At 51.7% G+C, this 139,950-nt stretch overlaps 4 protein-coding genes, 2 long non-coding RNA genes and 1 other non-coding gene across 12 annotated transcripts in view; 2 read left to right on the top strand and 5 right to left on the bottom strand.

Moving 5' to 3' along the window:
- LOC106559376 overlaps window positions 1-7,900 on the top strand; it is an 8,926-nt gene extending 1,026 nt beyond the window's left edge. The window contains exons 2-6 of one of the 3 annotated variants that reach the window (XR_005365582.1): window positions 3,712-3,802; window positions 4,767-4,965; window positions 5,082-5,187; window positions 5,302-5,420; window positions 7,155-7,900. This is a non-coding gene — a long non-coding RNA (uncharacterized LOC106559376). Of the gene's footprint in view, window positions 1-3,711; window positions 3,803-4,766; window positions 4,966-5,081; window positions 5,421-7,154 lie in introns of all 3 variants that reach the window. The other 2 variants (XR_005365580.1, XR_005365581.1) reach the window with 2 other exon arrangements.
- Window positions 1-9,978, bottom strand: part of DNAL4 (dynein axonemal light chain 4) — a 15,575-nt gene extending 5,597 nt beyond the window's left edge. For all 4 annotated transcript variants that reach the window (XM_038550538.1, XM_038550541.1, XM_038550540.1 and 1 more), the window contains exons 1-3: window positions 9,846-9,978; window positions 2,619-2,829; window positions 683-766 (exon numbers count right to left, since the gene is read on the bottom strand). In XM_038550538.1, the coding sequence (XP_038406466.1) occupies window positions 683-766; window positions 2,619-2,687 (153 nt within the window). In that variant the 5' untranslated portion in view covers window positions 2,688-2,829; window positions 9,846-9,978. The remainder of the gene's footprint in view (window positions 1-682; window positions 767-2,618; window positions 2,830-9,845) is intronic.
- An 11,517-nt stretch (window positions 9,979-21,495) lies between these two features.
- Window positions 21,496-45,259, bottom strand: NPTXR (neuronal pentraxin receptor). Its single transcript, XM_038551569.1, has 8 exons — window positions 45,249-45,259; window positions 45,029-45,152; window positions 44,796-44,969; window positions 43,851-44,486; window positions 30,980-31,205; window positions 28,711-28,958; window positions 25,946-26,125; window positions 21,496-25,629 (listed from the first exon to the last, which is right to left on the bottom strand). Exons 1-8 carry the CDS (start codon window positions 45,257-45,259, stop codon window positions 25,405-25,407), a joined length of 1,824 nt encoding a protein of 607 aa, XP_038407497.1. The 3' UTR covers window positions 21,496-25,404.
- A 15,818-nt stretch (window positions 45,260-61,077) lies between these two features.
- Window positions 61,078-72,152, bottom strand: CBX6 (chromobox 6). Its single transcript, XM_038550537.1, has 5 exons — window positions 71,984-72,152; window positions 71,760-71,803; window positions 71,529-71,594; window positions 71,311-71,377; window positions 61,078-66,899 (listed from the first exon to the last, which is right to left on the bottom strand). The coding sequence occupies exons 1-5, from the start codon at window positions 72,050-72,052 to the stop codon at window positions 65,898-65,900; spliced, it is 1,248 nt and encodes a 415-aa protein (XP_038406465.1). The 5' UTR covers window positions 72,053-72,152; the 3' UTR covers window positions 61,078-65,897.
- A 7,875-nt stretch (window positions 72,153-80,027) lies between these two features.
- On the top strand, window positions 80,028-80,135 carry LOC119873811. The gene has a single exon (XR_005366312.1). It is a non-coding gene; the product is annotated as a U6 spliceosomal RNA (small nuclear RNA).
- Window positions 80,136-112,297: 32,162 nt separating this feature from the next.
- LOC119873631 lies at window positions 112,298-118,762 on the bottom strand. The gene is made up of 3 exons (XR_005365579.1): window positions 118,503-118,762; window positions 117,214-118,012; window positions 112,298-116,624 (listed from the first exon to the last, which is right to left on the bottom strand). It is a non-coding gene; the product is annotated as an uncharacterized LOC119873631 (long non-coding RNA).
- A 1,092-nt stretch (window positions 118,763-119,854) lies between these two features.
- On the bottom strand, window positions 119,855-124,022 carry APOBEC3Z1 (apolipoprotein B mRNA editing enzyme, catalytic polypeptide-like 3Z1). The gene is made up of 5 exons (NM_001346132.1): window positions 123,935-124,022; window positions 122,663-122,807; window positions 121,043-121,310; window positions 120,506-120,621; window positions 119,855-120,270 (listed from the first exon to the last, which is right to left on the bottom strand). The coding sequence occupies exons 1-5, from the start codon at window positions 123,961-123,963 to the stop codon at window positions 120,235-120,237; spliced, it is 594 nt and encodes a 197-aa protein (NP_001333061.1). The 5' UTR covers window positions 123,964-124,022; the 3' UTR covers window positions 119,855-120,234.
- Window positions 124,023-139,950: the final 15,928 nt, after the last annotated feature.

Here is a 139,950-nt window from a genome sequence, read left to right as displayed (position 1 = left end):
ACGGTGCCCGCCCCACCTTGGCACACATCCTCACGAGTGCCCGGGGAGGATGCAGCGTCTGACTCCCCGTTACAGACCAGGACACCGGGGCTCAGAGACGAGAAGGGGTTTGTCCAAGGTTAAAGAGCTCGGAAGGCTGTGGACAGCACGTGAACCTGGGCCTGGCTGGCTTGAGGCCCGAGCTCTCATGGGCCAGGGGCTGCCTCCCCACTAGCTGCCATGATACTTTCTCACTCATCCCCAGATTGATGAAGGGTGTTCCTGCGTCAATGCCGACTGGCCATACCCCCAGCACCCAGAACAGTGACTGGCATGAGAGATGGTGTCTCACATCTTGTCTGAATGGATGAATGGATACATGAATGAATGCCTGGCCAGGCGCTGTTCTCCACTGGGATAGAGCCAAGGGGAAAGGTACCCTATTCAGCAGGCCTTCTGAGACGGGGACCCCAGGCAGGGCATTACGGAGAGCCCTCTGGGGCTGGGCATAACCAGCAGACCAGTGCCTGGAGACAGCACCAGCCTCTTCCCTTGCCGGCCTTCCTTGGGCTTTCAATGCTTCCAAAGGTGCTAGCCAGGTCCCAGTAAAACTCTCTGGAGCTGGATGTGCGGACTGGGGCCACTTGATTCACCCACGGGGGTCACCAAAGGCACAAGAGGCCGCCTGTACCGATGGCAATACCTCGTTGTTGTTGGAGAATTTCTCACAGGCCGTGACACATAGCTCCATGGTCTCCACTCGCATCTCCTCTGGCATGTCCGAATGCTAGAGACAGGGCAGGGGGACAAACAGAGAGAGGCTTAGCCCGTGACCTGGCTTTCTGGGCTGGCCTCTCTGTCCCAAGCTTAAGGCATGGACACTGGGTAGCTGCCCTGGCATAGCCCTGGGCAGAGCCCAGAGAGGTGACCCATATCCTGACTCGGGGTGTGTGGCTGGGGGGCAGAGGGCACGGAATCCAGTAGAAGCAAGCGGGCTCTAATGCCCAGGCCCCTCTGCGAGGGCATGAAGCTTCATCAGCATCACATTCCAGCCAGCAGATATGGGGAAGGAGGCTGGCCCAGGCAGGAGGGGATGCCGGTTACAGAAATAGCTTATAAGCGGCCCCAGAGCACAGCTGGATCTTACCTCAAAAGTGTGAAGAGACAGCTTGGCTGCTCTTGACGGTCCTGGTTTTTCCTGCCTCTGGCTGTTCTCTCATCCACTACGCTGGATCCCCCTCCTCCTCCTGACTGCGGGAGGATCCTGGGCTTCGTCTCCACCCCCTCTCTTCCCCAGCAATCTCGCCTCTAGGAGATCCCACCCTGTCCTGTGGATTTGTGTATCTTCTACATGGGGAGGGTTCCCACATTTTCATTCCCAGCTATAACTTTTTTTTTTTTTTTTGGCTCCAGACTCCTATGTCCAGCTGTCTACTTGACAAGCTCACTAAGATGTTTAAAAGAGAACTCGATTTTCCCCACAAACCTACTCTTCCTCCATCTTCCTACTCTTGTAATTGACACCAATTTCTCATCTAAGCTCGGGAGTTAGCTTGACTATCGCGGGCCCCCGTACTCGGCTCCCAATGCGCCAGTGAGTTCTACTGCCTCGACCTGACTGTGACCATGTCCACCTCTACTCCATGACCTCGACCCAGTCACCCCCTCATCTCTCTGGGCCCCTGCAGTAGCATCCTCATTGGTCTCCCCCCTTCCACTCTGGTCCCCTAAAACCCATTCTCCTTACAACAGCTGGAGTGATCTTTTAAAAACCAAACGGATCACATTACTCCTCTGTTTAAAACAACCACTGTGGGCAGCCCGGGTGGCTCAGTGGTTTAGTGCCGCCTTCAGCCCAGGGCATGATCCTGGAGACCCGGGATTGAGTCCCACGTCAGGCTCCCTGCATGGAGCCTGCTTCTCCCTCTGCCTATGTCTCTGCCTCTCTCTCTCCCTGTGTCTCTCATGAATAAATAAAATCTTTTAAAAAATAAATAAATAAAACATCCACTGTTCACCTTTGAACTCAAGATAGAATCCATGCTCCTCACCACATCTGTCACAGTGGCTGGCGCACCTGTGAGGTCTGGCCTGCTATCACTCTGGCCCTCATGTCCTGCCACCCATCTCAGCACTCTGATCCAGCCACCGGCCTTCTTTCTGTTCCTCCAAAACACAGAGCTCACTCCCAACTTGGGTTTTCTGTGCTCGCCGTTTCTCCTGCTTGGAATGTTTTTCCGCAGACATCTGCAAGGCTATCTCCCCAACTTTATTCACGTCTCTGATCAGAGAACTCTTTCCAGAAGCTAACCTCTACTCTCTAGCCCCATACACCTGCTTTATTTTTCTTTAAAGCACTAAGGACTGGAATTATGTTCCTTAAGCCTCTCTTTCACATGGCCTAGGCTCGGTCTTGTTCCCGGCTACATCCACAGTGCCTAGAACAGTGCCCAACGCGTGGTAGGTGGCCTAAGTAAAGATTTGTTGAATGAATGAATGGATGACGGAATGAAGCGCTGTTGACCTCTAGATTGGAGCCCACGGAGCCCTTGCCTTTCTTCTTCCGCTGTCATGTGGGAAACCAGCTCCTTGCCTCACTCCAAGGCTGTGTGGCCCTGCCGCCCTCCCCTGGGGCTTACCCTGACCAAAGGGAAGGTCTGCAGTCGCTTATAATCAGCCTCCTCTTTCTTCCCTTCTGTCTCTCCCATGATCCTTCCACTGTGACCCCTGGAAGGAGGGAGTGGGGCTCTCAGGAGGTGCTGGCACTGGCAGTTACGACACGGCTGGGAGATTCGGGAAGCAGGCCCTGCCAACTGGGTGGGAGCAGAAAATGTCTTTCCTCAAGGGGTGCTGTAGAAAACAGGAAAAACCAGGAGAAAGAGTTGGCTTTAAACCCATACATCACAAATTAGAAATGTCTCACCGACAATGTGACACCTCCCCGTCTTAACTCCTCCACATCCTTTTCCAAATGGCCAGCAAGTCTGCAGACAGGAGGATGAGTCAACACGAGCTGCTGGGACCCGGTGGTTAAGAACACACTGGTATGCTGCTATAAGCCCACACTGTCATTATCAAGACAAATACTGACTGCAGGCCAGGCCGAGGATGGAGCCTTGAGCTCGCAAGTACCAAGTGCAGCAACTCTCCAGGCGCTCTAATGTACCTGGTCCTTATTTCCTAGCACACGTGGTGAGAAAGTTAAATGTCAAGGTCAAGAGCGACAATCCTGGGCTTATGGACAAGCAGGTGCCTCCTTCCACAGGTCCCCGATCTGAGGAAGGAATGGAAGCAGCTCTGGTCCTCCTGGGCAGGCCAGGGTCCCAGCTCAGGCCTCCCTGTCCTGTCTGGCTGGTCCAGAAGGTATAAGGCCTGGGTGTCTGTGCTGGTTCTACTGTTCACCAGCCACGTGGCCTTGGGCCTCAGATGCCTCATCAGTAACACGGGGGTGGTCACATCTCTCTTGGGGCTGGAAGAGATCAGATGAGACACTGTATGTAAAGCGCCTAACACAGTGCCCAGCACGTGGCTACATACATGAGACAATGTGTGTGCATATGAACAGAAAGTTATAAAGCCTAATACATATGTTTGGATTCTTTTCTTTCCAGATCTAGTTATGTAATAACAGATGGGACTTTTCCTAAAGAGATGAGCCTAGATCCTAAATGTCTGGGAGCATTGCTAGAAATCCTGGTGTTTTTCTTTATTCTACAATTCAATTTATCCTAGAACTCAAAGACTTCTTCACCTCAGAAGAATGCGTACAAACCACCGTGCAGTCAGCCCCGTTTAACCATCTATGCTGGACAAATACAACCCGGTAATGTTGCTCCAGTATGTCTCACATTTCCAATTAGGTTTGTTTTCATGGCACAGTCACCAAAGCTGGAAGATACTAGCAGAGTAATTCACGGGCAGTGATGACAGGTGACACCTGCTAGCTGTCCAGTCCCTAGCGCTCCACTACTGCAGTGACCCCATGGGGGAGGCCTGTACAAATGGAGGCCTGAAGCTGCTACTTGGTCAGCCTCAAGTCTTGCTAGTGAGCTGCAGACCTGCGCTTTGACTCTGGGTGGGCCCTCCTCACAGTGCCAACACACAGGAGCCACCACCAGCATGGTTCCTGTGACCCCAGCACATTTGATGTCTGACTAGTTGGTGACCATGTTCTAACGTGAACTCCGCCCTTGTGTGGCCAAGTGCTGAGCTTTCTATGTTCTTCTGGGCCATGCTCTCAATTTTCGCCCACTCTCTGATGTCTTGGAAGCCTTCTGCGCCACCCCATTTGGTGGGCTCCATCGAACAAGGCTGGAAGCCTGCCACCAACTCTGCCACCACGCAACACTGGTATTTTCTGATTGCCAGTGGACAGACGGCTCCTCTTATCTCATCAATTCTGGACACGTGGAGCACTCAGATATTAGCAACTTCTGTTTCTATGTGGAAGCTGGCAAATGACCAGGCACCATCTCATTGTACTTCCTCCTCCTCCTTTCTTAGTTCACAAAATTCAGTGAATTGTTTGGTCTTTGCTCATGAATGTTAAGACCCATCTCCAATTCCATACTGTCCTCCTGGCTTTCACAAAGGCCACTTGCTTGCTGCATTCTCCACGTTATCAAGGTGTCACAGAGGTGGTGGCCATGGCAATGACCAAAGGCAAAGGGCTTTAGGGTTTGCTGACTTCCCAAGATTTTCAGCTTAAAATGATGAACACTGAGTCCTCAGCAGCTGCAGGGGCCTCTTCCACCTAAATATTTCAATTTGATCCAATTTATTCTCAGGGCTCACGTGTGCCGGCCTGGAGTGGCCTGGGAGGGGATCGAGGCAAGTGTGCACGTGCAGGCCCTTAGGAAGCGCAGGGCTGCGGCTGCTCAGATTCTGCTTCAGTGTATGGAATCTTGAATGAAACAGGACTCCAGAGGTCAGAGGTGTTACCAAAGTCATTCTTCAGGAATGAAGGGGTAAAAGCCACTGGGACAGGTATATATTGGGGGGGGGGGGGGGCGGGTGTGAGTGGGGAACCAGGAAGCAGAGTATTTAGGCTTAATGCCTGTTCTCTAGGCAAAATGAATTCCGGTCTCTTCCTTACTTTGTAGTCTTGGGCAAGTAACTGAACCTGAGCCTTGGTTTCCACCTCTGTGAAATGGGATAAACCCATCTTCTCGTTCTTAGAGATCCGGGTCGAGCATCAGTTATAGGCATGTAAGTATTTGGAAACTGCAAAGTCCCGTGCACTTTTCTCACTGCGCTGCTCTTACTACCGCCCTGCCGTTAGCCAGGACTTTATCAACATCATTCAACCACGTTTATATTAAGGACCATGATTGCAAATGGCTTTTCCTAACCACTATCCATACTTCTGGGGATCCAAAAGAGAAGAGACTTGCGGAATAAAAAGGAACAGTTAAAGATGATGCGCTTCCAAATACAGAAAGGTAGGAGAATCTTTTATGATGCGTATCATTATAGTGCAGCTATAGTCATCCAGCCGCAATTTAAAACCCGGCTGGAAGAACGCTACCAAAAATAGCCGCCCCAGAGGTTTTAATAACCTTATCAATCTTCCGTGCAAACGTGTGTGCCTGACAGCTCCAGGCCAGAAAGAAGTCGCATCAGGCCTAAAAGAGAGCCCTTTAATAATGTAAGTGTGCCCACGGCCAAGGTCCTTGAATCTGCTGGGTACCAGTCCCGAGATGTCCTTGTGCACAAGGCTGGTGGCAGTCGTGCCCTCTCTCTGGTCCCTTGCTCTCCTCCACGCCTGAGGGCCTCTCTGCGTGCTTTACACAGCCTCGCCTGTGTCTGCTGAGAGGCTTCTCCTAGGCAACAGGGGGCACAGATAGGGCCCTTCCTGTCATCGCCTTGAAAAAGCCAGTGGCCCTTCGCTGTCTGTGCCCTGTTCTTTTGTGACACTGACCTCAGTTGTCATGTATTATTTTGCTTTGGAAGAATCCTTAAGGGGGTTAGGGGATGTGAGAGGGTTGGGAGGAGAAATGAAGGATTCTGGGAAATGAGGCCCAAAGTGTCTGCTAGTCCTCTGAGGGTGCCCCCAGCCGCTCAATGCCCAGAACACTCCCGGCCTGCGGAGTTCGGGGTACCCCCAGTAACCATCAGGATCTGAGAGATGGCAGGCCACACTCAGAGCAGGACATGGCAGTTGTTGGGTGCAGGTTCCACAGGCAGCTCCTGTGAGATTCACATCTCATCTGGAAATTGGGATGAAGCATAGACTACCTCACGGTAAATGTCAGCTCTTGTTGCTGGTACAGTAGGAGGGGGACCTGCAACTTCTTTCTTCATATACTAGTTCAACTAAACATCTAAACATTCAGCCAAACAAACCAATACTTACTGAGTGGTCACTCTACAAACCACAATAGTAGCATGGATGGACAAAAGTCACAAGAAAATTCTGTAGAACAAGCTGTGGCCGGCGCTAGTGGTGTAGGTACACTGGGTTTTCATTCATTGTTTCATTTTTCCCCATAACCACCTGTGAGGGCAGCATCCACTTCTCGTTCTCAGATAAGGCACTTGGGGCTCAGAGAGGTTTTGGGGCTGGCCAAAGGGAACACAGCCAGCCATGACGGAGCCAGGATCCAAACCCATACCTACTCTTCTCATTCTATCTTCTATGCCTTTTTCCCGGCCACAAGCAAGTCGGAGACAGACAGAAATGCAAATAGCTTCAATTCTCAGCATCCCAGTCCAGCCACCTGTCTAAGGTGTGCCTAGCCATATCTGGGATCCACACTTGTGTACCTTGGTTATCCTCATGCCTTTGCTGGCCACGTCTACCCTCTGCCTTCTGGCAAACACAGAGCAAAGCTGGCAAAGGAAGGAGAAAGAAATCTAAGGGCCTGGGAGCATTCATCCAAGATGGTGGTGAGGTTAGGAGGCAACAAGGATTTCATCTATGGATTTCATAGATCAGTTTAGAAAGGGGGGAACAAACGCAGGATTGCATTTTTAAGTTATGCTAAGCAAGAGAATTGAACACATCATCTACTATAAAGGAAGGTTTTAAGAGTTAGGAGGAGATGGTTGCGGAATAAAAGACAGTTACCTTTCACACACACATGTGCGCTCACATGCATACATACACACACACAGGAGGTTGGTGCTGGTGGTGTTGTTTTTAACACTGCCCTTATTTTTTCTCATTTTCTGAGGTCCACTGAACACTTCTGCTGTGCCTTAGACTATGCTGGAGGAGGGAGGAAGACAGATGAAGAGATCAAGACATTTTCTTTATGCGTAACCTAATACAATAAGCAATACTGACTCACGTGGTACCCTCTCACCAACATACCCAAATCTGGATGAAATCCCAAACATTTTTGTCAATATGCAAAGTATAGCAAAAAGTCAAAACCATCATAGCTATTAGCTCTACACAAGAACAGATGCTTCCCACAGACAGTGGATTACGCAGTTTCCCACCCCCCCTTTCCCACTCAAGAGAACAGATTTGAACGTAAGGGACTACGAATGACATTATTACAGAAATAAATTGGAGTTAGCACTCATTATTTTTATCATTCACAATTACTAATTACAGGTGACATCTCACAACCAGTCACGACTTAGCAGCATGCTGAGTCCAGACAATCACCTGAGGCTGAAAGACCTTATCTATTCTCCTGTAGATGTCCCAGAGCACAGAGACCAGTGTCTGGCACATGGCAAAAGCCCAACAGATATCTACATTGTGATTAAATTATATTTCATTTGCTCCCTGGGAAAGGAGCAGACCTATTAAATCCATCCACTATTTATGGGACACTGACCTTGAGCAAGGCAACAGGATAGGTGTTCTACATCCAGGATCTTACTTACTGTCCTCCCTCCCCAATAACTCTGTTAGACAGGCACTATCATCCCTACTTTTCTGATGACCACGGTGGCTGAGAAAAGGAAAGTGACTTTCTAGCTGGCTAATAAATGGGAGGAGCTAAGACTTCCTCAGGTATATAGGCCTTGAAGATGATGCCTTTTCAACGACTCCACTATAAGCAAGAGACTGTGTCTGCTTTCAAGGAGCTTATAATCTGAGAGACCAACACACATATACAAGGAACTAACCATGGTTCACGGCAGAAAGCAGTACATGCCACAAGGCAGGTGCAGAGAAAGGGAAGAGGGGAGTTCTAGAAGGGGCAGAGGAGAGGAGAGCAGACACATCTTGGTGGCATAAGCAGCATTTGAGTGGGAATCCTGGCAAGTAGACCAGGGTAGAGAGATGAACAAACACAATGATATCAAAGCAGAAAGCTCAAAGCATTTTCGGGAAGGTCCAGTGGTCAAATTTGGCTCGAGGACAGAACCTGACACAGGAGAAAAAAGCCTGGGGAAAAAATACTGGGGTTGGGTTGCGGAAGTATAGAAGTATTAGAAGGGCTCTAATACCTAACCTTGTGGGGAATGAGAAGCCCTTTGGAGGTCTCTTGGGGTTTGGTGACATTGCATTGTTTTCAGGCAACTACTCTGGTGGGCTGGGTAAACCCAGAAAAAAACTGGAGGTAGGGACACCAGTCAGGAAGCTACGGCCCTGGCTCAGGTGACAGGCACTCAAGACTTAAAGACTTGAGCCAGGATGGTAGCTTCAGGAATGGAGACGTGAGGTCCTTGAGGACGCAGAATCAAAGCAACTTGACAACTGCCTGAGTGGGATGGGCAATGGCAGAGTGAGGCACGGTGGCCATGTGACTGAGAAAGACGGCAAGTCAGAACAGATGGACAGGTAAAGAAGTGGGCCATTGATTTTAGAACTGAGTTTAAGTTGCTGGTGAGACATGCAAATGGAGGTGTCTTGTCAGGAGTAGGTAACTACCAAATCACGGATTGTCAGGCACAGAACGGAAGCTACTGAGTCCAACCACCGCGGCAATACATCACACCCTACCCTCACCCCCACCCCCACCCCGAAGCATCCCTAACCAAGGAAGCCCAGAAGAAAGATCAGAGCAGGAGGCCTGGATTCAAGGGTCACATGAAGAAATGACGGCTGACACTAAGGGAGCTGGTGACACTTCTCAGAGCCAGAAGAACCAAGGAAGTAAGAGACAAAGGAAGTGAAGTAACAAATACTAAACCTCCCCTGGACTGGACTCCTCATACTTCAATTCCTATTACCCTCAGAATTCCCCAAGGAGATAGCCTAACGCATCCTGATTTTATACATCCTCAGCCTGGAGCCCAGGGAGGTCAGGTAGCTCGCTAAGGCCCTGTAATTGGGCATCCAAACCAGGTCTGCCAAGTTCTGTTCACTGCACCCGGTAACTCCCGTGGGCAGCACACGCTCACGGAAGCCTATCGCTGGATCAAGAATCACATTCTAGGACGTCAGAGTCCAAGAGGCCTTAGAGATTATTCAATCCGACTTCTGTTTACAGATGGGGAAACTGAGGCCCAAAGAAGGAAATGACCAGCCTGGAGTCCCCGCACGTCACCAACTGTCCAAGTCAAGCAGTCTGGGCCAAGACGAGCGCGACCACCCATCCAGCCGCGGGAGTGGGGGGATTATTTCGCGAAACGTTGGGGGAATCAAGGTCCTGGTGGGTGGGGGTCGCGGCGGGGGTGGGGTGGGGTGGGGAGCTCGGGTCAGGGAGGCTGTGGCACCGCGCGGCGGGCCGGGGCCTCGAGTGTGTGGAGGAAGGAGCTGCCCGCGGAGTCGCCACGGCGAATCGGTCTCCGAAATGGGAGGGTGGGGGTTGGGAGGAGCCGGGGCTGGGGACCAGCAGGCGGGAGACTGAGGTGGGGCCTCCGCGGTGGGCAAGGCCCCACCCGCCCCGCGACGCCTCTCGGCCCCGACTCGGGCCGGCCCTCCCCGCCCGGCTGCCCGCCGCGCCCCGGGGCCTCACCTGCTCCCGCGGGGGCCGGAGCCGGGGCCGCAGCTAGCGCACCCCCGCCAGGGTTGTCAAGGAGCGAAACAAGAGTGTCTTAGCAACAACAAGGAAGTCCTGCCCCCTCACCGGACGTTGACGGGGATTTCACTTTTTATTGGTGAATGCAAACGTCAATCAATGGTAAAGACCCCTACAACGTACAGCTTGTGCGGAAGGGGGCGTGGCTGGAGGCCGGGGAGGCGGGGCTTCAGTCTTAGTCGTCTTGAGTGGGCCTGAGGGGCCGGGGGTGCGGGAGTGGGCCTTTTAGAGAGACAAACTTTGAAGGGCGGTGTTACCTTGAGCGCTTCTGTTAGCCACTTGAAATCACAATTCGTTGGTGTCTTGACAGTAAGATACTACTTTATTAGGATCTCAAAAGCCTAGTAACAACTAGCACTACAAAAACTAGGCTTAAAAACAACAACAACAACAACAACAAAAACCCCTAGGCTTTGCAGAGAGTATTTCACCTGATTCTTACCACAATTTTTTTAAGGTAATGGTATTCGTAACCCCATCTACACTAAGGTTCAAAGAGTTAAAGTGTGAAAGGAAAGAAAACTCCCTGAGATGGGACCAGGCGCTCTCCCCCCTGGGGCACACCCTCCTATGACTTCCTAGTCCACGGGAGACGTTGTACCATCTAAAGACACGGTTGTCCCGAGCCTGCCTTTACTTCCCTTTAGGAGGGAAAATTAATCCGAAAGTATTAGTAAAGCTAGGGAGAAGGGAAAGGGGGGAAGAGAAGAATCTTCAGATGCAAGTATTGAATTGGTGGATCAAAGGGTCTGTGGTGTGACTCCATGATTTAAACATTTACTTTATCGCGATGGGTACTTCAGGTGAAACCCCACTTCATACTCACTGGCGCTTACTGGGAACTCAGCCCTGGCCAGATGCTGGTCATTCAGAGAAGACACAGTCCTGGGAAAGGACAGCTGTGTCAACAAATAGACACAGAAGGCTATTCTACCTGGGGGGCACCTGGGGGGCACCTGGGGGGCTCAATGGTTAAGCATCTGCCTTTGGCTCAGGTCGTGACCCCCGGGGTCCTGGGATTGAGTCCTGCATCGGGCTTCCCTCAGGGAGCCTGCTTCTCCCTCTGCCTGCGTCTCTGCACCTCTCTCTCTGTCTCTCATAAATAAATAAAATGTTAGAGAGAGAGAGAGAGAGAGACCATTCTACCTGTACTTTGGTACAGGTGTGGGCAAGGTGCTGGTTCTCTCCAAGGAGGGAGTGACTAACTCTCAGAGGAGGGGGTGCTTGAGCTTGCTGTGCCTAAGAGGACTGGTTGGGTAATGAGGGTGGGACAGCACAGGTCACCAGGGAACTGCCATTGACTGACTCCATGAAGCCTGGGTTTAGGGTGAATGTGGTACAGTGGGAGGTGACAGTGAAGAGGATGGGGGTGAAGAAACAGAGGGAAGTAGGGATCACAAAGGTCAGAAGGGTTTTGAATGCCAACTTCCGGGACTTGGCTATTCCCTGGGAGTGTTCCCTGTGTTCTCTTGGGTGAGAGTGGGGATAGTAGCTGTTGGACAGTTTCAAGCAGAGCAGAAGGATGGTCATATCTGAGTCATGGAAAGATCACTTGGGCGGTGAATATGGTGGAATGGCCTTGGGGTGGGTAGAGGAAAGGAGGGCACAGTGGATTTGGTTTTGAGACTTGGCAGCTTGAGGTGTACTCAGCCCTTGCCCATTTCCCGAATCGCCTTCCTGGTGCATTCTGAAGGTCCATGGAATGTCTGACTCAGCCTCCAGATTTCCCCAATCCTCTTTGCCAAGTTTCTCCAGGAGATGGAAGTTGGCCTTTGAGGGGGATGCAGCTCTCGCCTCCGCCTCTCATCCAAACTTCTAAAAGGGGTCCACGTTTGCTGTCTTCTCTTTCTCACCTCCTATTCGGTCTTCAGCCCACTGCAATCTGGCTTCCACACCCACGCTGCCACCACCGAAATTACCTCTTCCATGGTTACCGGTGACCTCCTGAAGGGTGGAATCCAACAGATCTTTATCTTGCTGGACCCATTCCCTCTGCTGGTGTAAGCCTGTCGACCACACCTGTCTTCATGAAATTCTCTACCCCAGAAATAGTGCCCACAGAACTCTTTACAATGCGGATTCTGGGGCCCCCTGGCATCAGAATAGTGAAGGGCAGGAATCTGTATTTTTCACAAGTGTCCCTGGTGCACAATCACAGTTGAGAGTCACTGCTTTATCGTCTAGGGCACCTCATTCTCTTGGATCTCCCCAAACATCTCTTCTTTCTGGCTTCTTTTTCCTTTACTCTCTGTGCCCACCTTGACTCTATTTCCATCTTACCAAGAGTCTCAAATTTCTTCTTACCCTAGGCCACATCTTCATCAGCAAGAGTTTCCCTTGGTCACACTTCCTAGGATATTTACTGAAATTGAGGGCTGGTGCTTTGGAAAAGCCCCTCTGGTGATTCCAAACCCTCCCAGGGAGTTAAGCCACCCCACACATATTTTGTTGAGAATTGCTGCCTTAAGCCATGGCCGTGTCCTTTGGGGATCTCATCTACTCCCACGGTTCCATTGTCCAATGTCATAGATTCTGATGGTTCTTGTATTTCTCTTTCCCGATTGGGCTTCTTACTGGAGCTCCAGACCTAAATACCCAACTGCTCCTGGCTATCTCCACCAGAATGTCACAGAAGCCCTTCAAAGTTAACATGCCCCAATATGAATTGATCATCTCTTTCTTTTATTTTTTTTAAAGATTTTGTTTATTTATTCATGACAGACACAGAGAGAGATCACAGCAGGTTCCATGCAGGGAGCCCGATGTGGGACTCAATCCCGGGTCTCCAGGATCAGGCCCAGGGCCGAAGGCGGATGCCAAACCGCTGAGCCACCCGGGCTGCTCGATCATCTCTTTCCAACTCACTCCCCCTGTATCCCTCATCTCAATAAATGGCACCACCAAGTTGCTTCCATCAGAAACCAGAGAATCGTGTCTTTCATACTTACTGCCCCCTGCCATCGCCCACCTCAAGTCAATCACAAGCCTCCTGATTCTGACTCCTAACTATGTCCTGATTACAGCCTCTCCTGGCTATCTTCACGGCACCCCCATGTACACAGCACTATGATCCCATCTGTATTATTGAAAGGGACTTCCTAAAGGGACTCCCTGACTGCAGTCTTGGCCTTCTCCAATCCATCCTCCATGCCGCAGTCAACATGATGCTTCTAAAACCCAAATTTCACCATTGCGTTCCTGTCTTTAACAACTCCTTCCCTTTCTCCACAGTTCCCCATAACCTGTCAGGGGACATCAGATGTCATGACCCGCCATTTGAGGCTCCCCCATGGTGTGGCCCATGGGTGCCTCCATCTCTTCTTACTGCTCCTTCCCCAGTGTTCTGTACCCCAGCTACACCAGTTCTCATCGCTCTCCACACTTTCTAAGCTGTTCCTCACCTTGCCTTTGCTCACATCCTCTTGGCTACATTCTCCCTCTGACCCTCCTCCTTTTGGCTATATGAGCCCATATACTTTTGGTCTAAGTTGTACTTCTTGAGATTCCATCGCTGGCAACCAGACCTCTGTGCTCCCATCTCTGGTGCCTACTCCTGTCATTGCTCTTCTTCATGGTTTACTTCTTTCTTCCCCTGTGAGGTCCTGGAGCGCGAGAACCTTGTCCTAATCATCTCTACAGCCCTGTGTTACACACACAGGATCTAGCAGGGAGTAGGTGCTTAGTAAATGTTTCATGAATGGATGTATGAGTGAACGAATGGGGTAACAGGATCTCACCCTACTTCTTCAGACTCAGCTCTTGTCAATCTTCAAGATTCAGCCAATATTCCAGCTACACTCTTTCCTGTGCTGCTCCTGCTCCTACTGTTTAACATGGCTGATGGGGGACACCTTGGAATCAGTTAGCAATTGGATCAGCTACAAGTAACAGAGTTTGGAAAAATAGTGACTTAAAACAACATAAATGTATTATCTTTTTTTTAAAGTGGGCTCCATGCCCAGTGTCGAACCCAATGTGGAGCGTGAACTCACAACCCTGAGATCAAGACTTGGACGCTTAATTGACTGAGCCCCTTAGGCACCCCATAAATTTATTACCTTAGTTCTGATATGGGTCTCACTGGGATAACATCAAAGCGTCGCCAGGGCTGCATTCTTCCTGAGGCTATAGATGAGACTGGTTCTTTACCTTTTCCAACTTCTAGAGACTTTCCGTATTCCTCTGACCTGGCTCTTCAGCCTCCCTTTCACATCTAAGGGATCTTGTGATTACATTGGGTCTATCCAGATAATCCAGGTTAATCTCCTTATCTCCTGGTCATATGATTAGCAATCTTAATTCCATCTGCAATCTTATTTCCCCTTGCCATGTGATATAGCATATTCCCAGGTTCTGGGGATCAGGATATAGACATCTGTGGGGTACCATTATTCTACCTCCTTTAGTCAGTTTGGGTAATTTTTTCACCATGTAATTGAAAAGAGTATCTATTCTGTAGTTGCTTTGTTAGGTCGTTTGTTAATCATTTTGTTCACACTTTCTATACTCATACTGATTTTTTTTGTGTACTAGCTTTATAAATTACTGAGAGAGGTGTGTTACAATGTCCCACTACAATTGTAGATTTGTCAAATTTTCCTTTTGGTTTTGTCTGTTTTTACTTTATATGTTATGAAGCTGTGTTAATACATGAATCCAAATTTGTGATTGTTCTATCTTTCTAAGGGATTGACTCTTTATCATCATGAAATGTCTCTTTTATCTCTAGCAGTGCTTTTTATCTTAAAGACTAGTTTGAACTAAGTATAGCTACACCAACTTCCTTTGAATTAGTGTTGGCATGGTATATATTTTTCTATCTTTTAAATTTCAACCTGTCATATAACCAGTTTGACAATATCAATACTTTTATTGAATATTTCCCTTTTAATATTCAAGGTAATTACCCACTTACATTACATTTAGGTTTAAATCAGTCAACTTATTATTCATTTTCTGTGTATCCCACCCTTTTCGTAATCCTTTTTCTTTCCTTTTTGAGCCTTCTTTTGAATTGTTTTAATTATTCTATTTTTTCTTCGATTGTAACTTGTTAGTTAAATATTCTTTTACAACCCTTTTAATGATTACCCCAGGAAAATAAAATATTGACCCTAGGTGTATTAAAGTCTAATATAAAATTAACATTTTTACTACATCCAGGACAATGCAAGGAAATTAACACATTTTAACTGCATTTACCTCATCTCACCTGTAATTCTGTTGTTCTCATGAATTTTAAACCTCACAGGAGATAATTATTTTTGTTTTTGTTTTTTGATTGGTATTAACTTAGATTTATCCATATGCTTACCCTTCCTGGTGTGAATTTCCATGCTTCCTTTTAGGACCATTTTCCCTCTCCGTAAATGATTTCCTTTAGTTTGTCCTCTGGAGAACCTCTGTAGGTAACAAAAGCCATTGGCGATGAATATACTCTTTTTTCTCTGTCTGAAAACATCTTTATGCCACATTTTAAAAGATTTATTTATTTATTTATTTATTTATTTATTTATTTATTTATTTGAGAGATGGTGAGAGACAGTGCAGGGAAAAGTGCAGAAGGAGAGGGAAAGAAGCAGACTTTGCTAAGTGCAGAGCACAATGTGGGGGTTCAATCTGACGACCCTGAGATCATGATCTGAGTTGAAATCAAGAGTCAGATCCTTAGCCAACTGAGGCATGCAGGCAGCCCTATGCCATCTTTATTTTTGAAGAGTTTTCAATGAATAGGGAATTCTAGAAGGGTGGTTATTTCAACACTTTGAAGCTATCATCACTTTATTGTCCTCCTTTTTCCATTCTTTCTATTGAGAAGTTAATTGTTATTCTGGCCATTGCTCCTTGGAAGGTAATGCGTTTTTTTCTGTGGGATCTTGGAAAAATTTTCTTTTTGTCTTTGATTTTTGCAACTGTTTCACCATCAAAGTTCTAGTTGTAGTTTTCTTTGCATTTCTCATGCTTTGTGTTCCCTGAGATTCTTAAATCTGTGGCTTCATGTCTTTCAACAGTTTTGGGCAAATCTTCAGATGTTATTTATTTAAATACTCTTTCTGCCTTATTTAATTTCTCCCCTTCTGGGGCTCCTTACTTGCTAGAACTTTCCACAATGTCCCTTATTAATCTTATGCTTCCCCCCACCCTTACTTTCTATTCTTTTCCCTCAGTTTTTACTCTGGCTCATTTCTTTTGAGATCTCTATTGATAGAGTTCACGATTCCTTCCTCAGGTGCATCTGACCTGCTGTTAGACTTATTTATTGAGTTCATGAGTTCAGTTAATGTATTTTTCAGCTCTGGGATTTTCATTTCATTATTTTTCATAATTTACAGTTCTCTGTTGAAATTCTATTTTTCATCTAAATTCTTAAATATATTAACCATAATTATTTTCAGGTCTGTGTCTCACAACTCCACCATATGGATCTCCTAAAGAGGTCTTTCCAAAATTATACTTTTAATTTTGAGATAATTATAGATTCACATTATGTTGTAAGAAGTAATACAGAGAGAGATCTTATGCATCCTTTATCCACTTACCACCAATGGTAGCATCCTGCAAAACTGTAAGATAATATCACAACCAGGATATTGACATGATACAATCTTACTCAGATTTCCAATTTTACTTGTACTCGAGTGTGTGTATGTATTTAGTTCTGTGCAATTTTATCATATGCGTAGGTCTATTGGCCTTTAAACATTTTTCCCTCTTGATTTTTAGTCATTCAGTTTTGTTTCCAGATATGTCTGACGATGCCAAACTTGTGTAACAAAAATGTAATGTGAGTTTGGATGATGTTGCTATCCTTCCTCCAGAGAGAATTTACTTTTAGTTTTGGCAAGAGGTTGGTGAAAGAGAAGACACCTTAATTCAGTCAGTGAATGAGAGGATTGGAAGCTGGGGTTCTGTCTTGGGAGGGCTGCAATATTTCCATTTTACTCTAATCTCAGAGTATAACCTCTTGGGGTCTTGCTGAAAGTCTGAGTCATTTACCTAGAGCCCCTTAACTTGACCTCCAATTTTTAGCTAGAATCTTTACCTCTATTTGTAATACAATTTCCTGGACCAATTAACCATCTACTCAGCTACTGCTCTTTGCTCAGCTTAGGCATTTGTTATAAGTAGGCAGGTGCCTCAAGAAGAAAACTGTAGCTCCAAAGTCAGGTTCACCTCTGAACTTCAACAGAAACTCCATGGGATCTGGTTAAATCTCACCTCTCTTGATGCCTCTCTGATGGCTTCCTTGAATATTTCAGATGTTTGGTTTTTCTAGTGGGAGAATTAATCTGCAATAGAAACCTCCTATATCAGCCTTTGTTTCTCAAACCAGTGTTTGATATCTCTGAGGGGTTAAGGGGAATCCAAAAATCATGATAATATAGTGCAGCGTTTGAGTGATTGTTCTGGCAGGATTAAAATCCCAGTGTTGCCACTTCCCAGATGGGTAACCTTGGACAAGCACTTCATCTCTCTGTGCCTGTTTTCTAGCAGTACTTGTCCCCCAGGGTGAAATAAACTAATATATGTCAAGTGATCAGAGCAGCGAATGTCTGGTGCATAGTAAGGACTTAATATAGATCAGTTATTAGTATTCAGCAAATACATAATAAGCCCTACTCTGCCAGCTGCTGGATACACCCCATGGTGGAAAAGACAAATACAGTCCCTTCTCTCACGGGGCCGACACTCTGGTGATCCACAATTAAAAGTCGGTAAACAAGATCATTACCAAAGAGAGGTACGTACTGTGGAAAGAGTTAAAGAGGATGATAGGGCAGTTGACCCCAGCAGGTGTAGGTCCAGGATGAGTCAGTAGGGCTCAGTTGCCAACTCTGGGGTCTTGGAGGAAAAGACCCAGTGAGTGGCAAAGAGTGACCAGGCAGTGATTTAAGGCTAAGGGGTCAGCAAAACATCTGCGATTGTTACATGACAAGTTGAGACCTGACTGACAGGAAGGAGTAAGTCCCCTGAGAATTAGGGGAAGATGCCTGCCTTCTAGGCTGAGGGAACGTGTGTAATCTCCCTTGATCTGGCATGCTTGGGGAACAGAGGGAGGCCTGTGTGTCCCGGAGCATAATGGAAGAAAGGGAGAGAGTTACTGTATGAGACCTGAGAGGTAGGCAGGGGATCAGATCACACGGAGCTTTGTAAATCAGGGTGAGCCTATGGATTTAATTCCAAGTGTACTGGCAAGCTTCGGAGAGTTTTATGAAGGGAAATGACAGTATATTTTAAAAAATATTTTATTCAATTATTCATGAGAGACACAGAGAGGGAGGCAGAGACAGAGAGAGAAGCAGGATCCCTGCCGGGGGCCCTATGTGGGACTCAATCCTAGGACCCTGGGATCGTGACCTGAGCTGAAGGCAGATGCTCAACCACTGAGCCACCCAGGTGTCCCAAAAATGACAATATTTTGATTGCAACACGATCGCTCTGGGTATTGTTTACAGAATGGATTTTGGGAGAAGCCATTGCAGGAGTACAACTGAGAGATGATACTTTGGACAGAGTGGTTGCAGACATGGAGAGGAGTGAGCAGGCTGGAGACCCGACCTGTGTTAGTGGTAGAGTCAGAAGATGGTTGAGCAAGAGAAAGAGGGGAGTCAATGATAATTCTTACCTTTCTGATTTGAACAACTGGTGGATGGTGGACCTATTTGTTAAGTAGAAGCCTGGGGCAGAAGTCAAGAAGGATCAGGAGTTTTGGATATATTAATTTTGAGGCTCCTATCAGACAAGGATTCATTGGGTCATTGGTTTGAAAGTCATCAGATGATAGCTAAAGCCATGAGCCTAGATGAGATTTACTGGGGAGAGTATCTAAACAGAAAGAATAAAGAGATGTAAGACTGTGGCCTGGGCTACTGCAGATTTAGAGGCTGTGGAGATAAGGAGGAATCGGAAGAAGTCTGAGAAGGAGCAGCCAGTGAAGTAAAGCAGTGGTTCTCAAAGCATGGTCCAGGGACCAGCGGCCACAGCATCATCTAGCACTTGTTAGAAATGCTGAATGTCAGGCTGCACCTCAGCCCTGCTGACTCAGACATGCCAGGGGTGAGGCCCAGGAATCTGTGCTTTTATTGCGCTATAGATGAAACCAGTGAAATGGAAGAAAACATGGGAAGGTTGTGTTTTGAAAGGCAAGAGAAGGAAATCTTAAGAGAAGGAAGGACTGGTTAACTCTGTGTCAGTGCCGATGGGAGCTCAGCTCAGATGAGTACAGAGGCCTGGCCATGAAGTTTCGTAACGGGGAGGTCACTGTTGGCCTTGACAAGTGTGATCTCAGTGAACTGTGGGTGCAGGAGTGGAGTGGGTGCTGAAGAGGGAGGGAATGAGAGGGAGGGAGTGGCCAAGACCATGGACCCCGTGTTCAGTAAAGGGTTAACTCAACTGGCGTAGGGTGCTCAAACCCTGCACATTCCAAAGAAAGGACTGGGCCTTTGATCAGTGGCTGGTAGATAACTTCTGAGCCCTTCAAATACCTTGCCTAATCAGGGTGTCTTTGCATACCTTGAAGGGTCATATCAGAGAATTTATGTTGACAAAGTGATTTATGGAAAACACCTGCTTCAGTTTGACCTCTGGATGTGGAGGCTGGAGAGTGAGTAGTTAAGGCTCATGCAGGTGCTTCATGCCTCTGTGACTGACTCCCAAGTACAAACCCTGGACACCAAGGCTCAGGTACGCTTCCCTGGATGTACCTTTTCTGTACAGGTGTCATACTTCACTGCTGGGAGAATGAAGCATTGTCAGTGACACCCCCTCTCCCCTGGAGGGAACACCTGGAAGCTTGCTCCTGGGCTCTCCTGGACTCTGCTCAATGTGCCTTTTTCCCTCTGTTATCTATTCGCTGCAAGAAATCGTAATCATGAGAAGAACAGCTTTTCTAAGTCCTGTGAGTCCTTCTAGTGAATCATCAAACCTGAGGGTGGTCTTGGGGACCCTGACACACCTGCTTGTTCAAGAAATCTTACAATGATAGGAGCAAAGAAACAGTGAGGCCTAGAGGGGCATATTGGCTTGGGGTGGGGGGATTTGGTTTGAGGAGCTATGAGGGCATAATTGCAAGCCTGTTCGAATGATAAAGTAGACAAGGGGAAGTTGGTAACTCAGGAGGGATGTTTTGCACTAGGTGAGGGGTATGGAGTCCAGTACACAAGGGCCTATAATAGGAGCAGGGATGGTTTGCTCTGAGTGGCAGGAGGACAGCCGGAGGATGTGCAGGTTTGTAGACAGGCATGGTGAGGTGATGATCATTTTGTTTCCTCAATGGGCTGTGGAGTAAGGTCACCCTTGAGGGTGTAGGAAGCGGGGTGGAGGGCGCTAGGGGGTCTGAGGAAACAGAGGGTCTGATGTTTAGCTATTTTGGAGAGCAAGCCCTCGCACAAGGAAAGTGCTAAGATTGCAGGGCAGGAAGAAACTCCCCTTGGAGATCTCTGGCCCTGAATTTAAAATGAGAGTCCACACACATCAGAGCCCAGTGCTTTTCTGCATCAGTGTTTGGCTGGGCAGGTGCTGGCATGAAGCAGGTGGATGGGGGGGATTAAACCAGGGTTGGACATTGCCAGCTGAGTGGGACAGAGGGAGAGAGGGTGTTTGTAAGTAAATCAGTGCAGGAGAGGATAAACAAAGTGTATCTGCTGGCTGCTTAATTTTGCTTCGTGTTAAGTAATTAAAAGCAATATTTTAAAACAAATCTGGATTCATTTTGGAGAATGAAGAAAGCACACAAAGTTTTAGGATAACTCGGTAGACTTCAGATTTGATTTTCCTGTTTCAAGTGCTGCTTCCAGCTATACCCCTTGGTCTTCATGGGGTGAGTTCGCTTAGGTGGTAAGTTTGGGAAGCTTTGGAAAAATCTGGGAAGGCCTGTCCTACTGGCATGACTCCTTGACCCGATTGACCCCCTAGCATTACCCCCTAGCTGTCTGGGGACACCATGAGCAGTAACAGTATTGATGGAACAGGAGGGTGGAGGCCGTGTCCCTAAGATGGTGTGGACAGGGAGGGCTGAGGATTAGGTCAAGACCTCCCAGGGGTAGGGTGGGTGCTGGAGCCGTTGGTGGGGGTAGCAGACCCTGACACTGTCAAAGAGTCTAGCCTAGAGGCCAAGCATGTCAAAGGGATCCAGGTAGACTGTAGAGCAGGGACAGGCTGAAATACAACAGAGTCCCTCCCTCTCTCCTTCCCTGTCTCTCTAGGGCCCAAGGGAGGCAACGCTCTGGGGGTCTAGACAAGTGACTCAGGCAGATTGGGTCTCAGGGAACAAGTCAGGGACCTGGTTCCCAGAACTGGGGCACGAGGTGGGGATGGGGTGTTGGGAATGAGGCCAAAACCCAGTTATCAGAACTGGGACACTTTCCATGTGGGACTTGTGTTCTTTACATCTTTCCTGCATAAATCCCGGGGAACAGGGTATGTGTGCACCTGGGAGCTTGAGGAACTATCAGTTTGAGAGGCACAAGTGGGGAGGCTACGGAGCACCAACGCCGCACCTCCTGTCTTTGCCTATTGCCTTGCCCCAAGTAGCCATCCTCTTCCTGCCCGGCAACCCCCAGGAGAGCTCCACCCATGCAAGAAGAGCCTCAGAGTAAACATCGTTTATTTTGAACATTCAAATATACAAAAACAATAAAGTAACAAAACCCTGGACATATCTCATACACATACACACATACACACACATGTTGCATCTCATGTCACTTTATGTACAAAATTGGGCAAGGGGGGGGTGGGTCACCAGTAGGGTGCACTAATTTCACAGTGTCAGACAGCTGCATGTGCTCACTCACTGCTCAGCCTGGGCCCACATGAGCCCCTTCCCTACCCAGCAGGGGTGAGGTGGGGTTGGGGATGGCAGGCAGCTGGGACAGAGGGGAAGAGAATAATCCCATATTTGGGAGGGACTCCTCCAGGGGTCAGGGCAGGGTGCTAGAAAATGTAGAGGAGCAGGGACCCAGTTCTTGTGGTGGGTAGGGACTACTGTGTTGTGGAGAGTCAGATCAGGTCTCTGGGTGTCCCAGCTGGGTGGCTGCAAGGGCCACTCACCCTTCCGGGGCCCTGGCATCATCTATATAATGAGGCTTGGGCCTCTTGAAGAAACTTTTCTGCCCAACTGTGGTCCTAGGTCATGCATGATTGTGGCAAGGTGATCTGTCCCCTCAGGATGTTGATTTAGGGGCAAAATACACCACAAAGGGCGGGGGGGGGCATCTGGCAGATTAGAGCTGTGAAGCACCTGGCACAGGGCTTGACTCAAAGCAGAAGTTTGAGAAATATCATTTCCCCCTTCCCTGCTTGGGACTCTTGAGTGACCATCCAGCTTCCTCTTCCCTTTTAGTTCTCCTGGAAACTCTAGCCAGTTGGAGAAGGGCTGAGGCGATGGGCACACTGTAGAGACAGAGGCTCCCTGAAGGGGTTGAGACCTCTCCCACGGCTTCACCCAAGGGGGCCCCGGCCTTGGGGCCAGCCCATCCCAGGCCTCTTCCTCCATCACAAATCGTGTGAGGGCAGTGAATGAGGTCAAGCACATCTCTTTAGGGCAAAACCCACCAAGAACAATGATGCTCAAGTTCCACTCCATAGAGAGTTGGGGTGCCTGTCCCTTCAGTCCTGGCTGTAACCTGCCTTGGTTTGAAGTCTGGACTCCATCACCTGCCAGCTGATAAGCACTGTAGGTTACTTAACCAATCTGTGCCCCAGTTCCCTTCCTAGGATAACGGGGCTAAAAACAATCCCAGTTTATAACTGTGTTGTGAGGATAAATGAGATGATGCCTGTGAGGTGCTCAGCACAGTGCCTGACACTTAAAAAAAAGATGTAACAAACAGGCCCCAGCATCACTGTTAGCCAGAGCAGCTCAGGGACACTAGTGAGCACCATTTCTAGCTCCTCTTTCCATGTCTTCTTGGCCATGCCCAGGAGCAGCTGAACAAGACCGAAGCTGGGGGTCCATACAGCAGGAATGGATGAAGGAAGGGGGTGGGGGCTTTGGGGCTTTCACCTTCTTGGAATGGAAATGGCACCTAGGCCACTCAACACCTCTAATTTGTTCCTGTTCCCTCTGGAGGGCTGACCAGAGTGACTCAGCACGGGACCAAGGTCAGGTGTCTCATTATCACCATGACAAAGCATGAAGGACTTGGGATGATGCCTCTGGGTGGGTTCAAGTTCTGTTACGTTCCTCCTAAGGCCCCTTCTTTTCCCCAAGGCCTCTACAAAAGCTGCTTCCTTAAAACCAATAAGGGAAATCCAATAAAGCCCAGTGTCCCCGAATTCTAAGTTCTGAATGCTGCTGTCACCCCAGCAACAGCATATGTCATTAAGAGCCGCTTGACCCAGCGCTTGGGCTGATGTCATTGGCTGTTACCAGGGCAACCTTGGTCTCAGCAGGTTCGGGCTGAAGCACGCCATCACTTCTAGAGGGAGTTGGGCCCGTGGTGCTGAATGGTCTGTTTGTGCTCTTGAAATGGCAACAAGGATCTGGGGGCTGGAAGCAACAAGTCTTGGAGAAGCCTCCATGGCAATGGGCCCCACAGCCTGAAGCTCTTGAATCATGCCTTGGGTTAAGTGGTTGGGGAACGGGGAGTGGGGACAGGGAATGGAAAGCAGGGCAAAAGGCACCAGTACCTTCTCGAGTCAGGTAGCCTGCAGCTGCTCAGACACCTGGTAGGTGACTGACAGAAGGGATACCTGCTTTCCATTCCTGCCAGAGTGTCTGGGGATCACCCCTCTTCCCCCCCCTACTTCCTGGAGGGAGCTGGATGCCAAGATGTTTGTGTGTTTCATAAAGGAAGATGTTCATGTTGGAAAGCATTCTGACCTCTTTCAAATGTCCATCCTCTCAGATGCAGGCCGGACTCAAAGACATTCATGGGCAGGCAGTACGGTGTAGGGGAGAAGGGCACTGAAGAGGGTGTCAGAAGCCCTGGGTTCTAGTCCTGGTTCTGCCACATTGTGCTGCGTGACCCTGTGCAAGTCACTTGACCTCTTGGAACTCTTCTCCATCTATACAAGCAAGAGTCAGCCTGGGTGGCTTTCCTCAGCTTTTACATTCTTCTACTCTCTCGGGGGCGCTGGCAAGTACTCAGGTAGGGGAGCTAGAAGCCACCAGTCCTCTCCAATGGGCAAGGGTGCAGGCTGGAGGGCGATCCAGAAAAGCTGGTTTTTACAATCTGTGCATGAAGTCGGTCTGCTTTGGCCCTTGCCCTTGCCCCTGACTCTCTGGAGGAGCTGCTGACCCTGACCCATGCCCAGCCAGATCCCATCTGCTGCCTACTCTCACGATCTGTGCCTGCTATGTCCCCTGGTTCCTGGGCAACTTCAGGCTTGCCCCGCCCTAGCCACTTGGAATCAGATCATATCACATTTGATCTCAGAAATGACCAAAGCAAAGGCGTCAGCTTACAAATGAGGAAGGCAGGCCGGAGAGGGCAGAGACTTACAGAAGGCCACACAGCAGGTTAGCAGCAGGGCTGGCTAGGAACCGTGGGCTCCTTCTCAGCCAGTGCTCTACACACCACTCCATGCTTCTCCCCTCTTCGCCCACTCAGTTCCTTCCTTCCTTCCCCAGAGGCTGCAGGGCCATGCAGAGGGATTAGGTCATGTGGCTCTGCCATAACCTGGGTTATGCCTCTGCCACAAGCTGCTCCTAGCCCAGGCCCTGTCCTGGGCGTGGAGGAGAGGTGACCTGCCAGTTAGCACACATGTGCATGGATACAAGGGGTGACTGTGGCCTTCTGGCCTCCCAGGGTCCTGGTCCCTCAGGCTGGAGCCGGGAAGGGGATATCCTGGAAATTGAGGTGGGGGTAGGCCAGGCATGGAACCAACATTCAAACCACTGCATACAAAGAAACAAGGAAAGAGGAAGGAGAGAGAGGGTGCAGGAGGCTCCATCAAGATGTCCTTCACTGGCAACTGGTGGAAAGATGGAGGATGGGTGATTCTGAGTCTCCCTATGTCTCGGTCATCCCCTTCTCAGCTGGGAGCACAGTTCTAGAGCTTGCTGTGGCTCTGAAGGGGAAGGGGCCGGGCCTGTTGCATGGGGGACAGGAGGGCAGACAGCCACGTCTGCCACTGAGATAGTAGGTCCTGCCCCCCATACACAACTCCATGAGACATGCCGTTGAGATTAGTGGATTCAGACGTGGTTGATGGGCCAGGGTGGGTGGGGGTAAGAGACAGCTCCAGTGTAATGCCAAAAGGGTGGGCAGTGCTGTGGGCACTGCTACCACCCCCAACCAGACCCTAGACTCACCCCAGGCTTGACCTGTGGGCTTGAGCTGCTTGTCCCCATCCAAGTGGTGTTAGGGGACAGCCATTGCAGGGTAGGGCATTCTGGAGGTGTGGGTATAGGTGGGGAAACAGGAGGCCTGGCCAGGAATAGGGCAGGAGGGAAGGCCAGTGGGTAGGTAGGCTGAGGAGGGAACGTGTGCCCCCACTGTAAGGTCCCCAAAATGGCAGGCAAGGGAGGGACCCTGGATGAAGTAGCCCCTCATGCCTTGGCCCTTCCCTTGCAGACATCAAAGGTGGCCTTTTTTGCACCCCCGAAGGCTTCCACCAGCTTGTCTTCCCAGGGGAGGACGTTGCCCAGCAGCGGCCCGGTACAGTTGGCAATGCCCAAGACCTGGGCAGGTGTCAGGGCGTGGTCCCACAGGTTAAACTGGGCGATGTCACCCACGAAGGCCTGGGTGGCATCAAACCGGCCGCCCAGGGTGTCCTAGGCCAAGAGAGCGGCAGAGAAAGGAGAGAGAGACATAGAGCGAGTCAGTGGAAAAGACAGGCAGACAGATTCAATAGGGCCTCAGGTCCTGCTGAAGCCCTGCCCCCAAGGCTCTAGCCCCATCCCAAGCTTCTAGCTCTGTCCTCAAGGTTCCAACCCCTTGGGCAGGTCACTGCTCATTCTGGGTCTTAGTTTGCCCATCTGCAGAATGGCTGGATCAGACTGAATGATCACGGACCCCTCATTCTCAGGGGCCTTGGGTGAGTGTGGTATCTACTCAGACCCCAAGCCCCCACACCACCTTAAATCTTACCTGCTCCTGGCCCAGGATAAGGATCCCATGAGGCTTGATGGGGTGCCAAGCGGCCAGGTTCTCCCCGGAGCCCTGCAGCTCCCCGTCCTGGTAGGCAGACCACAGGCCATCCCTTGTGGTCCAGGCGATGCAGATGTGGTGCCAGCTACCGTCTTTCAGGCTCAGAGGCAGCTGGGCTACCTGGACAGAGGTTCCACAACCCCAGGTCAGAGGTGCCACAAGTCCCAAGGCTGGACCAGTGGGGTGAGGACGAGACCCGTGTCCTTTCCAGGGACTGAGCCAAGGCTTGACCCTCCCCTTCCTCCAGCTTCGTGTCTTTCTGACCACTTTCTCCTCTTTCCCTACAACTTAACCAGGCAGCTTCTCTCAGACACAAGAGACTATTCAGTATTGGTTTTCAGGTGTTCCCAGGTACTTTATTCACCCTATAACAGGCCTGTCAGGTCAGGCAGGGTGAGAGCCACATCTCACAGCCTCTTATCACCTCACACAGTGCCTGGTACACGGCTGGGCTGAAGAAGTACTGGCAGTACTGGACCAAGCCTTGGACCCAGAGGCTGGGCACTGGCGTCCAGCCCTGGCTCTGCCAACCAATCTCCTGTGGGACCTTGGGGAGGCTGCTCTTTCCTCCCTGGGCCTCAGTTCCTCATCTGTGAAGTGAGGAGGTCAGGCAAAGAATGGCAAATATGTGGCCACCTCTGCCTCAACCACCCAAGGAGAACAAAGTTAATGAATCGTGAGCCCAGGCTCAGCCCCGGGATCTTTCCCATCACAGTGCTCTGGGAAGCCTCTGGTGATTGATTAGCGTTGGCCTGTGAGGTGAAAGGTACTTGCTGCCTGTGGATTTGGGACTCCCAAAGGGCTCTTTCATCTAAGTTCTGTGAGATCACACTTTAATACAACATTCTCTGAGGCACACTTAGTGCCAGGCCTTGTTCTGGACACTGGGGATGTGGATCTGGTCCTGGCTATAAGTGAGTTGAGTTTGCGTGGGAAGGAAGAACTTCAAGGACAATATTATAAGACAAAATAACAGGGCCCGTTTGGGAGGTCCTAAGGAAGAGGCAGATGTGGGACAGCAGACATGGTATTCAAACACATCTGGAAGGACAATGGAGCCGATGTCTCATTGCAAGTCAAAGCAAGATGGGGGCACAGCAGGAGCAAAGGCTAAGAGGCTGGAACAAAAGAGGAGAACTGAGTAACCTGTGAGGTTGATGGGGTTTTTTGTTGTTGTTGTTTGTTTGTTTTTGTTTGTGAGGTTGATGTTTTAAAAGACTCTAGAGGTTCCTGGAATAGGAATGGCCTGTGCCCTGTCCAGGGTGCTGAATCCTCTCCATTGAGAGCAGAGCACCGAGCTTGGGCAGGGTCAACGATGGCAGCCAGAGGGGTATCAAGGGGACATGGCAGCAGGATTGAGATGTGGTCCAACTATCTTAGTCTTCTTAGGCCTTACTGGGCTACAGGAGAAACTCATTGTCCCCTGGACCCATTTCCTTCCTCCTTCTCCAGGACACCCATGAAAGATGCCTCCTGCTGAGCTGGCTTCTTTTATTTTTTTTAAAAGATAATTTATTTATTTATTCATAGACACACACACACACACACACAGAGAGAGAGAGAGAGAGAGAGAGAGGCAGAGACACAGGCAGAGGGAGAAGCAGGCTCCATACAGGGAGCCTGACGTGGGACTCGATTCAGGGTCTCCAGGATCACGCCCTAGGCTGCAGGCGGCGCTAAACCACTGTGCCACCGGGGCTGCCCCTGAGCTGGCTTCTGATGGGTGACAGCCACTCCTAGCAGCTCCATGTGGCTGTGGGCTGGTCATGAGTGGCTGTGATATGTGGTATATGCATCTCCAGGGGGTCTCGACAGATCACCATGCCTGCCACCATGCAAATCCCAAAGCAATATGGCAGGCAGAGGAGGATATTGAGGGGAATGAGGGTGGTAAGACACTGCTCAGTCACCATGCCCTTCCCACATCACTCCCCCACGTCCTTGTCCTGTCCTTCAGACAAGTCCGGGGAGGGCTGTGGGGCTGGGTGGCCCAAGCAGGGGGAAGATGGGTGGCCCAAGGGAGGGGTTAAGAGGAGGTTTCTGTAGCCCAAGTCTGAATCATATCACCATTCCTTCACCCAACGTGGCCCGGGCGCATTATTTGCCCTCCCTGAGCCTCAGCTTCTCCATATGCAAAGTGGTGACAATAAGGGTACCTACCTCCCAGTGCTGATCATGTGAGTAAAGTCCTTCTCACTACAACCACACAACTATTGTTATGTCATAATAGTCATGATAATGACTATTATCATCCGGCTTGACAGATAGGGAACTGAGGCACAGGGAGGGTAAATGACCAGTCTAGGTCACACAGTGGGTAAGGAGCAGAACTGGGATTTGAATCCAGCATTCAGGCCCAATTGTGCACCATTCTGCTCTCCATGTGAAGGGAGGGGCAGAGGGGTTGCTGCAGGGGAGGAGGGGGGGGCACAAGGAGTCCACTAGTCCTACCCTCCCAGGTAGCTCCCTGGACCTCATTTATTTCTCTCTTTGTCCAGGAGAATGAGCAGAGCTCTGGGACAGACACTTCCTGGGTCTGGGTTGTCTCTGTGTTCCCAGAACCCAGCCTGGCACACAGCAGGCACTTCCCGTGCGCTGAAGCTGCCGAGCAGCAGAATGGAAAGGGTCCACATGCTTGGGACCCAGCACAGTGCAGGGTAACCCCACCCCCCACTTTCCTCTCACCCCACCCAGCCCCCATTCACCTTGTCATTGATCAGCAGTTCCATGGGGTCGTGGCCCGCCTCCAGCAGCACAATCTCATTGGCCTGCCCGGGCACCGAGTAGGAGAAGGGTGTGCCCTGGCCACTGCCACCCGACCTGGAGCGCAGCCACATGCATACCGTGAAGGCGTAGAGCTCGGGCAGTGCCTTCCGCACACGGGCGTACATGTAGTTGTTGCGGATGGGGATGCTGATCTTGAAGGCATCTGGGGGGTTGTAGGCTGAGGTTCCTGAGGGGGGGGGGGAGCGAGGCAGACATGGTGAGGGTCAATTGGCACTATCAGGGGTGGCAAGGCAGGCTCTGGATGAGGGCTCCTGGTCCTTGGGCATCTCCCCTGTGCCAGGTGCCTTCACGGCCTTCTCTACCTTACTTCTATGTTGACAGGTGTGGTTAAAGCACAAGGGCTCTGGACCTGAGATGTCCTGAGTTCAAATCCTACCTCCACACTTCCCAGCCACGTGACCTTCCACAAGTTCAACTTCACCTTTCCAGCCCTGGTTTGCTCAGTAAAATGATATAAATAAAACTTCCTCCCTCCCAGGCTTTTGTGAGGGCCGAGTGGGACAAACTAGGTAAAGGGCCAGGCCCTTAGTATTTATAGCTCAAGAAAGGTGAGCTATTGCAATGATCATTTTTCTGAGTTCTTTGCCTATTTATTTAACAAGCGCTACACAGAGCCTTCAGGTGGCAAGCACTGTTCTAAGTGCTTTTACATACATGATCTCTGTTCTTATGACACCGTGTGAGGTAGACATTATTATAATCCTCATCTCACAGAGGGGGAGCCTTAGTGCAGAGACATTAAGTAATCTTCTCAAGACCACACAGCTAGTTAGTGGCAGAGCTGGGATTTGAACAAGATCATCTTGTGACTCCTTGGTATCCAGGGCGTCTGCTAGTGCAGAGTTTCTGGGACTGTACATCTTGAATATCAGAGCGCTGTCTGCAGGGGGAACCTGGGGAGTCACTGCCTCCAAGGAAAGAGAGTAACACCTACCATACTCACGTCCAGGGTAGGAGTTCCCTTCCTCTAGCTGGTTGTTGAGGGCTGGACTAGGGGGTTGGGGCTGGGAATGGTGGACCCAGGTTCCCAGGTCTGGTTGGGGCTCAGGGTGAAGGCTGTTGTGCTGATGCATCATGGTAAGAGAGGAAGGGGCTCAGTGCTCCTTGAAACCCATTCATAGATAAGGAAGCTGAGTCCCAAAAAGAGACACAACTTGCCCACAGGCACACAGACATCCAGCCTAGTCGCCTGCCTCCTCTCTGCCCTGTAGCCTCTGGAGGGCGCATTTTCCCCAATCCCTTAGAAGATGCAGTCCTGAGGGGCCAGTAGCACTGGCCCTGAAACCCACCAGCCCGTGCCTCGCCTTCAGCTGTACCCTTGCTCGGGCCCCTCCACTCCAAAACTGGCTGTCCACCTCTGCTTTCAATGATCAGCTTTAGGGTTGTGAGCCTCCTTCAGGAGGCCTCTTGGATTTTCTTCTGAACTGCCATCTTACATCTAAGCCAGAAACAGACTCATGATTTCCCCTGGTAACCCTAACTTGTCGGTAAGCCTCTTGAGGGTGATCCTCACAAGGTTTCAAAGATGAAAGTTCCCTTAATGCTCATGACTCCTACATCCCCATATTTCAGATGAGAAAAACAAGTCTGGGGAAAGGAAGCAAAATTCCAAGGCCACAGAGCAAGCCAGAGACCTCTGTGGAGCTAGAAGCCAGGTTTCCTGATACTCAGACCTGTGCATTATCCATGACAACATGTTTCTCTGACCCCTGGCAGTGCCAGGCCGAGGTGTTAAGCAAGGAACAAAATTCCGAGTCCCTGAAGGTACGTTTTTGTGGGGTGGTTAAATGCTTGGACTTTGGAGTCAGAACTGGTTTGAGGTGTAGATCCACCACTCACTGGCCGTGTGACATTGGGCAAATCACTTGACCTCTCTGAGCCTCAATTTCCTCATCTGTGAAATGGGGATAATAACAGTACCATTCTCATGTTGTTTGTGAAGATCAAAACTGGCGTGTCAAGTACTTAGCCTACTCCCAGAACGTAAGTGCCAGAAAATGCTGTTAAAAAATATTATATTCCCCAATTATTCTCTCCCTCTTGGGTTTCACAGCCTCCTCCCCGCCCTCCCCTCTAGCTTTAGCCTCTGGAGAGCTTAAAAATGCTTTCAAGTGAATCTGCCGCCTTGAGGACCCAATTGGGAATCAAGACCCTGCTTGCTGTGCCCTCTGGGATCCCCGGACCCACCATGCTCCAGTTCGGCTACACGGTCCTGCAGTGCATCCAGCTCCTTCTCCACTTCCTGCTGCTGCTGGTGGCTGCTGTGACTGAGAGCCACACGCTCCTTCTCCAGGGCCAGCACCTTAGCCAGCAGCTGCCCCTCCAGCTCGTCCATCTTGGAGTGCAGGGCGGTGGGCATCGCAGGCGCAGGGGCGGGGGCAGCTGAGAAGTTCACACGGGCCGGGAGCTCCTGCTGCTTATGAGGCAGAAGAAAGGGCATGTGAGGTCACTTGGAAGGAGGAAGGAGAGAGACACAGGGCTCAGAGATGCCTACTACCACTGTCGAGTGACCCCAGGTGAGCCTTGGCTTCCCCAAATGCAAAATGGGGATGGCAATACCAAATTCAGGGAGCAAATGTTCAACAAAGAGCAGGTCCTTTCCACTGCTGGTGCCTGAAAGCAGGCTGGTGCTGTGCACGCTGAAGGCAGGCTAGTTCTGCCCTCAAGAACACCTCAGCCTATGGTGGGCGGGGGGCTGGCTACAGAAAGCTCCCCTTTCCGTGGTTCTAACGTTGCAGTCAGGGTTACTGCTGAGTCCTTGGTAACTGGAAGCCTCTACACTGAGGGGTCTTTGAAGGGGTGGACTGTCTTAGTCTTCACTCATTTACTCCCTGGGCTTCTCTATGATGGTGCAAGGCTCTGTGTGGGCACTGGGCAAATGCAGGGGCACAACCCAGGGGCATCTGGAATAGGGCTGCAGGGGGTGCCCATTCCAGAATAGCATGTGGGTAAGGTCATAGGCTCCTAGTCAGACAACCCAGGGCTCAAATCCAGCTCCAGAATTAATCTGCTGTGTGACCCCAGGCAAATGCCTCCACCTCTCTGAACCTCTGCTTCCTCATATGCAACGGGGGACAACTATTTAGAAGGGTTGGGGGATGGTTAAGTAGTAGGTGCCAATGAAGAGAGCCTGGTTATTGCAATTACTGTCCAGTGCAGAGTGTTCCAAGCTGGTCTCTGATACCCTCATGCTGCCCAGGATGAGGACAAAGTGTTTAGAGGCCCCCTTTTGTTGTCATACGACCCTAGTGGACAGAAGTGGGGCAGGAGCCTCAGGAGGCCTCTCCCCACCCCTCCTACTGGAGGAAGCCCCTTCTGGGGTGGAAGAAGACAGGCAAGGCTGCCAAGTCTGGACTCTGGCAGACATTAATAATTCAGTGAGCTGCTAGGAGCCAAATTAGACCTTCCCTGTCCCCCTGGCTCCCTCCACACTCTCCAAGGGTCCAGGCAGCTCCCGCTGTCAGCCCTGGGCCTTGCTCGAAGGCTTAACCCCAGACCTAAGCTCACTGAATTCTCAGGGTTCCTTCACTGAGCAAGGAATTGGGGAGCACCGACGATGGGTTGGGGCATGCATGCGGCACTGAAGAGACAGCTGAGGGCAACACAGAAAACCAAGAGTACAAGCCCTGTGCCTCTCAGGATGGTCCCCGGCTTGGGGCACAGGAGACCCCTCCCCAGCCTCACTGGCCCTGCCCCGGTCCTTTGTTGTAAGATTGGGCAGATCGCCTCTCGGGGCCTGTTTTCCGGCTGTGCTGAGGGGATCAATGCATGTCTGTCTCCGAGTGCTGGAGGCTGGGGCAGGGAGGGCAGCGCCTCGGAGAAGCTCCCTCAGGCTGGGGAGCTGGTTCTGCTACTCCACCCGGAGAGTGGGAGCGGGAGGCTCACTTCAATTCCGTCACTTCTCATCTATAAAATGAGGTCTAGGGATCCCCAGCTTGCAGAGCTGTAGCTGTGGTCAGGATTAAATGGTGGTGTGCAGAAGGGCCCAGGTCAAACCTGGACCACAGTGGGCCACCTTTTTTTGTTTTTTTTTCTCAAACATTTATTTTTACAGAGAGAGCATGAGGGGCTTGTGGGTGGCTCAGTGGTTGAGTGTCTGCCTTTGGCTCAGGTCATGATCCCAGGGTCCTGGGATCGAGTCCCACACTGGGCTCCCTGAATGGAGCCTGCTTCTCCCTCTGCCTGTGTCTCTGCCTCTCTCTCTCTGTGTCTCATGAATAAACAAATAAAATCTTAAAAAAAAAAAAAAAGAGAGAGAAAGCATGGGCAGGAGGGGGAAAGGGAAAGGGAGGGAGAGAGAACCTCAAGTAGACTCCCCACAGAGCACAGAGCCCTATGGAGGGCAGCTCCCTGAGATCATGACCTGAGCTGAAATCAAGAGTCAGATGCTCAATGGACTCTGCCACTCAGACGCCCCCACAGTGGGCCACCTTTGTCCCCCCGTCACATCCCTCCCACCATAGCTACCCATCCATGCAGCCCCCTGCTTGCTCTCCCAGGCCAGGGCGCAGGCCAAGCCAGGTGGGTGGGGCACAGGCCAGTGAGCAGCTCCGTACATCTGGCCCCACCCCTGTTACCCTAACCTGCGATACCCTATCTGGAGGGCTCCTTCTAACTCCCTGTGTGCCTACGAATCCTAACCCCGGGGCTGACTAAACACAAAGCCTCAGTTTCCCCTTCTGTAAAACTGGCCCCGCTCTGGTGGACTATAAAAGCAGAATGCAACCTGTGCACCTTGAATACGTCAACCAACAAAGAACTGGCAACCTCCAGAACCTTTCCTTGGCCACTTATGTCCTTGGAGTGACAGGGCCAGCCACCCACTGCCTTTAAAGGGGCTGAACTTCCAGGAAATCTTGGGCTGAGTCAATTAGCTCATAAAGTGCATCCTGTCTCAATGCCAGGGGGGCTTTGGCTGGTCTCCTGGGCTCCGGCACCCTCTACTCTGTTTCTCTCTTCCCACAATGCGAAGCTTGGCACGAAGGGCACATGTCTGAATGAGACAGTGTGCCCGGCCCATCCTTGGCACTGTCTGTGTATTTACTCTTCGATCCTCACAGCCGCTCATTTTGGTTGGTACTCCTGGGGCCCCCATTTCACAGATGGGGGAACTGAGGCAGAAGTCCTTTTTGGATCTTCTACAGCCATGGGGCTGGGCAAAGCCAACACCCCTGGAGCTCTCTAGCAAAGTGTTCTCCTCCCTCAGAGGGAGAAGGGCCTGGCAGGAAGGAACAGGACGTCTAGTGCTATTTACACAGACGCCATGGTGAGGAGAAACCGTGCAGGCTGAGGGAGGCGGGCGTGCAAGCTGTTCTTTTGTACGAGGCACCAGCTCTGCCACCGGCAGGAAGGCCAGGGAGGAGGTGGGCTCTCCAGATCGTGTGCGGCCCCCTCCCCACCCCAATGTCTGAATCAGAAGAACATGACTCCCCCCACTTTTCCATCTGCTGTGGGCACAGGCTGTGCCGCGTGGGATCCTGGCTGATGCCAACTGGGCCCCTCGCCCAAGATGGGGGGGAGGGATGGTGATGCCATCACCCCCACTCAGGTCCCGCTGAGGCAGGAACGGGGGGGGGGGTGCTTCGAACCCACAGACTGTTGTGCTGGGCGTCTGTGGGGTGGGGCTCGGTGTGAGTGCACAGGCCCTGAGCCAGAGCCGGGGGTTCCAGGCCAGCTCAGCGCTAGCGTGCTGGGCTCATTAGCGCTCAGCAATAATGCGACAGCGGCAGCTGTCCCCATCGTCACATACTGCGTGCCAGGTCCTGCACCAGGGAAGCCTGTGCGCACATTTCACAAGCCCTCTCAACCATCTGGGCAAGTGAGGAGGCCCACTTTCTAGAGGAGGGAACAGAGACAGTGAGGTGAAGTTTCAGGAACCCCAGCCCAGGCCTTTCTGGTTCCAGAAGCTATTCTCGTTCTGTCCTTCCCTCACCGTGGGCCAAGCGGGCACAGTGCCAGCTGCCCTGCCTGTCTGGGACGGTGGGGGTGCTGGGGGACAGTGGAAGACCTTCCAGTGGCCATGAAAAGGCTGGGAGAGTCCGGCAGGCCAGCAGACTGTGGTAGGGGGTGGCCCCATAGAGGGACCCGGATAGGAGGGACCTGCCTGGGCAGGCTGGCTGTGAGTCTGGGAGGATGTGGGGAGGACCCAACCACCTCGCCCCCAGGTGGGGTCTGCTCCTTTCCTTCAGGGAGCAGAGGGAGGGTGCTGGACCTCAGTGCACAGCTAACCCCCCACCCTGCCGGGACAGCGCAGGGCCCAGCTCGGGGCAGCCGGGCAGGGTGGAGGAGAGGCGGACCATGCGTGCGGTCTCCTCACCTCCCCATCTGACCACCCCCAAGTCCAGCTTGAATCTGCTGGGTTCACAGCTCGGTTCCAGCAGCCCAGCGACCTTGTGTATAGCCACTATACCTCAGTTTTCCCAGCAAAAATGGGGCACAGAAATAATATCTCATTGCATTTTAGTGAGAAGTGAGTTACATCTGTCCCGAGGGCAGAGCGGGCACATGAAGCGCTCTGTGTCAGTTATCACCACTATTTAAATATCTCTTGCAGGGGCCCATCCTTCTCCAACTCCAATGCAAATCTTTTTGTTTCATCATCATATTGAGAGCAAAAGCAAGTTACAGAAGAACCGTTAGATACTATTTGTATAAAGTTGCAAAGATTCAAAACTAGATCGCATATTTGTAAAAGCAGAAACACATGGGGACAGATGAATACGAATTCGGGACAGTGGTGACCCTCTCTTGGAGGAGAGTGGTCTGGGGCTGGGAGCTGGGAGGTTCTGAAGGGCATGAGCTGGTTGCAAACGTTCTGGTTCTTGATTCTGGGCTCCCACCTGGATAGCATTCTTTATGCCTTTGTGTATATCTGAGATACTTCGTAATGACTTTCTTTAAAAAATGGAAAAATCCAAAAGCAGAGTCTCTGAGGGTAAATGGAGCCCTGAATCTTAATGGTAGGCTCACCTGGTTCCTTTGGCCCTTCCCAGTCCAGGCCCCCATCACCTGGGCCCCTACACTGGCCCTTCCTCACCCGGCAGCCAGGGGCGGCCTAACCAGCTAATCCAACCAGATTGCTTAAAATCCTTTAAGAGGGGTCACCTGGGTGGTTCAGTGGTTGAGCATCTGCCTTGGGCTCAGGTCATGATCCCGGGGACCTGGGATCGAGTCTTGCATCAGGCTCCCCATGGGGAGCCTGCTTCTCCCTCTGCCTGTGTCTCTCATGAATAAATAAATAAATAAAAATCTTTAAAAAAAAATCCTTTAAGAGCCCTCTCCCCACCACCCATAATGTCCCCCTGATCTCAGCCCTCACTCCCCACCCCAGCAGGCTATGCTTCCTTCCCACTTAATGTTCCCAACTGTCCCCAACTCCCTTCTCATGCCAGGGCCTCTGTACATGCTGTTCCTGCTGCTAAGAACACACTTTCTGCTCCCGCCACACCTTCCCTAGCCAGTGCCTGCCCCCTCCAGATGGCAGTTTTCCGGACACCTGATCTAAGATGTTCCAAAGGGAGAGGAAAGAGGGCTTCTGTGGGGGGGACTGCAAAGTCTTCCTTGCTCGGTCCCTCCCCCCATCACTCATCTGCACATCCACACATGCTGTGGCCACTTGATGTACTCGATGTCCAAGTACAGGCACGACCCTCACTTCGGACAGGCCAGCGTCATTTCCAGGCCCCCCACTAACTAGATCTGTGGCCCTGGGCAAGCGGCTCGACTCCTGTGACTGTCGGTTTCCTCAACTATAAAATGGGAATAATCGTCTCTACGTTTTGGAATATGATTAATGACAAAATGAAGGAACGTGTATGAGGGCTGGCATACCTACGTGGCTGATAAATGGGTATGACCATGATTATTATTCGCTTCTACAGAGGGGCAGGAGAGCACCGGGAGCAGTAACGGTGTAGGTGTGGGCGCTGGAGCCAGCTGCTGAGAGGCAAGGCCCAGCTGCGGGACCTGGTAATCCCTCCAAGCCTCTGTTTCCTCCCTGTGAAATGGGGACAGTAGGAGTCCCATAGTTCTTGGGACTCAATTGTAAGGCCCCTAGAAAAGGCTGGCACAGAGGGTGCCCTCAGCCCTGCTGGCCCAGCAGGCCCTGTGTCTCCATCCCACCCTGGCGGGGAAGGGAAAGGAGCAGGAGAGTGAGCTACGAAGGCCGGACTGATCTTGGTCCTGGGCCCCCAGTGCCAATTCGGAGCTGTAGGGAAAAGTAGACAAATGGGTCTCTGTGCAGCAGAGGCGGGGACCAGGTCAGGGCACTCGGTGTGTGGTGAGGCGAGGAGAAGGCTCTATGAGCATCTGTCCATACACCCTCTTGGGCTCCGAGGCCCCAGACTAAGTGATAGGACACCCCCAACTCCAGGCCACTTGCCTCTCCTTTCAAGCATTCCCTGTTGAGCTACTGCATTGAGAAGGCCACAGAATTTCTTCTCAGGTCCTACTTGCCCACATACTTCTGGGCCCTGATCAAAAATCTGCAGTAAAGACTGAGGATCCCCCCTACCCCCAGCCTGTTTTTATAGAAAATCCTGGTTGTGAGCTTAGCTTAACTTCTGCTGTGCTGTGTGGCCTCGGGCAAGTCGCTCAGCCTCTCTGAGCCTCAGCTTCCCCTGGGGTCAAATGAGGGGTATGTGGGGGCACATAAGTGCTTCCACTCTGGGCTGGTTGTCTCAGTGCCTGTCCCCAGAGTTCTATGGGGACCCCGGGTGCAAGATTGTCCTCGGGTAACCCCACCACATTTTCACTTGGTGAGGAGCACCAGCCCCTGACCTCTTTCCACCTCCCACAGGCAAAGACTTTACAAAATGGCCAATAAATATAAGAAAAGGTGCTCCGTATCATGAGTCACCAGAGACATACAAATTAAAACCACAGTGAGTTCACTACACACCCACCAGAACGGGGAGGGTTTTAAAAATAACCGTACCGAGCTGGCAAGCTTCACACACAGGTGGGCATGTAAGTGCTTACTGCCACTTTGGAAAAGTGTTTGGCATCACCTCCTCACGCTAAATAAATGTCTCTTCCGGGACCCAGACACCCACTCGTGGGGATGTAGCCAGGAGAAATGAGGGCTTATTGCCACCAAAAGATGTCACAAGAATGTTCGCGGCAGCCTTATCTGTAATAATGCCAAGCCCAGAAACAACCCAAATGTCCATCTGTGGAGGAAGGGTAAGTACACTTAGGCACAGCCACGCTTCGAAACACTACAGCATGCAAAAATAACAAACCACTGACACATGCCCCCCGATCAAATGTCAGACATAACATACAACAAAACAGCAGACACACAGAGTGCAGCTGTCTGAGAACATTCATATGAAGTTCAAACCCAGACAAACCAGATCTACAGGGACAGAAGCCAGAATAGTGGCACCTCTGGGGAAGAAGGGATTTTAGGGGTCACAACAGAGGCTTTGGGGGCACTGGAAATGTCCTGTTCTTGATTTGGGTGGTGCTCTCATGGATGTATCCATATGTACATTTTCATTGAGCTATACACTTAAGATCTGTGTGTTTTGTCTTTTAAAGATTTTATTTATTTATTCATGAGAGACACAGAGAGAGAGGCAGAGACATGGGCAGAGGGAGAAGCAGGCTCCATGTGGGAGCCCAATGTGGGACTCGATCGCAGGACCCTGGGATCATGCCCTGAGCCAAAGGCTGACGCTCAACCACTGAGCCACCCAGGTGCCTGAAGATCTGTGTATTTTATAAGTAAGATATATAAGCTTTTCCATGTCTGGAATGTAAGGTATACCCCCCCCCAAAAAAAAATCCCCCAGGTAAGGCCCTGACTTCTGCCTCAAGCAGCTCCCGCCAGGCTTGGAATAGCAGGACAGGTCTCCTCTCCTGGGTGAAGGACTGCTGGGGACGAGAGGATGCAAGGGCACAGGATGACAGGGCAAGAGGGCTCCTCAGGGGGGTCCTGCCCACCCTTCCTATCTGACAGATGGGGACGCTGAGGATCAGAGAGAAGAAGGGATTTTCTGAGGTCACAGCAAACAGGTGGCTGAACCAGGGTTTGAAACATCAGGTTTCTTGCAAGAGCAAATGTGTCACACTGACAGGAGCAGGGGTTAAGGGTTTTGGGTGTGAATGTCCCCCCAGAGATGGGGGGGAGGCCGGTCACAGGGAAGGGGCCATCAGGTGGCTGGTGGCCACTGAGGTTCCACATCCTCAAAACAAAAGGCCAATGGGCAGAACCTCTCTCTCTGCACCCTGCCAGCGCCCTTCATGGCCAAAGAGGCAGGGTGAGGAGAGCCAGCTGCCACAGAGCAGAAGCTGCCAGAACGGGCAGCAATATCAGAGAAAAGCAGAAGGCACCAATAAACTTCAGAAAAGGCACCACTAGAGTTTCCCAGTCTCTGTGTTTATCTGCAGATTTGCCTCAGAATTTGGAGGTCTGGGAGTGGATGGCTGGGGACCTGGCCAGGGCTGCACACACATGTAACCCCCACCCCCCTACACACACACACACACACACACACACACACACACGCTATTCCTAAGCTGGAGGCACCTGCCCAAGAACTCCCAGTTTAGAGCCCAAAGGGCCAGGACCAAATCTAGCCCCTCCTTGCACCTATTTTAAAGATAAGAAAATGGAAAAAAAAAGACTGAGGGAGGTGAAGAGCTTAAAATCATAAGAACTCCACTTTATGCCACCAGCCATCCTATTTCAGAGGATATTTAGAGCTGTAAGGTGTTTAGAGAACATCTGGCCCACCATATCATCTTCTGGAGTGGAAACCGAAGCCGGGGGTGGGGGGGTGGTGGTGGTTTGCCTGGCTCAGCTTTCTCTAGATACTCTGAGCCTCCACGTCCCTGCCTGTAAGACGGAGACGTGTGCAGCCTACTTCCCAGGGCTGAAGACTGATAAACTAATAAATATTAGTTGTTATTGTTATCTATTATCAGCCAAGCTCCCACGTGAGCCTTCTGATTATTTGGCCAGCCAGCAGCACAAGCCTTTGAGGACTGGCCCTCATCGCTTTTGCTCTGGGTGCTCTAGGGCAGAAATAGTCTGGGGCAACATCCAGCACGAGTTACTGCCCTCACTTCTTTCTCACTCTCCTGAAGGTAGGTGAGGTCTGAGGTCTCCAGATGGATCTAGAGGAAATGATGAAGAACAAAGAAGGGCTCTGGAGCCAGACACTGACAGGGTCAAATCGAGGCCCCGCTGCTGTGTGACCTCAGGCCAATTTCTTAATCCCTCTCAATGTCGTGGTTTTTTCATCTGTAAAAGGGGAACAAAACAGTTACCTCCCTCGTGAAGATTTTATGAGGATTAAATAAGGTAATGCACGGTGTCCGGCACATGGTGAGTGCTCGCTCAGTGAACATGAGCTATAATTGTTATTAAGTCCAGAGGCCTCTGTGACCATCATCCGGGTATTCCTTATCCCCATCTTCCCACTCCAAGATGGGGGTAGGCAACCAGCTTGCCAGGCCGGGTTAGGGATGTGGTTTAAGTCAAAGAACTACTGATTAAATCCATTTTAAAGTTTCATTTTACACATATATTAAATTAATGCAAAAATGAAACCTTGGAACATGCATATGTGGCTGGTTGCCATATAAAGGGTTCAGCCCTTTTGAAAAGTGGTTCTTGGCCACAGCCATAAAAGATCAATATCCTCTGACCCAGTAATACCACTCCTGGGAATTCAGCCTAAAGAAATAATTCAACAGACTTATAAAGGAAAAAAAAAAAAAAGCCAACAACAACAACTATCTGCATGAAACTGATCCTGCAATGAGCATCTAGAAGAAAAATAATTAGGAGCAACCTACATCTCCAGCAACAAGAGACCATCAGAGGATTGATGGATGGTAGAGGCAGAGATGGATTCCAGCATATTATGGCCATCATTAAAATGGTAATTACCAGCAACGGTAAGTCTGGAACAATGTCTACATCTGAATAAAAGACCAAGAGGGGCTGCAAAAATGGATACAATGGTGGAATTTGATGCAATTTCTCCCCCCAAAACACCTTTTTTTACCTTTTTCAAATAGCAGCAACAGCAATAACAAAAATAAGCACACAGGAAAGAAGACAAACAATTTCTCCTAAGCTCTCAAACGTGGCTCTCATTTGAAGCCTCGGGTGGAGGCCTGGGCCAGTGTGCCCTTCCCACCCCTTTGGAAGAAGGCTGGTGGGGTGAGGGAGGGGGTGATGCAGAGAAGGCTGGTGAGGGGCGGCGGGGAAGACTGGCAGGGATGTGCCCAGGGTTCTGGGAGCAGGAACGGGGCTAGGAAGAAGACAGTGTGTGATCAGGGAGGGCCTCTGGGAGGAGGTGTCCTTAAAGCAGACTCTTGGATGCTGAATATGGATACTCTGGGGGTAATCTGAGCAGAGGCAAGAAGGAACTGGGAGTCGGGCCAGCTCTGAAGTTACAGCCTGGGAGCAGGTTGGGGAGTTTACACCACAAGGAAGCCCCATGATGGGCTTAAGGAAGATCCCTGGGGCTGCCTGAAGAAAGATGGGTAGAGTGGGGTGCCTGGTGGGTTGAGGGGGCTGCGGCAAGCATCCAGAGAGATGAGATCAACTGGAAGGAGGAGGGCAAGGGAGGAGCTTCTCAGAGCACACCTGAAAAGCAGGTTGGTGGGGGACCGGAGTTCAGGCTGGGGCACCCTGAGGGCAGGGGGTCGGTGCGAAGTCCAGAGGGAGGTTCTCAGGAAGCGACTGGACCTATCCTGGAGAGAAACCTGGGCTGGATGAAGTTGGTTGGGGCACCACAGTAGAATGGGTGTCGGAAGCCATAGGGTGTGGCTGAGTTCACCCAGGGAAAGGGAGAGGAGAGCCAGGAGGGGCGTGGCCATTAAAGCAGGAGGACCCTGAAAGGGGACACAGAAGCAGAGAGGGAGAAGGAGCAGGAGAGAGGTGTCTAGAAGCCAAGGGCATGGAGGTCTGTAGGAGGGAATGATCGACAGGGTCAGACGTTGGAGAGGCATTCAGCCAGATAAGGACTGAATCATTCTTGTTCAACTGATCAACTTCGGTGAGGTCCCCAGAGCATGTTCAATGTGCCATAAAAGGAGAAGAAGGAGTGGCGAGATTACAGACCTTGAGAATCTGGGTGCGTCCTTTTGAGGATATTGGATGAAAAGAGAGAGGAGGAAGTAGGCCGTGGCTACAGGATGCACAGGGTCCTGCTGAGATGGGGGACCAGACCCCAGCCCCTCCCAAAGGCTCCACAGAGACTGGCTCTGGCCGCTGCCAGGCTCAGAAGGCAGAGCTGGTGGGCAAGCTGACCCCCACCTTTCTCCCTCCATGTCCACTGCACTCAGAAAGCAGGAGGGGGTATGTGTAGGGAAGCCAGGGCTCTCCCAACCTGGGAGGCTGATCTGGTGCCAAATACCAGGCGCCAGGATCCCCGCCCCCCCAACCTCAGCAGGCTAACTGGAGGGGAGCCCACCCTGCCAAATGCACAGGTGCTGGGGGAACAGGTCCAGGGCAAGCCCAGCCCTGCCAGCCCCAGACGTGGGAGGAACCACAGGTGCCATCTGGGTGTGGAGGCAGGCGCTAGGGCAGGCAAGAGGAAGTTTACCAAAAACCAAATCTTTCTCTCTCTTTTTTTTACATTAATAAACTCTTATTCCCAAAAGGGGGGTTTCTTCCCATTTTTATTTCTGGCTACTTAAAAAATTAGCAATATTATAGCTTAATGATAAAAGTAGCCATCGCTCAAATTGATGGAGCACGTGGCTGCCAGGCACTGTTGGACCATTGACAAAGACTAAGTCATTTCATCTTCCTAACACCCCGACGAGGTAGTGTCCCCATTTCACGGGTGAGGACACTGAAGCTCCTCTTCACTGTTGAATTTTTGTGTTTCCCTGATTATCTTCTCCCTCTTGGCTCTCTCACCCTAGAAATGCCCTCAGAGCTGAAGGAGGAAAAGGGGATGCTGCTGGTCTGGCTTTCCTCCTGCCTCTGCCACTCACCCAGGAGGGCCCTGAGCCCCGGGTTTCTCACCAGTAAGGTGAGAAGGTTGGCTGTGATGGCTCGGCTGTACTCGGACACCCCGTGGGGTGGGTGCTGACACCAGCACAGACTTTTTGGAGGGCGGCTGGGGCCATGGCAAGGGCCAACCTTCCCCACACACATCATTGCCAGGCCAGAGGTTGATCTGAAGGAGCCATGAGGAGGGGGGTTCCCTGCATTTCCTTCCTCCAGCCTCTCCTCCCCTCTGCCTTTGCCAGAGCCACTCAGGGCAAACTGGGAGGGGGCTTTGGCCTCCATCTCCTCCCTCTTTGCACAGCTCTATCTTGGTGCTAACCCCCTTCCCTGCCATCTGCAAATCATGGATGGCCGTGGGGTGGTCAGTGTCTTGCGGACCGGCCCTTCCACTACCGCGCAGCGCCCCCAGGAAGGAAGGGGTCTGTCAACCTGAAAGGAGAAATGACTGGCCAGGGGATCACACCACAGCCAAGGGCAGATTCCCCCTGCAGGACCCCCTGGGTCTGACCTGAGCCAGGGACGGCTGAAAAAAAGGTGAAGGAGGAGAAGGAACCCTCGGGAGGCCCAATCCTGGGTCGGTCTCCACCCCAGAGCTGGGCCAGCGCCACGTAAGCGGCTGCCCTTAGGTGTGTGGTCTGAGCCCCAGGGGGAGGGACCGGGATGGGAAGCGCTGAGGGGACCCGGATTTGGCTGATGGGACAGCTCTGTTCCCTGCTCTTCAGCAGGGCAGCAGCTCCCGGTCCCGGGACAGCGCTTCCTGTCTGCGGGCCGTGGGAAGCGAGAGGGACTGCAGCTGCTTTGGGGGCGCCTGGAAGAAACAAACGAAGCGGGCCTTTAACGAGGCCCTACTACGTGCCAAGCATTTTCACACACACCTGCAATTACTAAACCCTCACCACGAGAGCGGGCACTGCGACGCCCGTTGCACAGACGCGGAAACTGAGGCTTAGCGCCGAGGCGCCTGGAGCGGACGGGAGGGCAACGCGCCTTTCCCGCCGCCCCCGCCCCCGCGCCCGCGCCCGGGCCCCCGCAGGCCGCCCCGCCCAGCCCCGCCCCGCCCCGCCCGACGGCGCTCACCTCGATGCGGTCCAGGCGGTCCCGGAGGGCGCGCACGGCGTCCTCCAGCTCCAGGACGAGCGCCGGCGAGTCCCAGGGCCCGTCGGCCATGGCGTCGCGGCGGGGCCCGGCGTCCTGGAGGCCGCGCGGCAGGCCGCTCTCGCAGCGGCCCAGCTTGCCGGTGAGCTCGCGGATGGTGTCCTGGTCGGCGCGGATGCGCGCCTCCTGCTGCAGCGCCGTCTGGCGCAGCTGCTCGGCCGTGCTCTGCAGCAGCAGCAGCTCCTCGCGCTCGCCGGCCGCCGCGTCGCCCTGCTCGGCCCCCGACGGGCAGGCGGCCGCCAGCGGCGTGCACAGGAAGCGGCTGAAGAGCGGCGCGGGCGGCAGCGGGTGCGCGCTGGCCGCCGGCGCCCCGGGCAGCGCGGGGGGCCCGGCCGAGCCGCCCGCGCCGTGCAGCGCGCTCAGACTGCGCTGCGGGCCCGGGGACGCGGCGGCGGCGGCGGCGGCGGCGGCGGCGGCGGCGGCCGAGGCGGCCGAGGCGTTGTCGGCGCCGCCGGGCAGCGCCCGCGCCGGGCTGGCCGCCAGGGGCACGCTGGCGATGATGCAGATGACGGCACCGAGGAACGCCAGCATGCCCGCGGCCAGCAGCACGGCCAGGAACTTCAGCGTGAGGCGGGCGGCGGGGGCGCCGAGGCCCCCGGCAGGCGCGGCGGCGGGGTCGGGGCCGAGCGGGGCCCGGGCGCGTGGGGCCGAGCGGGAGCGGGAGCCGCAGCCGGAGCCGGAGCGGGAGCCGCAGCCGGAGCCGGAGCGGGAGCGGGAGCCGCAGCCGCAGCCGGAGCCGGAGCCGCAGCCGGAGCTCTTGCCGCGGCCGCTGCTGCCGCCGCTCTGAGCCCGGGCGGCGCGAGGAGGAGAAGGCGGCGGGCGGCGGGGAGGGGGAGCGGGCGCGGCGGCCCCGCCCCACCGGCTCACCCGGGCCGGCCGTGGCCCAGCCCCGCACCCGTTCCGTGCCGGGCGCCGGGGCCGGGCCGCCGCGGGGAGCGCGATCCCACCGCCCGCGCCGCGCCGCGCCGGACCCCCGGGGGACCCCCGCCGCGCCCCCTCCCCGCCCCGGTAAGGCCGACAGCCACCTTTCGGGAAGCTTGTCTCCGGGGCGGGCTCAGGGCCGAGCGACAGCTCCGAGCTCGCGCACAATTAAGCCTCACGGCGGAGATGCGAAGCCCGAGGCCCACCGAGGTCAGGTCGCTGTCCAAGGTCACGCCGCTAGGATGCTTTGGAGCAGCGTTTGAGTTCACACCCTTCTGGCTGGACTCAGATTCCGGCGTGGAGCTGGAGGGGGGGGGGGCGTGGGTAGAAGAAAAGAGGTCAGTGTTGGGGGCAGGGCACTGGGGATTTGGAGCCAACTTCTGCTTACACTAGGGCCACCTGCCTGTCATCTCCCACCTCCAATCTCCTGAAGGAGCAGGGTTCACTTCCCTCCACACTCATCAAAAAGAAAACCACAAGAACACACACACACACACATACACACAGCAGAAAGACAAAGAAAAACTTCCTCCGGTGATCTCAGAGGGTAGCAGAAGCTCCCTCCTCTGAAGCCCTAAGGGCAGGAAACATCAGGGGTCCCAGAGAAGACCCCTCTCCCCACCACAGTCTACAGTAGGAAAGCACAACCCTGCATGTGGACCAGAAGGAACCAGAAGGAATGGGAGTGCGCTGTGGTGTGGGGGTGGTTGAGGAGACTTACTTTCTCTTTTCAAACGTGTCTATATATATTTTGCTGCAAATTAACTTTGCAATTAAAAACTTTAAAAAAAAAATCCTACCATCCTCCACAATTCAGGTCCAGCTTCAGTTTTCCACGAGGCGTTTTCTGACCAGCATGGGTTCCCGGTGCTGAAAGGGCCCTTAGAAGGCTGCAGATGTTGGGATGTTCACAGCCTAGGGTGCAGAGAAAGGCTGTGGCTCCTGGGAGTCACTGGCCAAGGCGACACCCAGGCCAGTCTCCCTTCCAAGCCTTCATTCTTGACTGGAGGGGAAGACACAAGCTGGCTCTGAGGCACCACGGCTGCCGTATGGTCTCTGTGTAGTGGTGGTTGTGGGGAGAGACCCACAGCCCTAGGGGACCCTCTCTGACCATTGGGATCCTGCCTGGTATGGTCCCTGAGCACATGCTCCGCACACCCCACCCCTCCCCCAGCCCCAGGATGATGCCCACCCTGCTCACCAGATCTCTGGGAGTCAAGGATCATGAGCTGTAAAGTGGGAGCCAAGCAAGTACAGGCTGTGGACATGATGAGCCCCCAGAGCCTTATGCACACAGTTGTGAGTTAGTACTCACTGGAGCAGTGACCTGGAAACCCTGCCAGGTGGCACAGCTTGGGGGAAGCATCTCCGCGATGGAGAGGTGAGCCAGGCTCCCTGAAGGCCAACGCAGGCAGAAGGTGCATGAGGCATCGGGACTCCTGACGCAGCTACTCATGTTCTGTGAAGACAGAAACACACACAATATCCGGAGGAGAAACTGTTACAGAAAATCCAGGGAAGGACAGGGGAGGCTGAGAAAAGGGGCTGCTGCGAGGGCAGCAGAGCCATTGTGGCTTGAGCACCAAATGATGCCACTTTTATGTGAGCTGCCCCATGAGATTAGGGGACAATTGGATAAATAGGTCCACAGGCTGGCGTCAAATCTTTTTAAACTGGTCTGTTTATCCTGTGATAGGAACATGTGAATTCCTGCTTCTAAATCCATCAGTGGGGATCCCTGGGTGGCGCAGCGGTTTGGCGCCTGCCTTTGGCCCAGGGCGCGATCCTGGAGACCCGGGATCGAATCCCATGTCGGGCTCCCGGTGCATGGAGCCTGCTTCTCCCTCTGCCTGTGTCTCTGCCTCTCTCTCTCTCTCTCTCTCTCTGTGTGTGTGTGACTATCATAAATAAATAAAAATTAAATAAATAAATAAATAAATAAATCCATCAGTGGCTTCTCATCCCTTATGGAATAAATTCCAAACCTCTTAAGAGGCAGTACCTTCTAGTGGTCAAGGGCATGGGCTCTCTGAGAGCCAGAAGGCCTAATTCTAACCCTGCCTGCCCCTGTTTTCAGTTGTGGGACATGGTTTGCCAGGAGGGTAAGGTCTTAGGCCCTTCCCAATTCTTGACACCCTCTCTGTACCTCAGTTTTCCAAATTATAAAATGGGGAATAGCAATAATACGTGGGAAGCCTCAGTAAATGCCAGGCCTGATTATGCTAACTTCTCTCGGTTTGTAAGACTGTTAGCAACCTGGACACTGCTCACCCTTCCAGCCTCATCTCCTATTCCTCACTGTCTGGAGCAATATCAAGCTGCGCATAATTCCCCAAACACACCAGAATGTTCCCTCTCTTTGCTTTTGTTCACGGTGTCTGCTGCCTGCCATGCTGCTCCTCTCCTTCTTCCTTGGCTCATCTCTATCCCCAACATCAGCATGGAGCCTCCACCCAGGATGGATTCTTGGTAAATGTTTGCAGAGCTAGTTCCCCTACAGGCAACACTGGCTGCTGCTGGAGTGGGTTGGGGGAGGGGAGGCTAGGACAGGGAGGTCCTGACACTCATTTCTCAGGGGCTGTGGAAGAGACTCCCCCCCACACTCCTAACCAGAATTCCTCCAGAGATGGTCAGAAACAGATTCTCAGGGGAACTTCGCTCGGATTTGTCCCTACATTTTCCCTCTAAGTGTCATGCCTCTTGGGCTTTTTATTTCTTCACTTATATCCCATTCATAGGGGAAGGGAATTCTCCCCTCAATGAACAAATATAGTTATTCATTCAAAATATATGTTTTGAGACCGACTTTGTGCCAGGCATAATGCCAGGCACTGGGGAGAGCTGGAAATAAGACAAGCTCGCAGTTTATGTTCTAGTGGGGAGGCAAGCAGTAAACAAATGAATAATTAAATAAATGAGTTAATTTATAAGAGTAATGAGAACTACAAAGAAAATTTAAAAAGTAATATAGAAAATTGTAGGCGGTGTGTGTGTGTGTGTGTTGGTGGGGGGTTTTAGGGGGGTTGGCATTATTTATAAGGTTGTCAGAAAAGTCCTGCACATGAGCTGAGACCTGAAAGGCCTGAGAAAACAGCCATGCAGAAATCTGGGGAAAGACTGAGTGTTCTAGGCAGAGGAGACAGCTAGTGCAAAGGCCCTGAGGCAGAAATGAGCTTGGTATGTTCCAGGAACAGAAAAAAGACCACTGGGGCTAAAGGAGAGTGAACTTCAGGGGAGAGGGAAAATCTGGAGAGAAAGGCAGATAAAGTCATTTAGGGCTTCACAGGCTATGGGAGGAGAATGGGTTTGATTCTAAGCCCAATTGGAAGCCTCGACGTAGGGAAGTGACATCACATGGTTTATGTTTGTTAAAGATCACTCTGGTAGTTGTATGGAGACGGGGTCATATCAGGGTAGGAGGGGAAGACAACTAGGAGCAGTGCAACCATCCAGGTGAGAGGAGTGGAGACTTGGAAGACTGAGAGAATTGGATGGATCGTTTTAGAGGTAGTTTGCCACTTAGGTCCTCCAAGCAGACACTGGGATGGGGATGGATAAACAAATGGTTGATTGGGGGCTAAGGGCTGTGAGAGCCTCAGACCCCAATGCAGATCTGACAAAGTCTTGGCCAACCCGACAGGGAGCTCTAGGGTCAGGATTGACCAGTAGGGAAGTTTTGTATTGGGCGGAAATGCCCAGTCCCTTGATACCCTTTTCATGCTCCATCCTTAGTTGGGAGCTGCCTCAGAATAAGGTGGCTTCAGCTCCGAAGCGGAAGTGATGTCCACAAAAACCTGCACGCGGATGTTTAGAGGAACTTAATTCATAATTGCCAACACTTGGAAGCAACCTGGATGTCCCTGAGGACGTGAACAGATAAATAAATTGGTGTATCCACACAATGGAACCTTATTCAGCATTAAAAAGAAATGAGCTATCAAGCCATGAAAGGACTTGGAGGAACCTTACATGGGTATTAGTGAAATTGGCCAGCCCTAAAAGGCTCCATGCTGTATGACTCCACCTAGAAGACATCTGGAGAAGTAAACTATAAGAGCTGTGAAAAGATCTGTGATTGCAGGGGTTATGGGGGAGGGAGGGATGGATAAGCACAGCACAGAGTTTTAGGGCAGGGAGACTGTCTTCTCCAGGATACCATAATGGTGGGTACGTATCATTATACATTTATCCAGATCCACAGAATGTACAACACTAAGGTAACTTAAGGACTTGGGGTAACAACAACGTGTCAATGTAGGTTCATTCATTGCAACAAATGTGCCACTCGGGTGGGGGACCTTGAGAGTGAGGGAGCCTATGCATGTGTGGGGGAGGGAGTATATGGGAAATCTTTGGATCTTCTGCTCGATATTGTCATGAACCTAAAATGGCCCTAATGAACGAACAAACAAAAGCTGGGAAGGCTCTGGAAAGCACTGCAGCTGGAGGGTGTCTGCTAACTGCATGGGGCACAGCCCTGTGGCAAGTTCGTTTTTAAACGGGGAGCTGGGCAGTGCCCCTCCATGGCTGCCACGGTCCACCCCTTGCGTGAAGATCCACTTCTCCACGCAGGTCAGGAGGCAGATCCTCCAACGGCCCCTCTGGGCCTCTCTTCTTGGGGAGATATTTAGAAGCGGGGGGTTGGTGGGATGAACCATGGGCTCCATCGCTCCAGTTGGTCTCAGGGCCCCAAGAGGTATCCACTGTCTCCCTCCTCCACTGCCCATCATAAATTCCCCTTGCCTTCTTATTACCTCTGCTGAGAAAACGTAGGATGAATATTCTTTCCTTCTCCTAGACTAGCAAAGTCCACACAAGCTCAATAAATATTTATTGAACCGAGATATGTTTTTTTTTTTTTTTTTTTTTTTTAAAGCAGAGGAGGGAGGGAGGACGATAGGGATAGGGAAAGCCTTCAGACCACAACAAAGTCACGTCTAAAAGAATGGGAGAAGGCTGCTAGTTTGGGACCTGGTAGTTTTTGCCACAGGCACATGGCACACTCAGATCTTGAACCCAGGGCTTCGGGTGACCAATTCATATCAGCTTAGCACTGCAAGTCCCGGGTCCTGGGAAACCTCTCCGTCCTAGGAAGATCAGGCCAGCTGGTCACCCTGACGATCTCCAAATCACACTCCCCCCAGGTGCTTGTCCTTAAGGGGTATCGAACAGCACATGAGTCTCCCTCTTCCTGCCTTCCTCAGCCACTGTGCTTCCCTCCAGGGCAGCATCTCCCACTTTACCCACTTTACCGTCTCCTATGAGACTGGGACCAGCTGCGACAGCCTCATGCCTGTGTCTTCGGGGGCCTGCACCTGTGGATGCTCGAGCTCCCAGCGAAGGAGGACAATTCTTCGGGTGTGCTTGTGAGCTAAAGAGCTTCCTTTCCCTGGAGAGTGGGGGCTGCCAGGGTCCATCCTGGACATCTCCATCCTGAGAGTCCAGTCTCCACCCACGGATGGACTGTGCCAGAACCAGAGCCGCCTCGGTCTCCTCGTCTATAAAGTGGGGTCGTGGTACCTACCGCATAGTGAGAACAGGATAAGAGCAGATGAGATGCTGTGTGTAAAATCTCCCGAGGACTCAGGGGCAAGGACCATTTCTCACCACATTGTTTGGTGTGCCCAGGGCACAGCACAGTGCTGGCACTTAGTAAGTACCCAATACATGCTATCCCTTATTATTCCTAGCACATAGTAGGTGCCCGGTAAACGTTAATTTCCTTTTTTTACTTCTTTTTTAAAATTAAGATTTTATTTATTTATTTGACAGAGCGAAAGAGAGAGAAAGTGAGCACAAGCGGAGGGGGGGTAGGCAGAGGAGAGGGAGAAGCAGGCTCCCCACTGAGCAGGAAGCCCGACAGGGGACTCGATCACAGGACCCCAGGATCATGACCTGAGCTGAAAGCAGATGCTTCACCAACTAAGACCTCTAGGGACCCCTCATTTTTACTCCTTTACCTTTATCCCCAAGTGCCTACAATGCCTTCCTCTGTAGGTGCACCGTCCTTCCCTGTTTCCCCTTCCACCCCTTCCCAGAACAGAGTCGGGGATCGTGCAGACTAAGGCTCATATATGCATTCAACCAACGTCCCCCAGCCCACGACCTTCCAAGGGGAAGCAGGACTCAGAAATGTTTGCATCTTAGCAGTAGATTCCAGGACTAGGAGCCTGACCAGAGAGGAGGAGCAGAAACCAGGGAGGAGAGAGAGCTTTCCCCTCTGGGGAAGCCCAGAGATTTCCATCCAGGGTTTCTGCTTCCCTGGAAGCAGCAAAAGGAGCCAACCCACCTCTCAGGCTCAGGCAGGAAGCGAGGACATCTGTTCCCAGCTCAGGAGGGGCCGAGAACCAAGGAGGAAACGGGTGTCCTCCTTGCAGGGGGCCTGGCAGTTGGCTGGAAGGTGTGTGCCTGCAGCCAGGCCCAGCCAGGAAAGACCAGAACAAGTGGCCGGCCAATGAGGCTGTGTCCTCTCTTGGTGGCTGTCGGGGCCGGGGTGCTCTCACCGTCCAACCACCACTCCGCCAGCCCCTGGGGTTCAGTCCATTCCTCCTCCCCACACTTCTCAAACTGTCACTCACCGTGGCAACCCCGGCGCTCCACATTATAATCTTCCCTGTTTCACAGATAAGAATTGAAACTCAGAGAGGTGCTGTAACTTGCCCAGGGCCCCATGCTCAGTGCAGGCACACCTGGGATTAGAACCCCGAAGTTTTCAGACTCCACATCGCACATCGTTCTTGCTCTCTCTCGAGTCGATGAGCCCCTGAGCAATGAGGTAAAGCCAAGTACATCCTGGAGCCTCACCCTGCCCTGGGCTCAGTCCACCTCTTTCTCCAGGCCCTGCCCTGACCCCAGGGGCCCATCTAAACCCCTCAGCCACTGTGGCCCGCCCCTGCCCTCACCCAGGGGTCCCCGCACTGCTTTCTTTTGCACTGATCTGTGACTTGCGTTTCCCCCACGAAACCTGAGAACTTCTGGCAGTCTGGCTCTGCGCCCATTTCGTATCTGGGTCACTGGCACCCAGTGTGTGCTCGGGGTGTGTTTACTTCACACACGATGGAACCGAAGGGCTAATGCCCATTTCTCCAGCTCCTCTAGGAAAGGTGATTTTCTGATCACCCCCAGGATGCTGCAGACACTCTACCTGGAGGCAGGAAAGCCGAGTTTTTAGGGCTCCAGGAGTCTCCCTTTCTTTTCTTTTTTTTTTTTTAAGATTTTATCTATTTATTCATGGAGACAGAGAGAGAGGCAGAGACACAGGCAGAGGGAGAAGCAGGCATCATACAGAGAGCCTGACGTGGGACTCGATCCAGGGTCTCCAGGATCACGCCCTGGGCTGCAGGCAGCGCTAAACCGCTGCACCACCGGGGCTGCCCCAGGAGTCTCCCTTTCTTAATCTGTAGAGCGGGTATGGACAGACCTTGCTGTCTACGGATATGATGGAAGGCCTGTGAAAGACAAAAGGTCTCCTTAGGAAGGAGGCTCAGGGACAAGTGGCCGCTGAAGAGTCAGAGCAGAGGCTTGAGATGGGCCTGGAGGCAAGGGGGGTACTGGGACCTCACCGGACGACCACTCACGTGTATCCAGAGGGGAACCAAGGGTGTCTGGCAGCTACTCCTCAAATACCATCTGTTTCCTGACCTAGCTTGGGGGACCCAAGGTGATCCCTAGGGGAAGTGGGGGGCAGGTTAGGAAGACTCTCCCAGAGGAGGGAAGAAGGGACAGTGCAGGAGAGCAGGGTGGAGTGGGCAGTCCTGCTGGCGGGACCCTCGCTCCTGCCCATCAGCCTGCCAGCCTTCCTCTCGGTCCACTTCAGGATGGGTCGCACCTTGGGTCTCTCTCCTCCAAAGTTGGCCTGTCACCAGCCTTAGCTGCAGCCACTAGCAGATTGTACCCACACACAGTTTATTTTTTCAGATACAGAAGCAGAGATTCAGGGAGGGGAAGGGATTTTCTCCTGATTACACAGCAAAGAGGAAGCATTTGATAATAAAGATGAGGTGGTTCTTGCTCTGCTCCTAAGTGCATGATACGTAATCATCTAAAGCCTCACAAAGCCGCAATGGAACAGCCATGCCACCTTCAGCGTCCCCATGTGATGGCTGGTGGCGCTGAAGCACAGAGAAGGTAAGCAACTTGCTCCAGGTCACTCTGCCAAGGTAAGGGACTGGGATTCAAGTTCAGGTGTTCAAGTTCATGACCACTAGGCTGTGCGGACTTTCTGGGAGGAAGCCCAGTGCAGGGAAGGCACTGTTCTGCACCCGATGAACTGGGAGGGGGTTTAGGAGTAGGGTAGGAGCCTCAGGAGGGAGGAAAGAGGGTCTGTGTGGAGGCTGAAGCAGGGAACACCCAGAATGAGCTGCGTTTGGCAGGCTGCAGGCAGAAATAATTTTACTTTCTCTAGTGGCTGTCTTGTCGACCTATTCTGTTGACCCAATCTTTCTCACTCTTGGATGAAATCTCAAGCATATCTCCTAGCTTTTTCAGTTACTCTTAGGTTTTACCTTTTTTGTTTTTTTTAAAGATTGTATTTATTTATTTGACAGAGAGAGAAAGAGAGAGAAAGCCAGAGAGCACAGGTGGGGTAGGACGGGCGGGGGTGGTGGTGGTGGTGTGGAACTGTAGAGGGAGGGGGAGAAGCAGGCTCCCCACCGAGCAGGGACCCTAACATGGGGCTTCATCCCAGGACTCTGGGATCATGACCTGAGCTGAAGGCAGACGCTCAACCTACTGAGCCACCCAGGTGCCCCGATTTTACCTTGTTTTAGATATTAAAATAGTCTAGAAGCAAAGCTTTAAGCTCTGTTCAAACCTTCTCCTTTTCTTTAATTTTTTTTTTTATTTATTTATGATAGTCACAGAGAGAGAGAGAGGCAGAGACACAGGCAGAGGGAGAAGCAGGCTCCATGCACCGGGAGCCTGACGTGGGATTCGATCCCGGGTCTCCAGGATCGCGCCCTGGGCCAAAGGCAGGCGCTAAACCACTGCGCCACCCAGGGATCCCTTCTCCTTTTCTTTAAATCTGCTTTAAACTCAAAGACCTGTATAATGAGGAAGAAGGCACTCTTTCTCATTAGGGGTACTTCTGTGGGTTCTTCAGAGACCACCCCCCACCCCATCACTAGGGATCTGTCATTTCTACCTGGGCAAAGCCTCGCCGGGCTGGCGGGGCTTACAGCCCCCTTCAGCACCTGCCTTCTGAGGGTCCAGCCCAATATGAGTCCTTCTGATAGGATCTTGTGTCCCTTCCCTGCTCAACCAATCCTCTTGAGGGCAGGGTCCTAATTCAAAATAACCTCAAACCAGCCACATTCTGCAAGGTTCACTCTGGAGCCCTGGGAAACACACTTGCATTCTGGCCCCCAAAGGCTGGGAGTGCAGGCTGTTCCCGGAGCAGCTCAGTCCTTGCCTCACAGAAACAAGGAAGCCTAGCCAGCCTTCCCCCTTTGTCACTCATGCTCAGAATTCCAGGGCACACATGCCATGCTCTTGGGTTTTCTTTTTTTTTTTTTAATATTTTATTTATTTATTCATGAGAGACACACAGAGAGAGGCAGAGACACAGGCAGAGGGAGAAGCAGGCTTCATGCAGGAAGCCCAATGCGGGACTTGATCCCTAGACCCCAGGATCACGTCCTGGGCATGAAGGCAGGCATCAAACCACTGAGCAACCCAGGTATCCCCACTCTTGGGTTTTCTGAAGCCCCTTCACTTGCCCTGAGGTTGGGGAGCACCGCCAACTGTTTCTAAAGAGGGCCCCCTCTTCAATCCTCCCCCCCATACTCAGCCATGCAGCCTTGGAAGGTTGAGGGATCAGGAGCACTCTTGGCTCAGCCTCACTGCAAGTCTATGCTTTGGATTGGAGGTACTTGGTGCCCACTGTCCTTGGCTCTGGGGGTCTGGACTGGAGTAGGCAGCAGGGCTGAGGGGAAACGGAGGGATTAGAGTGGTATTTCTATTCAGGTCCCTCAGTCACAGGGTGACAGGCCAGAAAGGGATGAGTCAGAGATGAGGCACAGGGTTCAGGCGGCTCCATCAGTGGAAAGTAGTGAATCAGGCAGCCCATGGGGCCAATTTGGAGTCCAGAGGCTGGTTTTGAACACGGAGTTCGAGGGTGACACATGGGGGTGGAGCAGAGAGGTTGAAAGCATGGACTTTGAAGTTAGGGGGTTTGGGTTTCAATTCCAGCTCCACAGCTTACCAAGGTGCCACCTGGGGCAAGTGAGTCAGCCTCTTTCTCCAGTTCCCTGGGCTGCACTATGGGGGCATTAACCCAGAGTGAAACTTGAGTGTGAACTTCAGAGCCTAGCTCAAGGGGCCCTCAGGAGGGTTCCCTCCAATCCCATGAGGAAGGGAGTATTACTCTCATCTCCCATTTTACAGATGGGGAAACTGAGGCACGTCGAGCTGAGCAATATATCAAGGCAGGGCCACACTGTCAGGCAGCCCAGCTCCGCTTCCTGCATCTTCACCTACCATGCTCCCCGGGAGGATGGTGGCACAGTGGGAAGTATGCCTGCATGGGTTCAAATCCTACCCCGACCACGTTTCTACATAAGCTAGTTACTTCACCTTTCTGGACCACATGTCCCTCGTTGATATATTGTGGGCACTGAGCTCTCTGGGTTGTGAGGATTTAAGAAGTTAATCCTTGTAAAGTCCACTCCATATGTGTGAGATATCCTTCTCAGAGCAATTCTGGGTTGGAAGGATAATTAGAGGAAGCCCCTCTCCTACATCTTACAGAGGACACAGGGGGGCCCAGAGAGAGTGATTGATGGGCCTGAGATCACACAGGGGGCAGAGCTGGGACTCATCCACTGTTTCTCAGCTACCCTGAAGCCGTTAGAAGGGAGGAAGGCATCGAGAATTGGGAGCAGACAGCTGAACACCCAGACCAAAAGTCAGAGGAATGGTCAAATCTGGATGCATAGATCTGGAAGGTGTCTCCTCTTACCCAAGCTGTGCTTGAGCAAAACCCGTTGGGGCTCATCACCTCAGGCCTCCCAAGGAACCCTGCCAAGTAGGGGCTCCCGTCTTCCAATACAGCTGAGGAGCACCAAGGACTGGAGAGGGGGAAGTGACCCGGCCACCTGAACCTGGACGAGGGTCTCTTTATGATGACTGAGGTGTGAAAGGCAGACAGATGGAGGAGGGATGAGTATGGGGGAGCGGGTCATGGCTGATGAGGATAAAAAGCCTCTGCCAGGACCCTACGACATGGAAACTGTGCCACGGGGCCCTGCAGAGATTGCCAAGGGAAGACGCTCACTTTAATGAGTCCCTGTGGGGGACAGTCTACAATTGCCTTTTCCAGAGTGTGTCCCGTTGCCTTGCTCACAGACGAGAGCATTAGAGCCTTAACAGAGAACCCCTAGGGATCTCCCAATCCACCCCAAAAGAGCGTGTTGCTCGTGCTGGGATTTCACACCATGAGATGAGGTGGGCAGAAGGCTGGTGGGGGGGGCTGTCTTTATGCCACAGCACCAAGAACCCCTGCCACCTGCTTTGTCCCATTTCTATCAGCCCATCGTGGCTCTGCATAGATGTTTCTTTCTGGCTCATAAAGGCTGATCGCCAGCAGCTGTCATTTAAATGGAGGCTTGTGTCTTTGTCACATTCTGAGCTCAGCCTTTGGAAGAGACAGAGAAGACTTTGGTCTTCTGTTCTAATGAAGGTCATATTCCGTCTAGAGGGCCCACAGGGGACCTGTTCCCATCCAGCATCAACTCCACTTGGCTGTGCACCTCCTGTGTGTCTGCCATGTATTCACACTTCCACATTCATCTTGAGTCTCATTGTTCTAAAGAGATTTCAGAAGTTTGGGGAAGGAGCAAGATGCCAGGGAATGAGAGATGTGGGTTACTATCCAAATACATGAGGCTTAGTTTTTCAGTTCTCTTTTAGCCATTGATTTTTTATTTAATTATACATGATCGGGGACACCTGGGTGGCTCAGCGGTTGGGCGTCTGCCTTTGGCTCGGGCCATGATCCCCTAGTCCCAGGATAGAGTCCCGCGTCAGGCTCCCTGTGCAAAGCCTGCTTCTCCCTCTCCCTCTGCTTGTGTCTCTGCCTCTCTCTGTGTCTCTCATGAATAAATAAATAAAACAGAAAATAATTATACATGAACGGTGAGGACAATTTCTTGAGATTTGTTGGGATTTGCTTTGTATCATGTCGCATGATGCACATGGTAATATCTGGAAATCTTCAGCATGTGCTTGAAAATGACATGTCAGGTGCATGGCTGTCATTCTGCCGCGTGTCTCTGTGGCTTGCTTCTTTGTATGTCTTATAATTTTGGATTGCAAGCTCACGTTAACAAGGGTATCCCATTGTGGAAATGTCCCTCCAGAGAGGCTTGCATTTACTATTGCCACATGCTCGGTGGGTGTTACACATCCCACGTTTGCTCAGTATGTTAATTACCAGACCTGGCAGTGCTGAGACCACGTGGGTAATACCAACTCAAATCTCAAATTTGTGTTAGGAAGGTCTTGAGTCAGAATTTCTCAAAAGAGACTTCATTTTTTTTTAAGGATTTTTTATTTATTTACTAGAGAGAGAGAGAGAGAAGCAGGCTCCATGGAGGGAGCCTGACGTGGGACTCGATCCCAGGTATCCAGGATCACACCCTGGGCTGAAGGCGGTGCTAAACCGCTGAGCCACCGGGGCTGCCCGAGAGACTTCATTTTTATTTTCCAGCCAGAACCAAAAGTGAGACAACGTCTCTGATGACTTTTTTTTTTTTTTTTTACCAAAGAGTTTTTTTCTTCCACTTGCCTTTTCATTGAAGATATGCTTTATTCAGGTGTCTTGGTTTCACATCTCTTTTGGCAAGGGTTCAAGACCTTGTCTCCCATCCTTATATAGATGTAGAATCCAAGCTCCTTGGTTACCAAGATCAGCAAAGGCCAGTGCTTCCCCACACCTGTCCCTGTGTCACCCAAAGACCTACCCTGCAGGGCAAAGGATTGGCATCTGCATACCACTCTGATTTTGGCTTCCTCTTTGTTTATGGTCCCTAGGGATTTCTTTACTACCTTGGAAAGTCAGCTGGGTATATAACAGAATGTCTGTTACACTTTAGCCAGAAGAATCTCTAGGTATTGGGTAGCATCCCATCAGAAGGCTCCATCCACCACGCCCAAGACCTGGGTTCCCCCTCCTTCAGCTTCTGAGTGACCCTGGGAAGTGCTTATGGAGTTCATTGTCCCCAGCCACCTGCTCCACAACCTCACCCACATGAAAGGCATGAGATTGTGGAGTGAGTGACAGGCAGGAGCTGGATATCCAGGGGCCCCTGGAGTGAAGCACCTAAGTCCCTAGTGACCCTTCCAGTGTATCTGGTACACATCTCAGAGCTGAGGTGCACCTGGGGACAAAAACTCTTCAACAAAGGGACAGATTTCTCTAGCAGTGCCTGAGTGAGCAGGAAGTTGCTGCTCCAAGCCTCAAATCTATGGGTCAAAATCCCTCCTGATTCACACCCATGGGGTCACACCCAAGCTGCACTCCCCCTCCTCACAAGCTGACTCCTCCACCAGGCTCCCCAGCCTGCCTGTGAGAGGCACCAACACCCATTCCTTTGCCCACCAGGTACCTGGGAGGTTTTCAGAGGTTTCCTCTTGCAAGCCCTGAAAGCCAATCACAAACTTCAATATTTCAAATCTCTCTCAACTCTGGCCACTTCCTAGCATCTGTGTGCAGATGCCTCTGCTGTGTGCAGGTCTTATTATTGCTCACCAGGGTTATTTCCATCTTCATCCCTCCTGTGATGCAGAGGCACGCAGAGCCTCAGAGCCTGTGGTTGTCTGGAGGGTGGGGCCCCTCCCCTGTTGCTTCCCTTGCAGACCCCCTGCATGGATCAGGATCCTTCAGCTCTCTGAGCCAGAGCTCTCTTTGAAGTGTGAACTGTCAGAAGCCAGCAGCCCGAACAAAAAGGGTGCAGAATGGGCACACAGGCCTGTGATCTGGCTTGGGGGGGGGCTTGCCATTAGGATGCCACCACGCTGAGCCCCCCTCTCCACTTCAGGCAGAGCTTGACAAGGACAAAAAACCCCACTGCGTTTAGAGCTTTTAAAAAATGGAGTAATTTTACAAACTTGTCATTCTCACCCATCCCAACCTCCATCCTTCCCTTGTCCCAGCCCTGAGCTTCACCCCGTGGCTGACCCCCACCCCTACCCCTGGTGAGGCCCAGGAAGAGGAGGTAAGGGTGGGGGCTCGTTCAGAGGTACCACCTGGTAGATGAGCCCCGTGACACCAACAATGACCCTGACGCATTTCAGACAGGGGCGTCCTGCCTTCTGAGCTGAGTTGTGTGGTCCTGCCCAGCCCCCAAAACAAACCCTCCAATCCTCTTTAAAATTTTTTTTTTTTAATTTTTATTTATTTATGATAGTCACACACAGAGAGAGAGAGAGAGGCAGAGACACAGGCAGAGGGAGAAGCAGGCTCCATGCACCGAGAGCCCGATGTGGGATTTGATCCCGGGTCTCCAGGATCACGCCCTGGGCCAAAGGCAGGCGCCAAACCGCTGCGCCACCCAGGGATCCCCCCTCTTTAAAGAAGCTGTTGTTCATATTCACTCATGGGCAGCAAATACACAGAAGTTGGTCCTAAGTAAAGGCAGGATTTATGACCAAGGACAGTAGTGACTCTAAATCTCTGAACACCGCAGCCTCACAAGGGCAGCCCCGTGTTCCTAATCCCAGAGAGTGTAGGGCTTGTGGGCACGAGCCAGGCCTGGAGGGCAGCCCCCCACCATTGGGAGCCATGCCGCTTCAGGCAAATGCATCCAGCATCCATCGACTGCTTTAACTAAGCCCCCTCCCCCGTGACACTGCTCCTCACGTGAGGCTTCATTGGGCACCAGTGAGGGGAGCAGGGAGGGGGACTGGGGGGAGGCGAGGGAGAGAGGGGGAGGGGGAGGGGATGAAGAGAGACAGTAAAGCACTCATTGGTATTTGGCTTGTAGTAGGTGCACTGAGCTCAGGGCTGTTTTCTCAGTAAGTCGGATTAAGGATTTTTGGAGAACAAAATACAGAACTTGGCAAGATGACCAGATGGAGGAGGGGTAGGGGTGGTATGGAGTGGGTGCCGTGGAGGAGGGCCAGCCCTGACTTCACAGCGGGACTCCACATCCCTCGCCCACCTTCCCTCCTCCCTGCCCACCTTCCCTCCTCCCTGCCGACACTCCCATTTGTCCTGCTGGTCCAGGACCAGTTGGATGAGTTGCACTGGGGTCCCAGGCCTGCTGCTCGGCTACTCCTCAGCTTCACTGACCCCATCAGTAAGGGGGTGACAATAAGAGGGAGAAAAGCTGAAGGGACGGCCTAGCATGTGTCAGGCACTAGGCTGTCAGTGGGGAGATGCGGCCGCCCCCTTAGGGGCCAGTAGGGACAGGTGCTCAGGCGGCACTAAGGGCCATGGGAGGCACCTGGAGAGAACTTGAGGAGGGTGGGTGGGGACAGCACTCCCGTGGGCTCCCAACAGGCTTGAGACAGTGGCACTGGTGGGGAAGGGGCAGGGGTGGTGCAGGCAAAAACGGAGCCTGGCCAACCAGGCAGCTTTGCAAAGACCTGTCAGGAGCTGGGGGTGTGCAGGGTAGGGAGACAGCCAAGCAGGGAGACACTGGGATTTCAGGCTGAGGGGGTGGGGGTGCCATGAAGGAGAGGATGTGGGGTGACACCTGCTCGAGGCCTGGCAAACGGTTGCTAAGGATGCACACAGGTGTGGCTCAAGAGCAGAGCAGCGGCCCCTGAGGAAGGTGTGGGCTTGCCTGGGGCTGCAGCTTTTGAAGCCATGAGGTCGCCCTACATGGGGAGAGGGCTCCTCTAATCAGAGAAGGTGCCCAAGCGCCCAGAAAACGGGTCTCTGAGCCGGCCTGGTCTCCCAGGCTTGGCGGCGAGAAACTTGTTAGGGATCCAGCCCCACAGGCCCCACCTCTGCAGGGGCTGTGACTCCAAGTGGGGAAAAGGAGCGGTGCCCCCCCTCCCCCCACCACCTACTTGGCCTTTTTCAGGGTCAGAGAAGTGGAAGGACCTGGGTCTCAGCTGTGCAGGGGTCCTCACAATGGGCTGGCAATGAGTCACAGCTGGAGGGACAGGCCACCCCCCCCCCCACCCTCCTGCAGCGGGAGGGGCCTGGCCTGATGCTCCTTTGGACCATGGGGACGGCGGGGAAGAAACGAGACAGACACATCCCTACCCCAGGGGCTAGGCCTTAGCTTCGGAATGTGACAATTTATTTGGGGGGGCAAAAGAGGCTTTTCACTCCCCCTTCCTGGCATTGATACAACATTGAAGAGCAGCAGAACTAAACGTACAAGACGAGAGTATTCGGCACAAACCCTCCCTCCCCCGGCCCAGAAACAACCGAATCCAGAACAACAGAACCAAGACCCACACCCAACACGAGCCGTCTTCTCCACCCTCGACCTCTGGGAGGGGGCAGGTGGACGGGGGGGGGGGGGGGGGGGGGGCAGAGGGGACCCACCCCCACGCCGGGCTGCATCTCCATTCCTGGTCTCCTGCCAACCCAACTAGTTCCCTCTCTTTAAACCACTGGAGGCAAAGTTTAGCCAGCTGGGAGCTGGATGGTTGAACCACAGACAAAGGCAACAACACTTCATTTTTAAAATGAGAAAGAGAAAAAAAGAGACAGTGCCCCTCCCCAAATATAGAGCTATATATGTATATTTTATATATATAGAATTCATTCGTGCACAATTCATTAAATGAGCTTTTCAAAAATTAAAAAAAATTATAAGATACATTTCTTTAGGCCTTTGTGTTTTTTAAATTAAAACGAACAAAAAGTGTCCATCTGCACTCCACTCAACAACAGGGGTAGGCCCCAGAACCCTTCGTTCCTTCTACCTTGGCCTCTTGCGAGGGGCCCCCCCCTTAGACCATCAGCCCCACTTTGCCTAGCTGAAGCTCCGCATACAGTAGGCACTCACTCACTGCTGGAGTGGGGTACTGACTCCTTCAAGGTGCAGCGGGGGGACCCTGCGGGCCTGGGAGGTGGGGTCCTCCGTCCCCACTCGGCCCGGCCCCCTATCCCAGCACCTTGTTGACTGTCACAAGACGGAGTCAGGCTAGGGAAACCCTCTCCTGGAGTTTCAGCCCCTAAACTTTCTGAATCTGAGAGGAGATGCAGATTGAAAAAAACTTAAACCTTTAAACACTTTCCTTTTCTTTTTAAAAGTGATTCCTTAAACCATACCAGCCTCCAAGAGGCTGCCTTGGGCTAGTGCATGGGAGCCCGAAAGTGGAACTGACCACGTGGGGCTCCACTGTCCGGCGTGGGCCAAGTGCAAAAACAAAACAAAAACAAAAAAACCACAAACCCAACCCAAACAGCCAATAAAAACCCCCAAAGCTGGGAACGGTGGTGTGTCCACTCGGGTCCCATGGAGGCTAAAAGGATTGGTGACGGCCCAGCCCCTCAGACCTAATAGTCTCCTCCTCTGGGCTGACCCCTTACCCACGACTGCCAGGCACAGGCTGTGGGGGGGGGGGGGGGGCAGAGAGCCTGTCAGCTCTGTGGTGGCTTCAGCACCCTGGCCCCCACCTTTGAAGGGGCTTTCCCCCAAACGCCAGAGCAACTGGGCCCTTCACCCCAGAGAAGCAGCTTTGCCTCTGAGCCCCAGTTCCCTGGTCTTTTATATAGGGTGATCCCTCTCACTCTGCCCATGTCACACTGAGGGTGGGCCTCGATCATCACTTCTTTCCAGAGCAGGGGAAGGATGGAGCTTGTTCTGCCCCAGACCCCTGTGCAGGCAAGAATGAAAGGGGGCTGTGGGAGGGAGGCTGGAGGCCCCAGTGCCAGCACCCTCCACCAGCACTGAATCCTCAGCAGCTGTCTGGACACCAGCAATGCTTTATGAAGAGGCCCTGCACCCAATACACCCATTTCACAGAAGGGCACACTGAGGGTCAGAGAGGGGGATGAGACCGGGAGGTGCCCCAACTTCCCATCTCAAACCAGAGACACCAGACCTCACCTGTTTCCTATGACACGTGGGTGGGGAGGGGGTGGCATTATGGGGAGACGATCGATGCCCCAACCGATACTGAATATGGGAGGAGCTCGGGCTTTGGGGGTATTTCACATATAAAAATAAAGCAAACCAGAATGCAACTTCTGCTTGGTAATTAGGCAAACGGAAAAGCAGCAAGGGGAGAGGAAGGGCCCATAGGAGGCTGATTCGTGCAAGAGTGTGGGGGGAGAGTTATGGGTCCCCGCTCAGAGCCACTCTGGGAGAGAGGTAAGGAGGGCTCCACTTGCTCTTGCCCCTGTGCCCACCTAGGCCTCCCAGAGGAGGTGCCCACCTCGAAGCAGTGTGCATGCGTGCCTATGTGTGTGCTGAGATGGGGTGGGGGCCACATGGCTGAGCATCAGGCACAGCAACCCACCTGTGGAAAGAGAAGGGATCCCCCTCTCCCCGTGGTTACCCCCGATCCCCTAGGGCCACCACCTAAGATTCTCCCAGAGTCTACAGCTCCTGTCTTCCTGAAGCCTGTATCCCCACCTGGCCAGGGAAGCTCAGGGGTGTCATGGTCTTTGGGGTGATGAGGAGGGAGGGACCAGACGACCCGACAAGCTGGCAAACGAATTGAAGAGAGCAAGAAAACCCAACTGTATCTGCTCACCAGCCTTCCTGGACAAAGTCACCAATGATGCAACAGTGGGACTCCCGCTGACCCCCCCCCCCAACACACAACCTCCCCCTAAATCTCTGCTCCATTTGCCTGGCCGCTGCAGCTTTGCCTAGCTCCCTCAGGGCCAGTGGTCATCCTTCCCTTTGAAGGAGGGTAGGTGTGGGGTCTGGGCCCAGGACAGGAGGGAGGCCGTCCCCTGCCTGGGGCCAAGGAGATCGAGCATTCGGCCAGATGCTAGGGCCCTGGCAGCCAGGCCTAGGCCTCCATCCCCGTTCCTAACACCGCCACCTCACCTGTGCAATCATTGCGGTACTAGTTTTTCTTTAAATATCTCTTTCTCTCCCCCCCACTCCCACCCCGACCCCATAGGAATCCCACAATATTTTTTCTATTTCTTTTTTCTTTTTCCTCTTTTTTTGTTTTTTGTTTTTTTGCAAAACTAATTCTTTCACTTTCCTGTCATAAAATCACCTCTGAAAACACAACTTCTTTACAAAAAAAGTCACGAATGACACGGACTCTCAGGAAAACACATTTCTATGGTCTCTGGAAACACCTGTAACTGGCACCCAGGTGGTCACTCACCTGGGGTGAGGGGTCAGGGGGGAAATCCCCTCTAAGGACAGAGGAGAAATACCAGCCCTTATTTGGGGGGAAGCCAATTGGCACTTGGACGGCCACAGAGCCAACACAAAGGGCAGGGTAGGGAGGGGTCTAGGAGTACCAGCCCCCCAAACCCTGTGAGGGCCCTTGTTCTACACCCTGGGCTGGGGAGGAGCAGGGGCCATGCCTCAGCCCCCGGCAGGGAGATTTGGAAGAACAAATCCTCCTATACTTCGGACAAAGGCATTTGTTTACCTAACGGGATTCCCTTTCTGCCTCCTCCTACCTTTTGCCATCATGCTTCTGAGTTGTGACCTCTTGCAGCACATGCCAAGAAGCTCCCTGAGCCATGCTCAGGGACATGCCACCAATGCCAACTGAGACCCGGGCCTAGCGGGGGCAGAGGGGTTCCCACAGTGCACCAGAGCCGGGTCCCGCATACCTTCCCTCTCCTGAAGAACACAGGCCCCCTCTTTGGTCACCCCCTTTGGCCTCCCCGCCCTCCCAGTACCTGGCCTAAGACTGGGGCCTTGGTCTCTGCTGGCATGGACACCTCAGCTCCCTGGCAACAGAGAGAAGGAAAGCTGCCCTGGGCTCCAGGGCCTCCCACTGCTTCGAGCAGGCTGTGCTGTGAGAAAAGCCTCAGGGGTCAGAAGCAAGAGAGAGGGGGGCTGGAGAGGCAGGAGCCCCCTGCCTGGGAATGGTTTCCAGGCTTCCTCCTTCCCCCAGACACCGAGGAGGAAGGAGAAGGCCAGGGCTGGGACTCCCCTCTCCACCTGGGTCTCCACCATGCTGTGTCTGCAGCAGAGGCCTGGCTGGTGGGGCGGACCGCCCCAGAGAGAAGGGTGTGGGGGCACGCACCCCAGCACGGCCGGGCCTTTGACCACCTCATTCTGAGGAACCTTCAAGGAAGCCACCTGGAAAGCCCTGGCGGGCCCTGTGCACATCCAGGTACATGCACAAACATGCCGTGGGGCGGCAGGTAGGCACGCCAGCTGGAAGTTTCCACGGCAGGTTCTTGTAGCACCTTTGGTCAAGAACTGAAGGGCCCTTTAGATGCTGGGAGGCTGTGGCAGGGGGGGCACCCTGCCAGCCCCTCCAACCTTTGAGACAGGGATGAGGAAGGAGCCGGGTTGGAGTGGAGCTAAGGGGACCACCTTAGCTGGGTCTGTCCAGAAGTGGGCAGGAAGACCCAGGCCTCTGGCCCCGCTCCTGCCACCCTCACTGGCGTTGAGGGAGGGGCCGAGGACGGCCTCACCTCAACCTCTGACTGGGCTTTGCCATCCCTGGCCCTCCTGCCCAGGCATCCAGGGGAGGGAAAGGGACAGTGCCCACGGTGGGAGGGGGTCTCCTAAGGGGCCCCGCAGCTGCCAGGTTAGCACCGAGAAATCAGATGCTGTGTGCGAGAGCTGGAAGCAAGCCAGGGAGAGAGAGAGTGGGATGCGGATGAGGCAGCTGAACCCCAGGCTTGGGGGCTCCCTAGGAGCCACCCAGCAGGCCCCACCATGCTCAGGCAAGGAGGATGCCAAGAGGCAAGAGGGAGGACTTCCAAGTGCCCTCGCCCCACTCCAGCCCTAACCTGTTCTGGGACTGCTGCTCCCACGAGGCCTCAGGGCTCCAACTGCCCGGCCCCATCCCAGGGGGTCAACACCAAGCCATTTGAAACAAGCAAAGCACAGGCAGAGGTGTCTGAGGGCAAGGGCGGGGGTGGGAGCAAGAGTAGGACTTTGGGCAGGAGGGCCCCCCCAAGCCCCCCTCCTCAGTGGAGCCCCCTCACTTGCTCACCCCACCGCTGCCACCACCCACAGTGGCACCTGCTACCCCAGTAGCCACCTTCTCGAAATCCTCGGGGTTGCAGAATTCCTTGATAGTGACTGTCAGAAGGTTGCTGGTGACATCGGTGACAACCACATTGGAGCAGGGTGACATCTCGGGGCGCCAGTCCCCAGCTTCAGGCTCGGAGGAGGCGCTGGCAGGCTCAGGGGCCGCGGTAAGTGCCTGGCCCACGGCAGCAGGGACGTCGGGAGGCGCCCGCTTGTTGGTGGCCGCGGCCTCAGGAGGGATGGACAGGTCAAGCACTTCGGGCTCGCGCCAGTCGGGAGCAGACGGGCTCATGGTCTCAGGGAGCAACTTGGGGGGCACGTCATCAGGGTCGGAGGAGGACTGCGGTGCTGGTGAGGGACAGCCGGACGAGCTGGAGCTGCGGGCATCGTAGGGGGCAGCAGGGGCAGCCAGGAGCAGCCCGGGGCCCGGGGAGGCCGCCGTGTCAGCCTTGCCCGCCGGTGGCGGAGGCAGAGGGCCGGGCGGGGGCTTATTGTACAGCGAGAAGGTGCCAAACTTCATGTGGCGGATCTGGGTGCGCAGGATGCTCTCGCTGAACTTCTTGCTCTTGCCAATGACGCGGTTCCTGGAGGGGACTTTGGGGCGAGCGAGGGCTCCGGCCCCCTGCCCGGGGCCGCCCCCGCCTGTGCCCTTGTCGATCACCTTCAGGTTGAGGATGATGCGGTTTCGCTTGGGCTCCCGAGGCTTGACCTTGCGATTGATGATGCGCACCGTCTCGGAGAAAGGCGAGATGGGGGGGCGCAGGCCAGGGCTGCCACCCTGGGGGTCTGGGCGGGGCAGGGGGCGGCGGGACATGCGGTGGCAGCGGCGGATGTCCTTCTTGAGCCGGTGCACGGCTGCACTGGAGTGCAGCTTGGGCGAGGAGGCGCTGGGGCTGGGCTTGACCGGGAAGTGCACATCGCTGATGCGGAGGGCCTCGGCCTGGGCCCGCGCCTGTGGGGCAGAGCGCAGGGTGAGCAGAGCCTCGGCTTGTGGGCGCCAGCCACCCACAAGCATTGTGCCCTTACACCAGCCCGAGAGCATCTCGGAGCATCTGCGGAGCTCCCAAGGCAACGGGGTCAGACAGCTGGAGCAAAGTGCACAGGCCTGCGGGCAGGGGTACCCTCGACCAAGCAAGGCTCTAAGATCCATGGCTTTTGCTAGCTTGGCTGTGGGCCCCGGGGACAGATGGGTTGGTAGCTGTCCTCGCTGACATCAAAGAGTATAGCCATCAGGTCACTGCGTGGGAAGAACAGCCCTTTGCTAGAAGCCCCTACCTAACTCTGTTCCGTGGAGGATCCTGGCCTAGCCTGGCACTCCTCCTCGGACCAATTCTTGGTGACAGAGGAAGACGGAGGCCCCTCCCTGCTCCACCCCACCCCCCAGGGCTACTGACCTACTTGCAGGATCCCAAGGGCTCTGTGCTCTCTGCTTTTGAACAGGCTGCACCTCCAGCTTGGACTCCCTTCCTGGCTGGTCATCACCTCTGGGACAGACACTTGGCCCTCTTGGCCCCTCCTGTACGCTCCCAGCCCCTTCCACTTCCCCTCTTGGGTCTGATTCATGTCTCCCCCGGATGTGGCGCAAGGCCTGGGTCTGAGCAAATCAGTGCCTACAGATTCCGAAGCTGGCACCTAAAGCCTAGGTTGGAATTCACCCCAGTGAGACAAGGGTCTGGCAGGGATAGGCCAAGGGATGGGACCAACCTCATATGGGAGCCAAGATAGCCTGCAGGGTGGGGTGGGATGGCTGAGCAGGCCTGTGGGCAGCCAGGGGAATTGCTGCTGCACCCCCCCAGCTGTGAAATCTGTAAAGCACCTGCACTCTGTAGAAGCTCACCTACCACCTCGTGGAAGGTGGGGGGTGTGGCAGGGCCCTGAGAGACCTTGCCAAGTTCAGGGCAAGGAACTCTCAAGGCCACATAAACCGTCCACCATTGCCAGTCCTTCCTTCACTAACAAAGTAGTAGAGTCACAGGTTGCTTGGTGCTACAACTATGAACACACACAGGGGCTGCCCTCCATGGAGACAAGGGATGGGCGGGGAGGATGCTGGGAGCTTCAACATAATAAAGGACGAATGGGGCCTAGAAGAGCACAGCTTAGGGGGGGCATCCTTCATCAGAGGATGAAGCCTGAGGAGGGAGCCCTGGTCCTTTCTGAGCCAACCACGCTTGAGGCTCTGGTGGCCTGCCACAGGGGTGCCACAAAGACAAACAGTGGGGATGGAGAGCCCAGAGGTGGTCAAGGGATTAAAAGCAATGACTGGACAGAGGGTAGAGGCAGTGACTGATCCGTCATCTACAGACAGCCTGGCTCCTGGTGGGGGAGACTCACTAGGCGGTGTCTGGCTTAATCCACATGGGAGACAGAGGTCAAGAGGACACATACCCACGGACAGTCTGTGAGCTCCCCGGGAGCGGGATCTGCAGTCTGGGGCCTCTCCATATCCCACCCCACAGCACTAGGCACTTAACAGTCCGTGTGTGGTGGCCCGGGTGCCCCTCAGGCAAAACTAGATCGTATTTGACCACAACCCCCAGAAGCAGTGTTTGCAGACTTATTTGCTGAATTAACAAGGGGTCTTTGGAATGTGGTAGCAGCACACTTTTAACTCTACATGGGAAAGATTGGGGAGCTGCTTGGCCAACAACCCTTTGAGCACTAGGTGGCAGCACACAAGGCCCAGCCTGCCCCATGCCAGGGCGGCCAGCTCCTCCTGCAGCACGCCAGCCAGCGGAGCCAAGGTCTGGTTCCCTTGCATCCCTTCTCACACCCAGGCGGGAGAATTAGCCTTTCCTCGGCTTGGCAAACAGGGCCTTTTGCAGGTTCATCTCCAAGGGAGTTTGGGGGAACCTTCCCCTCTTATCCCCCAGGGGGTCAGCGCTGATGCCCTCAGCGAGCTTCCTGAGCTCCCAGGCCTCTGCCCCAGTCCCATGGTGATGGTCCCCAGGGTGTGGTGAAAGGGGGTAAACCTCAGACCTGGGATGAAACTCCGGCTGGGGGGCCCATCACATACCGTCAGATAACATGCTAACACCTGTTCAGCACCAGGTCTGGCACACAGCAAGTACTCAACAAATACTAGATTTATCCATGGGGGGTGGGGGGGTGGGACGGAGAGGGGGTTTATGAGCAACAATCTTCTACTAATGTATGATTTCCAAACTTTGTAAGAGAAACATTTCTTACTTTATAGCTTTTAAGTTTTTTTTTTTTTTTTTAAAGAGACTAGTTTAACCTTCCTGCTCCTCTCCCCTCCCCAGGCTGAGAATTCTGTGAAGGTGGGACCTGGGTCTGCCCGTGAATTAAAAATGTGAACCACAGCCAGTGTTTACTGCTGTGGGTAAACGGGGGGAGAGGCACGGCTCTGAGGGGCTGGCATGTACAACAGATGACAGCACAGATGAACGAGCTGGACCCTACCACGGACTCTCTGTGACCTGGGGCAAGTCCACCACCTCCCTGGCCTCAGTTTTTCTATGTGTAAAGTGGGGATAAATCAGAACCTACCTCCTGGGCTCCTGTTTCCTTGCAGGCAGAAAGTAAGTGTTCAGTAGAATTTGTTTACTATACACACTGCCCCTCGGTGACTCACAGACTTCTGGGCTCAGACCAAGCTGGTCTCCATCACCCCTTACAAATATCCACATCACTCTCGTAAGGTCCAGGTCCGGGTCCGGGTCCTCTCATCTGCCTCTCCACCTCCCCCCGCCACCCCATCTCTGCAGCCTTCAGTTTCTGGGGTGTGTTCACCTTGTCCCTTCAACCTGATGTGGACTCTCTGACGGACAGGGTGAAGACCAGGAGCCAGAATGAAGCCGGGAAGCTGGGGGGTGGGGGGGGTGGGGGTGGGGGTAGGAGCTCACAGAAGTCACCTCCCCTCTCTGGGCCTCGATTTTTCTCATCTGCATAATGGGAATCCTACGCCTTCATAGGGTTGAGAGGATTAAAGGAGATAATCAATGTGAGGGCTCGGCACCGTGTTAGGCCCAGAGCCGCCAGCTCAGAAGCTAGAGCTATCAAGGAGGAAAATGGCATTTCGTGAAATCCAAGCTCACGGTCATTACTCACTTCACCGCTAGAGGGTGCTCCAGCTGCGCTGAGAGGCTGTCACACAGCCACCCGCCCTCCAGCTGCTCCGCCCCATCCCTCCTCTCAGGCATGAAGGGTTGAGGGAGCTCCTCCGCGGGTCCCCCTAACGAGTGTGGGCTGGCAATAGGAGTCACGGAAATAGGTAATTCTGGACACCGACAGTTCTTCCACGGCTCCGCTTTAAGTCCGAACCCTTACACATGCACAGTCCTTTCGGGGTGGGGGTGGGGGTGGGGCTGGAGAGGCCCACCCCCACCCTCCTGGGGCTTTGAGCCTTTTGCACAAACTGGAGATGCTGAGGTTGCGCATTCTGCACAGTCGCTTTCCTGCGGAGCTTTCCCTGCCCTTCATTCCCCTGCCAATCGCCACACAGGCTGTCAGGGTGGGAAGGGGCCCGGAGCCATTAGATTATTGGGGCGACTGGGGTGTCCCACGGAGGCGCGCCTGCAGCCTTGCCTCTCTCCTAGGGCCATCTCACCTTCGCTCTCCGACTCTGTTCTTCCTCACTGAGGAAAATTAGATAATCCCCCCCAAACCTCTAAGATGGCTTCCTCCGGAGCTAGGTCTCCCTCCCTTGCCAAGGCCGATGAGCTCCGCTTTCACTCCCTCCCACCCCATCCTCGTCTCCAGAAACAGCCAGGGGTGGGGAGAAGCCAGCGGCCCAGCCCAGGTGATAAGCTCAAAGTGAAGTGATCTAAGGTCAAATTCAAGTTGGATTCCCCTCCACAGGAGGGGAGGCATGCAGAGCAAATCCTAAGAGAGAAGGAAGCAGGGGGGCGGGGAGGCAGGTGGCCCCCAAATGCTCCCTGTTCCCAGCCTTCAGGGAAACCACATTTACTCTCCCCATGGGTTCTAATTCCAGGCAGAGCCCTCCCATCTCAAGGCTGGGGGAGAGGGGAGGGCTGGCCTCCCGGCATGTGCAGAAGTAACCTCCCTGCCACCCCCTCAGGTGGACAGCCCCCACCTGCCTCAACCATCCCCATGCTGGAGCCCGGCTGGCCTGCCCAAACCCCCAAACCCCGGTTTTGTCAGCGAGGATTATCCTCCCCGCTCACTCCCCACTCCCAGGCCCCTCTTGCTGAAGCGGGCGCGGGCCAGGGCCGGCTGCCAGGGGCTCGTCGGGGGCCTCACAACCACCCCCTGCCCAGCTGGGGCCCCTCTGGAAAGGTCCGCCTGCCTGGGCAGCCGCGGATCTGTCCCTCCCTTGCAGGCCCCGTGCTGCGCCAGGGCTAGGGGCCCGCGAGGGGGCTGCTGGGGCTGGGCCAGGTTACCTTCAGGAGGAAAGTTTTGGGTTTGGGTCCCCTCTTCTTGGGCCCATACAGCTCACGCTCCCTCTCCCTGCGGCCGAGAAACGCCAAAGGTTAAAAAGAGCCCCTTCCCGGGCCCCACTCCGCGCTGCCCGCCCCGGCGCTCCCGCTTCCCCCGCTTCCCCGCGCGGCGCCCCAGCCGAGCCTTGGCCCCGCCGTCCCTGCCAGCTCCCCAAACTCACTTCTGCTCGAAGGCTGCAATGAGCCGCGAGTCCAGGATGTTCTCCTCAGGCTCCCAAGTGCTGTACCTGCCGAGTCACACATGCACGAAATAAAAATGAAAACCCAACAGGCAGAGGCACATGCGAAGCAGCAAACGTGCACCCCCTACACCCCCACCCCCAAGGGGAAAAAAGGCCCCGCTGTCCGCTGCCTCCCCTCCCCCCTCGCCCCCGGCCCCCACCGGCGCTTACTTGATGGCCCACCCCTTCCATTTCACCAGGTACTCGATGCGTCCCTGAAAAACAGAGAAGAAAAAAAGGGGGGAGTGGGGGTGGGGAGGATGCGGGGACGCGAGGAGGCGGCGGCGCGGGGGTGGGCGAGAGAGCCCGGGTCGGCGGGACCGCTTCGCCCCGATGGGCCGCGGACCCGGACACCGGCTGCGGGGCCAGGCGTCCCGCCTCGGGAGGGGGCTCACCTTTCGGATCCGCCGCTTGATGATGGATTCGGCCGCGAAGACCCGCTCGCCCACTGCAGACAGCTCCATCTTGCTCAGCGGCACCCACAGCCCATAATACTCCCTGCTCCCGCGGCCGGTGCTGCACCGCTCGCGCACGCGCCGCAGCGCACAGGCCCCGGCGGGCGGGCGGGCGGGCGCGCGGCGGGGCGCGCGCTCGCGTTCCAGCTGCGGGCCGTCACGTGACCCCTCGGGGCAGGCGCGGCGTTGCCAGGACCTCCCCCTCCCCCGGGGCGGTTGCTAGGGAAAGTGAGCGCTCGCGGGGCGGGGGCGCGCGCTGGCTCTTAAAGGGGCCTCGCCGCGCGGCGGGAGTGCCGGCCCGGAACCCGGTGGGTGCTAGGCTCGTGCGAAGCCTGGTCTGGCGCAGTGCAGTCTAACAGGCACTTTTTTGCTCCCTTCTCCATCTTCCCGGCCCGCCATAGCTGACACCTTCTCCCTCCTGTTCACACCTCCCCCTTGCAAGACTCGCTAGGCCCCAGCAGGGGAAGGACCATGGAGTCGCTGCAGCTGCTGCGCATCCTCCCAGCAGAAGTTTGCAAACAGTTAAATATGATACAGCAGAAATGCATTTGCTGTTGCCTTGCCAGGCCCTGCGGGAATTTCTTTAAAACATTGCCCTCCTCCTCCCCAATCCATTATTTATGTATTCGTGGGAGTGTGGTTTTGTAACCAGTTCAGATGAATTAAAACAAGAACTCCGCCGCAGGAAGAGGGGTGGGGGCGGTAAATGGGGTGGAGGAAGGCCGGGAGGATCCTGTGCATCTGTCCTTTGGCCGGCGGCCGGGGTCTTGGGCGGCACCTGCCTTCACCCGGGAGGCGGGATGAAGATTGCAGCGAGGACTGTGTGGCGGCGAGGGGAGGGAGAGAGAGAGGCTGTGGGGTGAGAATGGGCCCTTGGCACCCCAGATGAGGCCTGAGCGGGCCATCCTCGGGTCATTTGGCAGACACCACCCACATGATCTTGTCTATATGTTTTCTGATCCCCGGGCCCCCTGGCCTTGTCACTCTCCGGCTGCCTGCAGCTCCTTTGCTGGTTCCGCCATTGCTCACAGGGAGACCAGACCCCAGCTTCCTATTTGAGGACGGACTGGAAGACCTGGCTGTCCCGGAATGGACACACAGAGTAGCCCTGCCACGCAAAACGCTCCATTTCTTTTCTTTTGAATTATTTAGACTTTATTTTTTTTTATTGCACCAGCAGTCTTGTCCTTTAGAAATACATTTAAAAAAAGACCCTCCTGTCCATAATCTCCATCAAACCATTATTAATATCTTCATGAATCCTCTTCCAGCCTCTGTTCTACGCCTATATAAACACACGTATGTATGCGTATGTGTACACTGTAGATACATAGTATATGTATATGTATTTGTTATTTCTTTTTAACAAAATGGGATCGTATGAATCACACTGTCTGCAATCTGCTTTTCTCCCTTAATGATATAAAGCAAACCTCTCTTGGTGTCATCAAATGAAAAATTTGCCACCATTTTCGTGGCTGTGATGGGGCTGAGATGGAGGTGGAGAAGAATCGGCATGTAGTGAGAATCAGGATTGTCTCTTGCTTTCATGACTTGTATATTAGAAAAGGGGATTTTTATATTTCTGTACTATAATCCTAATTCTTGTAGTTTCTAATCGACCACATCAAAATCTCTGCTTCTCATCCCTGCATCTATGCAGATTTGTCTAATTATCTTGGGAGAAATCCCCCTCACCTTCCTTAAAATCAACATGCTCTTGAAAAATAGTTATTTGCTGGCCAGCCCCAAGTGGGCTTTCACATAAGAACTGAGCTGCCTTCCTGGGGATGATCACGGTGAATGGGCAGATGAACTGTGTGAATTGAAGAGTGTGTGTGTGTGTGTGTGTGTGTGTGTGTTCAGGCTGAGAGAGACAAGCAGCCAGATAAAGTGGGTAACCATTAAATCCATTTGTTAGTTCATTCAGCAGCTTTTGTGACCCTTTTTAAGGTTTTGTGTTAAACCACCTAGACAAAGGTGCCCCAGGCTTGAGGAACCCTCAGTCAGGTGAAAGAGGCACCTGCCATGTAGTGTGACTGGTGCTAGAATAGACATGTAGTAATTTCCTATGGCTGCTATAACAAATTACCACAGACTTAATAGCTTAAAGTAGCACAGACTTATTATCTTACAGATCCGGAGGTCAGAAATCCAAAATCAGTGTCACTAAGCTAAAGTCAAGATATCCCCAGGGCTGGTTCCTTCTGGAGACTCAAGAAGAGAATCCATTTCTTGTCTCTTCCAGCTTCTGGAAGCTACTGGCATTCCTCAGCTCATAGAATCACTGCATCATTTAGTCTTTACTTTTGCCTTCCTCTGACTTACCTCTTGCCTCTTTCTAATAAGGACTTTTGTGATTACGTTGGGCTCACCAAATAATTGAGGATTATCTTCTCATCTCAACATCCTTACCTTAATGATATCTGCAAAGTCCCTTTTACCCTAGGGTAACATATTATACAGTGTATGTAAGGTATCACATTCATAGACTCTGGGGATTAGAATGTGGAGATCTTTGGGTGGATGGGGCATTATTCAGCCTACCACAAAAAGTACGTATAGGTTGTCTTGGGAGTCTAAATTTATTAGAGTTCTCCAGAGAAGCAGAACTGTGAGGATGTATATAGAAATATATAAGAGGAGATTTGTTCATAGGAATTGGCTCATGTGGTTATGAAGGTCAAGAAGTCTACAAACTGGAAAACCAGGAAAGCTGGTAGCAGGGGGCCTCACTTGGCTCCTGGCCTCTCATGATTCAGCTGTTAGACCCTTGGTCCGAAAGCCAGGGAACCAGGACTGGAGAAGATGGATGTCCCAGCTCAAGAAGAGAAAGAATTCGCCATTCCTCTGCCTTTTTGTTCTGTTCAGGTCCACAATGGATACATTATAGCACGCATTGGCGAGGGTGGATCTCATTATTCAGTTTACGGAATCAAATGGTAATCTCTTCAGGAAACACTCTCATAACATATCAGAAATAATCTTTACAAGCTCTCTGGGCATCCCAGAGCCCAATCAAACTGACATCCAAGGAACCGTCATACTAGATAGGCGAGCAGTCCACTACCTGGAGGAGAGGAGGCCTGGAGGGCAAACTCATCTTTATCATTCAAGGCCCCAGTCAGATGTTCCCACCTCTGAGAAGCCCTCCCAGCCTCCTCTCCTCCATGCACTGGTTAAAGGCTGCAAGGAGAAGGTGTCAGGGGGGCAGATGTCAATTCCCAGGCACTTCCTGCTTTCCGCCTCAATGTGCTTCAGTATTCTGGGGAGGTCTCCAGAAGGAGAGGCACAGGTGCTGGCTGTTGGAAGGAAAAGCACATGGTACCTAGGTGGGGTGGGAATGGGTGTGGGCACATGATAAAGGGCATCCACCCAGGGGGATCTAGGTAGCCAACAGATTTCACTGTGAAGGGCTGAGCTATAACACCATGTATACCTCACTTTAAGGGCTCTGCAAAATCCACACTTATTCCCACTCCAGGGCCTTGACACGTGCTGTTCCTTCTGCCTGGAACATTCACGTTTTCTCCTGATGGGCACATGTCTTGTTTCCTCACTTCTTTCAGACTCTGCTCAAATTTCTCTTCTGCAGAAAGGTACTCTCTGACCTCCTTATCTAAAGTAGTACCTGTCACTCTCTATTCCCTATGTCACCTTGTTTCTTTTTTTTTTTTTTACCTTTTTTTTTTTTTTACCTTGTTTCTTCCTGACCCTTAACACTACCTGATATTATATTAATCATTGAGTTATGCTTCACTAGACTCCAAGCTCCACAGGGGCGGGGGTTTTGTACTTTATCCGATACACTTTATCTCCAGTAGTAGGTGTTCAATAAATATTTTTTGGACCCATGAGTGGAACATTGAAAGGGTTTTCAAGACTAATCTTGACCATATAACATTTACAGGGATACAGACCCAGCAAACAGTCCCTGGGTATTCCCTTCCCTCCCTGTGTTGGGCTTTGGGAATGCAAAGATGGAAATGATGGGATTTTTGTCCTCCCGGTACTGAGGTGCAGGGGGGGATGAAGGTTCAAACAGGTGCATTTTGATGTTTAGCTGTCAACCTCCCTGTGCTTCGGTGTTCTTCATCTGTAAAATGGGGGTAATCATTCCTATCTTGTAGGTTTATTGTGCAGATAATGAGATGACACACATATAGCACCTGGAATTCTGTTGGGTACATAGTAGGTCTGTGAGAGTGTAAGTATATATATGCCCCAAGCTGGCTCAGAGGGAAATGGGGACATACACACACAGTGTATACACTTACATGTTTTTCTTCCACCGAAACTCAATTTATTTGATCAACTCTAGAAGTTGAATCTGTGTTGGTCAGAGAGAATACCAAACACTACATATAGTGCTCATCATTTCAAGGACTCTTCCAAGTGCGATGCATAATATTAACTAACTTAAACCTCAAAACAATCTTAGTGGCCAGATACTCATATTGTCCCACCTCACTGTTGCAGATGCTGGGTTTCTGTCCAAACATGAAAGACCTGGAGCTGAGATGAACAACACCTAGGCTCTAGTCCACAAGATGTCCTTCATCTCCTCCCATGACCCCATGAGATCTGCCACAGGATGTCATTTGACTTACGAAACTGGACAAAAAAGCTGAAGACGTGCAGTCAGGGGACAGTATAAGTCTCAAGGAATTGAAACATGCATAGTTCCTCCTGAATGATTGTGCTGCAAACTTATGTGCCCCCAAAAGAAAGACTAACTATTTTTAGAAAGAGGGCAGTAGAGGCTTTTGGAATTATGCCTGAATACAGTCATAATTGGGCAAGGGATACAGGGAGCTCCAATTTTGGCAGAGGGATCTTTTCGAAATGCAGTTCTGACCAAGTCATCCCTCTGTTTAAGACTCTTCAATGCTGGAAGGAGGCAAAATATCAACAAGGAAAAAACCCTCACAGGGGCCAATGGTTCTCTCTAGAAGGAAACCCAAGTCCTTTCTCTTGATGGTCTTTGCCCCCTTCCCCTGCACCCCGTACAACCTTTCATTTGGTTTAATTAATCTGCCTGCTGTTTCCTGAATGGTCCCTAATTATTATTATTATTATTATTATTATTATTATTATTTTGTTCACGTGGGAAGCACCTACATATTTTTCAAAACTCGATTCTGGGAAGTCCTTCTGTATGAAGCCATATCTGGCTTCCCCAGGTAGAACTAGCCAGATTTCATTTGTCCCCATTTGAAGGTTTACATAGTTCTGGGGACACAGGAGAGTTCTGTTTGGTCCCTTGTCATCTCTGGGAAAGCTTGAGCCCTCTGAGAGCAGGGACTCCTATATCCTTCAGTTTTCTGACACTGGGTAGTCAGTCAACAGATACTTTCTGGGCACCAACCGTGTGCCTAGCACCTAGGTGCTGGGGAGCTGGCAGAGAAAAGACAGACACACCCCTGCCCTCAAGAAGCTTAGATTCTTATGAGAATAGGAGACAGACAATGAACACATGAAGCAAGATGATTTTTAGGTCAGACTTGTATCATAGGAAGACTAAATAGGGTGGCGTGGCAGAGAGGAACAGGGTATGTGGATGAGGTGCTTAGCTAGGGTGGCCAGGGCAGGCCTTTTGAGGAGCCCCATCTGAGAGAAGACCTGATGAAGAAAAGGAGGCAGCTGCGTAGATCTGGGACAAGTGCTTTCCCAACAGAAGCAGCAGCAGGGACGCCTGGGTAGCTCAGCGATTGAGTGTCTGCCTTCAGCCCAGGGTGTGATCCTGGGGTCCTGGGATTGAGTCCCACATTAGGCTCCCTTCAAGGAGCCTTGCTTCTCCCTCTGCCTATGTCTCTGCCTCTCTCTCATGAATAAATAAATAAAATCTTAAAAAAAAAAAAAAGAAGAAGAAGAAGAAGAAGAAGCAGCAGCAAGTGCAAAGGCCCCAAGGCAGGGACAAGCTTGGCCTATCTGAGGCACAGAAGGAAGACAGTGGAGCTGGAATGGAGTAGTTGGGAGGCAGAGGTTTTCAAGGAAGGCAGAGACCCCACACACAGACCTCACAGCCACGAAAGAAAGCTTGGTCTTTGTTCTGAATGTGGCAAGGAAACCCTAGGGGAAAACTCATTGCAAGAGGGAAAAAGACCATCACAGTGCTTGATGCAGAGGCCAAGCCTTGGGTTGTTGGCAACGTCCTGAGTGCCAAGTGGTGGCTGCTTCTCAAATCTGCCACCACCCAGCCTCCTGGATATACATCCATGGAGGCAGAGGCTGTAAAGAAACATGGAAAGAACTGTCTCTGGACTCTCCCAGCCTGAGTCCCCTCCAATAGAAAGGTGGACAAGGGGGAGGAAGCCATTCATTCCTCTGTTCTGCTAGTTAGTTTGGGCAAATGTTCAGCTTCTGTACAAAGATATCCCTCAATACAATGATTTGTTTCTCTCTTCCATAGCAATCTGGCCTGCGGCAAGGTCAGCGGACAGTTGCCAGGGAGGGTCAAGGCCATGGGTTGGGGGGACTGACTCCTAAGCGATTACAAATAAAATCAAGGATGATTCCGGCTCATGTGAGCCCTGGGGCCCCGAGGATCCCTCCCTCTTCTAGAGAATGCAAAACAGATGAGAAGTGCCTTCTCTTTCATCTCCCACAGACTGCAGCCAGCTCTGTGCAAACTTGTCCTCTTCCTGTTCTTTCTGTTATGTTGGGAAACTTTTTTTCAAATACTTTTCAGTTGGTTGGGGGTGTGTGTGTGTGTTAATTTCCCAGATTCTTTTGCACAGCAAGGAGAGCTTGGGGGCGGAGGACAGGTGACAGGTGGATGCCCAGAGGCTGCGCCTGAGAGGGGGTGAGACAGGAGGCTGGGGCTTCTTTTGATCCCATGCTGCCAGCTTCGTCAGGCAGTGTGGTCCCCGGAGCAGTAGGCCAGCGTGGGGGCCAGAGGAGCCTGGCTGCTGACCACCTGCTCTCCCCATCCTGGCCTTGGTCCCCTGCTTCTGTTCACGGTGAGGACCAGTGTCTCGCCAGGGCCAGCGGTCCTGCCTGAGGGGAGCCTCTCATAGTGTCACATCACCTTTGTCTCCTTCCCTGGGGTCTTCAGAGAGCCCTTAGGGGGAGTGATAATAAAGATCCAAATCTCCCTGTGACTTGGCAGTTCTGGGGCTGTCTGAAAAGATAAACTTCTAGGGGCTCATTAGAAAGAATCCTTCTAATGGATTCATTGAGCTCTGCCTCCAAAATGCACGGACAGCTCAGAACACGCCCAGAAAGTGCTGCACCAGCCAAGCATCCCAGATACTGTGGGAGGGGAGCAGGTCCCCAGGGCCTGGGGGCACACGTGGGCCTCCCAGACATTGCTGAGGGGGATTTTTCCAGGCCACAGCCAGGAGACATGAGTATGTTGGCCTGATTATGTAGCTAATTTAGAAGCAACCACTCCTGGAGGCTGCCCCTGACCTTTGGTCACTGGTGAAGGTCATTATCAGTCGCCTGGGCTTGTCAGAGAATGTTTCTAGCACCGTGTGTGAGACCCCAATTTGTCATTTGCTCCTTGCTTCCACCATCAGGGCCTTCCCCAGGGTGGGGTGGGTGAGAGCCCCAGCTCTCCTGCCTGGGGCTGTGCTGCTGACCACCCCAAGGCTGCACTGGAAGGAGGTGCCCCTAGAGGACTTTGCTGAAGAGAACCGCATCCTGATCTTCGTGCTCTGAGCCATGGAAGGAGCAGGAGCCCTGGCACACCGCAGCCTCAGACTCTGGGACAGGTCTGCATGTGGCTGCCTGTCATACCACGGTGGGACATCCCTCTGGGGGACCCTGGGAGCCACAACCCAAGTCCCATAAGGGCCAGGGACACCTCTGTCTTCCAGGTTCCGCGGGACCCATAGCTGGTGATGGGTGTATACAGCAGGAAGAGTTGTGACCCATGCCCAGTGATGTAAGGGGGCTGGGAGGTCAGCCCAGGGGCCTGCTGGGAATTTGTCCTGTTCTTGGCCCCACACAGACAGAAATGAGAGGTGACAAGACTGTCTCTTGCTCGCTTCGGCAACACATATGCTAAATTGGAATGATACAGAGAAGATTAGCATGGCCCCTGCGCAAGGATGACAGGCAAATTTGTGAAGTGTTCCATATTTTTGCTTTGTGGCACTGTTGGTACCAGCTCCGTGCTGTTTCCTCCCCACTTGGGGGCCTTACCTTCCATGATGGCTTTTCTCTCCAAGGGTGGGCTCTTAGGCTCCCTTCTGATTGGGAGGCTGTGCAAAGCTTATTTCTAAATTAAACTGTCTTATCCCTAAAAACAAAACAACAACAACAAAACCCATCTCAAATAATCTCAAACCCATACACACATCTATACATTAATGTGAATATTTTTTGATGCCCTTAAAAGTAGCTTTTGTGGGTAACAGATGGGAGCTACACTTGTGATGAGCACAGCATAACATATAGAGTTGTCAAACTGCTGTGTTGAACACCTGAAACTAATGTCACATTGAGTGTCAACTACATTTCAATTAGAGAAGTGTTCTAGGGCAGCCCCGGTGGTGCAGCGGTTTGGCGCCGCCTGGAGCCCAGGGTGTGATCCTGGAGACCCTGGATCGAGTCCCACATCGGGCTCCTTGCATGGAGCCTGCTTCTCTCTCTGCCTCTGTGTGTGTGTGTGTCTCTCATGAAAAAATAAATAAAATCTTAAAACAAAGATATCATAAACAATAAATGAAATAAATAAAATCTTTTTTAAAAAAAGGTATTTTAAAAGTAGTTTTTGCGTGCAGAAAAGACGATTTAGGGGTTTGCTTAGGTTTTAAAAATTACTATCCCATTTATTAAAGGTATACATAAAAGGAAAAAACTTCATCCTTAAACTGTTAATTTCAGCTTAAATAAATTATTATTTTAATTACAGAGCTAGCAAATATTAGCAATCACTTCTCAGGAGGCTTTGATCAATTTTGGTCTCATTTACAAACATAAACTCCTGTAAATATTTCCAATTGCACTACCCATCACATATAGTGTATTTTCTTAACTTCCTAAGTTTAATTGGCTGACAAACTTTTTCAAGTAACTTCAGTGATTCTTATAAGCCTAAGACATTGTTATTGTTGTTGATTTAAGATTTTAATTATTTATTTGAGAGGGAGTGAGCGAGGGAGAGAGCACATGAACAGGGGCAGAGGGAGAGGGAGAAGCAGACTCCCCACTGAACAGGGAGCCTGATGCAGGCTCAATCCCAGGACCCTGGGATCATGACCTGAGCCAAAGGCAGACATTTAAGCAACTGAGTCACCCAGGTGCTCCAAACCTAACACATTTAGGTTATACATACACTGTTTTTGAAGTTTGATGAGCTGTCCCAGTACAATGTATAAAAGAATAAAATTTTAAGTTCAGCACATTCAATAACATTTTTATTTTTAAAAGTTTATTTATTTTTTAAGATTGTATTTTATTAGAGAGAGAGCATGCACACACTCAAGTGGGATGGGAAAGGTGGGACAGAGGGAGACAAGCAGACTCCCTGCTAAGCCAGAAGCTCAATTTGGGGCTTGACCCCAGGACCATGACCATGACCTGGACCCCAGGATCATGACCTGAGCCAGGCACCCCTACTTATTATTTTTTTAGTAATCTCTACCCCCAAAATGGGGCTCAAACTCCTGACCTTGAGATCAAGAGTTATACACTCCTCTGACTGAACCAGCCAGGTGCCCCTTAATTATGTATTTCATTTTTTATTTATTTATTTTTAAAAAATATTATTTATTCATGAGAGATACGGAGAGACAGGCAGAGACATAGGCAGAGGGAGAGGCAGGCTCTTTGAGAGGAGCCCAATGCGGGACTCCATCCCAGGACCCCGGGATCATGATCTGAGCCAAAGACAGACACTCAACCACTGAGCCACACAGGCACCCCTCGATTATGTATTTTAAATTGGAATCACAAGGCAATATGTTATTCTAATAAACCAAGTTCTCACAAACATTATGAGGATATGAAAGACCAAAACCGCATTGACATAAAAATATTAACATTTCAGTGTGTGCTCTTTTTATATTTCTGTAAGTCTTCCCCAGGAGGGTAAAAAAGTACTTACTAGGGAAACTGTAAGGTCATTTGAGCAATTTTTGAGGATACCTACTCAGCTATTTGATGTTGCATAATGACCCAAGATCTATACCCTGGGTCCTTGTCCATGACCCTGATGGAAGGACTATGTGTAGATGCTCATCTCAAGACCTTCCGTGTGGGGTCATCTCAGAGCCCTTATGACTGCCTTGGTCCATATCCTTGGGACTGAGTCCTATCATTACGTAATTCTTTTCTTCTGTTGAAGGAAATCTGCAAACTTAGTTTCTACATCATTGATTGGATTTTGAATTTCTTTGCTTCTTAAGATGTTTAAATGAAAAAAGACCTTTGAACTTCATGACATCTCTAGCTAATATTTATCGAAGGCCTGCTATGTGCCCAGGGTAGTTCTACAATGCTTTTTATTCATTCATTCATTTAATTGTAACAACTCTTGAAGTAGGTGCTATTATTTTCTCCATCTTCACAGATAAAGGAACTGAAACACAGAGAAATTAGGTAATTTCTCCAGAGTCATGTGGGCAGTAAAAGGATGATACAGGATTCAGAGCCCATACTCTTACCTTGGACCTTGATTTTTTTTTTTTTTAAATCCTGGTAGGATCACTTAACTTTCTTTCTTTCTTCTTTCTTTCTTTCTTTCTTTCTTTCTTTCTTTCTTTCTTTCTTTCTTTCTTTCTTTCTTTCTTTCTTTCCTTAACTTTCATAATGATTAAAATAATTCTGTCTCTCTGAGGATGTTGACTACCTAGTCATAACTCCACACACAGACACGCACACTCATGTGGTTTGATGTCTGCTGGTCAGATGTATGCCTGAGTGGCAGATCCATTCTGCGTTAGCCCTGATAAGTGGATCTTTGTGTTTTGGGAAATGCCCTTCGTTCTCAATCTGAAGAGATATTGGGGAAACACTGTAGCAAAACATAAACAATGGGGACCAATCAGGAAGCTTTCACCATGGAACTAGACACCCCAAAACTCAGTGGTTTAAAACAATATTCATTTAAGGGTGCCTGGCTGGCTCAGTTGGTACAACCTGCAACTCTTGATCTCAGGGTTGTAAGTTCAAGCCCCACGTTGGGTGTAGAGATTACTTACAAAAAAAAATTAAAGTAACAAAAATAAAATCTTTAATAAATAAATAAAACAGCACCCATTTATTCTTTTTTAAAAAACAGCTTTATTAAGGTAAAATTGACATATAATAAACTGTACATATTTAAAGTATACAATCAATGAGTTTTGATATATACATAAATCTGTGGAACCATCACCACAATCAAGATGGTGAACATATCCATTACCTCCAAAAGTGTCTTCAGGATCCTTGGTAACCCTCCTTGCAACCCACTGTTCCCTCTTCCAAGTCCCAGGCAATTCCTGATCTACCTTGTGTCACTATAGATTAGTATGTGTTTTTAAGCATTTCGCATAAACTTTTTTGTTTGGCTTCTTTGATTCAGCATAGTTATTTTAAGACTCATCCACCGCTGTGTTTACCAACATTTTCCTCTTTTTATTGCTGAGTAGTATTCTATTTCAGTTGTATGGATATACCCCAAGTTATTTACCCATTTTCCTCTTGATAGGTTAAGCTAAAATAGCTTGCTTATGCTTTTAGGATCAGTAAGGAGTTGGCTGATTCAGCTTGGAGTTGGCTTCAAGTGGTAGGCTGGGTCCTAGTTTGCTCTGTCTCTCATCTTTCTTGTGCTGGCATGCTAGCCACAGAATATTACTCCTTTGGTGATGGCGGAAGCACAAGTGGGAAAATCCTATGGCACATATTTCATGCTTTTTTTTCAGTGTGGCCACAAACATCGCATTGGCTAATGTCTGTCCAAGCCCAAGCCTAATAGCAACAGGGTAGGGACATTTATACTGCTTACATGGGAGGGGAAGGAGAGGACACATTTGCTGAATAGTCAACCCAAATAATACACAGAAATGCATTGTCCTACTATCCCAGGACACTTCCAGCCCCACTCATTCTCACTTTTAGAATTCGGTTATCTTAAGGACTTACCTTTACGGCCTTTGAAATGTCAATAAATAGCTGCCAATCCGAGGCCTTTCTGGATGCTTAAAATCCAGTGTTATCTATAACATGAAATTCCAAACAGAGGAACAACATTCACACTCTTCCAGGTGAATATAATTTCTTTCTTTTTTTAATTTTAATTTAAAAATCTTAAGTATTCTTTACACCCAAGAAGGGGTTCAAACTTATAACCCCAAGATCAAGAGTCACATGCTCTACAGACTGAGCCAGCCAGGTGTCCTGGTGAATATAATTTCTAATCCATCTGGACTTATGAAAAATTTTGCTCATGATGATAGCAAAAATAATAACAATTTCATGGATACAAAGACACACAAATCTAATTCCTAGTCAATATTTTGGAAAAAAAAAATTTCAAGGATCTACTCCAGAAAAAAGAGAATGGGATCCAAAATGGGAGACATGCAATTTGAGAGTAAGCCAGTAAGATGTATAGTAAGTTCAAACAATTGAGGTTGTGACTGTGAATTTTAATAAAAAATAAAATGAAAACCTTTATTGAGTGTTTGCTTTAAGCCAGGCATTGTTCTAAGTGCTTTCTGTATCAACACAGTAAACCTTCATAATGATCCTTAATCCTATGACATAGATATTATGATCATCCCAGATTTAAACAGAAGTTAAAGTATGGTTGCATGACCCAGCCAGGATCACAGAGCTAGAGCCCGATCCAGTGCCTGGCTCAACTACCTCAGTGTTTCAATAGCTCAGAATTTCCAAAATGGAAGCCTCATAATTAAAACATAAACAAATCTCAGACTTAAATTCCAGCTGATTTTACTAAAACCTACATGGAGGGTTGAGAAGAAAAGGCAAACAGTGCACTTAAGTTTTATTACTTTTAGAATAGAATTTTATGCATGTTGACTAACTCTTTCTTTTATTGACATGTAGTTGGCACACAACATTGTGTTAGGTTCAAGTGTGCTGCATAATGATTTGATATATGTATATATTGAGGAATTATTCTTTCTAAACATTTCACAAATGCCAATTGCACATTTTATTTATCCCAAAATGTGAATGACTTTGTTTTTCCTGATAAGAAAAATCATGTAGGTTCATGGAAAAAAATTAAATAGTACATAAAGTATAAATGAGAAGATAAATATCATCCTAAATTCCACTATCCAGTGATAATCTTTGGTACACTTTGGTGAAGTTTGGCATAGCTTGGAATTCTGGACATCCTCTTTATACATATGTGTACACGTATGTCTTAGTTTCTATGTATCACGTGTGTATCATGTATCTCTTTCATTATGAATGAATATTGATCTATAATTATCCCTTGGCACCTACATAGTAATCCATTGTGCAGATGAGCATTATTCATCTATGCCATCCCAAATTGATGGATCTAGATGTTGTTTCTAGTTTTTTTTTTTTTTTATTTAAGAATAAGCTATGACAAAGGCCCTTAAACCATGTCTTCTTGCACTTCCAAGTTATCTTCTTAGAATATGTCTAGTGGCCTGAGTTTAGAGAAAAATCTTAAACGTTAGTGGAAGGTATACAGCTGACCTTGTCCCATCAAGCCCAGCTGTAGATTCTCATTTCTCTGCAAACCTGGGCACTCCCCAACTTCTCTGAACAGTGGTTTCATTCTTCTGGGTCCTTCAGAGGGTGTAACACAGCCTCATACCCCAAAATGAAGCTGTCCTCACTGGCTGGCTGCTGGGAGAGCTAGCCAGGGTGGAGCCTTTGCCTGTCCTCAGCTGGGGAATTTCCAAACCCTGTAATTTCCCCATTTAGATAGACATAGTAATAGTTTGGCCACAAAAATCTGCCATCTGTCCTCTTTAGATCTGTCAAGGCTGGGTTTGCACATAATGTTTTTAACCCCCTGATGGTCTAGAACATCCTATCTGAAGAGAGATGAAGGAGGTAAAGGGAGTTGGGCTCAGGATTTTTGCAAATACAGCTTGTGGAGGCTGTGCCAAGACAGAGGCCAGATTCCACGGCCTCTGTCTAATTCTTCTGTTTGCTCTACCAGCCAGGCTAGACGCTGGGGAGACGCAGGGAAATTAGATAGTCTCCACTCTTGAGGAGCTAGTTGTGCAGAAGAGGCCCATAAACAGATTACTGAGAGAACTATAAGGGTAATGATAAACCTGCTCTGGGTTTTGTGAAACAATGGAGGGGACGTGGAGAAGGGGAGAGGCTACCCCATTGTCAGAGTCTTTAGAGAGAGCATGACCTACCACAGTCTGTTTCTTAAGTCCACTGGTAACTCAATCAAAATAATATTTTCAAGTGTCTACCATTTACCAGCTACTCTTCTGAGTGCTGGGGACGGACTTTTGTTATCATAGCAAAAGAAGTGTCTATCATCATTGTAATAGTTTGACGATGATGTCAGCTTTCCTCTGGCACAATCAAAGCACTGGCCATCTAGAAAGGCAGGACACTTGGATGGCCTTGGACCTAAACAGGAGTGACCCAGGAATTAACCCCAAATCAATAGTCCCCCAAATGTCCTTTTAGCTAGTTTTTCTAAATTAGGATCCAGGCCGAACCTGCTTGCATTCCTAAATCTTTTTAAATTTAGAACAGTACTTGTTTTCCTAACATGAGTTGAAGGCACTAAGCTATTGTTTGTAGAACATCCTGCCTTCTGGATGTGTGATTGGTTCCTTGTGAGTTTAACTCATCATTTTGTTTCCTGCTTTTCCCACGTCTAACATGTCTAACATGTCTAACACGTCTCACGCAGTAACTAGCAGGAGCAAACAATCCAAACAAGCGAGCAAATAAAAGGTCTGTGAGGAAAGAAAAGACAGGAATTACAAAATTACAAGCATCACGTAATGGGGGATGCCTAAAACATTTCACCAAGTAACTAGAGACATTACGTTCTCTTCAAGCACATATGGAACATTTATGAAAATTGATCATTTATCTCACCCAAATGCAATCTTTGGTTAACATCAAAGAGTTGGATTGAACAAGTAACATTTTCCAACCATCACATAACTCAAGAATTTAATCACAAGAATACATAGAACTTAAAAAAAAAACAAAAAAACAAAACAACCTTCTCTTTAAATAATTCCTGGACAGGGCCACCTGGGTAGCTCAATCAGTTAAGTGGCTTCCTTTGGCCTAGGTCATGATCTCAGGGTTCTGAGATCGAGCCCTCCATCAGACTCCCTGCTCAGTGGGGAATTTGCTTCTCCTTCTCCCTTGCCTCTCCCCCTGCTTGTGCTCTCTCTCTGTCAAGTAAATAAATAAAATCTTTAAAAAATATATTCCTGGATAAAAAGAGAAAGAATGGACTTTAGAATATACCAGAAGTGAAAAATAATAAAAATTTATCATATCAGAACTTACAAGAGACTTATATGTGATAAAAAGGCTGAAAACCCACAAGCCAAACATTTGACCTACAAAGTTAGCAAAAGAACAGCTGAATAAACCCAAAGAAAGTAGGAAAAAGGAAATGTAAAAGATAAGGGCAGAAATAAATGACATAGAAACAACCATTAAGAAGATGTAAATAATGAAGCCAAATCCTGGTTCTTAGAAAAGACTAATGAAACTGGCACACATCCGGCAGATCTCAGTAGGAAACAAAAGATCGAACCCATGAACTGTTGAAAGGAATTGAAAGGAAACATGACTTCAGACAAAGAATAAATTAAAAATATAGTAAGAGGATATTATGAGCCACTTTTGGCCAATAATTTGAAGTTTTAAATCAAATGCACAATTTTCCACACTTACAAGTAATAAAATTTGGCTCTAGAAAAAATATAAAATTGGAACAATGTTGTAACCATTTCAAAAATTGAATTGATAATCAAAAATCTTCACGCTAAAGAAATATCAGAATGAGACTTTTTTTTTAAACCAGAGAGTTTCAACAAATATTTAAGGATTGAATAATTTTAATCTAACACAAACTTCCAGAGAGGAGAAAAAAATACCAGTACACCCTAAACCAATTTTTTAAAAAGTTGGCATGATCTTGGTATCCAATCCAAAGACTTTTGTAAATCAAGGAAATGTAGGTCAATTTTTTTCACAAACATATGAAAGGTAATACGTTATGACCAAGTTGGGTTGATCCCAGGAATGCATCAGAAAATCACGTCATATAATTCATCACATCAACCCATAAAAGGAGAAAAACCATATGATCATCTCAATAGATATAGAAAAAGTGTTTGATAAAACTCAACCTTCATTTACGATTTTTAAAAATTCCAAGTAAACTAAGAACACAAAAAAATTCTCTTAACTCGGTAAAGGATGAAAAAAATCTACATATTTGTATACTTGCTTTCTTTGGACTAGTATTTTCCCATTATGTATTTTTCATTCTTTTATTTTTAAACATAGATTTCGTTTCTATCAAACCTGGCAAACACTTTTTTTTTTAAATTGCTGTGAACTACACATAACACAAAATTAACCATTTAAAGTGAACAAATCAGGGCATTTAGTACATTCACAATGCTGGACAACCCCACCTCTATCTGGTTCCAAAACAATTTATCACTCCAAAAGGAGACCCTATACCCATTAAGCAGTTACTCCTCATTCCCCTCATTCCCCAACCCCTACACTGCCAATCTTCTTTCTGTCTCTATTAGCTTACCTGTTCTCGATATTTCATATCACTGTGATCATACAGGGGCACCTGGGTGGCTCAGTGATTGAGCGTCTGCCTTTGGCTCAGGACATGACCCCAGGGTCCTGGGATCGAGCCCTGCATCAGGTTCCCCTAGGGGAGCCTGCTTCTCCCTCTGCCTGTGTCTTTGTTGCTCTCTGTGCCCCTCATGAATAAATAAATAAAATCTTAAATAAAATAAAAGATTTTATTTATTTATTCATAAGCAACAGAGAGAGAGAGAGAGGCAGAGACACAGGCAGAGGGAGAAGCAGGCTCCATTCAGGGAGCCCGATGTGGGACTCGATGCCTGGTCTCCAGGATCAGCCCTGGGCTGAAGGCGGCGCTTAACCGCTGAGCCACTTGGGCTGCCCTAAATAAAATCTTTTAAAAATGTAATCATACAATTTGTGACTTTTTGTGTCTGGTTTCTTTCTCTTAGGATAGTGTTTCCAGGTTTATCTATGTTGCAGCATGTGTCGGCACTTCATTCCCTTTTTTGGCTAAATAAAATTCCATTGTACGCTATAATTCGTCTATCCATTCATCCACTGAGCAGCATTTGGGTTGTTTCTATTTTTGCTATTTTGAACAGTGCTGATATAAAATGAGTGCACGTATATTTATTTGCATACCTATTTCCAGTTCTTCTGGGTATATACCTTGGCATGGAATTGCTGGGTCATAGGGTAATTCTATGTTTAACTTTTTGAGGAACAGCAAGACTATTTTCTGCAGCGGCTGAACCACTTTACATTCCCACCAGCAATGTACAATAATTTCAATTTCTCCATATCCTCACCAACATTTTCTATTGTCTGTCTTAGACGTCTCAATGGGTTTAAAGTGGTATCTTATGGCCATTTGGTTTGCATTTTCCTAATAACTAATGATGTTGAACATCTTTTCATGGGTTTATTGACCATTTGTATATCTTTTTTTTCATTTCTGTAAGATGATACTTATCTTCTAGGCTTATCTTTGTCATTAGATGATGATAAGAAGATGCTTATCTTCTTTGGAAAAAAGTCTTCAAGTCCTTTGCTCATTTTAAGAATTCTGTTATATGTCTTTTTGTTTTTGAGTTGTAAGAGCTCTTTACATATTTGGGTACTGGACCAAGTGATGTAGAATGGCGGGTTTAGAGCTGAGAGACAATACCTTTAGATACATGATTTGCAAGTATTTTCTCCCCTCTCGTGGATTATCTTTTCACTTTCATGATAGTGAAATACAAAAGTTTTAATTTGGATGAAACCTAATTTGTCTATTTTTTGGTTTTTTTGTGCTTTTGCTGTCATATTTTAAAAACTATTGCTTAAAAAATAAAATAAAAACTATTGCTTAATCCTAAGTCTTGAAAATATACACTTGTGTTTTCTTCTAAGATTTTACTCTTAAGTTCCTACTCCATCCTTCTTTTTTTCTTTTTAAAGATTTTATTCTTTTTTAAAAATTTTTATTTATTTATTCATGAGAGACACACACAGAGGAGAGAGAGAGAGAGAGAGAGGCAGAGACACAGGCAGAGGGAGAAGCAGGCTCCATGCAGGGAGCCTGACGTGGGACTTGATCCTGGGACTCCAGGATCACGTCCTGGGCTGCAGGCAGCACTAAACTGCTGAGCCACCAGGGCTGCCCCTACTCCATCCTTCTCCTCATACTCTCTTTAACATCTTTAACATTGTATCTTTATCTCACTGTCCCTTACACCAAACTCTCTACTCTCCTTCACACAATCCCTAAGCTCAATCAAAATGTCACAATGGTTTTATTTCAACACCATGGATTTATTTCTAAGTAATCCCCCCACCAGTCCACCATTTCCTTCTTTTTAGTTTACACAATAGAAGCATAACAACACACTGCCTTGCCAGCATGCATGTCTGGGTTCTACAAAAGGTCTTTGCCATTGCTTGCTATGTCAGATAATGTGAACTGATCAAGCCAATATGGTCAAGTGAACTCTTAGCTTTGTTTTGGTAGATTTTGGCAACTGTTAAAAGTTTGAAATGAATGGGGATGTGCTACTTGCTTCTCCCATCCAAATTCTGTCACATATATAAATAGATGCTTACTAAACAAACAGTTAATAGCAAGTAGGTAGAAAGTAGTTCTATTTGCTAATGAAGCCCCAACTCTGTCCTTTCAGGTACTCTAGGCATCATCTTGCATAGAGTGTGCACTAAAGGTAGATGTGACACCAGCCCAGAGGCAGGGTTGTACTACTTTTATGTTTGGTATCAGGCAAATTGAAATTCTCCTCATCATTGCCTGGATACAGGGAATTTTAGAGCTCAATTCTCAGGGAGCATACCTAAGTGTGCACCCTACAGGACTCGCTAAAACAAGGATAAGGAGTGTCACTCAAAGAAGTTAACATATCTTGAGTACCTTTAATTTAACCATGAGAGTCTTACAGTCATCAAGCTATTTAGCAATTTGTTAATTAGTTAATTGTTAATGTAAATTAGTGAAAATGAATTCCTGGTATTCAACTTATTAATTAAGCCTGATATATTGGTCTAGATATGGATAGCAGAAAAGGTCCCTGCCTCTGAAATGTGTCTCCTAAAACAATGTCAAATGAGGACTCCTATAGGCTTTGACACATTGTCTATGATGAAATATTTTAGAGTAATTACAGACATTGTGATATGCATTCCTAAGAAGTTCTATAATGAAAGCCTGTTGGTGGTAAACTTAGTTTTTGTCTGAAAGTGTCCTTGTTTTTCTTTCATTCTTGAATAACTGTTTCACTGGAAATACAATTTTAGGTTGACTTTTTTTTTTTTTTACTTTTTTTTGATTTTGTAGATGCTGCTAAGAAATCAGGCATCATTATTCCTCCATAGGCCATCTGTTTCTTTCTACATCGGCTCTGAAGCCATCTCTTGTCATTGTTGCTGCATGGAGCCTCTGGCAAGCACAAATAGGACATAAAGTACAATCAAATTGCCCAAAGTGAAAGCTTCAGTTAGGACCTATGGGATTTCACAGATTAAATTTATCAAAAAACACATAATCAGAGATTTCTAAGCATACAAGAAATTGAGGCAGTATGAGTCAGTCAGGAAAATAGCAAACATAAAAACATGTAGACCCCTAAAGATTGCAGATATTGGAACTGATATATAATACCAGATTAGGATTCTATATAAAACTATTTGTAAAAAACACACACACATATTTGTAACACATTTAAAGAAATATAGGATACATCCACAAAGGAACAAGGAACAAAATGTTATACATAATGAATAAGTCGATTGGAAAAAATATACAAATAAAACTTAAATGAAAAATATATTGGAACCAAATAATCACTAAATGGATTAAGCAGCATATTAGATACAACTGAAGAAAGAATTAGTGTACTGAAATGTATCTCTGAAGAAATTTCCCACAATAAAGCACAGAAGATGAAAAAAAATGGAAGAGGAGTTGAGAGATATGGAAATAAAATAGAAAGGTCTATTCAGAGTCTCAAAGGAAAGAATAGAGAGTGTAAAAGAAAGGCACAATTTGAGAAGGTAATAGCAGTAAAATTTTCAGAACTGATTAAAAAGAGATGCATCCACAGATTCAAGAAATACAATGGAAAATTTTCACATCTATTTATGAAGAACAAAAACAAACAAAGACTTTCATTCCATTAGTAACAATAATAAAAACTTAAATAGAGTTAAAAACTTATTTTAAAAACTCACCTAGCAAAGGGCACTGTGTATCAGTAAGTCCCAATGAACCAAATTACAGAAAGTAATGGGAGGGGCACTTATGTGGCAGTCAGTTAAGCATCTGACTCTTGATTTTGGCTGAGGTTGTGATCTCAGGGTCGTGACACTGAGCCCGGTATAGGGCTCCCCACTTAATGTGGAGTCTGTTAGACATTCTCTTACTCCCTCTCCCTCTGCCCCTCTCCCTGCTTGTGCTCTCTCTCTTTCATAAATAAATAAATCTCAAAAAAAATTTTAAAAGAAATAAAATACTGGTTCCTTCACAGGTGAGTAGGTACCTATGGCAGCTTCAAGTTATGGGTGAGTTTCCCACTGATCAGGGGAAATCACCTGGGCTTTCAAAGACTTCCAGTTCAAAATATTTTCTAATTTTTCTGTGACTTCGTCTTTGACCTAAGAATTATTTAGACGGGTGTTGCATAATTTCCAAATTTGGAGATTTCCTAGGTTTCTTTTTGTTATTAGTTTCTAATTTTTTAAAGATTTTATTTATTTATTCATGAGAGACAAAGAGAGATAGAGAGACAGAGACATAGGCAGAGGGAGAAGTAGGCTCCATGCAGGGAGCCCAATGTGGGACTGGATACCAGGTCTCCAGAACCACACCCTGGGCTGAAGGCGGTGCTAAACTGCTGAGCCACCCAGGCTGCCCATGGCATCCCTGGTTTCTAATTTAATTCCATTTTAGTCAGAGTATGTACTCTGATTCCAATCCGTTTACATTTATTGAGACATGACTTGTGCCCCAGCATACAGCTAACTTGGTTAATGTTCCATGTGCACTTAAAAAAATGCATATTTTAGTTTGTGGATGTAATGTTTTATAAGTGTCAATTAGATTGCGTTGTTAATAGTTGTTCAAATCTACTGTCTTTACTGATTTTTTTTCTGTCTGCTTGTTCTATCAATTACTGAGAATGAAATATTAAAATCTCCAACTCTAATTGTATAGCCTTTTGGTCTTTATCAATATTTATCAATGTTTGTGGGGCACAACTAAAGCAATGCTTAGAGGAAAACTTATACCTTATACCTATATCAAAGTTATCAAAGAAAACTTAAATGCTTATATTGGAAAAGGAATAAAAAGATGATTTAAAATCAATCATCTAAGCTTCCACTTTAACAATTAAGAAAAATAAGAGCAAATTACACTCAAGTATGCAGAAGCAATAAATTAATAAAGATAACAGAAAAAATAAAAAGAAAACAAGCAGGTGGCAAAAAAATCTACAAAGCTTATAAACTTTAGGACTCATAATACTGAATAACAATAGCTTATAATTAAAGAGAGGTAAATTGATGTTAAATGTTCTAAGTTTCTTGAATTGTACAGAAAGGGGTAGAATAAGGTATTGCTTAATTTTAGACTTTGTAAATTATATGTGCATGGTATAGTTTCAAAGATCACCCCTAAAAAGGAATTGAGTGTATAAATTCCAGAGAATACATGAAATAGAAACTACAAATAGGAATAGAAAATAGGAATAGGAAAAACAAACAAAGAAAAACTCAGTCACTGAAACAAACAAACAAAAAAGGCCAGGAAGAAAAACAAAGAAGCATCAAAAAGGAAACACAAGGGGCAGCCCGGGTGGCTCAGTGGTTTAGCGCCGCCTTCGGCCCAGGGCCTGATCCTGGAGACCTGGGATTAAGTCCCATGTCAGGCTCCTTGCATGGCACCTGCTTCTCCCTCTGCCTGTGTCTCTGCTTCTCTCTCTCCTCTCTGTGTATTCTCAGAAATAAATAAATAAAATCTTTAAAAAGAAAAAAAAAAGCATTGTAGAAAACTAACTAAACTCACCAGGCAAAGATGGAAATTTTCAAAAGGGATTAACCACCTATCCCCTTTCAGCTGTCCAAGAGATGTCTTCAATCTAAAAGAGTGTAAAAAGCTTAAAAACAAAAAGACGGGAAAAGTATGCCAAAATTAACTACTTTAATTATATTAACAACAGATAAAATATTTGTTAAAGAGCCAATACTGAGAATAGAGAAAATATCCATGTAGTGATAAAATATCAATTTACTGGGAAGTCAAGACAATTCAAAATTTACATGTATCTTATAAGATAGCTTTAAAAATGAGCAAAGCAGAAATTGACAGAACAAGAACTTGACATCAATCACCATTGTGGAAGATGCTAGCCCACTTCTCCCTATCATTGACAGACCAAGCAGAAAAAACATGCTATGAAATGAAGGCTATGAAATGTAGTTAGCAAGTATTATTGAATGTTAATTTATATAGTTTTTTGAACATGAATTGAAGAATACGCATTCATTTCAAGCTTCCATGGAACATTTGTGAAAATTAACCATATGCCACCAAGCAAGCCACAACAAATGTTAACGATTAAAATTATATAGATCACCTTCTATGGTTATATTGCTTAACTTATAAACAGACAACAGAAAAATGATGCATTATTAACATATTTGGAATTAAGATGCTTAACTTTCATATAACCTGAAAGTCAGAGATGAAATTATAACATTGAACTGAAAGGTAATATTAAATATCACACATTAAAATTTGCGACATGCAGTTAAAATAGTATTTAGAAGAAAATTTATAGCCCTAACTTCATACTTTGGAAAATAAGAAACTGAAATTAATGATTTGCTCATCTCAAGTTAATAAAAAGTGCAGCAAAATAAACCCAAAGAAAGAGAAGGAAGGAAATAATAAAGGGTAGAAATTAATGAGAGAACAAACATACAGTAGAAGATCTACAAAGACAACAAAACACTAGTTAACTCTTAATTACAGAGAAAAAACTGATGGTTACAGAGTAGGCGTGTGGTTTGGGGAAACAGGATGGGAATTAAGGAGCACACTTGTTGTGATGAGCACTGGGTGTTGTATGGAAGTGCTGAATCACAATATTGTACACCTGAAACTAATATAACACTGTACGTTAACCAACTGGAATTAAAATAATTTACATGAATTTAAAGTAAAACAAAATAAAATGCTAAGGAACTTGATAAATTTCTGCTGAGATTGATCAAGAGAAAGGAAAGGTACAAATAATATAATACCAAGAATGGAAGAAGGAGGATATAACTCCACAAGCTGCCAGATATCCATAAGATAGTGATGGGGTATTATAAACAAATTTATACCAACATATTTCAAATTTTATACTGGACAGATTCCTAGAAAAATATGTCTTACTAGTATTGACTCAAGAAGATATAGAAAACATGGATAGCCCTATAATCATTAAAGATGTTAAATGAGTAGTATATAAGTTGGGATCTACTCAGGGAATAAAAGCCACAGGTTATTTGAACCAAGAGAATTTAAAAGAAAGAGTTGTTAACCAGGTATAAAGTCATTAACAAAGTAACTGAAAGAGATCCTTTTAGATATGGAGGAAGTAACAATGCAGCTGCCACCCTAAAGTTGGGGAAACAAAGGGAAGAGGTTGGGGTTATTAAAATTCAGTGACTTAGAGGAGGGGCCTCATAAAGGTGAAACTCAGACCTCTCGCTAATGAGGAGGTACTGTTAGCCTGGAGCAGGTGTTACTCAGTTTGGAGGAAGAGCCCCCAGGGATGGAAACCAGACTTCCTAAGAGGAAGTCCAGGACTCCCTGAGAGGAGCCTGCTTCTGCCTCTGCCTATGTGTCTGCCTTTCTCTCCTCTCTCTCTCTCTCTCTCTCTCTCTCTCATGAATAAGTAAATACAATCTTAAAAAAAAAAAAAAAAAAAAAGAGGGAGCCCAGGCTGGCTGGTGCTAGTGTCTTTGGGCTGTGTGTGAGGAGCATGAAGAAGGTGGTTCTGCAAGTGTTGGACACACTTCAAACTGGGCTCAGCTGTTGTTTTAGGAAGACCTGCTAGGTGACTCTCACAGGAAAAGCAAGCTGCTGGGAATCAAGTAAGAAGCAGATAAAAAGTAGCCAGCCCTTTTTGCCTCCCCTTGCCTCCTATTGCTCCCCTAGTGCCCCCTACTGCAGAACCTAACATGGCACCAGCTGACCAAGCTGCAATATGGAGTCCCAGGTCCCCCATCAAAGTAGAGTATAGGCGGGTGGGTTTAGAGCTGGGGAGACAATACTTTCTGTGGCATAGTCCTTCCCGTTGGCTTCTTGGTATTCACACTCACCATTACACCTACATTTGACTTTTAGGCAACAAGAAAATAACTCTATTTCCATCTAACATGATGCAACTATCTTTCACGCAAATAAAGACATTCTTAATTTCTCCCCAAAATGAGAAGATACAAAGTCTCAATGGTCTGTATTCGTGTCTGGTCAACTAATAACTTCTCAAATCCAATTACAGTCCCGCCTGAATATTCTGTTACCTAAATATGAAATTGGAAATTTAACTTCCACAAAAGTTACATAAAATAATAATGGGAAGGGAGGGACAGAGAAGAAGTGGTTAATGCACACACACACACACACACACACATTATAGAGCATGCAAGGAAGAAAATATTCACAGTTGATTCAGTCTGTTTCTGTGATTTGTCATGAGGCTGTGGTTGACATTTGTAATTTCTTCTTCCACTCTTCATTCTACATACTCTCTGTTCTCAACTAGCTAATGGTCTTTACCTCTGAGGTGCCCTAAATCTTCATTTCTGAAGTCTCTGAATTCTTAGTGGTCCTGCCTTTTGGAATGCTGTAGCTTTCCATTCATTTTTACAATGGGACATGGAAGTACTAAGAGGCATCCCAGAACATCCTCGGAGTTTCAGATAGAGTCCCCTCCACCTCCACTGTGTAGCAGCAAACAAATTTCACCTTGTAACCAAGATCAGTTACCTCGGGCGGTAGAGTAGCCCCTTTCTTCTCCTCTTGGTTTAGTGGAAGAAAGACTCAAAATGACTAGTAGCAGTCCCAACTTCCAATGTAATGGAACTATACTTGTGCCTTTTGGTAGAAGCATTCTTCTCTTAGGAAGCAAGACTTTCAAACCTACAGAGCTCGGAGTTGTGGGGAGGGAAGTGAAAATTCTGCAAGCAGGTTACTAGGTGTAATAGTGAGAGGACTCACTCCTATTTCTATCTCTTAATTCCTGGACTCATATATTCCAGTGATGAGAGAGAAAGTACCATATATAGGTTTTCAACCCAAAGCAAAAACTGCACCCTGTAAGATGAAACTCCATCCTTTAAAGCTCTTCTGCCTGGAAGCCTGGAAGATTTTCTTTTTATTCTCTAAGATCGTGCATTTTACCAGGATGTGCCCTCACATGTGACTTTCTCATCAATCCAGATAGAACTCAGCAAGCCTCTCAATCAGTTGATAGATATATTTTCCTCAGCTCAGGAAGATTTTCTTCTAGTATTCAATTAAGACTTTTCCCCCATCTGTTCATGCTTGTCTCCATCTGGAGCAGCTATTATATGTTCATTAGATCTCCTGGTTTTGTTCACTATGTCTCTTTTCCCTCATAAATTACATTTTTTAAAAAAACCTTTCTTCTCCATGTTTTTGAGGTATTTCCTGCATGTCATCTTTAGAGTCACTAATTGGGTCTCAGTAATCTTTAATTAACCTGCTGAAGTTTTTAGTTAAAAATCATGTTTTCTGCTCCAAGAAGTTGTGTGTGTGTGTGTGAGAGAGAGAGAGAGAGAGAGCATGTACATGCAGCACTTGAATTTTAGATTTCATTTTTAAACTCAGTAGTTCCATTTCACTAGGCATATTAATTCTCAACTGCTCGTATAAGAAATAACCACAAAGTGACCATAACACAACATGAATGTATTATCATACAGTTCTGGAGGTCAGAAGACCAAAATACATTTCACTGGGCTAAAATCAAGATGTCAGTTTCCTTCTGGGGGCTGCAAGGGGAGAATCCACTTCCTTGCCTTTTCTAGCTTCTGGAGACCACAAACATTCCTTGGCTCATGGCCCCTTTCTCTATGGTCAAGGCCTATCACTCTTAACTTCTGATGCTGTCATCCCATCTCTTTCTTCTGCCTCTGATTCTCTTGCCTCCGTCTTATAAAGACCCTTGTGACTACACCTGGCACTTCTGGATAATTCAGGATAATATTCCCATCTTAAAATCCTTAGCATAATCACATTTGCAAAGTCCCTTTGGCTACACCAGGCAACATATTCGAAGGTTCTGAGGCTGGGATGTGAACATCTTTGGAGGGGTGGGGCTTTATTCAGTCTGCTACATCAGCCATGTGTTCTAACTGTTCAATTTGATGTTCTTCCCTCTGGCTGCAGGGATGCCTCGTTAACTTCCTCAGTCAGCCTGTTGGGACTCAGGTCTGACTGTTGGAATACTCTTTTTCTTTTTCCTGTTGGAATACTCTTAAAGGCAGGAGTCCAGCAAGTGGTGAAAAGCAGAGGAGTTGTACACCCTGTGTGCCAGTGTTTCAAGGGTGGGGTCTGGCACTCAGCTCACCTCCCACAAATTCCAGGAGGAAGCCTCTTTACAAGTGTCTCCCAGCCATGAGTCAGAGCAGACATTCAGATCATTGAATATTCTCATATACTTCTTTAAAGTTATTGTAATATTGTCCTTTAAGATTGCTTAATCTGTAGTGACTTCATGCGTTGATTTTGCTGGCTTACTTCCTTAGCATTTGATTTCCTTGTAGGTTTTGGGAATTCTGGTTTACAGAGTTATTTTCAAAGGAAACTGTTCTGTTTTTGTATCTTCTTTTTTCCTTTCCTCTCCTCCCCCCCCCTCCGCCCCTGGCCCAATTGCTCTCTCTGGTCTTCATTTTTCAGTTGCTGGGTCTTTCAGGCCCTCCGTCTTGATCTCACTTCACAGAGGGTAGTTCAGGTGGTTACTGTTCTGCGGTTACATCAGGCTGTGACTGATCCAGTTATAGAGCAGCGGGAGGTTGGCATAGCTCCTGGTCTTTTATACTCCCTTACCCCCCAGGCTTCCCGATCTTCTTCTCACAGGCAGGGGGCAATCCATCCAAGACCCAAGACCTCAAACAGTGAGCCTGGGCTCTGTCTTCCATTTTGTGAGCAACCCCGGAGGCAAAACAGCTTGTTTCTTGGTTGAATTTCCTTCCAAGTATCTAAGCATCGCTGATTTTCTCTTCTCCATCTATTCTCGGTCTTTCAGATCTTTCTTTTCTATGACTTCTCTTCCTTTCTCTTCCTAATTATGGGTTCACTGATTTTTTATTTTTTACTATCATCTTGGAGGGATCTCTAGAGACAAACGGCTGGATGCATGTGGTCACCTCATCAACTTCAACTGGATGTCCAAACTATCATTTAAAACTTTATTCTTGGGGCAGCCCAGGTGGCTCAGCGGTTTAGCACCGCCTTCAGGCCAGGGCCTGATCCTGGAGACCCAGGATCGAGTCCCACGTCGGGCTCCCTGCATGGAGCCTGCTTCTCCCTCTGCCTCTGTGTGTGTGTGTGTGTGTGTGTGTGTGTGTGTGTGTGATGAATAAATAAAATCTTAAAAAAAAAAACTTTATTCTTCAGGGGCTCCTGGGAGGCTCAGTAAGTTAGGCATCCAACTCTTGGTTTCAGCTCAGGTCATGACCTCAAGGTTGTGGGATGGAGCCCCCGTGTTTGCTTAGTGAGGGATCTGCTTGTGGATTATCTCCTTCTCCCTCTGTCCCTCCCTCCGCTTGTACACTCTCTCTAAAAACAAAAAAATCTTTATTAAAAAATAAAACCTTGGGGATCCCTGGGTGGCACAGCAGTTTAGCGCCTGCTTTTGGCCCAGGGCGTGATCCTGGAGACCCGGGATCGAGTCCCACGTTGGGCTCCCGGTGTATGGAGCCTGCTTCTCCCTTTGCCTGTGTCTCTGCCTCTCTCTCTCTCTCTCTCTCTGTGACTATCATAAATAAATAAAAATTAAAAAATTTTTAAAAAATAAAACCTCTATTCTTCAGCCTGCATATATTTTGGTTTAGAATATATTGGAAAAAAGGTTTCATTAGCAGATTTAACAAGGGATGGAGAGACAGGAAGAATTGCAGGTGATTCTACATTGCTAGCCTAAGGGACTAGAGTTTAAGAATCCAGGATAGTGGGACGCCTGGGTGGCTCAGCAGTTGAGTGTCTGCCTTTGGCTCAGGGCCTGATCCTGGATTCTTGGGATCAGGTCCCACATCAGGCTCCTTGCATGGAGCCTGCTTCTTATCCTTCTGCCTGTGTCTCTGCCTCTCTTTCTGTGTCTCTCATGAATAAATAAATAAAATCTTAAAAAAAAAAAAGAATCCAGGATAGTGAAACAGATTTTGGAGGAAAAGACAGGGAAGTGAGACTAGGAGCTTGAGACAGAAGGAAAGGAGGACACACACACACACACACAGATAGTAAATAGGGGTCCAGACTTCGTGTCGTTCAAGGCCTTTAGTGATGGGGTAGGAGGAAGAAGGAATGTCAATCGAGCAGTTTGCTATGAGAGGCATTGCTATAAAAACAGAGTTTCAAGAAAGGGAAGATCAACCCTTTCAAGTGCCACACATGGGCCCGCAGAAAAGGATCAGCCACATTTTGGATTCAGCTCTGGGCTTCTCTCACTAGGACATTCCTCTGTGAACTCTTGTGCTTGAAAGTCATTGACTGGCTTAAGAGGAGGCTCAAAGCAGAAAAGCACTGTGACTTGGCTTAGAAATTGCTCTTGGGCAAATCCACAAATGCTCAGTCCCTTTATATCTGCTTACTCCAGAAGCTGACAATTGGATTTTCCCTTTCTCTGTGCATTGGTCCAAATGGACAGTGTTCCTGGGTATTTTGGGTTTTCAGACTCATCTTCCAGCCCCAGTAGAGTGTTGTAATAGTTCACAACACAAGGTCTGGTGTAGATCAAGTTTCTCCAGCAGCAAGAGCCAAACCTACCAGGGGCAGGGAGACTGCCATCAGAATGGCTCCTATATTGGGGCAATAAGGCCACTGGCTAACAAGACACCTGTTTCTGGCCAGGAGCCAGATACCTGGTGCTGTTCATGGTCCTGAACTACATCTGCTGGTCTCTATTGCACAGTTATTCCACTTTCCACTGGGGCAGTGGTGACTCCTATTTAACTCACCCCAGGACTTGGGAATCAGGAGAGCAAGGAGTGAGAGAGAGAAGAGAAAAGGGCAGACCAAGTCCTTTGGAAAATCCTGCTGCTGAGACATTTCCAGAGAGAGGAAAATGGGATTTTTTTTCCCTTGCAATAATCATTTACAAAGTTTTACAGTCTCCAAGATCTCTGTTGGGAAGCATACAACCTCACCATTTCTCTCTGATGATAAGTTTATAGATGATGATGGAAACACAGGACTGTGAGCTCCTGGAGTTCAGATTCCATGTTGGATTCCCTTGCCAGTGATAGGGTAGGTGTACAGTAGGTGTTCAGTAAGCACTGGTTGAATTGAGAAAATGTTGGGTGTAAGAGACAGAGCCTAGACTAGGTACTCAAGTTTTGCTTTCATCCCTGCCCTGAAGGAGGGCAAAGGGGTTAACATTTTAGATTTACCTATGTCAGTCATTTTAAATTAGGTTCTTTAATTTAATCCCCATGGGAGATTTATCACGAATTTTTCAGTCAAGAATCAGGCTCACAGAGGCAAGCCTCCTGAGTGAGATCCCATTGCTCTTGTGGTGAGTCTAGCGCTCGAACTCAGATCTTGCTGACCCCAAAGGCCATATTTTCCCTACCACCATTGGCTATTTTCTTCTTGTGCAAAGAAAGACACAAACTTTACAAGGGAAAGATGGGCTTGCGATCTGTACGAGGATCTTGTTTAACGTCTGGAGATTGTGTCAAAGGTTAGAAAACGGATTTTGTGATGGTAACTATTGCTCATCAGGTTTTGGAAACAGAAGCTTAGGTCTAAGGTTAAGAAGGGGAAAGAGATGAGCTCAAACCTCAGCAGGACCCAGGATTTCTTCCCTATCTCAGTGCCTCATGTGTGTTCCAGCTTTGGTCAGCAAAAGTAGGGAGTAATTCCCAAAGACAGAAGAAGTCATTAGGAGAGCCCATAAAGACACAACAGATCTGGTGTGGGAACAAGATACAGGTCAGGTGATGCAGTGTAAGGCTTGGTCTGACTTGCAGCTGAATGGTTTTCTTCAGGTCCTGGAAGAATCAGGTTGGCAGCCCTCCCACCCCCCGCCGGCTTTAATCAGATCCAGAGATGCAGCCAGCCCTCCCCTCATAGCACTGGGGAACAGAGTTTTTTCCAGTCAGCTGAGGGCTTATCCTGATTCCACACAATCTGCTTGAGTGTTGGTTTTTCACTCATTAGACAACATTGACCCGTCACCCTTAAGAACCGTTGTCTCATGAAAGGTATACTTCGAGGAAGATGTCAAGATGTCTTCCAAAGGACCTGTCAACTCTTTGAAGTACTTACTGAGCCAGGGTCCCCTTTTGCTGCCATCTCCCCTCCTCCCACACACTGGTGGGCTCCTCAGCCTCCCATGATTCATTGGACCAGGTGTGGACACCTGATGCAAGCTGCACCAATCAGAGTCTCTATTCTGGAGATTGAGTCATGTGAGGCAGTGGATCTTCTAGGTCAGCTTTGGCTACCAGACCTGGAAGGTCAGGGAGACCTGGGGCTGAGGGAGCCATTTAGGGACATGATAGGCCTTGTGCATAGACAACCATGACAGCCCTTGTGCAAACAGAGAAACCAGACCAATGAGGGGATGGAAGGAAGGAGCTGAAGAAGGAGAAACAAACAAGCAGCAGGAGGCAGGCAGAGGCGTTGTCATGGTGAGGGCAGCCTGCAGGGGACACTGACATCGTGGGGCTGGTGCTAGGTCAGCACAGACTGCAGAGCCACGGCATAGCAGAAGCTTCCAGCCCTCTCCCTGAGATTTACTGACCTCATTTATTCCGACAGGAACGGATGAAGGAGAGGGTGTTTTGTTTTGTTTTGTTTGCAACGAATGGGATCAGGTATTGGATACTTGAAGCATCCTCGTAGGCCGCAGTTCCTCAAAGTTTTCACAGCACAGATCACCAATTTGTACCCAAAAAGTGGAGTTTCATCAACGACTTTAAATGACAAGATAAGCCAGTGCTTTAAGCCTGAAGACCAGTTTCATATCAGTGAGGTCTGCCTCGCACCCTCCCGCTCTCCTCGCTCCAGCTCTGCAGGCCTTCAGCTACCAGGGCAGGGGCGGAGCAATCAGTGGGGCCACCCCCTACCACACCGTGATTGGCTCAGAAGTGGACATGTGACCAAAGTCCATCCAATCAGTGTGAATCTCAGGTCTTTGGCTGGGAATTTGGGGTTGGTCTGGATGGCGAGGGGTGAACGTGTGGGGTTTGGTCCTGCTGTAGCACTTTTCTACCACAAGGGAAGCTGCTCTGAAAAGAAGCCAACGCAAGGAGGAGGACAGAGCCAAGGCACCTGCAGCGAAATGGAGCCAGAGCCCTGACATCACAAATGATCTAATTAGTTCCATTTATTGCTTAATCCACTTGGAACTGGCTTCTATCATCCCTGGCTGAAAGCAGACTGACCTGTACACTACCTGCTTTTGCTCACAGCGGGCCAAAAAGATGTGCATTTAACTCTGCTAGGATTAGATGATATTCGTTATTTTTCCTATTACTTCCTTTAACCCCGAATCAAGGTCCCGATGCATTTTGTTGACCATCAACTCTTTTCTGTAGGTAAAGCAGTGCGTGGAGCAACCTCTTTTATTCACAGAACCGAGCCCTTCCTTGTGGCAGCCACGGCTCCTTCAGCTCTGGCACTGATCCCAAAGTACCATTTCTAGCGCATGACTCATAAAATAAATAACCTATAAATGAAAGGCCTCTTATCATACTTTGGCACGACAAACAAAATGCCAAGCCAGGCAGCATTTTTCCTTCACGTTTGAGCCCCATATGTGCCAAGGGCTTGCTTCATACCCCTCACATGAGGATTTTGGCTTTCTCCAAAGCCAAGCATCTACTAGCATGTGCATGCACTGATTGCTTTTCCACCATGTGTGTTCCTAATGTTGCATAATGTCCAACTGTGTTATCTGATAAGGGAGTTTTGTCAATAGGCCTCTTTGCTTTCTCTACATGCATAACCTTTATCATTATTTTTGCAGCTGGTTTACAGGCTTCTTGGTAATTGTACGACTGACTTTTCTGTGCATTTGTTAATAGGGCAGCAATTTAGAATGATGCCCCTGTAGCTCTGGCCTCCTCTGTATCTTTAGTAACAAGACCTTACATTAGAAAGCATTATTTTGGGTTTGTTCTGGGAAAACCGGACTGGTTGCTTTGGGGAGAGAGAACAGAAAACACTTTTTGTGGCTTCAGACTACTATTTATCCCAGTTTTAATGTTACTGGTAATATATTGAGGACTAGGGGCAGATACATTGCTGGTGCAATAAATGAAAATTTCCAAAATTTCCCATTGGACCTGTCCTCACAATTTTCATTTACAGCTACGTGCGTACAATCATTCCTCAAGAATTTGCTTGTCCTGAAATGCATGGTACCATATTTCTTCGATACACTGGAGAACTGCTTATTCATGATGTGTACTGTGTTCTTCTGAGGATTTATGTTGCCATTTTCATCATTAATTTACAATTGGAAGAACCTGTTTGGGCCATTGATTTGTTTTTGTGAACTGGAGATATAATGCAACAGAATAGTAACCGCAGGAATTCAAAAATAGCAAACATAACTTGCCAGCCAGAAGCCCTATGTCAGTCTGATCCGAGTTCAATTAGGAAAGGGCAATATGCCTCTCCCACTTGGTCATTTCTTAGGTTTATTTTTATTCCTAATTTTCTGAAACATCACAATGGCGGTTTTGGGGTGTGTGTGTGTGTGTATGTGAGAGAGAGAGAGTAAGAGAGAGAGAGGTGAGTGGGGAGGGGGAGGTGAAAACAGATGAATAAGACCCGCAAGTCTGAAAAAATGTATCAGGCAGTGCCTGCTGGCTAAGTCCACTGAGTAACAGACCTGATTTCAGCTCAGGTTATGATCTCAGGATCACAAGATGGAGCCCCACGTGGGGCTCCATGCTCAATGGGGAGTCTACTTGTCTCTCTCCCTCCTCCTCGGCCCTTCCCCCCTCCTTCACACGCTCACTTTCTCTCTCTCTAAAGTGAATAAATCATTTAAAAAAGATTTTATTTATTTATTTGACACATACACACAGAGCGAGCACAAGCAGGCAGAGCAGCAGTTAGAGGGAGAGGGACAAGCAGGCTCCCCACTGAGCAAGGAGCCTGACATGGGGCTCAATCCCAGGACCCTGGAATCATAACCTGAGTTGAAGGCAGATGCTCAACCTACTGAGCTACCCAAGTCCCCTGAATGAATAAATCTTTAAAATATAAATAAATAAATAAATAAATATATATATAGAGAGAGAGAGAGAGAAAGAGAGAGAGGAGAGAGGGAAGGAAGGAGGGTAAGGTTGTGAGACCATTAATTATTTGTGTTCAACTCTTTCCCTCCGTTCTGGCTTTTTGCTTTTTCACGGCCAGGAGGAGGTGGTAGGTAAGGTGTGGAAGGAACATTCTAGGCAAATGGATGCTTTGTGCCTGAGCCAACTCATACCTGTGCTGAAGTAGGACACAGAAGTTCACTTCTGCGGGGTTGTGACCCTCTGTCCTCTTAAGTAGAGATAGGAGAGAAAAATAACCTAGAAATAATGACAAATGTTTCCTCTTTCCAATGATCACACCTCTGTCCTTTTCCTTCGCTGATTTATTGTCTCAGACCTTCACCAGGAAGCTGGCTTCGCCCCGGTGGTGAGAGATGTGAGGGCCTTCCGTGTTGCTTGGGAACATTCTCGCTTTTCTTCTTCTGTCACTTGGCGGAGTTCCATTTCCCCACACCTTTGGTTTCAGGTGTGCGCGGGAGGTTTGCTTTGGCCAATGAAATGTGAGCAAAAATGACGCATCTCTTCCAGGTGGAAGCTTGAGGAGCCGGGGAGCCATGTGCTGCGTCCCTGCCAAGTTGTTGAGCAGTGTTCGACTCAGCACCCCTATCTCCACGAGGACTAGGGGACAGAGTGTCCCCCACCGCCCACCGCGGGCAGTTAACATGAACAGGAAAAAGAATTCGTTGTTTCAAGCCACTGAGACCTTAAGGATTGTAGTTCCTGCGGTGTAGACCGAACCTGGGGAGGGTGGGGTGGAGTGCACGTATAGGTAGAGAGACCGTGGATCCCTTGGCCAGATTTGCTTCCAGAAGGCTGACCCTGATGGGCAGCGCTCCAAAGCCCTCTTTTTTTTTTTTTTTTTTTTTTTTTTTTTTTTACAGAGGACACCCGTATATTTTCAAGGCCAGTCGCCTTCCTTGCATCTTCTGTTTGCCAGTCACACACCAAGAATCTGGAACATTCTCAGTAGACGGCTTTATTGGTATGGGTTTTCAACAAACAGAAATAAGCCCAACAGCGTTTAAAACAAAACAAAACTGAACAGAATAGTGGCCTCCGGTCCCCCGCGGTACTGAAAAGACAAAGATCTTCACTTCGAGAGGTTTCCGGTGCGCGGCGCCGCTGCGCGCCCGCCCAGCCCCCGACCCCGCCGCGCCCGCCGCCGCCGGGGGCCCGGGCTCGGCGCGCACTGCGGGGTCCCGGGGGCGCGCGGAGGGCGGCGGGCGGGGCGGGGCGGGGCGGGGCGGGGCGGGGAGCGGACACGCCCACCGGCACGCGCGCCCCCGCCTCGCCATCGCCCCCTGCCGGCGGCGGCCGGAGCCGGCTGCGCGGTGCGGGGCGGGGCAGGCTGACCGCGCGGCCCGCGTCCAAGGCCGGTTCGGAGGCGCCCGGGCCGATCCGAGCCGAACCGAGACTGCGCGTTGTTAGCCTTTAACGAATGCGACAGCTATGAAAAATTGAGGGCTGTTGCACTCTTTTGAAAACGAGATGCCTCGCAGGCAGGACACACGGACGCCCTTACCGTCACTGGGACATTAGAAGGGAGGCGAGGTTCTGTGGATGGGACAAGGCAGAGAATGAGTCCCCGGAGAAGGAGCGATCACAGCTCTCCAGGGTAAACCTGAACACGCAGAGGATCTGGAAAATGAAAGCGGGGTTGCTCTCCGAGCTGTGCCAAGCCCCTTCCCTGCAGACCACTAGTTTGTCACCCTGCGCAAGGAGCTCTGGGTTGCAGGAGTGTCGAGGCAGGGGAAGGACCTGACACCCAGAACGATCCGCGGAGAGAAGCGGCTTTATTGGCCTTGGCAACCAACCAGCTGAGTGGGGTTTTCAGGCTGAATGTGTCATGCAGGGTTTTCAAACAATTTGCATGTTTTCCAGCTGCTTTCAATCGCCCCCCAACCCTCCTGCTCATTAAATAGTGGAAAACATTTTAATAGGCCCAAACCATGTGGGTTTAATTTTTTTTTCTTACAAGCCTCAACTGTGCTCCCTCCACCTTGTGTTTTTGGTTGTCCTTTTTTTTGTTGTTTTGTTTTCAAAGCGTTTAAACATTTTTGTCCATTTGACATCAGTTTAATGGCTTATTTTCTAGTAGCGGCTTCTAAAAATCAGATCCACTTAAACTTGTGCGCACATCTCTTCCTTGTTTCCTCTTTCACAGCATCAAAATACTTCACGACTCCTTCTGATGTGGGAATTGGTGAAAATGATCATTCTTGGGGCCTAAGGAAATCTGACATCTCGGAAACTTGTTTCATAGGTTCGCAATTTTCGTTTCATTTCATTCCATTCAAATTTCAGATTTGGGCTAGTTTCATCTTGCCCAGTATTTCTTTTGGCAAATGATTCAATTTGCTCTTTTCAGGAATTTGTAAACTCCTTTGCCAATTTTCACAACTAGTAGTTTGTCACCAGCATTCTGCTATGATTATGTCCCCTACTAACTTGAGAGTTTTAACACAAAGTATAGTTCGACAGAGCTGGGGACATTTAGGGAGGCATTGCTAACAAAATGCAGTTTTCATCATAAGATATATTTACTACTGGCCATCAGTGTTGTTTGCTTGACAACTTGACTAAGTGACATTCTTAAGATTAAGTTCTCATTTTTCCCTTGTTACAGATTCTAATATTGCACATGTAGGGACCTCAGAATGCCTCACCCCCTATAGGTTCTTGAGAGATACCACTTCTCACATGGCATGGCTAATTTTCGGGGCACTGTAATGTACTGTGAACTCATGATTGTTTTGTCTTAGATTTGCCTTCATACTCACTTGAAATCCAGAATCCCATCCAAAATACATAAGTACTTGGGTAGCCCGGGTGGCTCAGCGGTTTAGCACCTGCCTTCCGCCCAGGACGTGATCCTGGATCGAGTCCCACATCGGGCTCCCTGCATGGAGCCTGCTTCTCCCTCCGCCTGTGTCTCTGCCTCTCTCTCTCTCTGTCTCTCATGAATAAATAAATAAAATTTTTAAATAAAAAAAGTAGTGAGATGGGAGAATGAGAATGATCCCCCTGGAGGTAGATTATTCTTCCTTTTAATATTATAGCTGTTAATAGTAGAAAGTACAAAGTAAATATAGTTAAAACATTTTGTTCTACAAGTTGTTAGCCTCTTAAAAATACAACGGCTACTAAAAATTGAGTACCATGTATGCTTAAGGAACATTGGTGCCACTGTTTTGGAAATGAGATATTGTACCATAAATGCAACTGAACTAGATCTTAGTTCACAAGTGAATGTGGTTAACAAACGAGTAAAGTAAACAATAGCTTTTTACCAAAAACATGATTTCATTCTGAATAATGCAATGTGATCAAATCTGGTCATCCAGAAATCTGTTATTTTTCTTTATACAGAAAGTATGTAGTCTGGATTTTTAAATTGTTTTAATTTGTTATTTTTTAAAAGATTTTATTTATTTATTCATGAGAGACACACAGAGAGAGGCAGAGACACAGGCAGAGGGAGAAGCAGGCTCCTCGCAGGGAGCCCGATATGGGACTCCATCCCAGGACCCCAGGATTGCGACCTGAGCCGAAGGCAGATGCTCAACTGCTGAGCCACCCAGGTGTGGATTTTTTAAAAAATGAGTTTGATGCCCTTCATTCAAGGGAAACTAATCCACAGTGCCTCTGAAGTGATGGAGGAGTCTGCCCTGAGATGTTTTTTAAAAAGCAGACATTTTAAGTCCTACATGTCTTTGCTGTCAATCTCTAGTGGACAAAATTTTTTTTTCCAGCAATCTCTTGGGTTTCTTTAAGATATATTACCTAAGCAGTGGAGAAACCATATTGCTTTTGTCTATAAGACTGCTTCTAGGGCAGCCCGGGTGGCTTGGCGGTTTAGCGCCGCCTTCGGCCCAGGGCATGATCCTGGAGACCGCAGGGAGCCTGCTTCTCCCTCTGCCTGTGTCTCTGCCTCTCTCTCTCTCTCTGTGTGTCTCATGAATAAAAAAAATAATAATAAAATAAAATAAATAAAAAATAAAAATCTTAAAAAAAAAAGACTGCTTCTACCTATCAGGGTTTATCTTGTACATGATACTCTGAGAAGTAGGAATGTATGGTCCTATTTTGTATACTTTTAAATTATTAATATGACATATATAATATGCGTAGTATCGATGTTTACCATCTCCCAAAAGTAAAAATATGTTACAAAATGTTCTTTGATCATTTGGACTAAGTAGTGGCACTTGGGTCAGGATTACTTTTTCAATTCCATTTAACAGACAGCCTATCTTTAATCAGTACAACTTGCAAAATTTCCAAGTCTATTTGTGTATGCAACAGAATACTCTATAATTGTCACACTCTGAATTTATGGTTCTTGCTCCCTATGTGTCTGAGAAGAAAGACCCAAAAGGGATTTATTTTTCTTAGGAGAATGAGTCAGAAATTTTGGGCTAAAAGAGTTGAAACTACTGTTAGATAACAGTGCCTACTATCCTATTCTTCCAAAATTTGCGATAGTGGGACTGACTTTTGTATATTTTGCATGGTGGCTGAATAAAATTGGGTAGCTAATTCTACAATCCTACATGCCTTCTAAATATATTTTTAAAAATAGAATGGAATTCATTATTGTAAATTTAGACTTGCAGACACGAAGTAGAAACTGTCCTGCAGGTTTCCTTAACAGGTGACATTTTGCCAGGGGCTGAGGAGAGGAAGAAGGGAGAGTCAGTTTGTAATGGGCCAGAGTTTCGGTTTGGGATGATGAAAAGGATCTGGAGACAGTGGTGATGGTTGCACAGCCAACCATGTGAATGTGCTTAAAGCCATTGAATTGTCCTATTCAGAATGAGATATTTTGTGTGTTTTTTTTTAAAACACACACACACACACACACACACACACACACACAAGACCTTCTGTGTCCTGGCTTCCATGCCAGGACAGCCTCATCTCCACCCCTCTTGGCCCCAAGGTCACCTACCAGCAGCATCCGGGATTCCTGGCCACTGGCTCCCACACCCTGCTTCTGCCTGCTTCCCCATCTTTGCTCTACTCTGCTTCTGGTCTGCAAGGCCCTCCTCTCCCTTTTCATCTGGCTCGTCCCCCACCTTTCTGAATTAGGAAGTGGACAGCTGGGAGTCACATGGCTTTTGAAAATCAGCTTTGGGAATCCATCTGGAATTGAGTCCTCCCCCTCTGCTCTTGTTATCCTCAATTCAGTAGATACCTGGGTAGGTTCTGGGGACCCTGGAATTCTTGCTTGGGGGTGGGGGGCAGACACTGTGATGCCAGCTTCCCCCTTGTTCAGAAGCCCCTCCCGGGTGCCTCACCATCCCCCACTTTCAGTGGAGAGAGAACAAGGCTCAAATCTGTCCGGGTGTCAGGGTCCTGAGAAGTCTCAGTGATCATGGGGGAAAACTACCAACTGAATCTTTGTGTCCCCCTAAAATTCATATGTTGAAATCCTATACCTGCCCCCATGTGATGGTACCAGGAAGGTGAGGCTCTGGGAGGTTTTAAGATTAGATGAGGTCATGAGCGTAGAGTCCTCATCATCGATAGAATCAGTGTCCTCATAAGAATCACAGAGAGCTTACTTCCTCTTTCTGCTGTCTGCCAGGTAAGGGCATGGAAGAGGGTCCCCACTAGAACCCAACCATGCTGGCATCCTGATCTCAAACTTCCAGCCTCCAGAACCATGAGAAATACATTTCTGTTGTTTATAAGCCACTCAGTCTGTGGTGCTTTCTTACAGCAGCCCAAACTGATGAAGACAAGAGGGGAAAATAATGCAATCTTAGCATAATGGAATTTAAAGAATTTGCAATCATGAGCATGGACTCAGTGCTAAGCCAGGCCCATCTTTCTCCTGGATCCTTCAAAACTGAGGTCTGGATGACACCTGGCTTTGAAGGGATCAGCACCAGCAAGGCTGGCCTGACATCAACCTGTGGTCACTGTAGCCCGAAGCACATGTGGGTAATGCTCTCTCTGTTCATGGACCTGGAAGCGTTTAAAGTAGAAGCAAAACTATTTTTGATCCAAAAGATCCAAGGAGACAGAAAAATGGTAGCACATTCTGTCTAGGTGAATGTGGCTTCTGTTCATCAATTTCTGGCTCCCATGGCTGGGGCCACCAGGCTCTAAGGAGGAGCCCCAGAACCCCCATCTTCTGGGGTGCTGACTGGAGTGCAGAATCCTTGACCTCTTGCTTCTGTGGGAGGTGCCACCTGGAGCTAGGGCAGCACTTGCCAGAGGGTTGCTCCCCACATTTGCAGCAGCTCTTGTAGACTGAAGGGTGGCTCACAGTGGTTGGGGGGGCCTATTTCTAAGATTGTACTTGTAACGGGTTCTATCACCGGTGAGATCCTGCGAGGAAATGGGGACTTCAGGAGATTTTTCTTTTTTTTTAAAGATTCAAAAATTTATTTGTTCATAAGAGACACACACACACACACAGAGAGAGAGACAGAGACAGAGATACAGGCAGAGGGAGAAGCAGGCTCCATGCAGGGAGCCCAATGTGGGACTCGATCACGGGACTCCAGGATCACAGCTGGGCTGAAGGCAGGCACTAAACTGCTGAGCCACCTGGGCTGCCTGAGATTTTTCTTTCTTCCTGACTTCCACGACTGTGAGAACAACAGTCACTCCTTGTGGTCAATTTGAAGAGCAGACATAAGTTGTAACAGAAAACGCTCCATATTAGCTCCTACAGAGAGCGAACATTTTAATTTAATTTTTTTATTTGTTTAAATGTTTTATTTTATGCCGAACTTACAGAAAGTTGTATATAAAGAGTATCCATATGCTCCTCATGCAAATTTGCATATTGTGAACATGTTCCCCATTGGCTTTAGCCTTGGTGTACTCTTTCCTTATCTGTTTCCTACCGTCTATGTATCTCCTTATCTATCCAACTATCTACTTCTCTGTCATTTACTCCTCATTTAGATGAAAGATTTGTATGTTGCGGTATTCAGGTGGAGCCCCATCCCTTGCCACAATACTCCTTACCAGAATATCTCTGTGAGAGAAGGGGCATGGCCACTGCTGTAGCTGGGGCGCCAGAACGCTACAGACATGATCCCAGTCCATAATGGGACAAGTGATGATCATGCACTGGGGACCACCCCACAGCCAAGTTGAGATTGGGCGGCCAGCTGGCTCAGGTGAGTCTGTGTGGGGGCTACAGCAGGTTGCCCAGAAATGCCTAGAAAGGCCATGCGGTCTCTGCAGAGGAGCAGGCACCATTACATCACTATCTCTGTCTTTTCTCTATAATTTTATGAAATAATACATTATCTGCTATGAAATTGCAGATAGCAGTGATAGGGAACATAAGGGACATGAAGGAAATGTGGTTTAAATAGACCTGGGGATCATGTGGCAAGGTACAAAGGCCAACTCTGGTCAACCAGAGGCTCCTCCTCACTCCCTATTCCCCACTCTACCGCCAGCCTGGCCTGGGAAAGGCACACAAGGGAGGGAGGGAGACAAGGCAGGGACTAGGGACTGGAAACAGCAGAGCTAAGCCAAAGGGAGAACAGGGGCCAGAAAAAGGCAGGAGAGGCCTGATGAGGGAAAATATACACAAGGGAGGGTCAGCCCCAAAGGGAGGAAGGCCCAGTAACAGGTAGGATGGGAAAGAGAGGAGCAGAGGGGCCAAGAGCATCCTCACCCCGGGGCTCTCCCAGCACCTGTGCACAGGTGGCACCAGGGCTCCCGGCCTCCCTGGGGTGCCTGCGTCCTCCCACATCCTGGGAGCTCTGTGGTGGGAGAGGAGACAGTCAGCTTCCCTGTAGGACAGAGAAGCCGCCCTACCACACGTGCCCCTGTCTGCCTCCTCGCCCTCCAGGGACTCTGAAGTTGTCCCCAGGGTCACCTACCCAGGATCCTGACCTCACGCTCAGCACAGGCTGGAATCCTCCCTCTGGGAGCTAGCTGGACACCCCCGCCGCCCCTATAGGACCACTGACCCCTGGCAACCTCCGCCTGTGCCCAGTCCCAGCTCCTGCCCATCTGCTGGGAAGACTGGAGGGGGTCTTGGCTACAAAGGGCTCAGGCAGGGAGCTCTGTGCTCAAGTCACCTTCAGAGCCAGGGCTCCGGGAACCTGCCAGGGCCCCGGCAGTGCCTGTGTGCTTCTGGCTTTGCCAGACTGTTCTCCAAGAAGGTATGCCACATTTCCACATGGTGATACTCCCACCCACAGGGAAGACAAGGCTGGTTCAGTCCTTCCCTGTGTCCCTCGGCCATCCAGCAGCACCCAGGAGCACCTACTCGGGGTCCCACCCCGGCAGGAACCTGGCATGCAAGGATGTGCTAGGTACTGTCCTGCCCTCGAGGAGATGGCAGCCTAGAGGAGACAGGAGAGGACCCAGGTGACCCCATATCTTCGTCCCACGGACCCACCCCTGCTCTGCCTGTGGACCCCAGCTGAAGGGATGCCTCAGGACCCGGCTTCCACCTTTGGTGTCCGCAGCCACCTGCTTGCTGCCAGGACCTTCACAGTCCACGCGCTGGGAGGACAGGTGTATGATTGAGAAAGGCCCACCGACGGCTTCACTCTTGTCCCTGCATGTCAGGCTGTCTGGGCCTGTCCCCGCCTGGGACCTGGCTGTGCGGGAAGTCATCGTGAAACAAGGAGGCATCACTGGCCTGTTGCACCACATGGTAACATAGGGAAGGCTTGTTGCCACCCGTCACCTATCCCTGGAAGATAAAGTCTTCTGGGGGCATCAGGTTCCTGGAGGCCCGGGGGGACGGTGGTGGGTGAAAAAAAGGAAGGTCCAGAGGGCTTTTCGGGGTCCAGGCAGGGGCTTTTTCATCTTTGTGTCTCCAGCCACGTGGAACCAGCCCGGGAAGCTTTTGTTGCCTTCGCCGGTGGCCGCTGGGCAGCCCTGCCCCGAATTCGGCTGGTCCATGTGGTCACATCTCATGCTTTTCTCTGTTGCAGTTGGGAACACGGTCACCCCTTGAGACCCAGGGGCTGCCCCTTCCATCCCTCAGGCCCTCTACGTGATGACTGTCCCCAGGCCCCGTTCCCAGGACACTGATCCTCTGTCCCCACGCCCTCTGGGCTTCTCCTCAGCCCAGGACATCAACCCCATGGGTCCAACCTGAACCCCTTCTCCTTGAGGGAGCAGCTCTAGGTGGCCAACAAGGGAGCCTCGACCTGGGTGACTCTGCTGAGCCCAGCTGTGGAAGGAGGGGCGTTCATCCAGAGTGACGTGAGCTCAGCAACTCAGGGATTGTGTACCAGAATAGTGGCCGGGATATGGCTTGGGGCTGACCTCCTCCCAAGCCGCTGGGTGGTCCTGTTCTTCCCCTGCCAGGACGCCCCAAATGCAGGAGAGCCGGGGCGGGGGTGTCACCAGGCGCCTCTCACGGCCTCAGTGGGAGAGGGCTCCAAGCAGGGTGTCAAGGGAAATCTGTCGAGGCGAACCAGAGCCTCAGCTTGCAATGCTTTGGGGATTTCCAACGACCATCTGTCCAGAATGCCAGAGCGTTTGTAAAACTCAGCGCCAGGGCTTTCTTGAGAATAGCAAACATTTGGAAAGACCCGAAGTGTGCTCCGCTAGGGGACTGGCTGGATCAAGTGGATCAGGGCTCGTGCACACGCAGAATCTCACGGGCCCTTGTGAATATTGATGGCGCCTCTCGGGATTTGAGGAGCTCGCCTTCCTCCTCTGACATACTGAGACCTGGGGGGCTGTGTAGGCCCGGCATCCGGGCGGAGGGGGGCAGGCCTCCAGGTGTGGGTCCCGCCTGGATTCCAGGGCAGGACAGGACGGCCACCACCTGCAGACCAGAGGCCGGCCCCCTCCCAGGCCCTGCCCCGACCCTCCCTTAATCCCTCGCCCCTCCTGAGCCCCGAGCTGGAGGTCAGGGGACACCCATTTTCCCGAACCTCCCAGCGGGCAGGAAACGGGGGCCCGGGGCCCAGTCGGCCAGTCTTGTGTCTATTTCTTAAGTCGGGGCGCGGGCACTGGGGGCTCACTTGGCATCACGTCAATCCTCATGTAAGGAAACTTCTAGGAAAGCATGTGAAGGGTGGGCTGATTGATCATTTGACACGGGAGTGACTGAGAGTGTGTGGTGAGTTGTCTGAAAACACAGGACAAGTGGGCTTCCTCTCTGAAAAGTAATTGTTTCCTTGGGAGCCTGTATGACTTCCTCTTCCCCTGAAGGGAGCTCCCTCCTATTTTCTTCTCATCATTGTGTCTGAGATTCGGCTATTGCTTGTGGGATCGCGTAAACCTCCACGCTTACAGAGACATCTTGGTGCCCCATTTCGGACGTTCCTCAGCTTGCCAGGCTCTGAGTTGGGGCGCATGGGCCGAGCATGGAGAGCACGAGGGTCACCTCCCGGCTCTGGCTGTGACCTCTCCCCCAGAGGCTGTGTCCTCCCCTGTGGGGGGACCTGAGAGGACCCGTCCTCACTGCTGGGCGGGGTGGGAGGGTTCAAAGAGCCACTCCCAGTCCTATGAGGCATGAGGAACAGACCCTGGTGGCCAGTCAGGCTCGCTCCTGCCTGCCTCAGATCCAGTCCTTAAAGTGTATCACGCTGGGCGTGGGGGAGACCCGCTGTCAGCTCCCAGGTCACACGGTGGGTCACACTCCAGGACCCAGAACACTGGAGGCAGAAACAGCAAGAACGTGGAGGAGAGGCCCAGAGAGTCAAGGTGACCGTGGGCGTCCAGCTCCGGGGAGTACAGGGGTCCAGCTGGCTGCGGTCCTCCGACAGGAAGAGGGTACGAAGCCCAGGGTCTATGTAGGCAGGTCGGACACCTTTGTCCCTTTTTTCCCTCTTTCTCTCTTTTGATCCTTTTTTTAAAAAAAGATTTTATTTATTTGTTCATAAGAGACACACAGAGAGAAGCAGAGACACAGGCAGAGGGAGAAGAGGCTCCCTGCGGGAAGCCCGAGGTGGGACTCGATCCCAGGACCCCGGGATTACGACCCGTGCCAGTGGCAGATGCTCACCCACCGAGGCCCCCAGGCATCCCTCTTTTGATCCATTTTTAAATGTAATTTCCAAATTTTATTTGAATTATATAGATGAAATTCAACTCAATTATGTTGATAAAAAGGGTCACTAAAAATCCCACCCCTGGGGCGCCAGGGTGCCTAGTGGGTTAGGGCTCCCCCTTTGGCTCAGGGCATGGTCGCAGAGTTGGGATCGAGCCCCAGGGCGGGCTCCCTGCTCGCTGTGGAGTCTGCTTCTCCCTCTCCCTCTGCCTCTCACGCCTGCTCCTGCTCTCTCTCTATCAGATAACTTTAAAAAAAATCTTAAAAAAAATGCCAACCCAGCCCAGATGGCCAGTGACTTCAGAATACAGGTGGGGGCCGCGCTGGTTCCCGCCCGCCAGCCCCGCTGGGTGAAGAGGGCACAGCCGAGGGCCCACGACCCCACCTGGAGTCCGGACTCATGACCACTGAGACCAGGAGAGGCGTCAAGCGTCAGCTTAGCCCAGAGAGGAGAGCTGTCAGAACGGGATAATGGAGACGGTGGAGGGGCATCGTCCAGAGGCGCACGAGGAGAGCGGGTCCCGGAGCAGACGAACGTCCAGCCAGCGCCCGGCGGGTCACCCGGCCCGGGCTCGGGGCACACGCGGGGCCTGCCGGGCCGCCCACCTGATGACAGGAGAACCTGGGGCCGCAGGGGCTGGGAGCTGCCGGGCCTGCAGGAGCTGCGGGTGCCCGACCCCCCGAGGGGCAGTGCCCGTCTCCCAGCCTGTCCAGTAGGAGGCTACGCTCCCCGAGGGCCCGGCGCGACCTCACATCCCACTGGTCCCTCGAGTCCTTGCCACCTGCAGCCCAGGGCGAGTCCCACAGACATGCTTCCCGGTGGCCCCGACCGCCTGCCGCCTAGAGCCGGCCCTGCTGGATCCGGTGCTGGATCCGGGGGGCCAGGGCTCCATGGGGACCACGGGGAGGAGCGGGCTTCCGTCTCAGCCCCGGCCTGGCCCCCGTCCCTCCCGGTCCCCCTGGTGGCCTCGCGCTGCTCCAGCCCCTCCAGCCCGGGACACGTTGGCCCTGTCACCGGCCACCACACGCTACCCGGGTCCCCCCTCTTACCGTGGAACCCCACTAGCATTCCTGCAGGTGCGACACACGGGACCTGCGAGGTCGCCTGTTACATTTATATATCGCCTGAGTTCGGTTCGTTTCCTGTCACACTGGCTACAAAGCATCATCCAGAGCCTGCGTCCCTGTGGGGAAGGAAACGGAAGGGTACCGGTGTGTGACGACAGACGCCTGACAAATCACGGCGACAGACAAACCCAAGCCCAAACCCAAAGTTCTGTCTGTGTCCTTGCCGCCCCCGGAGCTGGACACACCAGCCCTGAGCCCGTCCCTCTGCGCTCCTGTGGTCTGTGCCCAGGTCACCCCCTGGCTTGGAGTTCCCGGCCGTCACCCAGCACCTTTGCCACCGCCCACGATGCTGAGAGTCCACCCCTGGGCCCCCCTCCCGTCCTCCCAGACTTTGAAGGGACATCGCTGGTCCCAGCCTCAGCTCGTCCCCTCTCCGGCTGAAGGTGCACCTCCCCTCCAGTCAACCGCCCACGGCCTCCCCGGCCTGCCCTCTGACAGAGGAGGACCCCGGCTCCCTGCTGTCTCCCAGCTCCCCACCCCCAGGCCTCCCCTCGGAGCCTCGGCTTTGCCTTCGACATTCGGAACCACAAGCTGAACCCCCAGCACCTTCTGCAGTTGCAATGACCAGCGATGCAGATAGTCTGTCCCAAGGAGCAAGCAGAGATCACCCTCCTTGGGGGCTGTTGCCGAGTCACGTGTGTGTTTCCAAGACGCCCCCGAGAGTTCAAGGTCAGTGCCACCCGCTCCTGATACTCGGCAGCAGGCTCGCCCTGTGAGCCTGACTCCTCTTTGGAGCATTCCAGAAACCATCCAGGGAGCACGACAGGGTGCTGGGGAAGGGGCTCGGGTTGGGGTCAGAGACATGGTCTGGGGCCAAGGACCCTGAGGCCTGCTCATCTTGTCACTCTGGGACCTGAATGGAGCCTCCTGGGAGTGTGTCCTACACAAAGTCAGACAGACTGAGCAAATGACAGTATAGGACAGCAGTTCCTGGGAGTACGGGGTTCTCCAGTAGGTTCCAAATCACTTGTTGTCCTGCGGAAACTCAAAGTTCACAGGCTGCTGGCCTGCAGCCTTCTCTGGGTCACTGTGCTCCCCCAGGTCCTCCCCTTTGGGGTGCTGCCCCTGCCTGAGCCCCTCCCTCCCGCTCCACCGTGGTCATCTAGGTCTGACTCTCTGTCCCTCCGGATCTCAACCTACAGGGTGCCTCTCCCAGCCCCTTACAGTCTCCGTGTGCGGCTGGTGCTCCCTTGAGGCCCTGACAGGGAGGGGAGGAATCTGGGAGGGGGCCCCCCGGGACTGTCCTGCGATCTAGGAGGGACTTGTGCAGGCTCACCAGCTGCCAGGGCTCCACTTGGGGGGGGGCGGGTGGAGTCCACAGAGGCCAGCGGGAGAGCGATGGCCGGCCTGTGGGGGGTCCTGCCTGGGTGCCTGTCCCTTGGGGTCTGTCTGGGTGCCCTGTGTCAGGAGGGGCGGAGCTCAGCTTCTGTGCAGGGAAGCCCTTCCCTCTGGCTCCCTCCAGGGTAGGGCATTACAGGGGTTGGGGCTGGACTCCCCCCGCCCCTCTGCCCTGCCTCCACCCAATATGGAGACTCATTTTGCTTTAAGATTTTATTTATTAATTCATCAGAGAGAGAGGCAGAGACACAGGCTCCATGCAGGGAGCCCGACGGGAGACTCGATCCCGGGTCTCCAGGATCAGGCCTGGACTGAAGGTGGCGCTAAACCGCTGAGCCCCCCCGGGCTGCCCAGACTCCTTTTTATTCTCTTACAAGGTGCCTGCATTCCCACCAGTGCTGCTGACAATAGGATAGGCTGGCAGTGGGGAGGTTTCTATTTCAAATCCCTCCCCCCCCACCCCTCCCCTACCGCTAGGCTTAGTGATTATGACTTGCAATAGAGGGAATTCGTGTGACACTTCCCTCCTTGAGGGCCCACTACACACTGAGAGGCATTTGCAGGTTTGCAAGGGGTTGCAAGCCTTTATTTAGCTCTCTGGACATCGTGACACATTTACAGAGAAACAGTTGGTAGAAGATCCTTAATATTTCCCTGCATGGCTCTGCATCGAAAATCAATTAAAGTAATTACTTCTCTAAAAATTGAAAACTCCTCCGCGGCGTTGACTGTAATCTTAATGATGTATGTTTGGAACCTAGGACAGATTTTTCAATGAAAGGAAATCTACTCAGATTTTTTTTTTTTAAAGACACTTTCTTCCGGGCCCATTGCCTTAAGCTGGTTTCCTTGGGTCAAGCTGAAGATGTTGGTGGAGGGCAAGTGGGCATTTCCTGGGAGGAAGTGTTTCCTTCTGCTGTTCACAGACGCCTCCTGAGGTCTATAGGCAGACTGAGGTCCATCCTTCAGGCTCCTTCTGCAGGTGGAGACAGGGGGGCAGAGGGGAGGTGCAACAGCCACAGGGATGGGGAAGGGAGGGGGCACCAGGAGGTGAGGGTCAGAGGAGTGTGGCCAGGGCGGGCAGGAGTGGAGCTGGCGCCCCGGAGGGAGCAGGTGACCCAGGGGAGGCTGTGAGAGGGGCCGGGAAAGACCAGGGAGACGACAGGAGGGAGAAGGGCAGCGGAGGCAGCAGGAGGGAGGGAGGACCTCACCTGGAGAATGGCCCGAAGTTGCTGAGACAATTGCTGACTCCTCCTGTCCAGATCAGCCCAGGGCTGGAAGGGTGAGTCCTGGTGGTCCACGAAGGTCTGCCAGCAGTACTCAAAGTCTGCATGGAGGCGGGGGAGGGAGGTGAGCTGGGCTCTGGGGAGGGCCAGGGGCCTCAGGGTGTCTGATCTCCGGGACAGGCTGAGCCCCTCCCCACTGCACATCTGCTGTGTCCCCTCCCCGGGGCTCCCCTCACCCCGCGGGACTCTTTCTTCAGCCTGGAACCTCAGCCACCTGACTTGTCTCCTTTCTGGAGTCTCCGTGGCACGGCCACCCACGATTCTCCCTCCCCTTCTGGACACCGGTCGCCCCTGACCTGCAGGCCCATGGCCCTCCTGTCCTGTGCCCTGCGGGCTCTGCCCACCCCCCCCCCCGCAGGCAGCCAACAGGGGCCACCGCCAAGCATACTACTCCTGCCCACCCCTCTGTAGCACCCCCAGGCCTCTCCCTGCCCTCCGTCCCCCCAGGAGGCCCACGCTGACCTCTGAAGGTCATGATGGAGATGTGGACCCCAGCGTCGTACAGTTCGCGCAGCCCCTTCACATAGGGTCCCATGGTGTAGATGCGGGAGGCCAAGATGCTCAGGCTCACGTGTCTGTTCTTGGCCAGAAACCGAATAATCTCCTCGGCACATTTTTCGCAGGGGGTCCAGGAGAGAAAGCACGTGACCTTGTAGCTGAGCTTCTGGTCCAGGTTCCTGGAGCGGATGTGCTCCAGGAGGAACCACTCGGCATGTTGTCCCCCGCCACCCTGACACAGAAGAGGCACGGAAGGGTTCCTGCATTGGCAGTCAATACGGGGGGGGGGGGGGGGGGGCGGGGGGGGGCGGGAGGTCCTGGCCTCAGGGAGGCCCCGCTCAGGTCCTGACCCTGGGATGTCAACGCACTATTCCCAGGATCCAGGGTCACCAGGACGGGTGGACAAGCGCAGGAGGGCAATTTCCCAGGGGCCTGGTGGGCGGTGCTCGGGACCCCCATTCTGCCTCTGCTCACTATGGCTCCGCACCTGCCTGTACCTGACGGGTGTCCCTTCAGGTGCTTGCGGTCCCACTGATCAGGGGTTTGCAGGATTTCTGGCTTTTACACCACCGCATTCAAATATGATCCAACTTGACTACTGAGTTCCAGGAGCCCCGCTAAGCTTGTGCCCAAGGGAAGGGTCTTCGGGACCCTCACGACTGGGGCCCTGCAGGCAGAGGCAGCAGAGCCACAGACAAGGGAGAGAGGAGGCCAGGTGAGCACCCAGGTCAGTGACCTGATGCCGTGGGAGTGGGTGCTTCCTCCAGGGAGGGGTCCAGCCCTGTCTGCATCCACCCACTCACCCACTCCACGCGGGTGTCGCTACCTCCACGAGCCCCAGCGCCAAGCCCTCGGCAGATACACAAGGGCTCGCTGGGGGGGGCGGGGCAGGGCTGGGCAGGGGCGCCCGGGGGGAGGTGCCTGGCTCATGGGATGAAAGTCACTGTTGGGGTCATAGGACTGCGACATGAGTCCAACCAGTCCAGGGGAGGGATTGTCTAGCAAGGACCCGGAGCAAGTCAGGTGAGCGGTAGCAGCGCAGAGATCTGGGCGGAGCGTGATGGGGACACGGGGACCGAATGGACATTCGGGGGGATGCTGGTGTGGGCAGCAGTGCCTTGGCAGGATCCCCAAGAGTGGGCGAGGGTCCCTCCAGTCCCTCTCGCTTGTGGCCAGGGGGAGCGTCGAGAGCCCACACAACTCGGGCTCTCTGGCCAGGGGCCGCCCCGGGGAAGGGGCCAGGGAAAGCTGACCCCTTGCCTGGAAGCCTTCTCCTCTGTCCTAACTCTTCCTCGGAGGCACAGCAGAAGGGGAGAGGCTGAGCCCGGGGCTTCGGGTGACAGGGACTGACGGTGTCAGGCCTTGGGCCACTGGGACTGCTTCCCAATGTGTGGCTCCAAGCCAGTGACCACCACAGAAACGGTCCCCACCTGACTCCAGGCGAGCTGTGGCTGCTGGGCCGGGACCAAGCCTGAGAGGTGCGTGGGTCCAACCCCACACCTCATGTCCACCCAGAACCTTCTACCCCCTGATGGTCCCAGTATTGGGAGGCCCTGCACACTGCAGTCAGCCTGGGCCAGTCACCTCATTTTGAACGATGTCCTTATCCTGGTCCAGAAGGACCCCAGAGCTGCCATCGCTGAGCTCCACTTGGTAGCAGAGGTAGGTCTTGGATGGGTTATGATCATTCCGGAAGTTCTGGGTGAAGGTGTTCTCATCCAGTAGGTGTCTGTGGACACAGGAGTGGGGGAGAAGCTCAAAGACTCGGGGCTCCCTTTAGGGTATTGAGCATCATCTTGCTGATGTATGTTTAGAGTAGAAGAGAGATTTTACATAAAACGTACAGATACTTTGGGGCGCCTGGGTGGCTCACGGTTGAGCGTCTGCCTTTAGCTCTGGGCATGATCACAGGGTCCTGGGATCGAGTCCCGCTTCGGGCTCCCCCCAGAAAGCCTGCCTCTCTCTCTCTGCCTGTGTGTCTGCCCCCACCCCCCGTGTCCCTCATGAAGAAATAAATAACATCTTAAGAAAAAACCCAAAGAACAGCTAGTTTGATCTTTAGAACGCTAAAGTATTGCTTATGAGCTCATTGCGTTTTGCCAGATTCTTTGGATCCTCAGCGCACGCCCTTTACCCCGGCACCCCACATGCTGGCCAGACCCACAGAGGACAGGCTTCCACTCGCTTGCTGGTGCCACCCCGCCTCCCTCTGCGACCCCTTCCGAGGGCCCCCGGGGAGGCCAGGCCAGTCCTCTGCCCGGTGCCCCACAGGAGCAGCCCGGGGCGCTCAGACCTCGCCGGGGCCTCTCCCTCTCCCCGGGCAGGCTGGCATCCCATGTCCTGGTCTCACCAGCCCATCCCCGTCCTGCCGACCCTCTCCCTGTGGTGGAGGGACACCCTGGGGATTCGCCCCTTGACGTCAAGGCCAGCCCGAGCCACACGCTGTGTCGGGGCCCGACACATGCCCACTCGGGACCATTGCCGAAAACACAACACCAGAGCCTACTCTCCTCAGATAATCACGGGATTTTCTATAAGGATGAAAATACCACGTGCCCTTTCCAAACCAAAATCCTACAGCTGGGAGGGACCTCCTGGCCCAAGGCTCACAAGTGATCCCCAGGCCCAATTCCACCTGGAATTCCAGGATCGGAGGGAGTGAGGATCGGGACCATCAGGGATGAGTCCCGGAGCCCAAGGGAAGCCGGCGGGACATCAGAGCCGGACGGGCCAGCAGGAGGGAGGCAAAGACGTGGAGGAGCCCTGGGGTCCAGGAGGAGCCCCTGGGGGTGGCGGTGCCCCATCAGGCCGCCCTGGGCAGGGGCTCAGCAGCAGGTGATGCAGGAGGCGGGGTACCTGTCCCAGTCTTCCGGGCCAGCCTCCATGTCCGCGGCCCTTCACCGCCTCTGGCTCTGTGCCGGCTGCTCCTCCACCTGGTCGCACCTGTGCTCCCCCGTCGAGGTGCTCCCCGCGGACCCAGGAGCCTTATATACCATCAGCGCTCCTGGCAGCTGCTGAGCTGGCATTACCGCGCCACACCCCTTCTCGACTTGGGCTACTACTCATGCCACCCTCATGGGTGTCGACATAGGAGGAAGTTGTCTGGGAAGTGTCCTACCCGAAGTCCCCAGGGTCAGGTTTTGGTTTCTCTGCTCTGACGGAGGCCCTACCTGGAAGCCTCAAGGAGTGACCAAGGGCAGATGAGGTCCGAGGGGGGTGCGGTCCCTCTCAGATTGAGGGACCAGCAAGGCGGGAGGCCTTGGGACCTGGACAGGCGTCGGGACCCTGGAGGGCGGCCCGGGCACAGACACAGCCCCAGAGGGCAGGCTCCTGGGCGGTGTCCCCACCCCACCCCCCAGGAGTCTCCCTTAGCAGCCAGCAGGGCCTTGGCCTGACCTGGGCTCCCCGGGGCCCTCAGGGTGAGACACCTGTGCACCTGCACACAACCTTGTCCCGGGATGGCCGGAGCGTCCGGTCTGAGAAACGGCAGCCGGACCTTCCTCCCGGGTCCTCTCCAGGCGGGAGGACAAACTCCGGCTGAGCTCTCCTTCGGAGCCCACTCCCTAGGCGCCCACCACCCACTGGATGATTGAGACATTCAGCCCCATTACCACCGCAGCAGAAATGAAAGGCTCCAGAGGGACTGGGACTTGGCCAGGGCCCCACAGGGGTCAGAAGGATGGGTGCAGGGATGCAGGGATGCGGGGACGCAGCCCTCCTCCTGGGCGGCCACCTGTGCTCTTCTGTCCACCTCCAGGCCTGGAGCGATGAAGGGGAATTTGTGTTCCGGTCCCGAGGGGACCCGGGGCCCTACCCTCGTCCCCGTGGGGCTGCCCCTCTGGCCCACTGACTCCCCCATCCTGGCTTCCCTACCCACTCCACCCCGCATCCTGGCCCAGCCTCCCTCCCTCCCTCCCTGGGGCTGTGTCTGTCCCAGGGGCCAGCGGGGCCAACCCGGGCCTGAGTCACACCTGGCTGCCTCCACCGAGAGTCGCGGGGCTGATCCCCCTCCCCGCTGTCTAGTCACATCTGAGAGTGGAAACCTTAGCACAGTGTCCCTTCCTCCTGGGGAGGACAGACAGAACGGTGACCTCCCGGGGCCTGTGTTGAGGCCCCTCCCTCATCCCTCAGCCTCTAGACCCGGTCCTCTCTAGCCCTGACCCTGGCCCCTGGGGGCCCAGGTGGTCTCTGCGGTGTCCTGCCTGGTGCCCACACTTTCCACTCACAGCCTCTGCACCCAACGGACCGCACACACCCACAGTCTCTAGCCCTCCTGAGCTGGAGCCCCCATCCCTCCCTGGACGGGGGCTGCGGAGGCCAGGCCTGGGTCCCTGAGGATTTCCCCCACCCAGTCCCCAGCTCTTGCCTTCCAGGGGGGAGGATGCGGCCCTGATGCAGGCCAAGCTCTCTTCCAGGACCCCCAGAGTTTCCTGGTCACTCACCCCCTCGAGGCAGCGCTGCTGGTCCCCCCATACCCATTGTTTCCGAGGGAGGGACCCCTATGTGTGCACGCAGCCCTGTGCTGGGGCAGGCAGTGGGTCCAGGAGCGAGAGGTCCTGCTGTATAAGCCCTGGCCCTGGAGGCCCACTGAGACATCGCAGGGAAGCCTCTGGCTGGAGCTCAGACACTGGGGATGCCGGAGGAGCCAAGGGGGAGCACATGAGGGAGGGTCCACCCAGGTGCGATAGGACAGGGTTGCACATAATGAGCATCAGCAGAGAGGTGAGGGGGTGTGGCCAGAGCAGGACCAGAGCCAGAACGAAGGGCCTAGAGAGAGAGCAGGGCAAGGGCTGGGGTGCGGGCCACCCAGAGGAAGGGGTCGGTGAGAAGGAAGGCTCAGAGAGCAACAGGACAAGCGGGGTCTCCAAAGGAAACACCAACAGGAACCGTAAACGATGGGTCCCTGCTGGGCCATCATCACACTCGGTAACCACTGTGACCCAGCAGAAGGACGTGTGATCTCTGGGGTGTTAGGTTTGTGCGGCCGTCTTGCTCCCTGGGCTGAGACCCTGTGCCTGGAGGGGGGCAGCCCTCTGGTCGCCGAGGAGAATAGCAGAAGACAAACACGAAGAGCCGAGCTGGGGAGTTCTGGCAGCTTCCCTGAGTGTGTAACACGGACAGCTCTGTGCTGCGGCGAGGAACTGCCAGGAGCGCCTGAGAGCTCGCTCAGCCCAGAGTGAAGGCTCGCAAAGCCCAGACGCTTTGTTTGTTACATTCAGGTGATTCCCCCCCGCTGAGAGCCCAGGACGGAGGCCCAATCCCTGATTCCCAACATGGACCCTTACGTCCCCCCCTCCGAAGTCTGCACACATATGGAGTACAAATGTAGGGCCTGGAAAGGGAGGTGGGATGGATCCAGGAACGGATACAGGAGCTCCTCCAGCCAAGGCCTTGTTCTCTGTCCCCAGGAGGAGGGACTGTCAGAGAACAGAGCTGCACCCCCTCTTGCTCACTACAGGTGACAGCCACAGATTTTCTGGCATCACATCAGGTTGTCAGAGCCTGAAACAGAAACAGCCCCCAGATACTTTCCTCAGAGGTCAGTATGGGAGTGCCCAACAATGTTGTTTGTCTTGGGAGTAGAAGAAACTGGGTGTACTGGACCCACCCACAGCCTTCACCTGCTTGAGTATCTGCATCTCTCTGAAGCAGGTACCCACTGGTAAAGTGAACGAGAGCAATAACACGAGTCGATTGAGCCCTGTTCTTCCGTACTGAGGATCGCCAGGCAGAGCAGAATTAGGACCTGAGCCCAGCCCAGGAGGAGGCTTGGAGCAAACCCTGGTAGCCAGGGCCAGAAGCAGGAGGATTCTGAGCAGAGAGAATGTGCTGTGGGGAAAAGAGAGAGGGACACCAGCCTGTGGCTCAGACCAGCCTACTTTGTCCTCCAGGGCTGAGGTGACCGTACATCTTGCGTCTATCTCAGGACTGTGAGCCTTAGGGGTGGATTAGAAGAGGTGGTTCCCTACTCAGGATATCCCTGGGACCTCAGGACACACATATAGACAAGCATCTGCCGTCCTATACACGTGCCTGAGCAAACGAGCCCAGCCACTTTATGACCTAGACACCCCGCACAGCTACTCGACAAGCAGGGACATGACAAAAAGGAACCACCCAGGGTTAAAGGACTCATCCAAGTGAATATCTGAACTCAGACCAACGTCAGCGGTTGAAACTCCCCAAATGGTGACTGTTGGAAGAAAAGCATCATCAAATCACACCTTTGGTTTTGATTCTGGACTCTGACAACATCCCTACCTCTGGCCCAGGAAGCAAGTCACCAAAAAATCCATGGTACAGTGACACAGGGGATAGGGGGCAACCCAGGAAGAGGACTGGTGGTCCCGACAGGAGGAGTAGGTTCCCCACAGTTACAGTTTCCAGAGGGTGGGGTCCAGGAAGACCTGCCCCCTATCTCCCAGGGCCCTGTCTCTCCAGGAGCCCAGTGTTGAAGCTCTGCCCATGAGCCAGAGACCACCATGAGGTGCTGGACAGGGGACACGACACAGCCAGGGAGCACTACTCGCCCCAGGGCTGGGCACAGGCAGCCTGTCCTGTCCCCTGGCTCCAGGGAGGGGAGGCCACCTGCAGGGGGGCAGGGCTGGGAGCTCATCCAGAGCCACCTGGCCTGGAGTCAGGATGCTAACGGGACCTTCTGCTGCCTGAGCGGTGGAGAGACTCAGGCCGAGGGGCCGTGTGTGCACCCTCCTGGGCTACTTTGGCTCCAGTCTGTCTCTCTGGCACCACCAGTCTGTCCCCCGTCCCCCGCCCTGGGCAGCCCAGCCTGTTCCCAGTTTTCCTGACGGGAGAACAGAGACCAGTCCTGGCCTGGCCTGCACCGGCTCCCGAGGTAGGGGTGCAGACATGAGCTCTCACGGGGACCCGGGCCCTCCCTTCCCTTCCCTCCTCGGACCCTGGCACGCTTTGCTAGGAACTCTCTCTGGCGGAACCCCAGTAAGGATCTTTTCACATCTTCACTCTGTTCCGGAGCTGACTCGGGGGGGAGGGGCTGTCCTTCCCCGGAGAGGACAGGATCTCCCTCCTCCAGCTGGCTGCCTGTGTGCTTCTTGGTCATGGCCACACGGGTCGTGTCGAGCGCTTCCCCTGGACCCAGAGGTCACCACGCAGGCTCTACAGCCACCTTTTCAGGAGCATGTCTCAGGGAGACAGGGACAGGGAGCATGCTAGTCCCTGGGCCTGTGCTGTGAAGTCTGTGTGAAGTCAGACTTCAGAGAACATGGGGCGGGGGCCATGGGTGAGGATGCGGGGCTGGGGTCCTTCGGGAAGGACCAGGGGGACGAGAACATTGAGGTGAGGCCCCCCTCCCAGGTCCCAGCTGGCGGGGCCTCATGCTCCTGCCCCTCATCTGAGACTCACACAGGTGAGTCAAGAGGTAACCTTGGGGAGAAGGGCAAGACCTTGTTGGCCGGGATGTGCCCTCTGGTCTTCCCGGGACGAGGATGCTCTCACCGCCTGTACTCTGGTCACTCACTGCAAATCGGTCTTCCAGACGTGGAGACACGCAGAGCCAGTCTCGTCTGCAGTAGAGGGGGCAGGCAGGCGGAGGCACGGAGCAGACAGTGCAGGGGTAGGGGAGCCGGGAAGGACGGGGTGCTGATAAACATTCCAGAACCTGAGACCTCAGAGCTGCTGGCAGAGGAGCTGGAGTGCTAGGGAGACTGTCCCGGGAAAGTGGGAGCAAAGCACCCTCCTGTAAAGGAGGCCCCGTTGGTCTCCCCACAGACGCTCCAGGACGGTTGAAGGGGCACCTCTGCTCAGGAGAGCCAGTGCCGCAGGCTGAGCCCATTGAGATGCGGGTGTCCTGGCTGCAGGAGCCACCTGGAAGGCAGGGGACAGATGTGTGTGTGTGTGTGGGGGGGGCTGCTGCCCTCAGTGGGCCTCCAGGGCCAGGGCTTATACAGCAGGACCTCTCGCTCCTGGACCCACTGCCTGCCCCAGCACAGGGCTGCGTGCACACATAGGAGTCCCTCCCTCGGAAACAATGGGTATGGGGGGACCAGCAGCGCTGCCTCGAGGGGGTGAGTGACCAGGAAACTCTGGGGGTCCTGGAAGAGAGCTTGGCCTGCATCAGGGCCGCATCCTCCCCCCTGGAAGGCAAGAGCTGGGGACTGGGTGGGGGAAATCCTCAGGGACCCAGGCCTGGCCTCCGCAGCCCCCGTCCAGGGAGGGATGGGGGCTCCAGCTCAGGAGGGCTAGAGACTGTGGGTGTGTGCGGTCCGTTGGGTGCAGAGGCTGTGAGTGGAAAGTGTGGGCACCAGGCAGGACACCGCAGAGACCACCTGGGCCCCCAGGGGCCAGGGTCAGGGCTAGAGAGGACCGGGTCTAGAGGCTGAGGGATGAGGGAGGGGCCTCAACACAGGCCCCGGGAGGTCACCGTTCTGTCTGTCCTCCCCAGGAGGAAGGGACACTGTGCTAAGGTTTCCACTCTCAGATGTGACTAGACAGCGGGGAGGGGGATCAGCCCCGCGACTCTCGGTGGAGGCAGCCAGGTGTGACTCAGGCCCGGGTTGGCCCCGCTGGCCCCTGGGACAGACACAGCCCCAGGGAGGGAGGGAGGGAGGCTGGGCCAGGATGCGGGGTGGAGTGGGTAGGGAAGCCAGGATGGGGGAGTCAGTGGGCCAGAGGGGCAGCCCCACGGGGACGAGGGTAGGGCCCCGGGTCCCCTCGGGACCGGAACACAAATTCCCCTTCATCGCTCCAGGCCTGGAGGTGGACAGAAGAGCACAGGTGGCCGCCCAGGAGGAGGGCTGCGTCCCCGCATCCCTGCATCCCTGCACCCATCCTTCTGACCCCTGTGGGGCCCTGGCCAAGTCCCAGTCCCTCTGGAGCCTTTCATTTCTGCTGCGGTGGTAATGGGGCTGAATGTCTCAATCATCCAGTGGGTGGTGGGCGCCTAGGGAGTGGGCTCCGAAGGAGAGCTCAGCCGGAGTTTGTCCTCCCGCCTGGAGAGGACCCGGGAGGAAGGTCCGGCTGCCGTTTCTCAGACCGGACGCTCCGGCCATCCCGGGACAAGGTTGTGTGCAGGTGCACAGGTGTCTCACCCTGAGGGCCCCGGGGAGCCCAGGTCAGGCCAAGGCCCTGCTGGCTGCTAAGGGAGACTCCTGGGGGGTGGGGTGGGGACACCGCCCAGGAGCCTGCCCTCTGGGGCTGTGTCTGTGCCCGGGCCGCCCTCCAGGGTCCCGACGCCTGTCCAGGTCCCAAGGCCTCCCGCCTTGCTGGTCCCTCAATCTGAGAGGGACCGCACCCCCCTCGGACCTCATCTGCCCTTGGTCACTCCTTGAGGCTTCCAGGTAGGGCCTCCGTCAGAGCAGAGAAACCAAAACCTGACCCTGGGGACTTCGGGTAGGACACTTCCCAGACAACTTCCTCCTATGTCGACACCCATGAGGGTGGCATGAGTAGTAGCCCAAGTCGAGAAGGGGTGTGGCGCGGTAATGCCAGCTCAGCAGCTGCCAGGAGCGCTGATGGTATATAAGGCTCCTGGGTCCGCGGGGAGCACCTCGACGGGGGAGCACAGGTGCGACCAGGTGGAGGAGCAGCCGGCACAGAGCCAGAGGCGGTGAAGGGCCGCGGACATGGAGGCTGGCCCGGAAGACTGGGACAGGTACCCCGCCTCCTGCATCACCTGCTGCTGAGCCCCTGCCCAGGGCGGCCTGATGGGGCACCGCCACCCCCAGGGGCTCCTCCTGGACCCCAGGGCTCCTCCACGTCTTTGCCTCCCTCCTGCTGGCCCGTCCGGCTCTGATGTCCCGCCGGCTTCCCTTGGGCTCCGGGACTCATCCCTGATGGTCCCGATCCTCACTCCCTCCGATCCTGGAATTCCAGGTGGAATTGGGCCTGGGGATCACTTGTGAGCCTTGGGCCAGGAGGTCCCTCCCAGCTGTAGGATTTTGGTTTGGAAAGGGCACGTGGTATTTTCATCCTTATAGAAAATCCCGTGATTATCTGAGGAGAGTAGGCTCTGGTGTTGTGTTTTCGGCAATGGTCCCGAGTGGGCATGTGTCGGGCCCCGACACAGCGTGTGGCTCGGGCTGGCCTTGACGTCAAGGGGCGAATCCCCAGGGTGTCCCTCCACCACAGGGAGAGGGTCGGCAGGACGGGGATGGGCTGGTGAGACCAGGACATGGGATGCCAGCCTGCCCGGGGAGAGGGAGAGGCCCCGGCGAGGTCTGAGCGCCCCGGGCTGCTCCTGTGGGGCACCGGGCAGAGGACTGGCCTGGCCTCCCCGGGGGCCCTCGGAAGGGGTCGCAGAGGGAGGCGGGGTGGCACCAGCAAGCGAGTGGAAGCCTGTCCTCTGTGGGTCTGGCCAGCATGTGGGGTGCCGGGGTAAAGGGCGTGCGCTGAGGATCCAAAGAATCTGGCAAAACGCAATGAGCTCATAAGCAATACTTTAGCGTTCTAAAGATCAAACTAGCTGTTCTTTGGGTTTTTTCTTAAGATGTTATTTATTTCTTCATGAGGGACACGGGGGGTGGGGGCAGACACACAGGCAGAGAGAGAGAGGCAGGCTTTCTGGGGGGAGCCCGAAGCGGGACTCGATCCCAGGACCCTGTGATCATGCCCAGAGCTAAAGGCAGACGCTCAACCGTGAGCCACCCAGGCGCCCCAAAGTATCTGTACGTTTTATGTAAAATCTCTCTTCTACTCTAAACATACATCAGCAAGATGATGCTCAATACCCTAAAGGGAGCCCCGAGTCTTTGAGCTTCTCCCCCACTCCTGTGTCCACAGACACCTACTGGATGAGAACACCTTCACCCAGAACTTCCGGAATGATCATAACCCATCCAAGACCTACCTCTGCTACCAAGTGGAGCTCAGCGATGGCAGCTCTGGGGTCCTTCTGGACCAGGATAAGGACATCGTTCAAAATGAGGTGACTGGCCCAGGCTGACTGCAGTGTGCAGGGCCTCCCAATACTGGGACCATCAGGGGGTAGAAGGTTCTGGGTGGACATGAGGTGTGGGGTTGGACCCACGCACCTCTCAGGCTTGGTCCCGGCCCAGCAGCCACAGCTCGCCTGGAGTCAGGTGGGGACCGTTTCTGTGGTGGTCACTGGCTTGGAGCCACACATTGGGAAGCAGTCCCAGTGGCCCAAGGCCTGACACCGTCAGTCCCTGTCACCCGAAGCCCCGGGCTCAGCCTCTCCCCTTCTGCTGTGCCTCCGAGGAAGAGTTAGGACAGAGGAGAAGGCTTCCAGGCAAGGGGTCAGCTTTCCCTGGCCCCTTCCCCGGGGCGGCCCCTGGCCAGAGAGCCCGAGTTGTGTGGGCTCTCGACGCTCCCCCTGGCCACAAGCGAGAGGGACTGGAGGGACCCTCGCCCACTCTTGGGGATCCTGCCAAGGCACTGCTGCCCACACCAGCATCCCCCCGAATGTCCATTCGGTCCCCGTGTCCCCATCACGCTCCGCCCAGATCTCTGCGCTGCTACCGCTCACCTGACTTGCTCCGGGTCCTTGCTAGACAATCCCTCCCCTGGACTGGTTGGACTCATGTCGCAGTCCTATGACCCCAACAGTGACTTTCATCCCATGAGCCAGGCACCTCCCCCCGGGCGCCCCTGCCCAGCCCTGCCCCGCCCCCCCCAGCGAGCCCTTGTGTATCTGCCGAGGGCTTGGCGCTGGGGCTCGTGGAGGTAGCGACACCCGCGTGGAGTGGGTGAGTGGGTGGATGCAGACAGGGCTGGACCCCTCCCTGGAGGAAGCACCCACTCCCACGGCATCAGGTCACTGACCTGGGTGCTCACCTGGCCTCCTCTCTCCCTTGTCTGTGGCTCTGCTGCCTCTGCCTGCAGGGCCCCAGTCGTGAGGGTCCCGAAGACCCTTCCCTTGGGCACAAGCTTAGCGGGGCTCCTGGAACTCAGTAGTCAAGTTGGATCATATTTGAATGCGGTGGTGTAAAAGCCAGAAATCCTGCAAACCCCTGATCAGTGGGACCGCAAGCACCTGAAGGGACACCCGTCAGGTACAGGCAGGTGCGGAGCCATAGTGAGCAGAGGCAGAATGGGGGTCCCGAGCACCGCCCACCAGGCCCCTGGGAAATTGCCCTCCTGCGCTTGTCCACCCGTCCTGGTGACCCTGGATCCTGGGAATAGTGCGTTGACATCCCAGGGTCAGGACCTGAGCGGGGCCTCCCTGAGGCCAGGACCTCCCGCCCCCCCCCCCCCCCCCCCCCCCCCCCCCCGTATTGACTGCCAATGCAGGAACCCTTCCGTGCCTCTTCTGTGTCAGGGTGGCGGGGGACAACATGCCGAGTGGTTCCTCCTGGAGCACATCCGCTCCAGGAACCTGGACCAGAAGCTCAGCTACAAGGTCACGTGCTTTCTCTCCTGGACCCCCTGCGAAAAATGTGCCGAGGAGATTATTCGGTTTCTGGCCAAGAACAGACACGTGAGCCTGAGCATCTTGGCCTCCCGCATCTACACCATGGGACCCTATGTGAAGGGGCTGCGCGAACTGTACGACGCTGGGGTCCACATCTCCATCATGACCTTCAGAGGTCAGCGTGGGCCTCCTGGGGGGACGGAGGGCAGGGAGAGGCCTGGGGGTGCTACAGAGGGGTGGGCAGGAGTAGTATGCTTGGCGGTGGCCCCTGTTGGCTGCCTGCGGGGGGGGGGGTGGGCAGAGCCCGCAGGGCACAGGACAGGAGGGCCATGGGCCTGCAGGTCAGGGGCGACCGGTGTCCAGAAGGGGAGGGAGAATCGTGGGTGGCCGTGCCACGGAGACTCCAGAAAGGAGACAAGTCAGGTGGCTGAGGTTCCAGGCTGAAGAAAGAGTCCCGCGGGGTGAGGGGAGCCCCGGGGAGGGGACACAGCAGATGTGCAGTGGGGAGGGGCTCAGCCTGTCCCGGAGATCAGACACCCTGAGGCCCCTGGCCCTCCCCAGAGCCCAGCCCACCTCCCTCCCCCGCCTCCATGCAGACTTTGAGTACTGCTGGCAGACCTTCGTGGACCACCAGGACTCACCCTTCCAGCCCTGGGCTGATCTGGACAGGAGGAGTCAGCAATTGTCTCAGCAACTTCGGGCCATTCTCCAGGTGAGGTCCTCCCTCCCTCCTGCTGCCTCCGCTGCCCTTCTCCCTCCTGTCGTCTCCCTGGTCTTTCCCGGCCCCTCTCACAGCCTCCCCTGGGTCACCTGCTCCCTCCGGGGCGCCAGCTCCACTCCTGCCCGCCCTGGCCACACTCCTCTGACCCTCACCTCCTGGTGCCCCCTCCCTTCCCCATCCCTGTGGCTGTTGCACCTCCCCTCTGCCCCCCTGTCTCCACCTGCAGAAGGAGCCTGAAGGATGGACCTCAGTCTGCCTATAGACCTCAGGAGGCGTCTGTGAACAGCAGAAGGAAACACTTCCTCCCAGGAAATGCCCACTTGCCCTCCACCAACATCTTCAGCTTGACCCAAGGAAACCAGCTTAAGGCAATGGGCCCGGAAGAAAGTGTCTTTAAAAAAAAAAAATCTGAGTAGATTTCCTTTCATTGAAAAATCTGTCCTAGGTTCCAAACATACATCATTAAGATTACAGTCAACGCCGCGGAGGAGTTTTCAATTTTTAGAGAAGTAATTACTTTAATTGATTTTCGATGCAGAGCCATGCAGGGAAATATTAAGGATCTTCTACCAACTGTTTCTCTGTAAATGTGTCACGATGTCCAGAGAGCTAAATAAAGGCTTGCAACCCCTTGCAAACCTGCAAATGCCTCTCAGTGTGTAGTGGGCCCTCAAGGAGGGAAGTGTCACACGAATTCCCTCTATTGCAAGTCATAATCACTAAGCCTAGCGGTAGGGGAGGGGTGGGGGGGGAGGGATTTGAAATAGAAACCTCCCCACTGCCAGCCTATCCTATTGTCAGCAGCACTGGTGGGAATGCAGGCACCTTGTAAGAGAATAAAAAGGAGTCTGGGCAGCCCGGGGGGGCTCAGCGGTTTAGCGCCACCTTCAGTCCAGGCCTGATCCTGGAGACCCGGGATCGAGTCTCCCGTCGGGCTCCCTGCATGGAGCCTGTGTCTCTGCCTCTCTCTCTGATGAATTAATAAATAAAATCTTAAAGCAAAATGAGTCTCCATATTGGGTGGAGGCAGGGCAGAGGGGCGGGGGGAGTCCAGCCCCAACCCCTGTAATGCCCTACCCTGGAGGGAGCCAGAGGGAAGGGCTTCCCTGCACAGAAGCTGAGCTCCGCCCCTCCTGACACAGGGCACCCAGACAGACCCCAAGGGACAGGCACCCAGGCAGGACCCCCCACAGGCCGGCCATCGCTCTCCCGCTGGCCTCTGTGGACTCCACCCGCCCCCCCCAAGTGGAGCCCTGGCAGCTGGTGAGCCTGCACAAGTCCCTCCTAGATCGCAGGACAGTCCCGGGGGGCCCCCTCCCAGATTCCTCCCCTCCCTGTCAGGGCCTCAAGGGAGCACCAGCCGCACACGGAGACTGTAAGGGGCTGGGAGAGGCACCCTGTAGGTTGAGATCCGGAGGGACAGAGAGTCAGACCTAGATGACCACGGTGGAGCGGGAGGGAGGGGCTCAGGCAGGGGCAGCACCCCAAAGGGGAGGACCTGGGGGAGCACAGTGACCCAGAGAAGGCTGCAGGCCAGCAGCCTGTGAACTTTGAGTTTCCGCAGGACAACAAGTGATTTGGAACCTACTGGAGAACCCCGTACTCCCAGGAACTGCTGTCCTATACTGTCATTTGCTCAGTCTGTCTGACTTTGTGTAGGACACACTCCCAGGAGGCTCCATTCAGGTCCCAGAGTGACAAGATGAGCAGGCCTCAGGGTCCTTGGCCCCAGACCATGTCTCTGACCCCAACCCGAGCCCCTTCCCCAGCACCCTGTCGTGCTCCCTGGATGGTTTCTGGAATGCTCCAAAGAGGAGTCAGGCTCACAGGGCGAGCCTGCTGCCGAGTATCAGGAGCGGGTGGCACTGACCTTGAACTCTCGGGGGCGTCTTGGAAACACACACGTGACTCGGCAACAGCCCCCAAGGAGGGTGATCTCTGCTTGCTCCTTGGGACAGACTATCTGCATCGCTGGTCATTGCAACTGCAGAAGGTGCTGGGGGTTCAGCTTGTGGTTCCGAATGTCGAAGGCAAAGCCGAGGCTCCGAGGGGAGGCCTGGGGGTGGGGAGCTGGGAGACAGCAGGGAGCCGGGGTCCTCCTCTGTCAGAGGGCAGGCCGGGGAGGCCGTGGGCGGTTGACTGGAGGGGAGGTGCACCTTCAGCCGGAGAGGGGACGAGCTGAGGCTGGGACCAGCGATGTCCCTTCAAAGTCTGGGAGGACGGGAGGGGGGCCCAGGGGTGGACTCTCAGCATCGTGGGCGGTGGCAAAGGTGCTGGGTGACGGCCGGGAACTCCAAGCCAGGGGGTGACCTGGGCACAGACCACAGGAGCGCAGAGGGACGGGCTCAGGGCTGGTGTGTCCAGCTCCGGGGGCGGCAAGGACACAGACAGAACTTTGGGTTTGGGCTTGGGTTTGTCTGTCGCCGTGATTTGTCAGGCGTCTGTCGTCACACACCGGTACCCTTCCGTTTCCTTCCCCACAGGGACGCAGGCTCTGGATGATGCTTTGTAGCCAGTGTGACAGGAAACGAACCGAACTCAGGCGATATATAAATGTAACAGGCGACCTCGCAGGTCCCGTGTGTCGCACCTGCAGGAATGCTAGTGGGGTTCCACGGTAAGAGGGGGGACCCGGGTAGCGTGTGGTGGCCGGTGACAGGGCCAACGTGTCCCGGGCTGGAGGGGCTGGAGCAGCGCGAGGCCACCAGGGGGACCGGGAGGGACGGGGGCCAGGCCGGGGCTGAGACGGAAGCCCGCTCCTCCCCGTGGTCCCCATGGAGCCCTGGCCCCCCGGATCCAGCACCGGATCCAGCAGGGCCGGCTCTAGGCGGCAGGCGGTCGGGGCCACCGGGAAGCATGTCTGTGGGACTCGCCCTGGGCTGCAGGTGGCAAGGACTCGAGGGACCAGTGGGATGTGAGGTCGCGCCGGGCCCTCGGGGAGCGTAGCCTCCTACTGGACAGGCTGGGAGACGGGCACTGCCCCTCGGGGGGTCGGGCACCCGCAGCTCCTGCAGGCCCGGCAGCTCCCAGCCCCTGCGGCCCCAGGTTCTCCTGTCATCAGGTGGGCGGCCCGGCAGGCCCCGCGTGTGCCCCGAGCCCGGGCCGGGTGACCCGCCGGGCGCTGGCTGGACGTTCGTCTGCTCCGGGACCCGCTCTCCTCGTGCGCCTCTGGACGATGCCCCTCCACCGTCTCCATTATCCCGTTCTGACAGCTCTCCTCTCTGGGCTAAGCTGACGCTTGACGCCTCTCCTGGTCTCAGTGGTCATGAGTCCGGACTCCAGGTGGGGTCGTGGGCCCTCGGCTGTGCCCTCTTCACCCAGCGGGGCTGGCGGGCGGGAACCAGCGCGGCCCCCACCTGTATTCTGAAGTCACTGGCCATCTGGGCTGGGTTGGCATTTTTTTTAAGATTTTTTTTAAAGTTATCTGATAGAGAGAGAGCAGGAGCAGGCGTGAGAGGCAGAGGGAGAGGGAGAAGCAGACTCCACAGCGAGCAGGGAGCCCGCCCTGGGGCTCGATCCCAACTCTGCGACCATGCCCTGAGCCAAAGGGGGAGCCCTAACCCACTAGGCACCCTGGCGCCCCAGGGGTGGGATTTTTAGTGACCCTTTTTATCAACATAATTGAGTTGAATTTCATCTATATAATTCAAATAAAATTTGGAAATTACATTTAAAAATGGATCAAAAGAGGGATGCCTGGGGGCCTCGGTGGGTGAGCATCTGCCACTGGCACGGGTCGTAATCCCGGGGTCCTGGGATCGAGTCCCACCTCGGGCTTCCCGCAGGGAGCCTCTTCTCCCTCTGCCTGTGTCTCTGCTTCTCTCTGTGTGTCTCTTATGAACAAATAAATAAAATCTTTTTTTAAAAAAAGGATCAAAAGAGAGAAAGAGGGAAAAAAGGGACAAAGGTGTCCGACCTGCCTACATAGACCCTGGGCTTCGTACCCTCTTCCTGTCGGAGGACCGCAGCCAGCTGGACCCCTGTACTCCCCGGAGCTGGACGCCCACGGTCACCTTGACTCTCTGGGCCTCTCCTCCACGTTCTTGCTGTTTCTGCCTCCAGTGTTCTGGGTCCTGGAGTGTGACCCACCGTGTGACCTGGGAGCTGACAGCGGGTCTCCCCCACGCCCAGCGTGATACACTTTAAGGACTGGATCTGAGGCAGGCAGGAGCGAGCCTGACTGGCCACCAGGGTCTGTTCCTCATGCCTCATAGGACTGGGAGTGGCTCTTTGAACCCTCCCACCCCGCCCAGCAGTGAGGACGGGTCCTCTCAGGTCCCCCCACAGGGGAGGACACAGCCTCTGGGGGAGAGGTCACAGCCAGAGCCGGGAGGTGACCCTCGTGCTCTCCATGCTCGGCCCATGCGCCCCAACTCAGAGCCTGGCAAGCTGAGGAACGTCCGAAATGGGGCACCAAGATGTCTCTGTAAGCGTGGAGGTTTACGCGATCCCACAAGCAATAGCCGAATCTCAGACACAATGATGAGAAGAAAATAGGAGGGAGCTCCCTTCAGGGGAAGAGGAAGTCATACAGGCTCCCAAGGAAACAATTACTTTTCAGAGAGGAAGCCCACTTGTCCTGTGTTTTCAGACAACTCACCACACACTCTCAGTCACTCCCGTGTCAAATGATCAATCAGCCCACCCTTCACATGCTTTCCTAGAAGTTTCCTTACATGAGGATTGACGTGATGCCAAGTGAGCCCCCAGTGCCCGCGCCCCGACTTAAGAAATAGACACAAGACTGGCCGACTGGGCCCCGGGCCCCCGTTTCCTGCCCGCTGGGAGGTTCGGGAAAATGGGTGTCCCCTGACCTCCAGCTCGGGGCTCAGGAGGGGCGAGGGATTAAGGGAGGGTCGGGGCAGGGCCTGGGAGGGGGCCGGCCTCTGGTCTGCAGGTGGTGGCCGTCCTGTCCTGCCCTGGAATCCAGGCGGGACCCACACCTGGAGGCCTGCCCCCCTCCGCCCGGATGCCGGGCCTACACAGCCCCCCAGGTCTCAGTATGTCAGAGGAGGAAGGCGAGCTCCTCAAATCCCGAGAGGCGCCATCAATATTCACAAGGGCCCGTGAGATTCTGCGTGTGCACGAGCCCTGATCCACTTGATCCAGCCAGTCCCCTAGCGGAGCACACTTCGGGTCTTTCCAAATGTTTGCTATTCTCAAGAAAGCCCTGGCGCTGAGTTTTACAAACGCTCTGGCATTCTGGACAGATGGTCGTTGGAAATCCCCAAAGCATTGCAAGCTGAGGCTCTGGTTCGCCTCGACAGATTTCCCTTGACACCCTGCTTGGAGCCCTCTCCCACTGAGGCCGTGAGAGGCGCCTGGTGACACCCCCGCCCCGGCTCTCCTGCATTTGGGGCGTCCTGGCAGGGGAAGAACAGGACCACCCAGCGGCTTGGGAGGAGGTCAGCCCCAAGCCATATCCCGGCCACTATTCTGGTACACAATCCCTGAGTTGCTGAGCTCACGTCACTCTGGATGAACGCCCCTCCTTCCACAGCTGGGCTCAGCAGAGTCACCCAGGTCGAGGCTCCCTTGTTGGCCACCTAGAGCTGCTCCCTCAAGGAGAAGGGGTTCAGGTTGGACCCATGGGGTTGATGTCCTGGGCTGAGGAGAAGCCCAGAGGGCGTGGGGACAGAGGATCAGTGTCCTGGGAACGGGGCCTGGGGACAGTCATCACGTAGAGGGCCTGAGGGATGGAAGGGGCAGCCCCTGGGTCTCAAGGGGTGACCGTGTTCCCAACTGCAACAGAGAAAAGCATGAGATGTGACCACATGGACCAGCCGAATTCGGGGCAGGGCTGCC

The sequence above is a fragment of the Canis lupus genome, chromosome 10, assembly GCF_011100685.1.
Source record: "Canis lupus familiaris isolate Mischka breed German Shepherd chromosome 10, alternate assembly UU_Cfam_GSD_1.0, whole genome shotgun sequence".
In the NCBI taxonomy this organism is placed as follows: domain Eukaryota; kingdom Metazoa; phylum Chordata; class Mammalia; order Carnivora; family Canidae; genus Canis; species Canis lupus.
This window is presented reverse-complemented; position numbering and strand designations above follow the sequence as displayed.

What these genes read in the sequence shown, in the direction of transcription:
- NPTXR (XM_038551569.1), bottom strand. An exon ending in CTGGGCCACGGCCGGCCCGG is followed by an intron (nt 44,487 to 44,795) that starts GTGAGCCGGTGG and finishes CTCACGCTGAAG; the next exon opens with TTCCTGGCCGTGCTGCTGGC. An exon ending in TGTAGCCGAACTGGAGCATG is followed by an intron (nt 28,959 to 30,979) that starts GTGGGTCCGGGG and finishes CCCCCCCCTCAG; the next exon opens with GAACCTCAGCCTACAACCCC.
- CBX6 (XM_038550537.1), bottom strand. Translation starts at nt 72,052, where the DNA reads ATGGAGCTGTCTGCAGTGGGCGAGCGGGTCTTCGCGGCCGAATCCATC. An exon ending in TCAAGCGGCGGATCCGAAAG is followed by an intron (nt 71,804 to 71,983) that starts GTGAGCCCCCTC and finishes TCTGTTTTTCAG; the next exon opens with GGACGCATCGAGTACCTGGT. An exon ending in CCAAAACTTTCCTCCTGAAG is followed by an intron (nt 66,900 to 71,310) that starts GTAACCTGGCCC and finishes TCTGCCCCACAG; the next exon opens with GCGCGGGCCCAGGCCGAGGC.
- APOBEC3Z1 (NM_001346132.1), bottom strand. Translation starts at nt 123,963, where the DNA reads ATGGAGGCTGGCCCGGAAGACTGGGACAG. An exon ending in GGCCCGGAAGACTGGGACAG is followed by an intron (nt 122,808 to 123,934) that starts GTACCCCGCCTC and finishes CTGTGTCCACAG; the next exon opens with ACACCTACTGGATGAGAACA. An exon ending in CTCCATCATGACCTTCAGAG is followed by an intron (nt 120,622 to 121,042) that starts GTCAGCGTGGGC and finishes GCCTCCATGCAG; the next exon opens with ACTTTGAGTACTGCTGGCAG.